Genomic DNA, 118,591 nt, shown 5'->3' with positions numbered 1-118,591 from the left:
TTTTATGCTTATTTGTGATCAGGAAAATAGCACTTTCTTAAAATGAACATAGAGCTGATTAAGCAAATTAAAACAGTGGATGTTCAATTTAATCTGAATTTCAGATACATTCTAAATAATTTTTCAGGTGTAAGTCCCGTTTCCATTGTGTAGGACACATAATAATTTGCCTGTTATGGGCACATTTTTTTTTCTTAAAAAAATGTTTTATATTTCTTTTTTGCTAGCAGGATCTGTTGGCAACTCCCCTTCAACAATATTTATTTGCTGAATAACAAAGTTGGAATTTGGAATACTTTCCAAGTGAATCCTTTTCACCCTATGATGATTCCTAGGAACACCTTGTGATGTCTTTTGCTATGTCAGAATTAAGGGTGGGGCAGAGGCAGCTCTAAGTATTGTTCTATTTCCTTTAAAGTCTAGAGAGGATGGGCATGCAAGTTTACTGAGCAAACACAATTTTAGTCACATGTAGAAAAGATACTCCAGACTAGTAATCAAAAATGTTAAGACTACTTTGGACAGTATTATTCCTTTGAAGATACAATTAATATTCCTTTGTCTTTGACTACTCAAGGTGAATTCAAGAAATATTACATTGCAGTAAACTTTCAGACCTCCTCTGTCACTTAAGTTTAACTGAAGGCAACAAAGATGTACTGAGTGCTTACTTTCCCCAAATATTCAAGAACATGAGATCAATTATACAAGAGGCTCCTACTCTATTGGACCAAAGAAAGGATGGCACTCCTATAGGATATTCATTAGCTGGGGAAGAAACTAGCAACTCCTCTGGATTTTTCCAGCATGTTGATCACTGGTAAAATATTCAATTCCTCTTACTTGATTGCAGATTCTCTAAGTCATTTAGTTAACTACCTTAAAGTAGATTTATTATTTGAACATTTTACTTCCTTAGATCTTTCTAAACTTTTAATGGTGGGGGAGAACAGATTTAAAGATGACTAAATACCAAAACTAGCTTGTCTAGGACAAAGTTTCTCAATATGGGAATCACTCAAATATTGGACAAGATATGTTGTTGTTGCTACCACCCTTGCACTGTAGGGTTTTTAGCAACACCCATTTATGGATGGGATACCAGTAGCTCCCTTACCCCAGCTGTGACAAACTGTTTATAGATATTCCCAAATGTCCTGAGGGATAAAACTCCTGTTGGGAAGCACTGGTCTGAGTGATTGTACTGTAAATTAAGGTCTACCAGAGAGGGTACCAGGATGGCTCTATGACTATAATCTCAAATCTAGAAGAGCTACCTATTTTCTATAAGAACTGGCAAATTTGTGCAGGAAACCAGACAGGATTTTTTATTTTTTATTTATTTGAAAGGCAGAGTTACAGAGAGGCAGAGTCAGAGAGAGAGAGTGAGCTTCCGTCCACTGGTTCACTCCCCAAATGGCAGCACAGCAGGAGCTGGGTCTTTCTGAAGCAAGGAGCTTCTTCTGGGTTTCCCATGAGAATGCAGGGCCCAAGCACTTGGGCCATCTTCTACTGCTTTCCCAAGCCATAGCAGAGAGCTGAATGGAAAGTGGAACAGCCGGGGCTTGATCCAGCACCCATATGGGTTGCCAGCACTGAAGGGGGCTATGCCACAGTGCTGGCCCCATCAATTGTTTTCTGACTATTCATTTCAGTCTTAGATGTTACCACTAGTATCTTTCCCCAACCATCGTTAGGTACACAGTTTTGAAACACAAACTCATTACATTAATAAGGAACAGTAGTGTATAAACAATTTGGGAAAATCAACTTCAAGCAGTATCTTAATGGTTACCCATATAGTAAGCCAACAGCTTAATTTTGCAAACTCAGGTTAGTAACCTTTTAACTGTTTTGTCATCTTACTTTTATATTATGGTGTGTTTTACACTAAGATATTTTATTTTCCTTCCATTAGTTTTATTTCTGGTTTACAGTATTAATATTCCTCAATTGATTTACAGTTAATAGATTATATTTTGAACAGCTCTGGATATTGTTTATCATCTTTTGATACCTTTTTTTCAAAACTTGGTCTATGTCTACAATTTTTTAAATTCTTTATTTCTTTATAGTTTTTTTATATTTATTTTTTAAGGAATACAAATTTCATAAGTATAACTTTAGGAATACAGTTATTCTTCCCACCATACCCACCCACCCTCCCATCCATACTCTCACCCTCCACCTCCTCCCTCTCCCCTTGCCAGTCCCATTCTCTACTAAGATTCATTATCTTTTCTTTTTTTTTGACAGGCAGAATGGACAGTAAGAGAGAGAGAGAGAGAGAGAGAGAGAAAGGTCTTCCTTTTTCCATTGGTTCACCCCCACATGGCCATTGCGGCTGGCGCACCGCGCTGATCTGAAGCCAGGAGCCAGGTGCTTCTCCTGGTCTCCCATGGGGTGCAGGGCCCAAGCACTTGGGCCATCCTCCACTGCGTTCTTGGGCTACAGCAGAGAGCTGGACTGGAAGAGGAGCAACTGGGACAGAATCCAGCACCCCAATAGGGACTAGAACCCGGTGTGCTGGCGCCACAGATGGAGGATTAGCCAAGTGAGCCACGGCACCAGCCTTAAGATTCATTTTCAATTAACTTTGCACACAGAAGACCAACTCTACACCAAGTTAAGATTTCAACAATTTGTACACACACACAAAAACTGTTTGAGAACTGGTTTTACAGTTAACTCTCAATACAACTCATTGAGAACAGAGGTCCTGTATGTGTAGTGCACAGTGACTCTTGTTGTTAATTTAACAATTAACACTCTTATGTATGATGTCAGTGACCACCTGAGGCTCTTGATATATGCTGCCTAGGCTATGGAAGCCTTTTGAGTTCACAAACTCCGCCAGTGTTTGGACAAGGCCATAAGCAAAGCTGAAGTTCTCTCCTCCCTTTAGAGAAAAATACATCCTTCTTTGATAGCAACTTCTTTCTGCTGGGGTATCACTCAGCCATCCTTCATGTAGAACATATTTTGTCACAGTGTCTTGGCTTTCCATGAATGAAGTGCTCTCATGGGCTTTTCAGCCAGACCAGGAAGCCTTAAGGGCTGATTCTGAAATCAGAGTATTAAACTGATTGTCATTCTATGAATCTGCTTTGTGGTATGTCTACATTTTTAAAAATTCATGTTTTGTTCAAGAAATAATAATCAAAACAGTTAACTCTTGGGGCTGGTGCTGTGGTGTAGTGGGTAAAACCACCGTTTGCAGTGCCAGTATCCCATATGGGTGCCAGTACGAGCCCCGGCTGCTCCACTTCCAATGCAGCTCTCTGCTATGGCCTGACAAAGCAGTAGAAGATGGCCCAAGTCCTCAGGCCCCTGTGCCCATGTGGGAGACCTGGAGGAGGCTCCTGGCTTTGGATCAGTTTAGCTGTGGCCATTGCAGCCAATTGGGGAGTGAATCAATGGATGGAAGACATCTCTCTCCCCCTCTCTCTGCCTCTCATTCTCTGTATAATGCTGACTTTCAGATAAATAATTTTTTTTAAAAGTTAACTATTATACACTAAGTAATACAAATATTTGGGACTTATAGTTGTATATGATTTCATTCCATGGAGTAAATTGTTTATTAGGTTATATTTAGAAAACTAAATAAAAATTAAAACCCACTGACTCTACTAGGGCAGGAGACATGAGGGATCTGAAAAATTTGCCAGCAGCCCAGGCCCCCTACAGCTATCTGAAGGACCGAACACTGAGAGTAGGGAAGCTAGGGAAAGGGTTTTCTTACTATAGAAAAACCACTCCTCACTACAACCTTCAATATGAATTTAATATCAGCTTCATTTTTGTGCACTTTATAGGAAACACACTTTTATAAATTCAGTATCATTCACAATCCAGTTTAAAAGGTATCTGAACTTTGCAAGGCAAAATTAAGTGTCCACAATTCTATCCAGATACAATACAGATGCCAGTGCTACTGTTTAGCCATTATTTAATTCTCCTCTTACTATTTAAAAGGCACCGTTACAGAAAGGGAGAGACAGACAGATCACCCAATTGCTGATTCACTCTCCAAATTACTGCAACGCTGGTCCAGGCCAAAGCCAGGAGCCTGGAACTCCATCCAAGTCTTCCATGTGTGTGACAGGGCCGAGGTCATCTGCTGATTTCCCAGGTACATAAACAGGAAGCTAGATTTAAAGTAGAGCAGCCAGGACTGAAACAGGAATTCTGGTGGAGTCACAAGTAGCAGCATAACCCAACATACAATACCCATCCAATGCCAGTCTCCAGTTCTCCTCTTGATTTCCCACTCTGTTCTAGACTCCAGGTACTTCAGGTATTTACTCCTGTTTGCGAACCAGAGTCTTTGCCTATTACAGACTTACAGCAAACATTTCTTGAAATTATTACTTTAAAATGTATTCAGAGTTCTCATATTTGAAATGTGTCTCCATTCTTATCCCTTGAGGTTTATCTTTTAATTGAGGTTCATCTTTTAATAAAGATGAATCTCTTTAAATCTATGAACTTTCTAAAGTTTTGATTTTATTTTTTAAAGACTGCCTCACAAAAATGTCAATATTTTCTCAGTTGTATATGAATAAGACAAAAGCACAGCTGTAACAAAATTCAAACGTTTAATTTTTTCCCAAAACTTTAATTACTATACTAATGAAAATAAATTATATTTAGAACAATTTTAATATTTGTACATCATCTTTATACAACTGTAACAGTGCTTTCAAAAGACATTTCACAATTAAAACGTTTAAGAATGGGAACATTAAAGAACTTTAGTCTAAAATATACCTCAGAATGCTAAGAGGTACACTGCTCTTTATCAAATCAGCTGTACTTGTATTCAAACTAACATGGCTTTTAACTAACAACAATTATTTCTTGTCCATCTCAGTGATTTCTTGGATCCAAAACAAAATCTGTGTATTTATTTCTTTAAAAACATCATTTGTTGATCGTCCTTTCACTGCCATGGAATGATTTGCCTTCTCAATCCAGTAGATTTTACTGGGAGCTTGCATTTTCTGTGCCACTTTCTCCAACAAGTTCTAGAGGGAAAAAGAAGAGATACTAGACTCATGTTCGGTTTTTGTTGTTGTTGTTGTTGTTGTTTTGTTTTTTTGTTTTTGTTTTTTTGACAGGCAGAGTGGACAGTGAGAGACAGACAGAGAGAAAGGTCTTCCTTTTGCCGTTGGTTCACCCTCCAATGGCTGCCGCCACATCGCGCTGATCCGAAGCCAGGAGCCAGGTGCCTCTTCTGGTCTCCCATGCGGGTGCAGGGCCCAAGTACTTGGGCCATCCTCCACTGCCTTCCTGGGCCACAGCAGAGAGCTGGTCTGGAAGAGGAGCAAACGGGACAAAATCCGGCACCCCGACCGGGACTAGAACCCGGTGTGCTGGCGCCGCAGGCGGAGGATTAGCCTATTGAGCCGCGGCGCCAGCCTAGACTCAAGTTTTACTGTTGTTTAAAGGATTCACTCTCACAGCTATACTGGCATCTACTCATCAAGTATTCATTAAATACCTCGAAAGAAAACTTTTTAGACAATGGGATGTGCAAAATAATGTCCACAGAAGTAGCAGACCATTTCTTTCAAATACACCAATACTATAGTCATAGTAAGCAATCACTATTGCTACTACAAGTTTAGTAAGTTGGTGCTCCCTCTTTTCCTTTTTCCAAAAAAATTGATTTCCCAAGGAAATGATATGCTCCAGAAAATGAAGTTGTTTCATAATAATGGGCTAAAATTTAGTAATGCAGAGACACTGCCAACTCTTTCTAGGGGTCAATTTATTACCAATAATCTGCCTTTCATTTGTGTATATCTGTTGAAATGACAAACCAAATGCACAATATTCGATTGTAATATTCGATTCAGATATTCATCCTTCACTTTCTAAATGAGAATTCATCATTGCTTTCGGGAGAGACACATTTTTTCAGTACACTTAGTCCCACTTTTAGGTTCTTCATAGCAACTATGGCACAAAACCAGCATTAGTTAAATTAACATCTTTTTAAAGAGGCTGAATGCTACAAGTAATAGTTTACTCCCAAGATATTTCTATCTTTGGGCCGGCATTGTGGCAGAGTGGCACAGTGAAGTCACTACTTGCTTGCGACAACAACATCCTGTATCGGACTGCCAACTTGAGTTCTGGCTATTCTGATCCAGCTTCCTGCTAATGTGCCTGGGAAGGCAGCAGACGATGGCCCAAACACTTGGGTCCCTGCCATTGCCTTGGGAGACCAGATGGAGTTCCTAACTCCTGGCTTCAGCCTGGCTCAAATCTGGTTGTTGCAGCCATTTAGGGGATGAACCAGCAGATAGAAGATCTCTCTCTGCCTGTCAAACAAATAAACAAATACATGTCTTTTCTGGGGCTGGTGCTGTGGCGTAGCAGGTGAGGCTGCCACCTGCAGTGCCGGCATCCCATTTGGGCACCAGTTCAAGTCCCGGCTGCTCTACTTCTGATCCAGCTCTCTGCTATGGCCTGGGAAGACAGTGGAGGGTGGCTCAGGTCCTTGGGCCCCTGCACCCATGTTGGGAACCCGGAGGATATGGCTCCTGGATTTGGATTGGCGCAGCTCCAGCCATATGGAAGACTTCTCTCTCTCTGCCTCTCCTTCTCTGTGTAACTCTGACTTTCAAATAAATAAATCTTAAAAAAAAAAAACTCTTTTTTTTTTTTTAAAAAAAGATATTGCTTTCAGTTTTTCTTTAAATTACAGAGTTATAACTCACCTTTTCACACATTTCATCTGCTGACCCTGATACAAACAGTACAGGATCTTTTATACGAAACAGATCTTCATCTCTGAGTTTATTCTGCTGCTTTGGATGGTGCAGTGGATATGAAATACAAATGAGACCTCGAACAAAATCATCAGCATCATCTGGCTCAGTATGACACATTACAGAAGCAGCTGCTCTTGAGCCCATTGAACGACCTAAAAGTAATTAAAATTAACTTCAGTTTGAAACATAAACATTCACATAAGGTAGCAGTGATGTGGCAAATTAGATTTCCTATTTCTTTATCAACAAACAACTCTATCAGGTGGTAATTAGCAAGCAGCAATACCCACTATGCCCACAGGTATGAACACCCACAGCCTTAAGAAGAGCTGAAAACTGATCTTAAAAAAAAAAAAAAAAAAAGAATTAACAGCTATTTTTCTGAAGAACATTTAGAAGAGGACATTCCTTGTAAACGAATCACCTTTTCTAAGAGAGTGATTCAGGGATATAAATAAAAGAAGAGATCCTCAGATAGTAACTATATGAGAATGTATGCAATTTACCTTACTAATACAAACAAAAAACCCTTAACTCTTTGTTGTCAATTAGTCGTTATATCAAAATGAGCAGTTAATAAGTATTCACAAGCATTGCAACTTACCTCCAAGGAAAACACCTGCAAGTTTGTATTCTCCTGAAGTCTTTAAGTAATTCTAAGGAAAAAACAAACAGAAATGATCAATTGCCATAGTATAAAATATTCCACTAGAAAGCCAAGACACATTATTTCTCATTATTTCTGAAATGCATAAAAATATATGCAAAGACAATCACAAAATCTTATGGGATTTTTTTTAAGTGGTAAGCAGTTCTTTCTCTTCTGGTCATCTTTCACCATTAAATCAAATTTTGTGTAATATGGCAAAGATTTGAGGGATAAAAAAGGCAATTTATCTTTATTCAAATATTGAAGAACTAAACTATTTTTAAAGCACAAACCATTAGGGCCCGCGTTGTGGGATAGCAGGTTAAACCTCGACCTGAAACACCGGATCTCATAAGGAGTTCAAGACCTGGCTGTTCCACTTCTAATCCAGCTCCCTGCTAATGTGCCTGGGAAAGTAGCAGAGGATGGCCCAAGTGCTTCAGCCCCTGCACCAACGTGGGAGACCCAGAAACAGCTCTGGGCTTCTGGCTTTGGCATGGCCCAGCCCGGCCATTGCAGCCATCTGGGGAGTGAACTTGCTGATGGAATCTCTCTCTGTCTCTCTGCCTCTTTAACTGCCTTTCAAGTAAATAAAAAATATATATCTTAGAAAAAAAAAAAAAAACTATTAAAGCAAAAGGCCAGTTAAAGGCTTTTAACTAACAGCCACATTTAATAATACTAATATCTAATTTAAAGCTCTGGAAAACTTGGCAAGCTTGAAATAATTCAAATTAAAAGAAACTTTAGACTTGAGTTTTATCCACTGATTTTAAGCAACGTTTCTAAATATACACAAACAACACTATATTTATATGTATATTATGTTAGGTGAAATACTCTAAAATGTCAGTGAGAAAATCCTAAGTTGCTTCCTTGGCACTATCATGGAGAAACAACTACAATATAAGGAAGGTTCATCTCCATGAAAATGATGGCCAAAAAAAAAAAAAAAAAAAAAAAAAAAAAAAAAAAAAGAAAAAGAAAAGAAAGAAGAAATCTGACCACTAAACAACTAGCTTTCATGCACTGTTGAGATTCTAAGAATATTAAAATATTTTTAAAATTAAACCAAATGACTAAACATAATTTTCTTAAGAATTTTAAACAAATCCTATCATAAGAAAATATAAAGAAATTTCTTACCAAAACTGACTTATATGCCTTAATTCTATGTACAATATTAAGGCCTTTACAGGTAAACCTCAGGCAAAAAAACCCATGAGATGCAAGATGGGATGCCAGTGACATCAAATGAGGAAGATTCATATCTCCTGATGCTCCATGTGTAAGAATTATTCCGTATGTTAAGTTCTTGTTGGGTACTAAACAAACAGCATCTAGTAATTTATTTCCAAAAGGTATTTTTAATTTAACCTGGAATTAAGAGAATAAAGGGATCAAAAATCACTTCCTTGACTACTGAGGCCATTGAATAACTGTGTACGTTTGCTTTGGGAGACTTATGATTCAAGTCACAGACAACAAATAAAAACTAATGATGATAATAGTAAATATTTAAAAAGTACTTACTATGTGACCAGTACTATAAGCAATTTATATGTATTAACTCATTTAATCTTCTTACTAATTCTAGAAGGCAAGTACTATTATCTCGATTTTATAGATAAGGTATAGCAAGTAACTTGCCCAAGGTCATAGACTCACTAGCCAGGATTCAAATTCAGGCACTCTGCTCCACAGTTCTTACTCTTAACCACTAATGCTGTAATGCCCCTTATAGTGCAAGGTAAAAATAAGAGAAGCCAAAGTAAAAAGAGAACAGGGGAAGGAGAGCTAACAATGCGGAACATACAAAAATATGTATTACCTCTGTATGATTCATTTTCACTGTTGAATAACAAAGTGCATTACATCTGAGAAGCAAAGGACATCTCCCTGAAAAGAAGATTCTGTTGTGAAAGGTGAGTTGGCAGACGTGGATATGACACAAGAACCGTGAATGAACACATTAGGCAGTTGAAACCAACATTCAGAACTACAATTTCTCTAAAACCTGGAGTCTACATATATATTATTTAAGTAAACATTATTTTCAAGGCTTCTACTGGGCACTCAGAATTGCTTACAGGGCCAATATTATATAAGAGGAAGTAAATGTGGTACTGTGATAAAGAAGCCCTAAGATAATTCATATGAAAGCAGGATGCAGGGCCAGCACTGTGTAGCAGCAGGTTCAGCTGCTGCCTGCAATGCCAGCACCCATGTTGGAGGAAGAACTCCAGTTAGGGTCCTGGCTGCTCAGCTACCATCCAGCTCCCTGCTGGTGTGACTGGGGAAAGCAGCATATAATGGCCCAAGTACTAGGAGCCCTGTTACTCACGTGGGAAGAGACCCAGATGAATTTCTAGGCTCCTGGCATTGGCCTAGCCCCCAGCTGTTACAGCTATTTGGGGAGTGGACCAGCTGCTGGAAGATCTCTTTCTGTCACTCCCTGTCTCTGTAACTCTTGCCTTTCAAATAAATAAAATCTTAAAAAAAAAAAAAAATAATAGGATGTTGTACCCTGACAAAAATAATATGAAAAGCATACAAGGGTACTTCACAAAGTTTGTAGAAAAAGGAATCAAGTTTATTTTGGTGCCAAAAATTAAATTTATGCATAAAAAGGGCTTCAAAAAGTTTATGGAATGCACCCTGTCATGTCATTTTGTACTATCTCCTAATAGGCAAGAATACACATCTTTACCCTTTTGACTTTGGGGTTTGGCTGTGACCTGTCTTAACTAATGGACTATAGAAGTTTCACCATACCACTTCTCAGCTGAGGCAAGGCTGGTTTTCAAAAGCCCTCCCATTATTTTCACCCTCAGCCATGAAGAAAGCATACACCCAACAGGTTTGCTTTTCTCAGCCTGAGTCCCAGAATGAAGACTTACAGAGCAGATATGAACCCAAAACTAAAGTCCAGAGCAGAGTCTAGCCTACTCCAACCAAGATCTAAACCACAGATAATGTGAAGAACCACAGCATTAAATGTGAATCACTGACATTTTGGGGTGGTTATGCAGCATTACTATAAAGACTTTATTATTTAGGTATTATCTACATCAGCCATCTCCATTTTTCACTCATTTTTCTCCATTAACCTTTATTCGTTCATTTATCACTTATTTAATAGGTAGCAACAACAAAGTTCAATGTTTAAAAGGTATTAATATTCAGTGAGAAAAATCTCTCATTCTACTTTTGACATGTCACCCAGATCCCTTCTCCAAAGACAACCAGTATTACCTGCTCCTTGTGTATCTTGCCAGACAGTACTGTACTCACATTATTTTCACATGTATGTAGGTGTTAAGATAAATTCCCAGGAGAGGAACTGCTGAGTCAAAGTGTCTGTTCATAATTTTTAAAAGAATATATTTTTGAGTAGGTAATATATGTGCACGGTACAAATTTTTAACACAAAATTGTAAATAGTGAGCTATCCTAAATCTTCCCCTCAGCTACCAAGTTCCTTTCCCTTTCCAGAAGATCTTTCCATATCTGTGTATGTCTATGTGCGTAGAATTCTCTCAAGTCTAGAGGATGGCTGTACAAGTTCTGGGACTTGAGTGGGAGAAGGGGGATAAAGGACATCATACTTTAGCATTCCCGTTTTCATAAATGTGTCTTATAACTATGTCTTGGGTTCCCCAGTTTAAATATCCTATTTACTTTCTCAAAAGAATAAATCCATATCCAGTCTTCCAACATAGGGAAAGGCAGTTACCCAACAACGTGAAATGAGGAAGGGGATTTACGTATCTAATTGCTTCTCAGAGTTCACCTAATTCACCTTTATTTAAATTCTGCCCCTTCCCCCTCCCCCTCTCCCCAGCCCCCAATCCCAAGCTTCTGTGCATCTTGAAGATACTGGCAGTTTATACAGAATTGTTTCACAGCATTCCCTACTGCTGGTTTAAGATTAAATTAGGGTTTGCTAAGGAATTGCTTTCCAGAGCTCACTATTTGATTGCCTAGTGCTTCCTATCCTATTGTCTCTCCATTGTTGGTGGGATTATGTCTTTTAAAAATATATCCCTTTCCTATAATATTAATGATATTTCAGGAAGGACTAAAATTAGTCACAATTGTTCAATCACTATCTTAGAATGTTTTACTACTCTCCAGCAACATGGGGTTTTCGTGCTTTTATTTGTTTGGGGAAACTCCATTCCCCATCAGGAGTCAGGACCAACTTTCAGAAACACTGAAATTCTCCCACAGCAACCTGCTCCAGATAGTCTGGGTTTTGATCTCTGGCTTTGGATTCAGGTGAGAGCAGGGTTCAAAACCTGGCTCAGCCTCCATGTCTTTCACTAAGAAAATTGGGATGGGAGCTAGGTGGTTGGGGCACCCACATCCCATGTAATAAGAGTCTAGGCTTCCTGCTAATGTGCACTCCGGGAGACAAGAGGTGAGATAGTTCTGCTACCCACTTGGAGGCCTGGGATTTAGTTCTAGGCTCCTCCCCTTCCCAGCCCAGCCAAGGCTGTGGCAGGTACTTGGTAGTGGCGGTGGTGGTGACCCACCGGACCCCTCTCTCAAATGAATAAAAAAATAAATAAACGCCACCAACCTTCTAAAGATGCTGTGACAACTAAAATATGTACTGCATTTAGTACCGTGTTCGTCCATATATCCTGGGCATTCAATAGCTGATTTCTATTAGTACTTACATCTAGAACGTAACTGATTACTTCTTAACGCTAAAACGATCAATTTTCAGTTAAAAACCGTTAGTGCGGTATCTGTTACGCCTCCAGCATGACGTTGGCTGTCACGGGGCAAACAAAAACGTTAGGAGTTCGTCTTCCGGGGGTCGGGTCGACTACCCACACTGAACATCACTCGAACAAAAATCCCACAAGGAGGCCTCCCAGGAGTCAGGGCTTCAACGGCACTTGGGAACGGAGTTTAGTCACTCAACAAACGCGCGTGTTCCCGGGCTGTGCCGTGGGCCACCCGGGGAGGGGGGCGACTCCTCAAACCTGGGGGGCTGCCTCGGACCAGTCACCGGGGCTGGCCCACGGAATCCAGGTTGGCCCCGTCCGCTCTCCCCGTCGGCACCGACCCCCGACTCGGCAGAGCGGACGAAGCCCCCACCGGCCGGCGCCCGCCGACACCCAACTTCGAGCGGACGCCTCGCGGCGCCGACCCACGGCCCCTGACGAGAGTCGTCCGCGAGCCCCGAGCGCGTCGGGCGGCCCCGCCAGGAGCGCGACCGCTCCGGAAAGGCCGCCCCCGGCCTAACGCCGCCAACCGCCACCGCCGCACTTACCCGGGAAGGCACAAGTGGCCTCCAGCACCTAACCCGCCCTCACTCCCCTCAGGGCGCAAAGTCGCACGCTCGAAGCGACCGCCTCGCCTCCCCGCCAGCGCGCTCCGCCACGGCGCACGCGCGCGCAGGCCCCGCCCCCGCGCGGGGCACGCCGGGAGCGGGAGTTTTCCAGAGGCGGCTCGCGTTCCCACCGCAGAGGGGCTCGGGTCAAGGTGTGACCCCCGACTGGTTGCACGCTGGGTCCCCCTCGGTCGCGAGGGCGCCCCTTGCACCTAACGGACTCCAGCCGATCTCGCTTTGCACCGGACGCGGCCGAGCCCCTGCATTGTCCGCGGGGGTCAGTGCAAGTCGCTTGAAGGGTCCCTGGCCGCCAGCCCCGCCTCCCAGCTGTGTCCACACTGCAGCCAGCGGGGCCCTGGGACGCTGCAATCCCGCCTCTGCAGAGGCTGGCGTTTGGCTCCTTGCCCGAGGCCAGAGGCCTCGTCGTGACCTCCGCCGTCGTCCCCCGGCCCCTCTGCCCGGATGTCCTGCCGGCCAGCTCCAGGCGGCCTCCGGCCAGGCAGGCCCACTGCAGGGCTCTGGTCCCGGCTGTGTCCAGCCCTGGCACAGGCCGCGGACATCTCCCCGGAGTCTTCACTCGCCTGTCCGCCCCACGCACATTCGTCTCCCGGGAAACCGCCCACGCTGCCTGCCCTCTTCCCTGACCACCTCACCTGTCCCTGTTTTGTTTTTAAACCGTGCATCTCCTGCGCATCCGCTAATGCCTGCGACTATTTCCTGAATGCAGGAATCCCTCCAATCCTGCCCTGCTTTTGTCACTGAACATTTAAGGGACCAAATTCCAGAAAGCCACTTAGTGCCATTCATCACAAGTGTTTCTCCAAATTACAGTCTGAACACCTCATTGTTCAATTTTGTAGATATATTTTTAAAAACAGCTATATTTACATGCCATGAAATTCAACGGATTTTAACGTAGAATCAATGATTTTCAGTAATTTCACAACCATCTGCAACCATCGCTACACTCTAAGGACAGTTCCATCAGCCCCATCAGGCTAGCCTGGATGTCAACAGTGGTCTTTCCTGGATCTCTTAACTGAGGGTCATTTCATTTGAACTACAGAACTTGGACTTATGAGCATCTACCAATGGGTGAACCAATTCCTTAAAATAAGTAGCTCTTTCCATATAGATACTTGATTGGTTCTGTTTCTCTGGTATTTTCTTTGGCATTGGCTAATACGCCAATGAAGTCCGAAACTAAGAATGCTTTTTATCATCACAAGTACTCAACATTGCACTAGAAATTTCAAGACAACAGGGATGGAGAATAAAATGATAAATATGTAAAAAAGATATACTCATTATTTTAAAGTAAGATTGTTTTGGAGAAAATCAAGTGGATTTTCTTATATCTGATAAAATAGTTCACTAAGTGGTTGGTTAGAGAACATTCACAAATGTATAGTTCTTTTAAACAAAAATGTAGTTTTTTAAACAAAAACATAAAACAGCAACAAATATAGAAAATATTCAATAAAGATAACATAATACATTTAATATCTGACATGAAAAAACATAATTTTACTTCAGAATCCAAAGAAGACCTAGAACACATGGAGCTATGGATCATTACCTTCTTGGCTGGGAAAACATAATATTGTAAACATGTCAGTTTTCATAAACTTTTAAAATTTATGAAATTCCACTTGAAATTTTTATACTTAGTCCTTGACAACGTGATTTTAAAGTGCAACTTGAAGAATATATACAATAAAAATTTAAAAGAACAATTAGAAGACTGAGCTCTACACCAATGTATCAAAAGATACCAGAATCTTGTATGATCATACTTTTAAGAAAAATTGGAAAATTTAAAAAAATTTTTTCTATATAAGAAGCCATAGAATAAAAGGCTGACAAATCTGACCACATAAAAAAAATGAGACTTTTTATGCTGAGGCACTGTAAAAAATGTCAAAGCACCAAAATGATAGACAAAATTTGCAACAAACACATTAGCAAAAGGTTGATGTCTATATCACACAGAGTTGGAATGAATCAATAGAAAGATGTTTTAAATTAACTTGATAAAGTCACCAAAATGCCAAAGAAAATACCAGACATCCAATTTCATAAATAATTAGAGAAACATTAAAAAAAACTTTTAACTCAATTTGAGAAAAATGAAAAATATAAACAATAGCCAGTGCTGCTGAATACATAGGAAAATGGGTTTTAATACCCCAGAAAAGGGAATGTAGTTTATATAATGTCGTTGTTTTATTTATTTAAATTTGTTACCTATAATCTTTGGTTCAATAATTTCACTTTAAGAAAGCTGTCCCACAGTATTACCAAGCAGGCACGCTTCTTTTTGGGAAAGCTAAGAGTTGGAACGCTTCCCACGCAGTGGAAAGAATGGAGAGATGAACTTTCACAGTCTGAGTCCCTGATGTTCCCTCCGTGCCTGTGTGTGTAAAGGTCTGGAAGTCTACCTATTAACAGCAGTTCTATTGGGAAGAGGATAGAAATTGAAAGAATTTTTATTGTTATGTTCATGATGAGCAGGTATTGCTATCATCATTTATTTCTTAAACTTCCTACTTTGGAATAATTACCTATTTATAGAAAGCTATAAAAGTATATACATGGAGGGCTGGCGCCGCGGCTCACTAGGCTAATCCTCCACCTAGTGGCGCCGGCACACCGGGTTCTAGTCCTGGTTGGGGCGCCGGATTCTGTCCCGGTTGCCCCTCTTCCAGGCCAGCTCTCTGCTGTGGCCAGGGAGTGCAGTGGAGGATGGCCCAGGTGCTTGGGCCCTGCACCCCATGGGAGACCAGGAAAAGCACCTGGCTCCTGGCTCCTGCCATCGGATCAGTGCAGTGCGCCGGCCGCGGCGGCCATTGGAGGGTGAACCAACGGCAAAAGGAAGACCTTTCTCTCTCTCTCTCATTGTCCACTCTGCCTGTCAAAAAAAAAAAAAAAAAAAAAAAAAGTAGGTACATGGAGGTCCTCTATACAGATCACTTAGTTTCTCTTGCTGCTTTGGAATAAACCAGTTTAAAGAAGCCTTCCTACTTGAACAACAGGTTTTGTCCAAAGAGTACTCAGTCGGTAATGCACTACAACCTAGCTTGCTGTGTAAGCAAGGACTAACCCAGCACACAGTTGTGTAGCTGAATAATGGGGTGGAATAGGGAGCTCAGCCAATCACAGCAGCTGACCTCTCAGCCAATTCCGGGTTGAAGCCTCCCAGATTGTGCCCCTATTAGGCAAAAACCAGACTGTGCGAATCATATAAAGTCTGTAGAGTACGTCATTTCCTGCATTTGTGATTGTAAAAACAGCTCTCAAGGTCTTGTAAGAGGGAGCATCAGGAACCATGTTTTGGGTGAAATGCAGCCTGGTTCTAGAAAAACTTCATTATATTGATATGGATTTTTTAAATCTCCATTGGAGACAATCCTGCATAGCTATATATCAAAACCAGAATCTTGAAATTAATGCAGTTCCAGAGATCATTCCAATTCCACCAGTTATACATGCACATGTATATAGAGTTTTATGTAGTTTTGTGTAACCACAATCAAAGATATAGGAGTAACCATCACAAGTATTCCTAAAGCTAGTCCTTTGTAGCCATGATTATCCCCCATGTAAAACAATTTAAAAAAAACATGCAACAAAAGATGATGTGCTGTTGAGTAAGCTGCAGAAAAAAAGTTTCTGGAGAAGGGAAAAATTTATATACATTTCCACGAGCATATATGGCTCTCACTTCAACTTCTCATAGCCTCATACAAATGTCCAAACGGAAAGTCTCATTCTCTAAACCAGACTTTGACAGATGCTGACAGAAGAGACATGGTAAATTTATCACGTGGCAAATCATACACTCCACAGGCGACGGCCAATTTAGTCCTTAATCTCCCATTGAACTCTCAATGCTACCCATTCAGACTTAAAACAATTTTAAGACAAAGAGGGATATGTTATGAATTCCTTTTGGCACCGATTTTTTACTTATTTTTCCTACAAGAGGTGGTGTTCCTTGGAGGAATTCCTGCTATGGTAATGGGTTAGCTGGGGTTCAGCAAACACGGGCCATTGCTGGCAGTGCTCTTATGGATTGAAATAGGGTCCTTGTCTGGATGAAGAAAAATGAGAAATGCATGTTCTAACCCTTTCATTTGATTATTGTTATAGCTTGCCTATTTTCTTCCTGTACTAGGGCATTTTTTAAATTTTTACTTCTTGAATTCTTTAGTAGAGCCACTAAGCCTTTGACTATAAGGTAATTTAAAAAATGTTATCTCAAAAAATAATAAAACAATGGGGCCCTCACTATCAAGTAGGAGGTTAAGATGCTGGCATTCTATATGCACGCTGGTTTGCATCTCCAGTGCTCTTCTTCTGAACCAGCTTCCTGCTAATGTGTCTGGGAAAGCTGTGGAGGATGGCCCAGGTCCTTGGGCACCTGCACCCATGTGGAAGACCCAGAAGAAGCTCCTGGCTCCGGTCTTCAGCCTGACCCAGCCCTAGTCATAGCAGCTATTTGGCAAGAGAACTAGCAGATGGAAGATCTGTCTCTCCTTCTCTCTCTCTGTAATATAACTCTTTCAAATAAATAAATAAATCCCTAAAAATATTAAGTTAAAACATCAATGTTCTAGAAATTTCTAGAACCCCTATATTTTGGCAACAATTCCTATGGCTTTATTTATCAGAGTCATTAAATGAAAGAAATAATTCTTTGGCTATTTCACCTGCCAAAATCTATACTATCAATAAAACGCAGAGATAGCCTCTTTGGTGACTAAAAATATTGTTTTGTCTTTTGTCACCAATCTTTTGGATTTGATTTTTGGATGGAATGAGTGCTACTCATACAACTGCTTTTATTCCATATTTGGGTATTCAAGAGTTCCAGCTCCTTTTTCCAACATCTGCAGTTTCCCATCATAAAGTGAGTTTCCGTACACACACAAGTTTGTTTATGTATTATTATTCTGGTATTCTATTTTGTTTTCTATCCTTATACCAATGTAACTTAAGCATATACTCATAGTTTTGTTGTATGGTGGGAAAATTCTTCATAATTCATCAACAGTTAAGACTTTTCAGGTATTATATCAACTCTATATACCATGAGGAAAGAGTTGACATCTTATTGACTTTGCAATCCATGAATATAGGATATCTTTCAACAGATTTTTCAAAATTTGTTGTGTCCATTTTTGTCCATTTTTATTAATTCCTCAAAGACTTCAACCTCCAAATTTATCATAAATGCTACTTTAAGTATTTTTATTTCATTTTCTATTACTAGTTGGTATATTGAAAAATTTTAAAAAAAATTTATTTATTTGAAAGGCAGAGTTACAAAGAGGCAGAGGCAGAGAGAGAGAGAGAGACAGGTTATCCATCTGCTGGTTCACTCCCCAGTTGGCCATGACGGCTGGAACTGGGTTGATCCAAAGCCAGGAGCCAGGAGCTTCTTGTGGGTCTCTCACACGGGTGCAGTGGCCCAAGGACATGGCCCATGTTCTACGGCTTTCCCAGGCCATAGCAGGGAGCTGGATCAGTAATGGAGCAGACACGACAGGAACTGGTGCCTATATGGGATACCTGCACTGCAGGCAAAAGTTTAACCTGCCATGCCATGACACCAGCCCTTTGACTGAATTTTATATGCTGGTTTTCTATTTAACAAATGTCCAATTTTTTTGTTAATTGAAAAATTTTATCTGTAAATTTGTTTGGATTTTATGTGTACTAAATTTTCTGCTTTTAGTAATTGTACTTGTTATTTTTACTCCTTGTATTTCCTATTCTTTTCTAGACTTACTGTGTTAGCATTAACCTCCAGCACTGAATGTGTGTGATGATAGGAACTCTTATGTTGTTCCTGCTTTCAAAGAAAATGCTTTTACAAGATGTAGTGGGTTGAAGAGTGGTCCCCAAAAGTTGTGGTCCAGTTCTAACCTGGCTACATGTGTGATCTTATTGAAAAATAGAGTCTTTGCAAATATAATTAAAATTCTCGGCCGGCGCCGCGGCTCACTAGGCTAATCCTCCGCCTAGCGGCGCCGGCACACCGGGTTCTAGTCCCGGTCGGGGCGCCGGATTCTGTCCCGGTTGCCCCTCTTCCAGGCCAGCCCTCTGCTGTGGCCAGGGAGTGCAGTGGAGGATGGCCCAGGTGCTTGGGCCCTGCACCCCATGGGAGACCAGGAAAAGCACCTGGCTCCTGGCTCCTGCCATCGGATCAGCGCGGTGCGCCGGCCGCAGCGCGCCGGCTGCGGCGGCCATTGGAGGGTGAACCAACGGCAAAAGAAGACCTTTCTCTCTGTCTCTCTCTCTCACTGTCCACTCTGCCTGTCAAAAAAAAAAAAAAAAAAAAAAAAATTCTTGAGGTGAGGTCACCTTCAACTTAGGATGGTGCCTTAGTCCAAAGACAAGTGTCTTTTTTAAGAGACAGATGAGGAGAAAACAAAGACACACAGAGGGGAAGACTATATGATAACACAGGCAGAGACTGGAATGATATACCCACAAGCCAAGGAATTCCAAGAATTACCAGCGGCTACCAGATCTTGGAAAAGAGGCATGGAATGGATTTTCTCTCAGAGCCTCTGGAAGGAACCAACATGTTGGACAATTTGATCTCAGACTTCTGTCTCCAGAACTATGAGAGCATAAATTTCTGTTGTTCTAAGTCACCAAGCTTGTAGTTACTTGCTGAGGTGGTCCTAGATTATAGAACAAAGGAGACTGGCTGAGTGAGCTAGGAACAAGGAAGGAATTCTTAAATTTGACAGAAAAAAACCCACAATTCTAAAAATACTGCCTGGGGCCCGAGCTGTGGCACAGCAGGTTAAGCCGTGGCTTGCAATGCTGGCATCCATAAGAGTGCTGGTTTGTGTTCCGGCTGCTCTGCTTCCAATCTAGCTTCCTGCTAATGCACCTAGGAAGGCAGCTAAAATGTTCCTGGGCCCCTGCCACTGATGTATAAGATCTATAAAAGGCTCCTGGCTCTTGACAATGGCCTGCCCGTTGCACGGGGAGTGAACCAGGGGATGGAATATCTCTCTGTCTCTCTCTCTCTCTGTGACTCCACCTTTCAAATAAATAAATAATGTTTTTAAAAATAATCTTGATGGGGCAGGCATTTGATATAGTGGTTAAGGTGTGGCTTGGGCTGCCCACATCCCATTTCAGAGTGCCTGGTTCCAGTCTCAGCTCTGTTCCCCATTCGTTTCCTGCTAATGTGCACCCTGGGAGAGAGCAGAGATCACTCCAGAATTTGGATATCTGTAACTCTTGTGGGAGACCTGGATTGAATTATCAACTCCCGGTTTGCCGTGGCCCAGCCCTGGCTGTTGTGGGCATCTGGAGAGTGAACCTGAGGATAGGAGAGCTCTGTTGCTTTTTCAAATATAATAAATACAAACAAATTTTAAAAAGAAACTGATAGACTCTCTACATTAAACTCACCATTTTCTCAGCACTAAAAGGTCCTGGAATGAGAGTATAAGACATGCCATGAAATAGGAGAAATACAGTATAAATACAATCAAGGGAGTGCTAGCTCCAAAGTCTATTTCTGTATCTCCACGAGGAAGTCAAACAGCTTATTAGGAAAATTAACTAAAAAAAAAAAAAGCAACTGTACAAGAAGGCAATATCAGTGCCTCACAATCATATGAAATGATGATCAACCTCCTTACTGAGAAAGGAAAATTAAAATATAATTAGTAATTATTTTGCACCCATGGTACTGGTAAAAATCTTAAAAGTTTGGTAATATCAAATGTCAGCAAGAATGTTAAGCAACTGTAAACCTCTACACTCCTGGAAAGCATAAAGTAGGATCATCAATTTGGAAAGTTGTTTGACATATTATAGTAAAGTTGTAAATGAATGGTACTCCATAGTCTAGTAATTCTGCTATAAACCAAATAGGGTCAAGGAACATGAATAAGGATTCACAGTGGCGCTGATGGGAATTGTCCAAAAATAGGTACAACTCAATGTCCACCTACAATGGAATAGTAAAATATAGTCATCTTATTCATATAATCAACCTGTAAAAACAAATGAACTTCCATTATGTACACCAGTAGGCAAATAACAACAATAATACATCTAGTATATTTCCATTTATATAAATTCACAACTGGCAAAATGAAAATATATTGTTTAGGGAAGTATATATAGATAGCAAAATTATAAAAAGCAAAGGAAAATATTATTGTAATCATCATGATAATGGTTGCTGCCAGCAAGGGAGGGGGTGTGATAGGGTGAGGCACAAGGGACACTTCTAAGGTACCAGCAATGTTCTACTTCTGAACTCCAGTGGTAGCATCAGAGAAAAACCAGAGTTGGCCAATAAAGCAATATAAACAGAGGTTATTCAAAACTATTACGAGAGGGGAAAAGAGACCTCAGTGTATACAGGGCTCAACTGCAGATACAAGATAATCAGGAGGAAATTTATAGCCACGGACCAGTGTAGAGGTTAGTAGATGGAAAATTACCAAGAGTAAACACCAGGGAAGAGAGATTCTGGTTAAGCAGACCTAACAGCATTCTTGCTAAACACACACCAGGGTAATCAATCATCACCTTGTGGATGGTAAAGGATGAGGAATCGGATTAGATATTGTGACTGACCAGATATGGAAGACAGAGGCTTTTTGTTAAACTGATTTAGCACAGTTCTTGCTAAAATTAGATTACAGAAGGCAGTGAACAGATAGGCTTAGCAGAAAGTTCAGGAGCCTGATGAATATTTGGTCAAGCACAGAACCTGTTAGCAGTTACATGGTTGATGATTATTTTTAAGCTGCTGATGTTTATATTCTTATGTATGTAAATTTCACAATTTACAAATGTATGAAAGATTGTTTAGCTAGAAGATGGATGTAAGAGAAATCAGGTGAGAGATTTGTAGGACATTATATATGGTTTAGTGTTAGGATTTCTAATTCTTTTTAATTCTTTTATGTGCATTCATTTATTCACCCATTTAATATTTATTATCCTTTCTAGCTGCAGGCACCCTAATGGACTCTACGTAGTGGGTCTAAAGGACTACCCAGTGGATTAGCATGATCTCTATGGTCAAGTTGCTTAAAATTGGATGGGGGAAAGGCAATGGAATGGGACAGGATGTAGTATGGTATGGTAAGTACAATGACACAAGCACACAGAAGGGGAGATTCCAAGGAGGTGTTGTGGATTCCTAAAATGAGTACTGAGAATGTCCAAAACTGATACAGGAGAAGGTCATGGCTTCCAGATCAATGGACAAGTGTGTAACAGGAGAGTAAGACACCAACGTTGACAGAACTGTGAGGGGACTGGTTTCGCTAGATCACAGGCTACACGTTAGGAAAGGGTGAAAGACTTGACTACAGACACAGGCAGAGGCCATGTTATGACAGGCCTTGGATGAAGTATTCAAAATAACCATGGCTTAAAGGAGACGGAGGTTTACTTCTTTGTCATTTAACCAAGTTTGTGCTTCTGTAAATCAAAAACCCAAAGCCTCCCTCTTCCTACTACTCCATAGTCCAAACACAGCTAATAATTAGCATAACATAGGTCTTTAAAATAAAGGTGGTTTTATTACAAAATACTAAAAATGTGCTTTTAGTGATAGTCATAGGAATACAGCATAATAGGTAGAAACGTATCTTCATGATCCAAATAATTACACGGCAGATTTTACATTGTCTGTGCAATTAATACTTAAAAACATTCTTCTTTTCAGTTAAGAAGTCTTCAGAGCACCATTACTTGAATGGAAGGTATTTTGCAAATCAGAGTTCATCTTTGGTCTGTAATCAAGAAGCAAAATTAGAGCCATCAAGTTGCACCTGAGTCAAGAAAACCTACATTTACTCAATATTTTTCTTTAAAATGAGAGGATGGAAAAAGTCAAATCCTTGCTTGCGGTTTTTAGCAAGGACGACTACCTGGAAGTGCTGGAACCACCAAAGGGTGAAATCACCTTATATCTCACAGGGCTACTGAGGGGAAGCAAGCACCCATGGGTCTGTATTACAGTAAAGGCTTTGTGTCATCCACAGTATCAATGAAAGGCTAGAGTAGATAAGGAGCAAGATATAAACAAAGATACCATTGTGTCCTTAACTTCTAGAAATCAATGGAAGATACTGATTTGGTACCTACTCTAAATCACTCAGATAATGATAAATATTAGGGACAGGCAGTGTGGTACAGTGTTTAAGCCACCACTTGGGATACTCACATTCCGTACTGAAGTGTCTGGATGGAGTCTGGACTTCTCTGCTTCTGATCAGCTTCCTGCCTGGGAGGCAGCAGATAACGGCCCAAGTACTTGGGTTTCTGCCACCCATGTTGGGGACCCAGATAGAGCTACTGCCTCCTGCCTTCTGCCTGGTCCAGCCCTGGCTATTGCGGGCATTTGTGGAGTGAATAAGTTGATGACAGATCTCTCTTTGTGCCACTCTACCTTTCAAATCAATAAATAAGTCTTAAGAAACAAACCAAAAAATTAAATAAGAATGGAGAAGGGAAGCGGCTCAGTCTCACTTGGAGCCAAGATGAGAAGTGTTCTCATACCAAATCACAAATGTGGCAAGGGGGGGAAATACCTTGTGATTTGGCAATTCCTGTTTTGTCATTGGCTGTTAACTGATTTTATGGCCTTCCAGCACCAACAGGGGTTAACACTGATGATCCACTACTTCGAGGGCCAACGAATTAGTGGTAAATCAGTTCTCAAGAAGCAACAGCCAAAATTAGTATGTGCTGATTGAAATGATGTAAATATGTCCAGTGGCTGAGTTCAAGCTACCAAAAACTTAACCAGTGTGGAAAATACCTTACTATGAACTCACATGAATTGGTTCTGTTACCTCATTGGAGCCAATGGTCACCTTAATCCTTTTAAACCTTCTTGGTAAGTACATATAATAGAAGCCAAATCTGTCATCTCATCTTTGGTTATAGTAACACAAATATGTGTTTTTCCATTCAAATACATGATGATGTTGCTTAAAATAATGTTGTCAGCATACTACTACACACACACACACACACACACACACACCACACATACACCCTAAGGTTCAATTTAAACACCTACAATTAGAACAATACTGCTTGGCCACTCAAGATTTTCCTATACAAACATACACACAGTGTGATAAGTTGCTATAATCTAGCTAGATTATTTTTAAGTAAATTGTTCTTTGGGCTCAGTTTTGTTAACAGTAAAATGAAGGCATTTACTGGACAACGTATGGTCCTTTTTCACCTTTTAAGTCCATAAGTGAGCCTGACTTTTAAAAATGCAACCATTATGCAGTGGTATCAAAATTTTGCTTTTAAGTGAATCACTGCATAACATGAGTAATCATCGGTATGTGTTGTTTTTTTTTTTTTTTCCTCTCTAAGTTGGGATGAAGAACTTCACCAAATCTTCCTACAGGAGGTGAAGCCTCAGTGATGAATGGAAAACATATTTCAGACTATGAGCATCTATTCAAAGGCCAGGCAATCTGAAGTCTCACCTTACAAAAGGCTTCCCTCCATCTGCCAGGGAGCCGCCATGTCTCTTCCCTGAACTGCACTGTAGTACCCTTTCTTGGGCCCTGTCACTTCCGTCTCTCCGACAGAATGCATTTCTTGGGGGCTTCAGGAGGGCGTCGAGTATTTGTTGTTTGACTGAACAACCCAGGGAATGAATGCACACGTGGATTCATACTAGTTCCTGTGCGGACACTGGGAAAGGCCAGTTCTGCTTACCCTGTGCCTATGGCATGTGCAAGGAAAGAGGTCGTCCTCGGTCTGTGGCTCCACCCTCTTCATGCCCTCTCGGATCTGGGGCTCACTCACGAGTAAGTTGGCATATTCCTGTGAGCAATAATACAGAAACATTCCTTGCACAAAACTTTTGGTACATTCACCAAAGTAGACATTCTGGAATTTCTGAGACCAAGATCTACTTAACTCATAGTAACACACTGTGATATGCAAAGTCCTCCATCCTCCCTTTATACATCTAGCTGAGCTTCTGAGAAGTGGCTGTCTTTTGAACACTGGCTGCCAGTTCAACAGATCTCTCCTTATTCTATCCTGAGTTTATATAATTTCTGGATTTTTTTAACAGCCCTGCCATATAGTGAAAATAATTTTGCACATATTCTTCCCTAGACTGAGAATCTGAGGACAGAGATTACTTCTGCTTTTCCTGCTACAGCTTAAACAAACCTCAGTGGGCATCTTCATTTATGGGCTGAGCATTCATAACCTGAAAACCCAAACCCAAAGCCTTTGAAATCTAAAACTTCTGCAGCATCAATATGGCAGCAAAAATTTTTGGATTTTGGAGCGTTTCAGATTTTGGATTTCAGATTTTTTCTTTGGATTAGCGATATTCGACCGGTAAAGTCTATGCAAATATTTCCAAATCCACAAAACTCTAAACTCTGAAACTCTTTTGGTCCTGTACATGTCTGATAAGGAATACTCAACCTGTATTATGTTCTTACTCTGGCTTAGGCATTGGGCCAAGTACTTACGCTATGTACTAGCTAAATTAATGTGTAAGTCTTTAGAAATTCAAATAGTAAATCCCCCCAGTTCATTCACTTTATACAGCTCATTCTCTGCATTCCTTCTTCATTTTCCAGGAAAGGTTACAGAATTGGGAGGGGCCAGTAGGAATCAGAAATACAACAAATTTGTTTTGTTAGCAAAGCCTAAGACATGGGATACAAAATCTGTAATTCTGAGATAAAAATCTTAATTAATCTAGGTTAGTGCTATTATTAGAAGATAATTTGTTTATTATTGCAGTTTTAAAAAGAGTCTTTTAAATAGTCAAATATGCTTTGATGATAGTCACTAATGTTTAGATCCATGAAATAATTTCTACGAGAAATCATGGCCCATCTGAGTCAGGACAAGAGCTCCCAATATGCCCTGCACTTTTTAGATGAAGAAATAATAAGGTAGCAACAATATAATACAAAGAGAAAACAGGAATCCAGGCACACTAACTCTGTAGGGTCAGAAAACAATTTCTGAATCATATACCATTAAGTTATAATATGAATACTTGTCATTTGATGTTCAAACATTTTCTATTAATCTTTGGTTTTCAATTATTTTGTATTACCACATAATATGAGGGGACATAAAGAAGTTCATGGAAACAAATGGAATTAAAGGTTGTTTGAAATTCATGAATATATATTTTTAATAATATGCATTTCCATGAACTTATTGCAGACCCATCATGTTTGTCTCTGATTTTCTGAGTTTTATTTATTTCTTTGGAAGACAGAGAGAAATGGGTGGAGAAGGATGTGGCGGAAGATGAGGAGAAAAGAGCTTGCCTATTCTGACATTTATCCAGAGAGGTACCTATATCTCCTTACATTAATTACTTTTAGAAACTGTTCAGTGAACTAGTATTTGTTCCTAATATACCAATGACAAGTTATTTGACCATTTTCATGAAAAACACTGACCTGGAAAAGTTTGAAATAATAACAGAATATGTCATCACCCATGAGATTATTTCTTGCAAATTCTTGTCCTGCTTTTGCTATCTTCTTTGCCTATGGGAACAACGATAATAAAAATCCTTTAATGGAACATATCTTTGACCATGCAGACAAAGGAAAGTTGAGCTGCTGAGTCTACATACAGTGAAACAATTGCAGGAAACATATTTTTGGAGGTAGTCTTACACAGTAAAAGCAACATTTAAGGGAGTATGTTTGTTCAAGCCAAAGGGAGAATTTTGACTTTCAAGTTTGAGAAGTTATATTGGACTTCCTAGAATTAAGTGTCTCGTGGACAGAGAAATCCTTTATCAAGAGATTTAGCAGGGACTTTGTAAATTAAATGCAAGATGAAGCTATATTACAGCACTGCTTTTGCAGTGTTCAGCAGAAAATTAGCTTGAAGCTTATTCATTTTAATGCTGCTGCCAGAATGGCTCTCTAAATCTCCACATTGCTACTAGAGGCTTAGAGACACCTTACCGAAGAGAAACCTTAATCAGGGTCAAGGCTTAGCTTTTGCTTCACACATGGAGAGGACAACCAATCCAAGCTGCGATGCCTGCTGTTTTCACCCCAAAGGAGCTGTGTTATCTATTGGCAGCAGCTTCCCTTTTCAGGTCAAAGTCTATCCCTCAGCACCCTGAACACTCTCCAGGCATAAGACATTTCCAGTGGACCCATGACATTGGGGTGCAAGTGGAATTAAGCCCCTAGGAGACTGGCCTTACCTCTTCATCATGATCTTTGGCCCACTGAAGTTTTTCAAGCAGATCACTCAGATTGCTTTTGACTGGAATGTAGTGTTTCCAGGGCTGCAATTCATTATAGAAGTGTTCATAGTAGATGGAGTCCTGCTTCAGCACAACACTGTCACCAACCAGCAGATACGGCAGGCGATAGGCTGCCACAGTGCCATCGATGTTTATCTGATACTTGTGCTGCAAAATAACAGCAGAGTACGCGAACTTCCATCAAATTCCCTTTTCCCACTTTTTTTTTCCCCTCCAACCCTTTCCATACATAAACCCTCACACTGTCAGCTACAAATTAGTGACATTTTGTCCTTTGTCTTCATTACTTAGTAAGTGGTTTATAATACATGCTTTTATAGAAATGCTTATTTGGATGTGCTCCTTAATTTCAGAAAGGGGGCAAAGAAAAATCTAAGATTGAAGTAGCCAACAAAACAATAAAACAGTTGTCTGAAGGTTATAATATGAGGCAAGATAGATCTATTTGTAATTTTGTAATTATTCTACCACTTTACTGACGGCATATGTGCACTTAACAATGATGGCACATGCAGTGTCATGTTAACTGTACTTCTTTTCAAGGTTTTATCTGGGGGCAGGTGTTTTGTGGCACACTAAGTTACGCCTCTGCTGGGGATGCCTATATTCCATATTGCAGTGGCTGGCTCAAGTCTTGGGTAGTCTATGCTTCCAACCTAGCTTCCTGCTAATGCACCTGGGAGGCAGTGAATGATGGCTCAGTACTTGAGCAGCTGCCACCACATGGGAGACCCAGAGGGGCTTCCTTTCTTCCAGCTTTGGCCTGGCTCAGCCTCAGCTGTTGAGGGCACTGGAGGCGTAAACCAGTGGATGGACGACCTCCCTCTCCTGCTGTCTCTCCCACTCTGTCGTTCTGCCTTTCAAAGAAATGATATATATCTGGATCTCTCATGTGGGTGGTAGGGACCCAGATACTTAAGCTATTACTTACTGTCCCCAGTGACGCACATTAGCAAGAAGCTGGAAGAGAAGAGGAGGCGGATTGAACCCAGGCATTCTAATATGGAAAGTGGACAACCCAAGTGGAGTTGGTCCCTCCCTCCAAAGCATGATTCACACATGCACTGGCAAAACAGAAATGGTTGGTCATTTCTCACCTTGAAGAAATCAAAGAATGAAATATGCTTCACGATGGGACCATACAGGCTTTCATCGTGTTTAAAGAAGAAGAAGTTGGTGAAGGCAGCATCGATGAGATCTGGGTGTTTTCTACTGAGTTTGACCAGCTCCAGCCTCTCTCTGCGGCTGTCTCGACCTCTCCAGACGGCGGTGGAGTTTTTACTTTCCCAGGGGGGACCTGTGTTTGCTTGCACAGACATCATATCCAAACTCACTCTAGAAAGGTAAGACAGTGCAAGAGAATTTCTTCCCAAATGGTCACATCACAAAGGTCATTGGAAAATAATTCACAAAAGAAAGAAAATCCAGGCTCTGGGTCACCCTGACCCATTTCTCACCGGCCCATGGTTTCCAGGACAGAGTCAGTCAAATCGTAGGTCGGCATCACAATATCCTTAGAATCCATGGAGCCACACCAGGAAAAGATCGGATGGATGTTTGAATTGGATTTCTGTTTTTCCAAAGGCCAGTCTCCCAAATTAACAAAAAACTCCACATCCGGCATCTTCACCTAGGAAGAAGAAAATAGTGTGTTCATATTTTTTACATCGGATAATTTTCACATTCATCAATTAAAATTAGAAATTGCACCAAATGAGGGGGCCAACCTTACAAGCTTCAGGCAGCAATAATTACCATGATTTGAATAATGGGTAACTTTGCAGATATGGTGATATTTATAAGCATTCCAGGTTTCCTTTCTATGGTATCCAAACTGGACAACAGCGTTTACCACAAAAGGGATGAGATGGCAAAGGTGATCTCTGTTCTCAGACTACCCAGAGACCCGATGATTAAAGAGGGAAAGAGAAACACTGGGAAGGAATTTTAAAAACCAGGTCAGCATAGTAACCTCTACACTGTTTCTTCTGATAAATAGTGCAGGCATGTTCAAAGAACCTGCTTCATTTAGCCTTGGTACATGCTCAGAGTGCTTGTAAAACAAGAGATGCACATATTTTCAGACAGACAAGGGCTTGCTGCTCAGTTTGAGAAATTGGGAGTCCTGAAGAATATTTTTAATTTTCATGGATTGACACAGATGAGCAAGAAAAATCTGCTAGTACTCTAATGTGTTAGCTCAAAGGAAGCTTAATATTGATGCTATGTAATCGTCACATTCAGAATTAAGTGACTACAAATGTTTTGCAATCTAGAAAAGAAAAACACTAAGGTTTTCCATGAGTAATTCAATCAACTACGCACAAAAATTAATAAAGAAATCCTATCACAGGCTATAAATAAATGTACAATTGGTAAAAATATGAGTGTGATTTTTCATATCAGCCATTTTTATATCACTGTCCACATTTTCTACTAGGATCCTACACACAGTATGTCAAGCATCAGAATTCAGTATCAGGTAAATTTTCTTTGGCATCAAATAGGGTGAGTAGGAAAGTAATTTTATTATATGGCATTTTCCTTCCTCTATATGGTATTGTTATGGGGTTGAATTGTGTCCCAGAAAAAGATATGCTTAAGTCCGAAACTCCAGTATCTCAGAGTGACCTTATTTGGAAATCACGTCCTTGAGGTGTTGTTAGCTAACAGATGTCAAACTGGAGGAAGGAGAGGAGAGACTCAGACATGCAGGGAGAAAGCCATGCGATATCACAGGCAGAGGCCAGAGTGACGCAGCTGCCAGCCAGGAGCACCACAGACCACGGCCGCCACCACAGACTAGGGGCTGGCAGGGAGGGATGTCAGCCAGGTCTCCGCGGGAGTGTGACCCTGCTGACATCTTGATTTTGACTTCTGGCTTCCAGAACTGTGTGGACACACACTGCTGTGGTTATGGCCCACCCAGTTCGTGGTGCCCAGTTCGTGGTGCTTTGTTGCACCAGTCTTTGGAAACTGATACAGGCATCCTACATTACTTAGGAATCATATTATGAAAGCATCTAGGACTAGAACAGCCATGATGTTTTTATTTTGAAAAATTACACTGTTAAACTCAGGCTGAAATTATCTATCGCATATAAGATAAAATACAGATTTACCTTTCTAGTTAGAGAAAGCAGTATGGCATCCATGAAAATTCTGAAACCTACATGTTCACCGTGAGTCTTGATGTAAACCTAAAAGAGAATTGAACACTTACTACGTTAGTCAAAAAGCACTGGCAGACTTCACGAAGGAAAAGCTTGTCACAATGATCCTTATTAGAATGAGCTTAATTAAAGTATTTGCTAATTGTAGCCAACCGGAAAAACAAATTCAGCAAAGCACTAAGACCAGGCCACTTCAATCTTCTGTTGTACCTTATTATCCTTTAAGGTGTAGTGACACAAGCTCTGCCTCTGACCGAATCTTTTTGGGATTTCTGCTGCAATCTTCTCTGGGTCTACAGCAGGAAAATGTGCCAGATCTTTCTGGATCTGAGGTATGGTTGCTGGGCAGTTCATCTCCCGTAGCCAGGCTGCACTGTCTTCCAGAGGACAGTCGCAGTTCTCATGGTAAACCGGTCCTATATATACAAACAAAAAAGTAAGAATTCTTACACAGTGAGAATTTCACTCAGAGGCTGGTGGTGTGCTACACTGAGTTAAACCGCCTGAAACACTGGCATCCCATTACGGGAGTGCTGGTTTGAGTCCTGGATGTTCCGCTTCTGATCCAGTTTCCTCCCAATGTGACTGGGAAGGCAGCAGAAGACCCAAGTATACCCACCATGTGGGAGATCTGGGTGGAGACCCATGCTCCTGGCGTTGGCCTGGTGTGGTCCAACCCTGGCTGTGGCTGCCACTGGAGGAGTGAACCAGTGAACTGGAGATCTCTGTCTTTCCCTCTGTTACTGTGCCTTTCAAATAAATATATAATTTTTTTTAAATTGTCACTCATCAGTTTATTAACAAATATTCATATGGCTTGTGAATTCTGCCTAGATAAGAAGGGTACTGTAGTTGAAAAAATATTTCAAAGGAAGTACCTTTTTTTACATTGGAGCATAGCAAGTAACTTGGCATTCTATTCTGATAATTCTTCACCCTTGTGTGATATTTCCATAATTAGGTGTATTTGTATGAGTTCAAAGAAAAGTCAATGGATACTAATTTATGCTCTACAGTGGATACTACAGCACATGATCTTAATGTTTTGTATACTTAAGAATAAACAAATATTGGTAGAAGAGTTTCAGAGAAATACACCTATTTTAATGAAAGACAAAAGGGATAGGATTATTATTTCAATGGCACATAATAAAAACATGTTCTCAAAATGTCTAAGGTACTTTTCTCAATGGTTAAATCATCATCAATAACAACAAAAGTAAGCACACAAAAATGAACTATTACTATGCTTTTTAAAAAAAGTATAAAACATTTACTTATCTATTTTGTGTGGGAGAGGGAGGAAGAGGAAGCATGAGCTCTGCCATCTGCTGGTTCACTCCTCAAATGCCTGCGATGGTTAGAGCTGGGTCAGGGCTGAAGCCTGGATCCTGGAATCCAATCCAAGTCTCCCTTGAGAGTGGCAGGAACCCAACCACTGAGCCATCACCTGCTGCCTCCTGGGGTCTGCATCAGCAGGAACCTGGAGTCAGGTGCCAGAGCTGGGTACTGAACCCAGGCACTCTGATATGGTACATGTGTGTCTTAACCAGTAGGCTAAACATCCTCCCCAGTATGTACCTTTTTGTACTTTATTTTCATTCATTTGAGAGAGAGATAGGTTATGGGAGAGAGAGAGAGAATCTTCCATCTGCTGGTTCATTCTCCAAAAGCCTGCAACAGCCAGGACTGGGTCAGGCTGAAGCCAGCTGCCAGGAACCATCACCTGCTGACTCCCAGCATGGACATTAGCAGGACCTGCCGTACAAGCACAGCAGGGACTCAAATCCAGCACTCCAGCTTTGAAACTGCACCACCAAACATCGGCCCTACACTATACATTTTTTTAAACAAATGATAAATAAGTAAAGGCTCAAAAGAGTCCATTTCCTTATTATTATAATGAATTAATTGAACATCTGTGTAGAAGCAATGCTAACATACTTAGCAGCTTTGAACTGGGATTTTCCTTGTCATTCCTTTCTGTAATTATTGGGATTCCCTTCTGACCCAGGCAGTAGGAGACAATGCAAGAATCTTTGTAAAGTTTAACAGATTATCTTGCATCATGTGCTCCTGGTGAAACGTGGAAAAGGAGTCCAGACACCTTTAAAACTTGCTACCTTTCTTTTCTTGGGGTGGGAGGAAGCACAATTCCTACTGTTGTAGGTAGACTGCATCCCACTGTTTGGGGCCCCCTCTCCAATCAGAGATAAGGAGATGATTTTAGACCCTCATCCTACATAAGAAACCATTAGAGAATTTCTCTGGAAAAATGAACAAAGTAAAAAAACAGTCAACAACTCCCCCGCTCCCTAGCCACTTCCCTAGCTTCCAGCCATCTCTTCCTGAAGTAAGGCTGCCAAATTTGAGTAACACTAAGCTGTCAAAATGACTCAATACATAGCTTGATTATTCTTGCTGATGTTGTATCCCCAGGGAGTGAATTCTGTATAAACATAAGGAGTCTTCCACAGTTTGTAGAAAATGGTGGATCATGAAAACATTTGCATGGATATAATTTTTGCACCAAAATACACATCTTTTAATTCCAGTTTCCCAGAACCTTTCTGAGGGACACTCATATATTCCTTGTTCTTTAGTGAATTATTATAATTTCTGTTCAAATTTGTCTCTTTTTCACTAGAACTCCTATTTGGTTTTCAAGAAGGAAACACCTCTTTTTTCTTTCAGTGAAAAACAGTGAAGTTGTTTTTGCTGAGAGAATAACATATATCATCTTATTCAAATACAGCTGTTATCAAATTATGTTCCCAATTACCTTTTAAGATATATGGAGATTGCGCCACATGTTGACCTTGGAATTTAACTTCGATCTTTAGATTCCTGTAGCTTGCATACATCCTGTATCTCACTATGAAGGACCCATCCTTCCTGTCTAACACCTGGACTCCAACTCGCGTGAACTGCTCATCCGGTGCTGAGATTTTCACCTGGAACACCTTTTCACCCGGAGAATAGGTAAAGCTGTGATGGGAAAAGCAACAAGATACAATGATTGTCAGCACGCTCTTCAGTCTGTAAACCTCTGCTCTCCTCCACACTCTCCCGCTAACATACACTAGCTGGCGCTCCCAGGCTTGTAGCTCCAGAGTGAATATAATGAATCGAGATGCTACAGTTTCACTACACAATCGTAAGGGAATACTTTCAGAAAACTAATCTCTGTAAGCATGACCCATGCTGATGTAGTCTCTAGATAAAAGCATTCTCATTAAATTCCTATTTATCTCATGCCCACCACATCTGGAAATCTCTAATCACATGGTGCTTCCGAAGACGATCTTACTTTGAAAAATCTCCCTTAATGATTCTTCAAGATGACAGTATAAGTCATGCTCTGTCAGGGGCAAAAACAAAGGCGGAAATGCTTCTAGCACCGTGGTGACAATGTGTCAAAACACTTTCCCAGTGCTCATGCTCTTTAAGAGGGCATTTCGTTTTTCCAACACGTTGTACAACAAAATCTTCTTTTCTTTGCTTTGGAAAACATTTCATTCCCAAGAGGTTTTCCCTATAAAGTATCCATGGTCAGCATCCACCAATCATGGCAATCATTTCAGAAGCCGGTGAAGTATATAAGTAAGTTTAGGTACAATCAATGCATTGAACTCGTTAGGATGGGATACGTGTGTCGTGCAATCACACAGGAGACAGATGCTTTCCTTCCAAGTTTTAAACAGAAGTTCCTTTTGTGGATGTCCACCTGAAAACTGAGGGACACGTGAAACCGACCAAGTCTCTAACTCCCGGCCTTAAACTCCTTATAACGGAACAGCAGCTGGAAAGGGTAATTCCAGCCAACTGGAGGGGCTTTGTCTTGCCTTGAGAATGCGCGAGCCCCGCTAAAATGGCTAGGAGAAGAGCTGATTATATACGGCCGCACACTGCATACGAACGACTGTTAGAATCCGTAGTCGACCGGGACGGGCAGACCAGCTGTGCGCAGCGGCCGAAGGTACCGGAACGCACACTGCGGAGCGGGAAGGAGCACTTGGGCAGACAAAACGCGAAGGGAGAGTCGGTCTCCACCGCAATCCGAAAGGTTAGGGGGCCGCGTCTCTACTTACGGGTTCCCTGACGCGTCCACCGCCTGGATATAGAAATAGCGGGCGGGAAGAACGACCTGTGCGTTTAACCCGGGCCCCCATACTCGGCTCTGGTCCGGGCTCAGTCGCCTCTCTCCGCCGCTCTCGGCCAGCGCGGGCACCGTCCCCAGAAAGCAGCAGTGAAGCAGCAAAATGCTAAACATTTACAAGACGGACTCTCGGGGAAGATCCACGGGTAAATGACGCGCGAGTCAGGGCCGCAGCGCCCGCGTGGCCAGGGGAGGACGCCCGTCGCTCGGCCGAGCACCGCGCGGCTCCACTTCCCCGGGACGAGGGCGACAGGCTGGGGCCGCGGCCGCCCCGGAGCCCCGCTCGGGGGCGAAGCCGTGTCGGGTTGCAGCCAGGGCACCACGCGCGGCGATTGGCCCGCGCGTCGGGCCGGGCTGAGCGAGGCCTGCGCCGAGTGGGTGGCGCCGTGCGTCCGCGCCGCGCCTGCGCTCCCTGGGATGTGTAGTTTTCCGTGGGTTGACTTTTCGGCCCCCGCGTGCGGGGAACAGAGAGGCATCCAGCCGATGCTCCGTGGAGGGGCGCGCGGCCCTGCAGGCTCCGCTGCGCTGCGGGGTCTTTTTAGTCGCCGCGTCCTCCGCACGCGCCGAGGGCAGGTATAAAACGCGAGCCGAGGCAGGTGTCGCCCATGCTGCCCGACCACCCGTCGCCGGGCACCGCAGACCAAGGCGCGGACCCCGCGCGCTCCCATGGGACCAGCGACGCCAGCCCCAGGGCAGCCGGAGGCGCGGGCGACGCGCTGGAAGCCGTGAGCCAGGTCCGGAGCCGCAGGCCCGAGGTACCCGGGGCGGGCGCACGGGCCGGGCCCGCTGCCCTTGGTGCTTTGGACGCAGCTGCCGCCTCTCTGAGGCCTGTCTGCGTCCTAGTGGAAGCCACTGCCTCGGTGCCCATCTTCCTGGGGCGCAAGGCGGTAGAGGAGCACCAGGCGGAGAGGGGCGAGTGCCTTCGCGAACAAAGCTCGGCTTGGAAGTGCCCAGGGGACACCCACGGCCCCGTCTCCACGCCACGTGCGGCGGGGCCTGGGAGTCTAGCAGCATCGAGCGGTCTCCCCTGTGCGCCCGGGGCCACCGCTCCCCGTGCCCCACCGGCCGCGGGGAGCCTCCGGCGCTCCGCCTCGCGGCGACCCCAGTCTTCCGGCCGGGAGCCGGGGAGGAGAGCCCAGGGGCGCCTGCGACCCTCGGCCCGCGCGGGGCACTGGGGACGCCTGGCCCTGGCGAGGTCCGCGGGGCGCTCAGGCGGGGAGGCCCACGGCCTTGGGGGCGCAACCGGGCGCCGCCCCCGCACACACGCACTCTGCACGGCCGGCAGCGGCCTGCGCGACTGTCGCCCCCGCCTCCGCCTCCGCCTCTGCGACCACCTAGCCTGGCCGCGGAGCGGGCGCTGGGACCTCGGCCGGCCTCCCCCGGAGCCTGGGCCGGAGGCGGGCGTCGCGTCCCGGTATCCTTTCCTAAGCCGGCGGCCTCTGCCCTGGAGAGAAGCAGGGCAGGGGGCCTGGCGGGCGTCGGGGAGGGAGGGAGGCCCGGCTGGACTCTGCTTTCGCCCCTAGGCCCGTAGTGTGCCCTTAGTAAGTCACAGAGCACAGGTCCCATTTGTCATCTGTGGAAGGCTTTGCTGGGGACTTCCAAAGATGTTTAGTTCTCCGAAGAACTCCATACTAAAGAATGCAGGCTTCCAGTAGAGATAATGTGCTAAGGACAGGATCTGAGCGGTGAATACTGGTTTTGCTTATTTTGCAGGACGGTTTGTTGCTGTGGCTTTCAAAAATCGCTGCTTCCGCGAGGCCTTTAAAAATTGCATTTTCTCAAAATTGGCTTTGCCGATAATTGATACTTTTGTTCCTTGCAATGTGGCTTTATGAATAAACCATTCGGTTAGGCTGGCACTTGTTCTTATGAGTGACTCTGTACAGCAGTGCCTCACTTACATGGATAAGGGGGCTCTCAGTCGATCAGAATGAGGGTTTACCGTAATGCTTGGCGCCATGTAATCGCTATAAAAGTGTTTGTTGACTGAGGCGCTCACAAATGGGGATTCTGTAGTCAGCAGGGCTGATGTGGATCACAGACGTGGAAGTTACACCCTGGTGAGACCTGTGCAAGAAAGATACCAAGTGCGTACAGGGTACCTGGCCTAGTTTGGAGGGTGAAATGAGCTTCCTCTAGAAAGTGCTAGTTGAGCAGACATTGGAAAGATGAATGGGAATTAACTAAGCGGAGCAGGGTGGGTGGGAGGCACTGCATGCAGAGAACCAACAAGTCGTCAGCGTGGAAGGAGGAAGAGGGAGTGGGAAGAGGCGGCTGAGCCCCGGGCCTTTTGTTCCAAGAGCAGACGCTTTCAGGCCTGGAGGTGCTGTGCTCATATGTATGTAGTGAACTTTTTCTAGTACCCATGCACAGGTCAGATAGGAGATGTCAGCCTGTGGGCGTGGAACTGGGAACGGGTTCTAGAGACAAAAGGAAATCCAAGATGGGAAAAACCATGACGGCTGCAGACTGCAGAGTGGAGGGAGGAACCATAGTCTATCGTTAGTATTTCCTGAGGCTCTCATTACAACGTAATTGGCGTCGGTGATGGCTCTGTAATGACCTGTGCTCAGTTCACTTTAGGAAAACTGGGATCTGAGGAAGGCACGGCGGGCCCAGTGGTAGAAGCCCCCTAGGTGCACAGACTGCAGACATGAACCAGATGATACAAGGGACAATGGACACTAACATTATGGGGGTCATCATGGGTTTTGGATCCGTCATATTCTGGATAATGTTTTTACGCTTGATATTTTTTTCCCTGCAATGACTTGCTTATGTAATAAGATCTATAAATACTACACAAATTTTCAAAGAGAAATTTACATAAACTGAGTCAAAAGCATATTTTGATACTCCTGATTTTTAGTGTCAATCAAGATAAAATCTGTCCTTTTTTTGATCTTTGCTTTGTTTTGCTAAAATGGAGCAAAGAGGTCCTTTTTGTTGAGTGACCATATTTAAAAAGCAAACAGACCCAAAGCACAAACAAAACCAGTCACATATTTTTTCCATTAATGAAATGTGATATGAGGAGTATTCAAAAAGTTCAATATGTTCAGGAAATGCCTATGATGAAAAAACCATGCACAGATTGCAAAAGTTTTTTGCACCAAAATAACCTTGTCTTGCAGTTCTGTTTTTCCATGAACATTCTGAAGTGCCCTGGCATGGCCTTTCTATTCCAGGAAGCTCAGCCCTAATTTGTGTGCTCACAGTGATTTCTCTGTGATGGTTTTGATCGGAATATTCTGTCTTTATTCTAAATGGGCATATTTCATGAAGTCGCCTCATTGCTGCACAGAGAGCCAGTCCACAGGCAAAGCTCCATTCACCTTGAGGGAGGAAGCTAAGGCCAAGTGGAAGCCATGCTTCAGATTAGGACCATTTCCATCTCACCACCCCTCCTTCACCACCAGACCATGTCCAGTAATGCTCTACCGTACCGCACCTCCACACCACAAATACACACTGCCTCTGTCCAGCACGCTCGGTCTTAGAGAAAGGCCTGAGGTTCCCAGATACGAAGTACAAAATGCTGTGCTAGGATGTCTGCTGAGAGTCAGAGAAACAATCCTCAAAGAAAAGTGGAGTTTGATCTTGTCAGGCCCTGAGCTCCCCCTTGTATCTCCACCACTGTCACCATCACACCAGGATGTGAGGAAGGGGCACAAAGCACAGATGCCTCTGGTCTAGGGATCCACTGCTCCCACTCCCAAGTGTCTCTACCAGAAATACGGTGAATGTTTTCAAGCTGTAACCATCCTTGGGTGGTGATGCTTCTGCCAAACCCACCTTCTTGCAGCTATAAGCTTCATGAATCACTGAAAATCTACCTGGAGGTATGCACGGAGAGAGCTTTACTTCATGTAAGGAAACTGGAATCCTACCCAGCACCTGTGGAGTTCTGTTTCCTTCAGTTTCATGGAGGCCTTGCAGTGCCTTGACTAGTTCCTCCTCATGGATTAGGAGAATATAGGGGCTGTTAGTGAATCATCTTCCATTGTTCTTGTAGCCTTAGTCATAGGTTTTGTCATTCAGCATTTGTCAGGTAGATTTGATGTGATCATTTTCTATAACCTGTGAAAGTTATTTTCATTTCTTTTGTAAAGTAAGCATTAACTGTTAGAAGTCAAACTGATGACCCAGCATGGCCTGAGAAACCAGCAGGCTGTGTCCAGGCACCTATGTGGGGCTGTCTCCTGTGTTACCAGGATGGTTTGATTCATTAAAGCCTTTATTGGTTTAAATAAATCTTCAGCTTCTTTAAGTGTCCTTGGCTGTATTTAAACTTTTCTGTGCTTTCTTTTGCAGAGGAATCTGTTTCGACTTGAATTTTCCTGAGACTGATCAGAAGTTAGTGACTCCTGCTTTGGATCTATGTTTTTGTTCAGGTGAAGGCTCCTTTAAAAATAAAATGAAAATTCTGTTTTTTTGTTGTTATTGATTTAAATCTGACCACTATTCATCATGTAACTTTTGTTCCTATATGTAAAGACATTATCTTGCTAATACGTTATTTTTATATAGCTTTACTGAGGCATAATTCATGTACCATAAAATTCATCCATTAAAGTATATAATTCAATGATTTTTATTAGTTCACAAAATTATAAATTTATCACCAATTATAGCATATTATATTATCATAACCGCAAAAATAAACTCCATCATTCCCAAGCTTCAATCCCTAGACATCTAGTAATCTGCCGTTTGTCTCTATAGATTTGCCCATTCTGAAATTTTATATAAATGAAATCAAATGCTGTCTGGTCCTTTTGTGACTGGCTTCTTTTACTTAGCTTTACTTCTTTTTTTTTTTTTACTACTTTTTTTTTTTTTACTTCTTTTACTTTACAAAGATCCATCCATATTCAGTACTTCACATCTTTATATTGCCAAGTAATATTTCCATTGTATGGTTACAACACACTTATTCATCCATTCTTCAATTGATGGCCATTTGGGTTGTTTTCACTTTGTGACTGCCATAAATAAAGGTGCTGTTAATATTGGTGTGGACATATGTTTTCGTTTTTCTTTCGTGTAGACCTAGCAGTGAAATTGCTGGACCATATGGTGACTTTGTGTGTGATTGATGGAGGACTCTTTACCAAAGTGAATGGATCTGTTACATTTCTTTTTTTTTTTTTTTCCAAAGGATCCATCTTACAGCGTTTCTGTAATTTTAGGAGCCAGAAGACAACTGTGGCATTAGTTTCCCCTCACTCTTTGCTCTTTTATTCTTTAAAAATTTTTTTTAAAAGATCTTATTTATTTATTTGAGTTACAGACAGTGAGAGGGAGAGACGGAAAGAAAGATCTTCCATCCGCTGGTTTACTTTTTTTTTTAGATTTATTTTATTTTTTTGAAAGAGTTACACAGAGAGAGAAGGAGAGGCAGAGAGAAAGAGGGAGAGGGAGAGAAAGAGAGAGATCTTCCATCTGCTGGTTCACTGCCCAAATGGCCGCAACAGCTGGAACTGGACCCATCCAAAGCCAAGAACCAGGAACTTCTTCTGGGTCTCCCAAACGGGTTCAGGGACCCAAGGACCTGGGCCATCCTCCACTGCCTTCCCGGGTCATAGCAGAGAGCTGAATCAAAAGTAGAGCAGCTGGGACTTGAACCATATGGGATTTTGGCACTGCAGGCAGTGGCTTGACCCACTACACCACAGTGCCAGCCCCTGGATCTGTTACAGTTACTAGCAGTGCTTCAGTGCTGATTTCTCTGCATCCCGGTCAACACTTGCCACTCTTGTTCAGTTATAGTTGTCCTAGTGGGTGTGAGGTTTTATCTCACTGTGATTTTGATGTGCATTTCCGTGGTGGCCAGTATGTTGAGCATCTTTTCATGTGCTTTTTGGTGTTTCTGTATTGTCCTTGGGGAGGTAACTGTTAGCATAGTTTACCTGTTTTATAATTGGGCTATTTGTCTTTTTTGTTATTTGAGTGCATTGTTTACAAATTTTAAAATAATGAGATAGATGGCACATGGACTGTGACTGTAAGCATCTAGTAGTGTAAAGTCAGTATTCGATGAATGAAGGCAAATGGAGGATACTTGCTACATGTTTAGAGTTGTTTGTAGTGTCTAGTGGATTGTTGATCAAGCTTTCTCTTCCTTTTCTTAGGAGCTCGATTTTGCAGCTCTCAGGTTTTACTAGAATGCTGTAAACAACGCCTTCTGCTTCTTGACAGTTTCGTCAGAGTTGCAACTTCTTCCCAGTAACAGAAACTTACAGTTGCATTCAATGCCTAACGTTGTAGAAACAGAAAGGTCAAATGATCCTGGAAATGGTGAGCACAGATCTGAGAGGAAGTCTCCTGAAGAGAATCTACAAGGTGCTGTAAAATCTTTCTGCACAAGTGCCTCAGGGGCACCCTTGGGTCCCAAAGGAGATGGTCACTATCCATGGAGTTGTCCAGTGACTCACACACGGGAAAAAATTTATGCCATCTGTTCAGATTATGCCTTTCTCAACCAGGCAACCTCAATCTATAAAACTCCAAATTCAACCCGCTCATCTTGCCTTCCTGACAGTACCTCTTTATCTGCTGGAAATAATTCATCAAGATACATTGGCATCCCAACTAGCACTTCGGAAATAATCTATAATGAAGAAAACAGCCTGGAAAACTTATCCAATAGCTTGGGCAAGCTGCCTCTTGCGTGGGAAATTGATAAATCTGAGTTTGATGGAGTGACCACAAATTTGAAACACAAATCGGGTAAGAAAGGAGCCATGACATTTGTGTGTAAAAAAGAGAACAAATACTTTCCTTGTTTATCCTAACATTAAACATGTTTTCCTTTCATGATACTGAACAAGGACCAAAGCTATCACTTTGTCTGTCATTGTAGTTTAAAAAAAAAAAAAAGCAAACTAAGCAAAGCAAAAACCACAACCGTGGACACAGGGTATTTCATTAATGTGTTAGCACTGGAAGTGACAAGCTTAGAATGTTGTAAAATACAGGTATGGTAGACAAGTACATGGTAGCTTAGAAAAGATTGATGGGTTGACTGAAATAGCATACTACTACTTCATATGAATAAATTCATACTTCCTGTCTAAGCATCGAGTTTCTTTCTATATAACATTGTGGCTTTTATTATTCAAAATTTTTTGAGCACCTAGCAAGACCTACATGTGCCACTCAGTAGGTTGTGCACTGCACAGTGGAAGAGAGTGCCATTCACTTAGGGTGCAATGTACAACCTCCACAGTTGTGACGGGATGGTGCTGTGGAAGTTGCAAATGTTTTTCATGTGTCTCTCTCTTTTTAGTTATTTGAAAATCAGGGGGCTAGCACTAACGCCTGGTAGGCTAAGCCTCTACCTACGGTGCCGGCATCCGATATTGGTGTCATTTGTGTCCCAACTGCTCCTCTTCCAATCCAGCTCTCTGCTTATGGCCTAGGAGAGCAGACGAAGATGGCTCAAGTGCCTGGGCCCATGCACCCATGTGGTAGACCTGGAAAAAGCTCCTGGCTCCTGGCTTCAGATCAGCTCCTCTCTGGCCGTTGTGGCCATGTGGGGAGTGAACCAGCAGTTGGAAGGCCTTTCTCTGTGTCTCTCCCTCTCTCTGTCTGTAACTCTACCTCTCAAATAAGTTAAAAAAAAAAAGAAGAAGAAAAGAAAATCAGAGTTACAGAGAGTGGGAGAGACAGAGATATTCCATCTGCTGGTTCACTCCACAAATGGCCACAATATCCAGGGTTGAGCCAGGCTGAAGCCAGGAGCCAGGGGCTTAATCAAGTACTCCCATGTGGGTAACAGGGACTCAAACACTTGGGCCATCTTCTGCTTTTCCCAAGCCATTAGCATGAGCTGGATCAGAAGTGGAGCAGCTGGGGCACAAACTGGCATCCATGTGGAATGCTGGCGATGCGGGTGGCAGCTTTATTCACTACGCCACATCACTGCTCCCTTCCTGTCTCTTTTTAAGTCACAGTAATACATGTGAATTTTATGTGGTATGCACTTGTATCCCCATTTTATATGTGAAGAAATTGAGCTGTAGGATAAATCTCTAACCCAAAATTGCATAGCTGGTGAGGGGTAAAATAGGATTTGTATTTTAGTTCTAGATTTCTCTGATGATTTTATAAAATCTTCATACTTTTGCATGTTCATTTTCAAATAACTTGTTTCACAGAAAATTACGTAAATTTGTAATTCTTGAGAGCGTGAGATAGGTTTCATCTTACGTCTATATGAGTCTGTAATTATTTTTGTAATGTCTCTCTCGGGTTTTTGCAGTTAGCACCTTGCAAGTCTCCTTGTGTTGGGAAGTTTTCTTGTTTATTGGAAGCTTTCAGAGGGATATTCTCGAGCTACAATTATGGAGTTAGCTTGTTTCCCATTAATTCATGACAAGTTTTAGGATGTCCATTTGTCAAATTTGTGGGCATAAAGTTGTTTTTAATCTACTTTCTAATTATCTAATGTATTATTTATAACTTCTTTTTCATTCTTAATACTGATAACATGTTCTTTTTTTTCTTGATCAGTCCAAGTAGGTGATTATCAGGTTTGTTCATCTATGTTTTAAAAAGATTTTATTTATTTGTTTGAAAGTCAGAGTTAGAGAGAGGGAGAGACATACAGAGAGATCTTCCATCCTCTGTTTCACTCCCCAGATGGCTGCTATGGCCAGGACTGGGCCAGGCCAAAGCTAGGAGCCAGGAGCTTCTTCCAGGTCTCCCATGTGGGTGGCAGGGACCCAAGTACTCGAGCCATCTTCCGCTGCTTTCCCAGGCCATTAGCAGAGAGCTGGATTGGAAATGGAGCAGCCGGGACACAAACCAGTGCCTAAATGGGATGCCAACATTGCAAGCAGTGACTTTACCTGCTATGGTACAATACCAGCCCCTGTTCATCTTTTCAAATAACCACCCTTCAATTTTCTTTATTTTCTCAACTGTTTGCTTTCTATTTCATTGATTTCTGCTGTTAATTTCTTCTTTCTATTTACTTTGCATTTAATTTGTTCTTCACTTTCTGACCTCTTAAATGGAAAGTTAGATCAGATTTGAGACTTTTCTTTCAGTATAGTGCTCTAAACTGCTGTTAACATTCTCCTTAAGTGGCAGCCCACAATTTTTGATAATTATATTCTTATTTAATTGGAATTACTTTCTAGTTTATTTTGATACAGACATATTTAGGCACATGCTGTTTAGTTTCCAGATATTTGGGGTTTCTAATTTAATTTCATTGTAGATAGAGAGAATATGATCTCAGTCTTTCTATATTTACTGAGACTTGGTTTATGACCCAGTTTATGGTCTCTCTTGTTGAATGTACCATGTATGATTGAAAAAATGTCCAGGTGGGCAGTTAACCTTGTGGTTAAAACTCTGGTTAAGCTACCTGTATCTCATATTGGAGTACCTGAGTTCATACTCTGCTCTGGCTCCTGACTCCAGCCTCTTGCTACTGCAGATCTGGAAGGCAGTGGTGATGGCTCAATTAGTTGGGTTCCTGCCACCTACCCACATGGGAGACCTGGATTTGATTCTCTGCTTCCAGTTCTGGGCTGTCCCAGTCTTAGCCATCGTGAGTATAACTAACCGATCAACGCTCTGTCTCTCTGCCTCCTTGCCTCTAAAAAATAATTTCAACAATTAAAATAATTCATTCTGTCTTCATTGGTTGTAGTATTCTGTAAATTAGGTCCAAGTATTTGAAAGTGTTACTTGCTTTTTCTATGTTTCTTCTTAATTTGTATCTTGTTCTGTTGGTTGTTGAAAGGGGTGTTAAAAATCTCCGATTCTGATGGTGGAATTGTCTTTTCTCTATTTCATTTCCTTCTTTAACACAATTTTTTATTGTGATAAAATGTGGAAAACATGAAATTTACCATCATGACCATTTTTGAGTGTACATTGTTGCATAATGGTCACCACCATCCATTTCCAGTTCTCTACGATCTTGCAAAACTGGTAGGATGCCTGATAAATAATACCTCCCCATTCCCTCTCCCCTTAGCCCTTGATAGCCCCATTTTTTTTAAAGATCTATTCATTTATTTTGAAAATCAGAGTTAGAGAGAGAGAGAGTGAGTGAGCTTCCGTCTGCTGGTTCACTCCCCAAATGGCTGTAATAGCCAGGGCTGGGCCAAGCTGAAGCCAAGAGTCAGGAGCTTCATCCGGGTCTTCCATGTGGGTGCAGGGGCCCAAGCATTTGGGCCATCTTCTGATGCTTTCCCAGATGCATTAGCAGGGAACTGGATTGGAAGTGGAGCAGGTGGGACTCTAAGCAGTGCCCATATGGGATGCCTGTGGTGTCACAGGCATTGGCTCAATATGCTTAACCCATTAATGCCACAATGCTGGACCCCATAGCCTGCATGTTACTCTGTTTCTGTATGAGTTTGTCTACTTCAGGGGCTTCATTTAAGGGGAAGCATACAGAATTTGTCTTTTTCACTGACTTATTTATAGCCACCTCTTCTCTCTTATGTTCACTATTTAGTTGGACTATCTTTTTACATCCTTCACTTTCAACCAATTTGCATCTGTAGATAGAAAGCAAATGTCTTATAGATTGCATATAACTTGGCCAATTTTCTTTGATGAGTTTAATCCATTTATATATATTTAAAAAAATTTTTAAAAATTTTTTTGAAAGGTAGAGTTACCAACAGTGAGAGATTAAGACAGAGAGAAAGGTCTTTCTTCTGTTTGTTCACCCCCCAAATGGTTGCTATGGCTGGCGTGCTGTGCCAATCCGAAGCCAGGAGCCAGGAGCCAGGTGCTTCCTCCTGGTTTCCCATGCAGGTGCAGGGGCCCAAGCACTTGGGCCATCCTCCACTGCCCTTCTGGGCCACAGCAGAGAGCTGGACTGGAAGAGGAGCAAGGGGCGCCCATATCGGATGCTGGTGCCACCGCAGGCGCCGGCCTGTTAATCCATTTATATTTAAAATTACTGATAAGGAGGGATTCTGTCACTTTGTTATTTGCTTTGAGTATGCCTTAAATCTTTTTTGCCCCTTATTTCCTGTATTACTCTCTTCTTTTGTATTTAGTTGTTTTTACATTGAAATGTTTTAATTTCCTCCTACTTATAAGTGAATTTAAAAGATTTATTTATCTATTTGAAAGAGTTCCAGGGTTGGGGGGGGGAGGGCGGGAAGGAAGAGACAAAGAGAGAATCTTCCACGCACTGGTTCACTCCCCAAATGGCTGCAACAGTCAGGGCTGGGTAATGCTGAAGCCAGGAGCCAGGAGCCAGGAGCCAGGAGCCAGGAACTTCTTCTAGGTCTTCCACGCAGGTGGCAGAGGCCCAGATACTTGGGCCATCTGCTGCTGCTTTTCCCAGGTCATTAGCGGGGAGCTGGATCAGAAGTAGAGCATTGGGACACAAATTGGTACCCATATGCAATGCCGTGTCACAGGCATTGGCTCAACATGCTATACCACAATGCCAGCCCTTATACCTATTTTCTTTGTACTTACCATGGAGATAATATACTAATGTTAAAACACTCTAATTTGAATTTCTACAAGTTTAATTTAAATAACATACAAGAATTGTTCCTATACAGCTTTATCCCTAATCTCTGAGTTACTGATGTTATAGAATTGTATCTTTATACATTGTGTGTCCAAAAACATATATAACTTTTATGAATTAATCTCTTAAATAATTTAGAAAATAAATTTGGAGTTAAAAACTAAAGTTGTAATTCCTAAACTAATAATAGTTTAAAAATTATTAATCTTTAAATCATATAAATTGCAAAAAGTTTAGTTGAAAACCGAAGGTAAAAAAATACTAGAGTTTTATAATTTTCTATGTATTTACTTTCAACACCTTCACTTCTTCATATGTCATTGAGTTACTCTCTAGTGTGATTTCATTTCAGCATGCAGGACTCCTTTATTACTTCTCAAGGGAAAGTCTATTGATAAAGAACTCCCTCAGCTTTTGTTTGTCAGGGTGTGTCTTCACTTCTCCTTCACCTTTAAAGGACAGATTTGCAGAAAATATGATACTTATTGACCTTTTGAAGGGTTAAAAAGTTAAAAGCCGCTCCCCCTCCCCTCCTCTGGTGAACTTTCCTGACCTCGTTAGACTTGCTCTGCATAGCCATTCTCTATAAAGTTAGTTAGTAAATTACCCCAATGTAAGGTTAGTTTCACCTAAGTAAGATAGAAGAAGTCACTGTATATCTCTTTGCCTCCTGGAACTCTGACCCCACCATGTGTCCCTTATCGCCATTCGGCTGCATTCCTAGGTATCATCAAGGCAGTTCCTGCAGCCTTGTTGTGTGGCCCTCCCTTTTGGCAATAGGAGGCTTTTTGATATTCCCTGTATAGGCCATATGGTTCTCTGAGGTCTAATCAGGCCCTTACTCGATATCCTGTATTCCCTGTATTCATAAATCAACTGGTTGTAAAATCACTTAACTTGTATCAATTGTTTACTCTATACCACTGTCTGATCTATGCAATGATTGATTTTCTTTGTTTACACGTGTATAAAAACCCCAACCCAAGACTATTTGAGGCCGCTCGCCTGTACTGGGATGGGGGCCCCGATATGTCGGATCATCAATAAACCTTACCCTTTGTTAATTGCATGAGAGAAGGTCTCTTGGAGCGTTTTTGGGGTGGCAGGAGCAATCCAACTCTAACGATTTCTTTTCTTTTATCACTTTGTTTATATAAGCCTTCTATTTCTGTTTGTTCACCCCCCATATGGCTGTCACGGCCGGCACGCTGCGCCAATCCAAAGCCAGAAGCCAGGTGCTTCCTCTTGGTTTCCCATGCAGGTGCAGGGCCCAAGCGCTTGGGCCATCCTCCACTGCACTCCCGGGCCACAGCAGAGAGCTGGACTGGAAGAGGAGCAACCAGGACAGAACCAGTGCCCCAACCGGGACTAGAATCTGGGGTGCCGGTGCTGCAGGTGGAAGATTAGCCTAGTGAGCCACGGCGCTGGCCTGGATTCCAAAGTTTCTAATGAGAATCTTCTGATATTCTTATTGAGGACTCCTTTTATGTGATGAGTCTCTTTTCTCTTTGTCTTTGTCTTTCTCCACTTTGATTATGTGCTTATTGTAGGTTTTTTGAATTCCCTACACTTGGAGTTCATCGAGTTTCTCAAGTGTTTACTCATGTCTTCCATCACAATTTGAGAATTTTTTAGCCTATCATTTTTTGATTACTTATAGCACATGGGTTGCTCTACTTGATGTGTCCCACTGGCTTTTTTTTCCCCCAAGATTTTATTTATTTATTTATTTGAGAGGCAGAGTTATAGAGAGAAGAAGAGATGAGATAAAGGTCTTTCGGACAGGCCGGCGCTGCAGCTCACCAGGCTAATCCTCTGCCTAGCGGCGCCGGCACACCTGGTTCTAGTGCCGGTGGGGGCGCCGGATTCTGTCCCGGTTGCCCCTCTTCCAGGCCAGCTCTCTGCTGTGGCCAGGGAGTGCAGTGGAGGATGGCCCAAGTACTTGGGCCCTGCACCCCATGGGAGACCAGGAGAAGCACCTGGCTCCTGCCTTCGGATCAGTGCGATGCGCTGGCCGCAGCGCACGGGCCACGGCAGCCATTGGAGGGTGAACCAACAGCAAAGGAAGACCTTTCTCTCTGTCTCTCTCTCTCACTGTCTACTCTGCCTGTCAAAAAAAAAAAAAAAAAAAAAAAGTCTTCCGATCTTCCATTTGCTGGTTCACTCTCCAAATGGCTGCAGTGGCTGGAGCTGTGCCGATCCAAAGCCAGGGCCAGCAGCTTCTTCTGAGTCTCCTACATGTGTGCAGGGGATCAGGCACTTGGGCCATCCTCCACTGCTTTCCCAGGCCATAAGCAGAGAGCCAGCAGCCAGAGTGGGAACCAGTGCCCCTGTGGGCTGTCAGCATTACAGGTGAAGGCTTTAGCGCACTAGGGCACAGCACTGTCCCCCCCCCCCAGCTGTTTTTTCTTTTCTTTGACAGCTTTTATTGTTTCTCAGACAGTAATTTCAATTCTCCTATATTCACATTCGCTAGTTCGTTCTGCTTGCTCAAATCTGCCTATGAATCCTTGTAGTGAATTTTTCATTTCAGTGATTATATTTTTCAGTTCAAGAATTTTTTTTGGGGGGGGGAATCTCTGTCCATTGACATTTCTGTTTTGTGCACATGCGTCTTTATTTCTTTGAGTATCTTTAAGACAGTGGTTTTAAGGGTGTTGTCCGGTTTTTCTCAGAGATGGTTTCTGTTTGTTTCCCTTTCAGTGGGCCACACTTTTCTCTCTCTGTTTGAATGCCTTGTGATTTTTTTTAAATTGAAACTGAACGTTGACTGTAATGTAATAATTTTGTGATTCTGGAAATCAGAGTCTTCTCTCCCCCGGGGTTTTTTGAGTTTTCTTTTCGTTTTCTGATTGCTGTAGGTGGTGTCTGCTGAGGATCAGCCTCAGATCTTTTTTAAAAAGCCCGGGCCATTTCCTGGGTATGCACAGTGACTTCTAAATTTCTGCATATGTGTGGTTGCTTATGGATGTTTTACACTTCAGGTATCTGGTTACAAAAGGAAAAAAAAGAGAAAAAAAATAGGAAAAAAAAACCCATCAAAGTGCTGGCCTGTTAGAGTCTCTGGAAGTTGCTAGAGGAGGCGGGGCTTGCACAGTGGTGTGCAGGGTACAGAATGGCTGCTCCTCCCTCAGTTTCTGGACCTTTAAGATCCAAAGCAGCAAACAGCAGTTAGAACATAGACCTTATTTTCTAGGACATGGTCTTTTTTGCCCAGCCTGGCTCTGGCAAGCTGCCTGCAAGCTGCAGCAGGAATGTGGGCACAGTTGCCTGTCCCTGGGCTAGGAGATGGGCAGTTTTTTTTTTTTTTTCCCCACTAAGAGCTAAAATTGACTAATACTAACCACAGTTTATTGATCAAAGCTTTAGCTGGAAATTGCAGTCCTTTGCAGACTCCTGCATTCCAAAGGCATTTAACTTTGTTGATTTAAAAAACAATGTAATTTGAAGATCTGTTATTAGGTGCATACAAGTGACAGTTACGCCTTTTTCATGAGTTCCCCCTTTTATTGTTGTGATTCATCATTCCTGGCAGTATTTCCTATTCTGAAAGCTGATTTTAATAAGATTGTTTCAGCTTTTTCTTGATTAGTATTATTTTTGGTATATTTTTTACATCCATTTATTTTAATTCTAGAATTTAAATTTCCAAAAATTATGTTTATTCTGTTTATTTGAAAGCAGGAAAGAGAGAGAGAGAGAGAGAGAGAGGTATTTTCCGCTTAATGGCTCTGTTCCCAAGTGCCCACAACAACAACTGGGGCGGGGCTGGGCCCAAGCAGGAAGCCAGACCTCCCCAGTGGGTGGTAGGGACTTAACCACTTGAGCCATCATCTGCTGTCTCTCAGGGTGCACATTAGCAGGAAGCTGGAATCAGGAACAGAGATGGGACTTGATCCCAGGCACTCTGATAAAGGATGTGGGCATCCCAAGTGGTGTCCTAATTGCTATGTCAACCCCTGCCCCTAAATTTTTAACAACTTCTGGTTTTCTTCTGATATTTGGTGTGGTTTCATTTTGTAATGAGCATTTTGTCTATCTAGATAGTTATAATACCTATTTTTTAAAGTCCTTGTTTGCAAATCTCAGAATCGGAGTCAACTCAGATGGACTTTATCTGTTTTCTTGAGAACTAGTCCTATATGTTTTTCAGTTTTCTCACATATTCTATAAATTTTGATTATATGCTAGATAGTGGATCTCTTTGTGCATTTTCTAAGCATATAATTATGTAATTAGAGTTTATAACTTATGATTAACTCACATAAACTATGAGCTCAGTTAATTTTTATAACAGACTTATTTCATTTAAAATAGAATATGTGTGAAAGATATTAAAGTATTTGAGCATATGTATCTGTTTTTTTTTTTTTTTTTTTTTTTTGACAGGCAGAGTGGACAGTGAGAGAGAGAGAGACAGAGAGAAAGGTCTTCCTTTGCCGTTGGTTCACCCTCCAATGGCCGCCGCGGCCGGCGCGCTGCGGACGGCGCACCGCGCTGATCCGATGACAGGAGCCAGGTGCTTCTCCTGGTCTCCCATGGGGTGCAGGGCCCCAGTACTTGGGCCATCCTCCACTGCCCTCCTGGGCCACAGCAGAGAGCTGGCCTGGAAGAGGGGCAACCAGGACAGAATCCGGCGCCCCGACCGGGACTGGAACCCCGTGTGCCGGCGCCGCAAGGCGGAGGATTAGCCTAGTGAGCCGTGGCGCCAGCCGGCAACTTTCTATATATTTTAAATTTAGGCCGCTAGGCGGAGAATTAGCCTAGTGAGCCGCAGCGCCAGCCCTTGAGCATATGTATCTGAAGTGTTCATAGTATCTAATGAAATGATGTATGGAAAATAAATAGCAGTTTTTCACATTCTAATTTGTATGGTTTTAAAAAAAATTTATTTATGTATGTGAGAAACAGTGTGGCAGAGAGACAGACAGATATTCCGTCCTCTGGTTCACTCCTCCAATGGCTGCAACATCCAGTGCTGGGCCAGACCAAAGTCAGGCACCAGGAACTCCATCCAGCTCTCCCATGTGCGTCACAGTGATTTAGGTACTTAAGCTAATATCCTGTGGGTCCCAGGCACATTAGCAGCGAGCTGGATCAGAAATGGAGTAGCTGGAACTTGAACTGGTACTGCTATATGGGATGTGGGTGTCCCAAGCAGTGCCTTAACTGATGCTGCACCACAACAGCTGCCCCTAATTTGTGTAATTTTTTTTGACTGGGTAATACATTAGTGTGCTTCACTAGCAAAAAGCATAAAATCAAGCAGTATACACTATTACTTTCAGGGTGAATATTTGGAACAGTAGTTAAGATGTCACTTGAATGCCTTGCATTGTTCGGAATCTGGGTTTGAGTCTCAGCTCCACTTCCAATTCCAGCTTCCTCCTAATGAGCGCCCCAGAAGGCTGCAGGTGGCGGCTCAAACAGATGGGTCCCTGCCACACTTGTGAGAGACCCAGATGACGTTCCAGGCTCTTGGCTTCTGCTTGGCCAAGCTGTGGCTGTTATGGGCACTTGGGGATCCTGTGGATGGGAGATTTATCTTCCTTCTTTTCTTCTTTGTCTCTCTGCCTTTCAAATAAATTAAAATAAACAAGTAAAAATTATAAAGTAATACTTATTCTCCATTTTGTACCTCTTTTGTGTAGTTTCCAATCCCTTATTTCCTTAATAGGTGACCACTGTTGCTTGTATTTGGTATCAATTAATAGGAGAATGTGTGTGTGTTCATGCAAAAGTATGTACATGTATTATGTGTATATATACATGTATGCATACAGGCACACAGAAACTGCCTTCCGTTATACTTCCTGATGCTAAAATTGCATTTTAATAATGTATACACGTGCATCATTCTTTATCCATTTTGTGGTCTCTGTAGGCCTGGGGATATTTTTAAGTAGCACATCATCATATTATTGGATTCCCTGCTTTTACTTTTTAAACTGATTTGCTTTAACGTGATTTTATTGTATTGTAAAAGGGTTTCATTTTCTGGAAAGTGGTCTGGATAAATATTTTATTTGTAATTTGATTTTCAAGGTGTGGCTAAGGACTTTGTGATTTGTTCTTTTACCAGATAAGTGACTAGCTTTTGAATTGAAACATAAGATCCAAATAAGAATCAGCATTCATTGTTTTTTTTAACAGTGTTTTTTAAATTTATATAAGGTGAACAAATTTCATGTATTTCATATATACAGATTTAGGAGCATAGATTTAAGAGCACATTTTCCACCCTACCCTCCCTCCTGGCCATGCTGCCACCCTCCCTTCTCCCTCCTTTGTTATTATTTCTTTTAATTTTTACAATGACATATTTTCAGCTTATTTTATAATCACAAGATTAATCCTCCACTAAGTAAAGAATTCAACCAAAAGTAAGAAAAAAACCCACTATTCAATACAGTAGAAACAAGCGCTGCAAACACTAATCAATTCTCAAACTGTCTGTTTGTCTAATAATACATTTTTTGTACTCTGTTAGGTACCATAGATTGGGAAAACATATGGTATTTGTCTTTTTGGGACTGGCTTATTTCACTAAGTATAATAGTTTCTAGTTGCATCCTTTTTGGTGCAAAAGACAGGATTTCATTTTTTAGGGCCCAGTAATATTCCAAAGTATATAAATACCACATTTCTTTATCCAATCTCAGTTCTTGGGCATCTGGGTTGATTCCATGTTTTAGCTATTGTGCGTGGAGCTGCAATATAAACCTGGGGGTATAGATAATTCTTTCATATGCTGATTTCATTTCATTTTGGTAAATTCCCAGGAGTGGGATGCATGAGTTCTATGGTAGCTCTATTTTCAGCTTTCAAAGGAATCTCCATACTGTCTTCCATGATGACTGTACTAGTTTGCATTCCCACCAGCAGTGGATTCAGGAACCCTTTTCCCCATATCTTCGTCAGCATTTATTGTTTTTTGATTTCTATATGATAGCTAGGGTACTGGGGTGACATGAAACCTCATTGTGGTTTTGATTTGCGATTCCCTGATGGCTAGTGATCCTGAGCATTTTTTCTTGTATGTTGTCCATTTGAATTTCATCTTTTTAAAAATGCCTGTTCAAGTCCGTTGCCCAGTTCTTAACTGGATTGTTTTGCTGTTGATGAGTTTCTTGAGCTCTTTATAGATTCTGAACGTTAACCCTTCATCAGTTGTGTAGTTTGCAAATATTTTCTCCCATTCTGTCGCTTGCCTCTTCACTTTGCTGTGTTCCTTTTGCAGTGCAAAAGCTTCTCAGTTTGTTGTAATCCCATTTTTCCATTGTGGCTTTGATTGCCTGTGCTTTTGGGGTCCTTTCCAAGAAGTCTTTGCCTATGTTGTACAGTTTCTCCAATGTTCTCCCTTAGTAATTGGAAGGTATCAGGTAGGAGATTCAGATCCTTGATCCATTTTGAGTTGAAGCATTTGTTGATGATTAAATTTGTTTTTATTCTCTTTTTCTCTTTGAGGTAGGGAACTGTCCTTGAAAAGACATGTTTTACTATACTATTTTTTTTTTTTTGTAAATATCATGCATAGAACTAGTGCTGGTTGCTTTTTAATTTTGGTATGTAATTAAATTTTGTCATGGCAGTTAAGTTTGTCTTAAGCATTTTGCTTATTTCATACTTTTATATTTTAGGCAATGCAAAGAAACAAATTTCTAAGAAGAAAACTTCAGATAAAAAGGGAAGACATCAGAGGGAGTGTCTTCCTCATTCTCCTCTTGAAGATGTTAAGCAGAGGAAAGTATTAGACCTCAGACGATGGTAATGTTATATCAATTTTTCATTTTAAAATACTTCATATATTTGTTAATGATTTGTCCTAAAGAAGAGAGAATAGAATCAAAATTTTTAATTTCAGGTTTTTTGAATAAACATTTTGTTCATTTTTTCTTCTAAACTCTTAGACTTTAGATTTAGCCCCAAATATGCACAATCATATTTGAATAATACAGTTGTCCTTTGATATTTCTGGGGGGTTATTCAAGGACCCTCTGTGCCAAAATTCATAGATGGTCAAGTCCATATCTGAAGTGACATAGTATTAGCATGTAACCTATGTACATCCCCTGGTATATTTTAAAACATCCCTGTATTACTCATAAATGTATAGTTGCTATTGTTTGGGGAGTAATAACAAGGAAAAAAGTTTGTACATGTTTAGTATGGATGCAGTTTTTTTCCCAAATATTTTCAATGCACTGTTGATTGTATCACCATGGATGTGGAATGTGAGAATATGGAAAGTTGACTCTTAGCTGTGAGGCCATGGAGGCTTGGATAAAGAAAGCAATGGGAGGGATTCCCTGAGAGGGAAAATCACCACTACTACAAGCCTATTTCTTGCCGAGGTTAGTAAGATTAGAGTTGGAGTGAAAAGACCTAAAGATATAGTGTTAATAAAAATTATAACTTGATTATAAACAGAGGAAGTGTGAAATATTTTGAAAACTCCTTCGCTTCTCCTCTACCTCTTCTCCCTCTTTCTCCTCCTTTCTTTTCTCATTCTCCTTCTCCTTTTCCTCTTCCTCCTCCACTTTTTCTATGCCCTCCCCTCTTTGTTTCTCCTTCTACTCCTTCCTCTTCCCCTTCCTCCTCTTTATTGCTTTAAGGCAGACTTAGTGTTATAAGAAAGAATGCACACAAGCATGGAATAGTTTCTTTGTAAATATACATAAAGATAATTTTTTTTACTGTTTTGTTTTAAATTAATTAATTTTTTAATTTAGTTGCATGGATTTCATAAATACAACCTTAGGAACAAAGTAATTCTTCCCACTCTACCCGCCCTCCCATCCACACTCCCACCCACACTCCCTCCTCTCTTCTTCTTCCCTCTCCTGATCTCAGTCTTGTTTTCCACTAAGATCTATTTTCAATTAACATTTTTTAAAAGATCTGTTTATTTATTTGAAAGGCATAGGTACAGAGAAGCAGAGGCAAAGAGAGAGAGAGAAAGGTCTTCTACCCACTAGTTCACTCCCCAGATGGCTGCAATAGCCAGAACTGAGCTGATCCGAAGCTAGGAGCCAGAAGCTTCTTCCAGGTCTCCCATGTGGGTTCAGGGCCCAAGCACCTGGGCCATCTTCTGTTGCTTTTCCAGGCCACAGCAGAGAGCTGGATCAGAAGTAGAGCAGCCAGGACTCAAACCAGCACCCATATGGGATGCCAGAACTGCAGGTGGTGGCTTTACCCAGTACACTGTAGTGCCGGCCCCTCATTTAACTTTATACACAGAAGATTAACTCTATTCTAGGTAAAGAGTTCAGCACTTTATGTGAGGAAGAAAAAGAAAAAGAGAAAGAAATAAAACAAAATTAAATAAAACAAAAGACCTAAAAACAAAAAACGTAGCAAGGACAAAGAAGACTGTTCCTCAGCACTCCAGACAAGGACTCTGCATCACTGCATAGTATTGGGCTTGTAAAGTAACTCCCAAGGTTGCACTGTGGTAAAAATTTTCACAGCAGAAGAAAAATCAGTGAACGCATGAGGTCCCTGTGCTCCATTAGGCTGTGAACACCACAGGGAGAAGCAGTGGGTTTTTGTGGAGACTCAGTTTTGCAGAGCAGAAATGCAGGAGGGTGGCAGGAGTCACTGACCACCACTCATTTTCTGTCATCTGACTTCCAGCTGAGGACACTGCCTTTCGTGGTTGGTGGGCAGGGTGGTGATTGCAGTGGTGGGAGGGACGCCGGCTACCTGTAGTTTAAAAATTCAGGACACTATTTAACTCTCGAATGTCAAAACTAGGGGAGGACTCAAATTGACACCAACCTTCCTCACACTGTTTTAGAAAGATGAAGAGGAGGTACATTAATTTTAATTATTTTTATAGGGCCAATATTACCCTGATGCTAAAGACATGAAAAAAAAATCCCCTAAGAAGTGAAAAAATACAGACCAATATTCCTGATTAATATTGTTGGCAAAAATCCTCAACAAAACACTAGCAAACCAAGTCATAGCATATTAGAACATTATACACCCTGATAAAATTAGACTTTTTTCCTGAAATGCAAGGATGGTTCAACATATAAAAATCAGTGTAGTACACTACATTAATGGAATTAGAGGCAAAACCATGTGCTCATTTCAAGTGATACAGGAAAAACATTTGACAAAATTCAGCAGCTTTCATGACAAAAAAGTCTAAACACTAGGAATGGAAGGGAGTCTTTTTAACATAATAAAGATTGTACATGAAAAGGCCATGGGTAATGAACATATACTCAGTGTGAAAAATTGAAAAGTCTTGCTCTAAGATTAGGAACATTGCTAGGATGCCTCCCTTGTTAGTTCTTTGTAACATGCTGCTAGAAATCCTAGTTAGAGCAGTTAGGCAAGAAAAGAAAGAATTTAAAAATATCATGAAATTAATTTGATCATATATATATTTTATGTGTATATATAACAGCTCAAAGATTCCAGATAAACCTGTTAGAACTAATAAAGAAATTCAGCAACATTGCAGTATACAAAATCAGCACATAAAAATCAGTTGAATGTCTGTACTTGAACAATGAGCAGCCCCTCAAAGAAAATTAAGAAAATAATGCTATTTATAATGGCATCAAAAAGAATAAAATACCTAGGAATAAACTTAAAGGAGAATTGTACACTGTAAACTACAAAATATTGCTAAAGTAAACTAGACACATAGATTAATAGAAGGATATCCTATATTCGTGGATGGAAGACCGAATTTTTTTTTTTTTTTTTTTTTTTTGACAGAGTGGACAGTGAGAGAGAGAGACAGAGAGAAAGGTCTTCCTTTGCCGTTGGTTCACCCTCCAATGGCCGGCGCGGCCGGCGCACTGCGACCGGCGCACCGCGCTGATCCGATGGCAGGAGCCAGGAGCCAGGTGCTTTTCCTGGTCTCCCATGGGGTGCAGGGCCCAAGCACCTGGGCCATCCTCCACTGCACTCCCTGGCCACAGCAGAGGGCTGGCCTGGAAGAGGGGCAACCAGGACAGAATCTAGCGCCCCGACCGGGACTAGAACCCGGTGTGCTGGCGCCGCTAGGTGGAGGATTAGCCTAGTGAGCCGCAGCGCCGGCTGACCGAATGTTAAAATGTTGTTAATTGTATTGGAGACAATCTACATATTCAGTGTAATCCCTATAAAAATCCCAAGGGCACATTTTTTGGTAATAAGAAACAACATAAAATTCATATGGAATAAAAAAAATGCTTTGTAACATTGGGTTTGGATTTGACACCAGAAACATAACAAAAGTAGACAAACTGGGCAGCATCAAATTTTAAAAACTTTTATGCATTAAATGGCACAATCAATAGACTGAAAGGACAATCACAGAATGAGAGGTAATACTTATAAATTGTATATATTATAAAGGGTTAATATCCAGAATATATAGGTAACTGCAACAACTCTACGACAAATAAACAAATTTTCCCAATTAAAAAATTGGCAAAGAACTTGAAAAGACCATTCTCCAAAGACGATATATATACAGATGGCTAACAAGCAAATGAAAAATGCCCAACATGACTAATAATTAGAGAACTGAAAATCAAAACCACAATGAAATATGATTTCACTCCCATAAGGATAGGTACTATCAGAAAAACAGAAACCAGTTTTGGTGGTGTTCCTTGATTTGTAGCTTTAACAAGAGTCCTGTTGCTAGGCCTCTGTCAGAACCATGTTTACCAACTGCTATGACAATGGTTTTAGTGTTTGTAGTAGTCAGGGCAGGAGTGATCATGTTGAGCATGCACTGGAAGCTAATGTTAAGTAAGATTTAGCTGCAGTTCACTTGAAATTGAAAATCCACACTGTGTTCATTAGACTAATGAAGGTGCAGTCAGCGCTCACAGCTTATCAGAAAAAAGATCCTCAGTGCTGATAACTGTATTGATACCACAGTTTGGGGCTTACCACTGATGCTGACTGCTGTGTAATTTTATGCACCAGTGATGTTTAGATTCCAGATTTGTGTTTGACAGATGACTTCCTGTGTCTCATCTTCCGTCTCTAATGGGAGGTAAGACCTAGCTACTAATACAAAGATGGCTGTAGACCATATGGTGTCCCGCTGCTTATTGCCCTCACATTCATCACACCTGTCCATTTCCTAACAATTTTGACTCAGAGCTGTGTTCCTTGGAGCCCCTTAATCGGCTAATGCATCAGAAAGACAAATGTCTGAATTTTTGGAGCACAGTTTAAGTGAACTGGTCAAATATGCTTTGTAATCATTAACACAGACACTTCTTGCAGAGCATGACCCAACTGCAGAGGTTTCCACTGAGATTCTTGGTAAGGACTTGGAGGTTTTTTTTGTTTTGTTTTGTTTTTTGTTTTTTTTATTTGACAGAGTTATAGACAGTGAGAGAGAGAGACAGAGACAGAGATAAAGGTCTTCCTTCCGTTGGTTCACTCCCCTAATGGCCGCCACATCCAGCACTGTGGGGATCCGAAGCCAGGAGCCAGGTGCTTCCTCCTGGTCTCCCATGGGGTGCAGGGCCCAAGGACCTGGGCCATCCTCCACTGCCCTCCCGGGCCACAGCAGAGAGCTGGACTGGAAGAGGAGCAACCGAGACTAGAACCCGGCGCCCATATGGGATGCTGGTGCCGTAGGTGGAGGATTAACCAAGTGAGCCACGGTGCCGGCCCCAGGACTTGGAGTTTGCAGTGTGTGATAATGATGGATTCGATTATGATGATGATGATATTAAGTGGGTCATCTCCAGTCCTAGAAGGTGTTGAGGAAAGACCACAGAAAAACTCACCACTTAGTCAACCTGCCAATGAACCCATAGAAAATTCTAATGAGTCAATGGAACATTGAGGGAAAAAGTAGTCTCTGTGTATCATCAAATATGTAAGAATATAGGGCACATACTGAGAGCAGCAATCTATACCTTAACCCAAAAGATGTGGAGTAATGGAATGGTTACCTTTTAGGAGTCAGCTCAGGTGAGTTTTCTAGGAAGTGTTATAAAATAAGGTACATTCCTTTCCTTGAAAGATTCTTTGTAATTATTTTGTAGAAAGTATAGGTATCTAGACTTATCCTTTTTTTTTTTTTTTGGAAGAAAACAGTGTCTTTGCAGTTTTAAAGATAACTGTCAAGTAAACAAAACCAGAAGATATCAAGTATTGGTGAGGATGTGGAAAAATTCTAACCCTTTATGCAGCAACCACAGAAAACAGTAGAATAATGAAATTTCCGTATATTACAGCAGTCCAGCTTCTGGGTGTATTTCCAAGAGATTTGAGAGCAGGATCTCAAAGAGATAACTGCATTTATATACTCATTGCAGCACTGTTCACAATAGCTAACAATTAGAAGTACTTTAAGTGCCCCTAAGTGGATGAATGGATAAAGAACATGTGGTATGTACATGTGTATGGTGGAATATTTTTCAGACTTCAAAAAGAAAAAACTCCTGTCATATGTTAAAACATCTGTGAATCTTGAAGACATTATTCTAAGTGAAATAAGCCAGACACAAAAAGACAAATGTAAAGTATATTTCCACTTATATGAAGTGTTTAAACAAAGTTATTGAAACAAAGTGGAATGGTGGGTGCCAGGGATGGAGATTGGGGAAAAAGGGAGTTGTTTTTTGGGTACAGGGTTTCAGGCTTGCAAGATAAAAAAGTTTTAGAGATCTGTTGCACAACGATTGTGAATATAGTTAACACTGTGCACTTAAAATTGGTTAAGATGGTAGATTTTTGTATTTTTTTTTTTTTAATTTTTTGACAGGCAGAGTGGACAGTGAGAGAGAGAGACAGAGAGAAAGGTCTTCCTTTGCCGTTGGTTCACCCTCCAATGGCTGCCGTGGCTGGCGCGCCGTGCTGATCTGATGGCAGGAGCCAGGAGCCAGGTGCTTTTCCTGGTCTCCCATGGGGTGCAGGGCCCAAGCACCTGGGCCATCCTCCACTGCACTCCCTGGCCACAGCAGAGAGCTGGCCTGGAAGAGGGGCAACCGGGACAGAATCCGGCGCCCCGACCGGGGCTAGAACCCGGTGTGCCGGCGCCGCTAGGCGGAAGATTAGCCTAGTGAGCCGCGGCGCCGGCCCTGTATTTTTTTTTTTTTTTAACCACAATTAAAGAACAGAACTATAGGGAAGACTTCACAGGTTTGACAGTGTGGTGACAGCAAACCTGAAATCAAAATTCAGACTGTCTCAGTTGATACTTTCAGTGCTCTTGTTGGAACTGCTTTTTAGAGTAACCAGCTGAATTCAAGAATACATAATAAACAGAAAGAAACACCCTGAGACTTGTGTATAAAAACTCTCAACAACCACAGAAAGGATCATCTGCAGAAGCTCATCTTCAGCAGACTTACGCAAGGAAATAAGGTTCAAATCCAGAAAAAGTTCTTTATCTGAAAATGTAATTTATACATTTTCCAAAAATGAGTTCAGAGAAGAGATTTATATGACAATAGCAGGAGAAATACTTGGCAGGCTGTTGAAAAGGAAATGGAGGAAAAAATGAAGATCATCACAGAGGTAACAATCACATTAGTAGCTAAGAACAAGACAAAAGGTAAAAAACAAAAACAAAAACAAAAACCCGTAAGCCTATGGTGGACAGATGCGAGGAAACCACACAACACCCCGATGGGAAAGAGTGGAGACATAAAAACAGTTAAAGAATAGATGAATGTGGATGACAGAGGATCCAAAAGTGGTGTTCTGGAGGGTGAGATCAGAAAAGTCAAACAGAAAAAGATATTTAAAGTCACAACTTAAAGGCACATTCCTGAAATCAAGGCTGGCATCAGCAGTAGAAAGGGGAAGACCTTTTTCAAGAAAGGAAAATTGTTCCCAACTGCTCAGCACCCAGGTGCTTTCTGGTGGAGTTACTGAACTTCAGGCATAAATCGCCATGGGAGTCCAGACACAAAAGCAATTCACACAAAGACAGATTTTCCTTTTGGTTTCAGTGTCAGTCTTCACCATGGTAGCCCCAGCTGTCAGGCTGCAGTGGGATTATATTTCTCAGGGGGAGGAGCAGTCACCCAGAGATTTTATATTCACATTGTTCTTCAACTGTGTAAGCAACAGACCCAATTGTGCAATGGTTCAGCGACTAAAGCCTGTGAGCCCTAACATTTCTACATGGACCGTAAACCAACAAACCTGACTGGAAAATTGAAAAAAAGAGAACAGACTGCAAAGAGTAACCGAGAGTGACCTTGAAGTCGATTTGTAGGAAGTTTGTTCATAGAAGAGAATGTTCATTAGAGCTATGACCATACAAATACTTGTGAAAGTTGGTATGAAATATGAGAAGCTATGTAAATCAAACACTTTTTTTTTTTGACAGGCAGAGTTAGACAGTGAGAGAGAGAGAGAGACAGAGAGAAAGGCCTTCCTTCCGTTGGTTCACCCCCAGATGGCCACTACAGCTGGCACGCTGCTCCGATCTGAAGCCAGGAGCTAGGTGCTTCCTCCTGGTCTCCCATGTGGGTGCAGGGCCCAAGCACTTGGGCCATCCTCCACTGCCTTCCTGGGCCACAGCAGAGAGCTGGACTGGAAGAGGAGCAACCAGGATAGAATCTGGTACCCCAACTGGGTCTAGAACCTGGGGTGCCGGCACCGCAGGTGGAGGATTAGCCTAGTGAGCCGCAGCGCTGGCAAATCAAATGCTTTCTAAAACTAGGATTATTTCTATGAGTAGGAATTATTATTTAAACAGTCTTTTAAAGATTTATTTATTTTATTTGAAAGAGTTACAGAGAGGCAGAGGCAGAGAGAGAAAGGTCTTCCATCTGCTGGTTCGCTCCCCAGCTGGCTGCAACTGCAGAGCTGTGCTGATCTGAAGCCATGAGCCAGGAGCTGCTTCTGGGTGTCTCATGTGGGTGCAGGGGCCCAAGGACTTGGGCCATCTTCCATGGTTTTACCAGGCCATAGCAGAGAGCGGGATTGGAAGTGGAGCAGCCAGGACTCTAATCGGTGCCCATGTGGAATTCTGGCACCTTAGGCGGCGGCTTTACCCACTAGGGCACAGCACTGGCCCCTAAACAGTCTTGAAAATAAATATAAACAAGTCATTCATACTGTAATTTTCCTTTTCCTAGGTGTTAATTAGTGTATTAGATTCTTAGGGCCATTGTAGCAGAGTGCCATGAATTGGGTAGCTTAAAATGGCTTGGAACAAGGCCGGCGCCGCGGCTCATTAGGCTAATCCTCCGCCTAGCGGCGCCGGCACACAGGGTTCTAGTCCCGGTTGGGGCACCGGATTCTGTCCCGGTTGCCCCTCTTCCAGGCCATCCCTTTGCTGTGGCCCGGGAGTGCAGTGGAGGATGGCCCAGGTGCTTGGGCCCTGCACCCCATGGGAGACCAGGAAAAGCACCTGGCTCCTGGCTCCTGCCATCGGATCAGCGCGGTGCGCCGGCCGCGGCGGCCATTGGAGGGTGAACCAACGGCAAAGGAAGACCTTTCTCTCTGTCTCTCTCTCTCACTGTCCACTCTGTCAAAAAAAAAAAAAAAAAAAAAAAAAGGCTTGGAACAACAGGAATTTATTGTATCATAGTTCTGGAAGCCAAAGGTTGAAATCAAGGTGTTGGTGGTGTTTTGCTCCTGCTGGCACTTGTAGGAAGGACCCCTCTTTGCTTGTGCTTTTTTTTTTCTTTTTTTTTGGTGTTTAGCCAGAAATTGGTGTTCCTGGGCTTCTAGCCTCAGCACTTTAGTACCTGCCTATAGGGTCACTGATGTCTCCTCTCAGTCTGTCTTCACATAGTGTTCGACTTGTGTGTCTCTTTTTCTTTTCTTACAAGGACACTAATCATACTCCAGGATGACTTCATCTTAACTTGAATGTGTCTACAAAGACCCCACTTCCAAATAAGGTCACATTCACAGATACCAGAGATTAGGACTTGAACATATTTCTTTAGGGAGACTTAGTATATTATATTAAGTGACCTTATTATCTTTTGTGTCTCGCTGTCTTAATGGTCTTTAGATTTGGGGTTTTTGCTGATCTGTGTATATATCAATGTGCACATTATATAAACATGTACAATGATAAACACACATGTTCATGTATAAAGTTATATATACATAATATATATATGTTTTTGGTATTTTTTTCCTTGAGTATTTTTTTCAGGCAAGACTAAAATTGGGCTTAATGATGATAGTTCTTGTTTGTCATCATTTTCATCACTTATTAGCATCTTAATTCGAAAGCAGTTGGGAAAAGATAATTTGAAAGCCAACTGATGTCTTCCCTCAAATTGAATAATCTGTTTGAGAGGTTGACATATGGGAGAAAACATTGTTTTTCCAGTATTTTTCTTTTTCTTTTCAGAAATCTTTTAGAGATTTGAAGGAAAAAGATTTATTTATTTATTTTGAAAGAGTTATAAGGAGAGAGGGAAAGACAGAGAGAGAGAGAGAGAGAGAGAGAGGTCTTCTGTCTGCTGGTTCAGTCCCTAGATGGTTACAATGGCCAGTGCTGGGCCAGGCTCAAGCCAGGAGCCAGGAGCTTCATCCGGGTCTCCCATGCGCCACCTTCCACTGCTTTCCCAGGTCATAGCAGGGAGCTGGATTGGAAGCAGAGAAGCCAGGTTTCAAACTGGCACCCACGTAGGTTGCTGGCATTGCAGACAGTGGCATTACTTGCCACACCACCATGCTGGCCCCTCCAGTATTTCTGGAGTTGCATGTAACCATGTGTGCAGCTTACCTGTGTGGTGTGAACTCTGATATCTTCATAGGTGAGGTCTAAATTTATGTCATGAATGTTTTCATTGGTTTGGATAGCATCCACGTTAGTAGTCATGCTTAGCTATCTTTCTTAAAATGAGTGATTTATTATTGTTATACATTCATGATACAGTTGATAGGTGAATACAGACTTTATATTGATCTAAATTATCAAAAGTTTTCATTATTTTAATATTTCTGGTTCACATGCGTTAATAATATAATACATAATATATGCATATATATAATAGAATAATATAACAATATATAATATATAATATAATAATATAATATTACACATTTGTAATGTTTACATTTATATTATGCATAATTTGTATTCATTCAACTGATGAAAGCAATCTTTTGTTTTCTTAGGTACTGTATAAGCCGACCACAGTATAAGACTTCTTGTGGTATCTCTTCATTAATTTCTTGTTGGAATTTCTTATATAGCACAATGGGAGCTGGAAAGTAAGTATGTCAATTTATCAGTATTCCTGATTCCAAATTTGTAAGTAATTTGGTGTTGCTTTTTCTATAATAGAAGATTTTTAAGAAGACATTTTTCATAAATTAAGAAGAAACAGCTGTATTTTATTATGTCTTTAAGCTCAGATTACATGTATGTCTTATGTTGAATAAACTAAAAATGAGAAATACTACTGAAATTGTTTGTACAGACATTAATATTGAGATAGGTTATATTTGCATATGACTGGAATTATAAAATAAAAGGCATTTTTGTTTTAATTTTTATAGTCTTCCACCTATTACCCAAGAAGAGGCTTTACATATTTTGGGTTTTCAACCTCCATTTGAAGATATTAGGTTTGGTCCTTTCACTGGAAATACAACACTTATGAGGTATGAAGATTTGCTTAGAGGCAAAACCTAGTTTCTAGTTCTGTACAATAATAATGTTGACTGTAAACCATGCATCCACCTGCTGGGTCCCATCCACTCATAGATATGCCAAACTTAGGCTGTGCTAGAATTTCTCTAGAATTGGAATAATGCCATTTACAAAAAAAATATTTATATGAAAGGCAGAGATAGAGAGAGGGAGAGAAATCTACCATCCACTGGTTTATTCTCCAAATGGCCCAACAGCTGGGGCTGGGCCAGCACAAGGGTAGGAGCATGGAATTCATCCAGGTTTCTCATGTGGGTGGGAGGGGTCCAAGTACTTGGGTCATCATCTGCTGGTTTCGCAGATGCACCCATGGGAAGCTGGAACCGAAGTGGAGCAGCCACTTGAACTGGCACTTATGGGTTGACAACTATGATTCTGATGTCGCAGGCAACAGTTTAATTTGGTGAGATGACACAGACTTTCATGTTGCCACTTTTGATGTAGAACTGTTTGTGAGCAAATCTTTTTTTTTTTTCAGATGGTTTAGACAAATTAATGACCATTTCCATGTAAAAGGATGCTCTTATGTTCTGTATAAGCCTCATGGGAAGAACAAAACAGCTGGAGAAACTGGTAAGCACACGTATAGAAGGTTTGTACACACACACACCTACACACACACACACACACACCTACACACACACTTCAGGGTCCATCTCAAAGACTGACCATTTTGATCAATGGGACAAAACCCTCAACTCAGTCTTTTTCTTTTTGTATTTCTTCATCCAAGTGGGAAATCATAATAATCTGTAGGAAACTTTCCAATATATAGTTTAATATTTATTGAATATATATTCTATATATATTATTTTAATATATGTATAATAATATATATTGCCTCTTCTGTTCTTTGCATGTAGAAGTTTTTGAACTTTAAGACAGTGCTAACACATTGGATTGTCTGGATCCATGGTATGTGTGTGTGTGTGTGTGCATGATAAAAAAAACTTCTTTGATGAAAAAGCATGATATCTCTGTTCCTTTCCCTAAAAGAGAGTATAAAGATTTGAGTTAGACTGCATGATAACTTATAATGACAGGATAATAGACTGTGAAGGTGACCAAGTTCTATTATAAAACACTCCTAGTTATAAGAGGGATATTAATGGAGTTGATCCTAAGGGTTATTTTAGTTATGTGTTAATTAAATAGTTTTATTATATAACGATTTACATTTTAATATTTTGGCTTTATAAATGAGAAAATTATAATACCTTACTAGAGAAAAAACTATGCTGACATTTGTAATGATGATAAGGAAAATATTATTCAAGACTTCTGCAAAAGAGTATGAGAATGTGTCTTCATCTACTCAGTTGTGACTCGCATCCACCTGCAAGGACATCTGGTTGATTTTAATGAAGATAATTCAGGGTTGAGTCACGTTCTTCCATGGAGATAGGTGCTAGCCTCAGAGTACTTCTCTGCCGCCAATCTCCTTTGATATCTGGTCACCTTGGGCTTCATGAAATACAGGTCCGCTTGGGTCCCGCCCTACTTGTGGAATGGCTGCTGAGGACTGTGAGAAATGGGGAATTTCCTACTTTGGTGGATACCTGTTCTTTTGTCTATCCTAGACTTAAGTAGGGAGAAATTTTCTCCTGCTTGCCTGGCAGCAATAAATCCCTCCCATGCTGGGTTATCATAGCACCTGGATGTGCCTATGATCGAACTTTCATTTCATTGCTAGGTGGTTCTTAGCATACTGAATTGGATGATTTTTTTTCCAGAAAATATCTGAGCCACCTTCTTTGAGGACTAGGTATGAGTTCTTACTCATTTATGCATTACAATGCCTGATATTTCGGTGTTCAGTAGGAATTAATTTAATGAGTCCTAGGATTGAGGAGAGGAGGCAGGAGGAATTCAGAAGATTGGAGTTAGTAGATTTCTGGAAGAGAATTTTGTTTTTCTCGGACCAAAGAGCTGAAATTGTTCCTTTGGAAGTGCTCTCTGTCTTAACATTGAAAGGAAAATATTTATGTTACTCTTTCTTTCTCTCACTTTCCTGCAGGTTCCTACCTGCTCTCTCCCTCCCCACACCACCAAAACCTTCTTTATCCACACTTGTGTACACCTTCCCTACTTTCCATCTTAATGTATGGCATCATCTTTCCATGTCTAGAAGTGTCTGAATCGGCCATTCTTCAGATTTCTGGGTGTTATGTATTCCTAATGACAGGAGAGTTCTACCTTAGTAGTGTCTTGATTGCCCTCTTCATTCTAAGTGTTCAATATAAAACTAAGCACATCTCAGAATCATTTCTTAACTGATCTGTGGGATTTATTTATATCTCTTTTAATGGAATATGAGGCATAATACATGTCTGGGGTATAGAAATGATCAATGGAGATGTCAAATATGTGTAGGATACAACAGAAGGCCCCTAAAGCAGTTTTTAGGTTTGTGTCCCAAGATTGCATTATGACTGGGGCCCTGGGAGACACCAGAGCACTTGCTTGTCTTTGTGGTCATTGGAGGAGTTCCTCAGTGTAGCTTGTGTTTTGCTGTATTAATATCAGCAGCATCTAGATGGGGTAGTTGGATAGTTGAAGAGATAGGACAGTGAAATTAAAGTAAATCAGGGGAAGGTTCAGAAACTAGAATATAAAAAAAACATGATAGCAAAGAAACTGTGGTTATGGAGTAAATATCGGCTACATAAACCCAATTGAATTCATAAAGTAAGAAAATGTAATTTTTTATTAATGGAATGTAATAAAATACCAAAAAAGGCTCCAGAGATAGTTGATTTAGGGAGCACAATTCTGAAATTTAATTTTTTTTTTTTTTTTTGGACAGGCAGAGTGGACAGTGAGAGAGAGAGAGACAGAGAGAAAGGTCTTCCTTTTTCCGTTGGTTCACCCCTCAATGGCCGCTGCGGCCGGCGCACCGCGCTGATCTGAAGCCAGTAGCCAGGTGCTTTTCCTGGTCTCCCATGCAGGTGCAGGGCCCAAGGACTTGGGCCATCCTCCACTGCACTCCCGGGTCACAGCAGAGAGCTGGACAGGAAGAGGAGCAACCAGGACAGAATCCGGCGCCCCGACCGGGACTAGAACCCGGTGTGCCATGCCACAGGTGGAGGATTAGCCTATTGAGCCAGGGCGCCAGCTCAAAATTTTAAAATATTTTTAATCAAATGTTGTGTACAACTTCTCAGTAGCATAACTGTATTCGATATGCTCCTTTGTAGATCTTTTGAGGATCTGTACTTTGTTCTATTTCCCAGTATTATAGTCTGGTATATCCTGTGTTCTTCATGATTTGTTTAGATGTAATGATTTGATGGGCTTGTTTACCAGTCACCATAAATAATCTAGGATGTGTGGCACTTAGTCCTGCTGACATTTTCACCTGTACGTTTAAATGTCCTCTAATGTTTAGTCTTTGTCCTTTGAGGAATGGGAAAAGTACCAGTCCCTCCTCTTCCCCCCTCTCCTTTTTTGGCGTGGGAATGGATGGTTTCTGCAAATATGTTTTAGTAATTTATTTTCCCAGTTCTGTTCACTTTTTCATTTTCCTTTTGGAATTCTTGAATTCTCACTGAAACACAACTTGTCTGCTTATGCCTTGGTGTTTTCTTGTCTTGCTCTTCACTGATCAGCCATTCCACTCAAGCCCTGCTCCATCTCTGAAGCATTCTGTGGCCCCTGTACCCCTGGATTCCTCTTAATTGCTCTAGTACTGATTATTGGCAGCTACCATTTGCCATTGGTATAGCATATCTTATATTGTATTTTATCTTTTTGATGTGGATGTTCAGCTCCTTGTCCACGGGGACTGTCCTGAGCAGCCCATTTATCCATGGGGGACGCCCATATCCTCACATGTGTTGCTCTGTAACTTCTGATGGTATGCAGGGTAGGGGTGGTGTGAAGGTGTAAGACAGACATATTTTCTGTTCTCTCATTGTGAAAGGAAGAACTAAAGGGAGGCTTTTCTCATTTGTCCCTGGAATATTCATTAATGAAAACTATTATCAGTTGGCGCTATTTATTAAAACATACTCTGAAATGTATCTTCTCTTTTGGTGTAAGTTATTTTTAAGGATTGATAGGGTTATTTTCTCTGATGGGGGAAATGGTTTCTTCTCAGGGGCTTTGCCTCTTTGGCTTAGTCTCTCCCCAGTGTTTGCTGGCAGGTGCATTTCCAACAGCCCCTCCTGTAACTGAGCTCGCTCCTGGAGTGAAAAGTCCACGGATTTTGATAAAATTTAACTACTAATGTAATTTGAAATACTTTTTAAATGATAGTTAGTTATGATGAAAGCTTGTGCTAGAAATTGCCAACATTAGCTGTCTATTCAGACAATTTCAGAGTGTTGGTTCACTTACCTACCAACATTTGGGCCATGGAAGTCTAGATCACTTTTCTTTTCTTTTCTTTTTTTTTTTTTTTAACAGGCAGAGTGGACAGTGAGAGAGACAGAGAGAAAGGTCTTCCTTTTGCCGTTGGTTCACCCTCCAATGGCCGCCGCGGCCGGCGCACCGCGCTGATCCGATGGCAGGAGCCAGGAGCCAGGTGCTTTTCCTGGTCTCCCATGGGGTGCAGGGCCCAAGCACCTGGGCCATCCTCCACTGCACTCCCTGGCCACAGCAGAGAGCTGGCCTGGAAGAGGGGCAACCGGGACAGAATCCGGCGCCCCAACCGGGACTAGAACCCGGTGTGCCGGCGCCGCTAGGTGGAGGATTAGCCTAGTGAGCCGCGGCGCCTGCCGATCACTTTTCTTATTTGCTATCTTGGAAATATTACTTATGTCCCTGTATGTAATTTGTGTTCTTCTAGTGGGTATTATAGTTCATTACTTTCGTGTGACAGACAGTATCATCTTCTGCTTCATTCCTTTATGTATTCCCTCACCATGACCATTGTACCAACTCACTGTAGTGTCTCAGCACATCTCAGGTAGACAATGCATTGACATTCTGTTTACTCAATCACTGGCTTTCTCTAATTCCTATTAGAAGCAGGCCAGATCAATCTGTTTGACATTTAATGCTCATATACCCCTTTCCTTTTTAGGGGCTTGTAGTGCTTGCTTAAATCACAGACTCCTTAGTATCATTCAAAGCTAACCTAGGCTGGCCTTCTGCTGCTGCCCTACATACACCAATTGTGTTGAAAGATGTCAGGGGGAAGGGCCTTGCAGAAGGTTGTTAAGTTGCTGATTCTCTATCATCGTTTAGAAACTGCTCTTGTCTTCGAAGGAATAAAAATACATTCTAATAAATTCTTAGAGGGTTCTTCTTTAGATCAGCCTCTATAGGGCAAGCTCATACTAAACAAACTCAAAGAATGTCAGAATGTTAATGGACTCATATTAAGTTAATGTGAGAAATATAATATCAAGTTTATTACTCAGGATTACTATTCCTCTCAACAGTGTTGTAGGCCAGCCAGTTCCTGTAGGTTTATTCTCCTTTCTCTAGACCATACAGATCATGGCTCTGCTCTTGGTAGAGGCTGTTTGGTTACTTAAGTTTTTTAGATATACTCAAGTGTAGACCGAACTTTGTTCTGAATTTAGCTTCCATCAGTAACACATTTATGTGTTTTAGTATAAACAGAATTACTTTCTAAGATGACCACTTTAATGTATTAAATGCTATATTTACTGTCTTTTATTTCAGAGGGTGATCTTTTTCTGATTTTCCTGAAATTGTGGGGGTGCTCCACGGTAGGCTTCTCTGTGCTGTTGTACCCTATATTCTAAACTAGGCAACTTGCCGTTTCCTGAATATAGTCTTTCCTCCCCAGTGGTTTGTTTTCTCCTCATACTCTCCTCTGTCTGGATTGTGGAAATCCCACCACACGTTGAGTTCATCTTGAATGCCACCCCTTCTTGATTCCTCAAACCTGATGTATTCTTTCCCTTTGAATTCTGTACCCCTTTTGTGGCACTGTTTTATTCCACCTTCTATTAAAGTTACTTGTTTTCATCTTCCCTGCTAGAACAGCTTGTGGTACTGTTATTACTTGCCTTTAGTTTCTCTACAGTATTGGATATAGTTACTAGCTGCTCATGAATTCACTTAAATTAAATGTGCCTCATAACTTGGAACCAATGACTTGCAAAATGTGGTCCTTGGACTGACATCAGCATCACCTAATCACTTGTTAGAAATTCAAGTTCTTGGTCTCCCACCCTTAGACCTATTGGCCAGCCACTCAAGGTGGGTACCAGCAATCTGTCATTTAAAAAGCCTTTCATGCTCAAGTTTGAAAATTATTGCTGTAGTCTTTCTCAAGAGGTAGTAGCCAACGTTTTTTAAAATTTTCTAAAGAACTTGGTTTTCCCAATGTGCAGTTGTATTCAGTTATATCCCAGGGAGCTATAGCAGCTCTCCTTTGATCCTTTCTATGGTCAAGCCTGTTATATAAATTTGCTTTGCCAAACATGTCCATATCAAAAAATATTTGAAATTATATGGTCTAAATTAAAATTTTGCAAACTATAGCCCATGAATCAGGGGCTGGTTTTGTAAATAAAGTGCTATTAGAACACAGCTGTATCCATTTGCTTACATAGCTCCCTGTATCCCACAATAGCAGAGTTCAGTAGTATGTGGACTGACTGACCCATGAGCCTAAAATACTTATCTCTGGCCCTTAAAGGGAGAATTTGCAGATGCTAATCTAATTCAGCCAGAATGTTATTGTGAAGTGTGGTACTTCAGAATATCCTTGATATTATAAGTCCGTAAACATTATATATAGTATCTTAGTACATATATCCTGTAGAGATCTGTATTATACTTATACAGTATGTAGTGATAATAAATTATAAGCCTATGAACATTGCTCTCTAGAAGAAGCATTACTCGTGTGTTTTAGAAAAGGACACAGTGGCCGGCGCCGTGGCTCACTTGGCTAATCCTCCACCTGCGGTGCTGGCACCTCGGGTTCTAGTCCCAGTCGAGGCGCCGGATTCTGTCCCAGTTGCTCCTCTTCCAGTCCAGGTCTCTGCTGTGGCCTGGGAGGGCAGTGGAGGATGGCCGAAGTGCTTGGGTCCTGCACCCGCATGGGAGACCAGGAGGAAGCACCTGGCTCTTGGCTTTGGATTGGCGCATCGCCCACCATCGCGGCCATTTGGGGAGTGAACCATCGGATGGAAGACCTCTCTCTCTCTGTCTCTCTCTCTCACTGTCTATAACTCTACCTGTCTTAAAAAGAAATTTTTTTTTTAAATAAGAAAAGGACATAGTAAGAATATTGCCAACAGACAAAATGATGTGAATATCAATGAGAATAGACTTTCTTACCTATCTCATTTGCCCCTGAAATTCTAAATATATTCTTGGACATTAAAGTATTTACTATTAATAGTCACATTAAAGAAGTTTTATATTATACTTAAGAAAATAGGAAAGTGTGAAATTCTTGAGATTTTTATTAAAACATTATAATAAAGGTTACTGGTAAAACCTTTATTTTGTATTTTCACAGTATTAAAAAAATTCAAGAATTTTGCTAAAACAATTGTGTATATAAATACCTTTCATATTTACTGAATTTATGATGATTTAAGTCCATCCATTTATATTTGTTCACTATCTTGCTACCTGTCTGTAGTCCAATTCAATTATGAAAATGAAATATTGACTATCTTCTGAGTTTTGGTTCTTGTATTTCTTCACTGAGAGCTGCCCTGAGCTGTCAGTTTTTAAATTATGAGGGGAAGTAAATCAAAAACTGCAGAAAGACTTATTATTTGTCATTATGAAATAAAGATTTTAGTAGAAAAGATTCTGTTGCTGAGTAAGGATGCTCTGGTGATTGTACATGAAATAAAAATCTGTGCAGGTCTAGATGAAATCTAGAGAGTTTAAGCCAGAAATATTACTGTCTTCCTGGGCATGAAAAATTGTGTGTGTGTGAGTGTGTGTGTATAAGAGTGAGAGAGAATGAGAGCGAGAGAGATGGAGAGATGAATGCGGGCTGTATGTCCTTGCTCTCTGCTGCAGTTATTGACCTGCTGTTATTTATGGTCTTCAGCTATTTCAGTGGCCAGAGAATCAATTGTTGAAACTGACTTGCAGGCTTTTATCCACTATTTTTAGGATTTCCAGTTTTAATGGGTGATTTCTTTATGAATATTTTAGTTTCTTCCAGGAGATGCAAGTTAGTGAAACTTCTGTTGATGACTTTAAGTACCAAGTGCTGATAAAAAAAAAGTTGCTTCTTAAAGTAATATTTCTGATATTGGCAGTGATTATGGTTATGGGAAATAGAGAAGGAGGAGGAACTTTGTAAGAGGTTTTTGTGGTACTAGTGCCTGTCTCTGTAGAGATGTTACTGCATCACTTGGCTTGGGAAAGTTGCTCCTCTAGTGTGTGTAATTTTTATAGAAAGATTAAAGTTTTAGTGAGGAAAGTTTGTTGTTGATCCATATACATATGTCAGTGTTCTTTAAATTAGGATGTATGTACTATATATTAATTAGAATGTTTGTTTTTATCTAATTTAAAATTTCTTTTTTATATCCTTTATAAGGACACAACAGTACTGTATGGTGTGTGTAGAGTTTTAAGCAGATGTTCTTAAATTGGGCATGCTTATTCAGAAATTTTTAGGGACTGTTGTGTACAACCAGAAATGTTAAGATCATTCCTACATACACTAGGTACTAGATTTTATAGAATAATTAGATTTCATAGGCAACTATGTATATAAGGTTTTCATAAGGAAAGATATATTTAACTTCTTTAGTCTGAGTTTGAATCTCAGTCCAAATGGTGAAACTGAAAATAACCTCATAATTTTTTGTATGTATCTGTAGCTTCTTCTCATTTCCCCCTCACAGTGTTAGTGTGTTCCAGGTAATGTCTTTCCTGTCTTTAGAAAGTCCTTTGTGTGACATTTAAACAGCGCTTCATGGACCCTCAGTGTGCTTTGTTTTGTTTTGTCCTTGCAGCTTCAGGGGCCTTGTCAAAGTTAATGCATGGATTGAAGGATGAATCTCTGGCTTATATCTATCATTGCCAGAATCATTATTTTTGTCCAATTGGCTTTGAAGCAACTCCTGTTAAACCTAGTAAAGCATTCAGGTAAGCATTTACATATTTTATGTGGATTCTTTACCAGGAAGGTGTGTGGTAGAAAGTGTTTTAAGAAATACACTAAACCTTTAAGAAATGGGAAGACAGTGATACACTTTCCTTATTTAAGGCTACATTTTGAATATTACAGCTTATTCTTTTGCAGAATTGCATTTAGTTCATTGTTCTTTAGTCATTACAAGAGCACACAGTTTGAAAAGTCACTTTTATGTTTATTACAGGAGAGTTGCAAATGACTTTACATATATGTCTGTGTCTTCATCCCATGCTACCCATGAGCAGTGTCAGGAAGATTGCTACGACTGAGTAACTTACAAAGCATCTTACTTTAATGTAGTGGGAAACATGGGATTTAATGGGGTTCCCCCTTTGTCCTGGTTGCAAGGAAGCTCAGAACCAACTTTTATTTCTAATGTCTGGAACAATATTATCTTCATAGTTATATTTGTTTCTTCCTAATCCAGAGTTTCTATTTTATTAACTATATATCTTTACATGCAGGTAAACTTGTATCTGTTTGACAGAGACGGTCCCTAAAACACAGAGGGTGGCTGAGTTTTAATACTTTTTTTTTTCTCCTTAGCAAGTTTTCTTCATGATGGGCTGAGCTAATGCTAAGGTAATTACAAGCAAAGGGAGAAGTGTTCTAGTTAAGAATTGGTGAAAACAGAAGCCATGAACATGAGGTACCTCAAACAGTTCATGGAAAAATGGAATTAAAAGAAAGATTTGCTTCAAAACAATTTTTTTAAATTCACATTATAGTTTTTCCATACCATGTGTTTTCCATGATCTCTTTGAACACTCCTTTGAGTAAAGATACTGGCAGGCATGGCCACCTCACCCAGGTGAGATGGTGACTGAGAAGAAGAAGAGACAATGTGACCCTCTTTAAAGGAGAGCTGAAGGTTGGGCAGGAAGAACATGGCTTGGTCATTAGAGTAGGATGGGTTTTTTTGGGCCAGAGGCCTTATGGAGATTACTCCATGTACTAAAGATATAAACTTTTATATATCTTCCACTAATATGCAGTTGAAGCAGTCTATTCAAGGGAGTGAATGACTTACTAAGCTTACTGTGATGTGTGTTATATTTAGCAGGGGTCCTCTCTCATCACAAGAAGTAGAATACTGGATTTTAATTGGAGAATCAAGTAGAAAACATCCTGCCATTCACTGTAAAAAGTATGTTTAATTCTCATTTTTTGAAATGTAGATTATAATTGTATAATTAGATGAGTTTTGATAAATGTATACACTGTTTAATCACCACCCCACTCAATGCATGGTACCTTCTTATGATCATATCAAGCACCCTCGTTTTCTATTTCTGTTAATACCCATAGACAAACTCCATTTTGATTTCTATCACCATAGGTTTCCTTTGCTTGTTCTTGAATTCTATCCAAATGCGATTATACAATATTATTTTGTGCTTGCTTATTCATTGAGGTAGCATTTTTATTTCTGCATTGTCCCATGTATATCAGTGGTTTATTCCTATATCAGTGAGTATTGTTCTTTATATGGGTATGCCACAGTTTGTTTTCCTTTTGCTGGTTGATGGATATTTGGATTGTTTTGAGTAGTGGTTTATTGTGAATGAAGCTTTAGGAACATTAATGTGCATTTCTTTTTTTAAAAAATATTTATTTATTTGAAAGGCAGAATTACGAAGCAGAGGCTGAGATCAAGAGGTCTTCCATCTGCTGGTTCACTCCCCAAATGGCTACAGTGGATGTAGCTGGGCTGATCTGAAACCAGGAGCCTGGAGCTTTTTCCAGGTCTCCCACATGGCTACAGGGGCCCAAGGACTTATACGATTTTCTACTGCTTTCCCAAGCTATAACAGAGAGCTGGATTGGAAGTGGATGAGCCAGGACTCAAACTAGCACCCATATGGGCAGCTTTACCCACCATACCACAGTGCTGGTCCTGTACAATTCTTAAAGAAAATTATGTACTTACTTTGTTATAATATAATTCATATATCATGAATTCCATTTTTAAAAAATGTACACTTCATTGTATTTTAGCATAGTCATAGAGTTGTGTACCAATCAGCACTATCTAATCTAGAACATTTTCATTCCCCCTGAAGAAAACACATACCCATTAGCAGTCACTTCCCATTGCTCCAGACTGGCAACCACTAGTCTACTTTCTGCTTGTATGAATTTGCCTGTTCTCCACATTTCATATAAATGGACTCATGTAATATATAGCATTTCATGCCTGGCTTCTTTCACTTAATGTAACATTTTCAGGGCTCATCCATCTTGTTTTTTTGGCTCAGAATGTCATTTCTTTATATAGACAAGTAATTTTCCATTACATGGATATACTATATTTTGTTGTACAGTCCTTTTTAAGTATTAATGTTCTATTTCTTCCTGGTAGATTTATAGGCATGGAATTGCTAGATTTATAGGATAGCTGTGTTTTTAAAAAACGATGAGGGGTCGGTGCTGTGGCATAGTGGGCAAAGCCACCACGTGCAGTGCCAGCATCCCATATGGGTGCCGGTTCGAGCCCCAGCTGCTCCACTTCTGATCCAGCTATCTGCTGTGGCCTGGGAAAGCAGCAGCAGATGGTACAAGTCATTGGGCCCCTGTACCTGTGTCAGAGACTTGGAAGAAGCTCCTGGCTTCTGGCTTCGGATCAGTGCAGCTCCAGCTGTTGTGGCCATTTGGGGAGTGAACCAGTAGATGGAAGACTTCTCTCTCTCTGCCTCTGCCTCTCTGTAACTCTGCCTTTCAAATAAATAATAAATATGAAAAATGATGAAAAATATCTCTAAGGTGGATTTACCCTTCTGATTAAGAAAAGTTCTTAATTTCAGTTGTCATGTTTATCCATTTTATTCTTTTGATTAGTAGTATTTTGTGCCTGTTTAAGAAATTTTTGTCTACTCCAAGAGCTAAGATAGTGTTTCCTTCTAGAAGCTTTATAGTTGTGTTTTTAATGTTTGGGCATGGTTTGAGGTAGAGGCCAATTTTGATTTCCAGCCCCCCCCCCCCCACCCCGCCGAGGTTTATGCAGCTACATTTGTTTACAGAAATTTTCTTTTCCTTATATAATTTCTCTGGTACCTCTGCAGAAAACCAATTGACCATATATGAGATCTTCAAAATTCATGCAAAAAGTCTATTGTGAAAAACTATGTATGACTTTTTTTTTTGCATCAAAATAAACTTAGATTTTAATTCACGCTTTCCATGAAATTTTGAAGTACCCATGTCTGTGTTGTCTGGACTCTGTTCTACTGATCTAGTTGTCTGTCCATACACCAATACAACACTGTAAATTGCTGTATGTTATACCAAGTCTTGAAAGTAGGTGGTGTGAGTCCTGTGAGTTCTTCTTCAGGATTTTTTTGGCCCTTCTAGAAACTCCTTTTTCAGAAAAATTTCAGAATTTGTCAATTTCGGCTAAAATACCTGTTGAGATTCTAATTAGGATAGAATTTAATGTTTAGTTTGGGGAGAGTTAACATCAGAATGATATATGATCTTCCAGTCTGTGAACATGAACTGTATTTCTACTTGGAGCTTTTTTTTTTTTTTAAACTTTTATTTAATGAATATAAATTTCCAAAGTACGACTTATGGATTACAATGGCTTCCCCCCCATACCGTCCCTCCCACCCACAACCCTCCCCTTTCCCACTCCCTCTCCCCTTCCATTCACATCAAGATTCATTTTCTATTATCTTAATATACAGAAGATCAGCTTAGTATACATTAAGTATGGATTTCAACAGTTTGCTCCCACACAGAAACATAAAGTGAAAAATAATAGATGATTTTTTTTTAAATGATGATGAAATCAGAGCAGACCTATTGTCATGTTTAATCCCAGTGAGAGTCAAGTTGGGAATTGATAATTTCTTTTTTTTTTTTTTTTTACAGAGGATCAGTTTAGTATGCATTAAGTAAGGATTTCAACAGTTTGCACCCCCATAGAAACACAAAGTGAAATATATTGTTTGAGTACTCGTTATAGCATTAAATCTCAATGTACAGCACATTAAGGATAGAGATCCTACATGAGGAGTAAGTGCACAGTGACTCCTGTTGTTGACTTTACCAATTGACACTCCTGTCTATGGCATCAGTAATCTCCCTATGCTCCAGTCATGAGTTTCCAAGGCTATGGAAGCCCTCTGAGTTCTCCGACTCTTATCTTGTTTAGACAAGGTCATAGTCAAAGTGGAGGTTCTCTCCTCCCTTCAGAGAAAGGTACCTCCTTCTTTGATGACCTGTTCTTTCCACTGGGATCTCACTCGCAGAGATCTTTTGCCAGAGTGTCTTGGCTTTCCATGCCTGAAATACTCTCATGGGCTTTTCAGCCAGATCCGAATGCCTTTAGGGCTGATTCTGAGGCCAGAGTGCTATTTAGGACATCTGCCATTCTATGAGTCTGCTGAGTATCTCACTTCCCATGTTGGATCACTCTCCCCTTTATTTACTCCATCGGTTAGCGTTAGCAGGTACTAGACTTGTCTATGTGCTCCCTTTGACTCCCAGTCCCTCCACCATGACCAACTGTGAACTGAAATTGATCACCTGGAACAGTGAGATGGCATTGGTACATGCCACGTCGATGGGATTGAATTGGAATCCCCTTGTATGCTTCCAACTCCACCACTTGGGGCAAGTCAGCCTGAGCATGTCCCAAATTATACATCTCTTCCCTCTCCCATTTCCACTCCCATGTTCAACAGGGATCACATTTCAGTTAATTTTCAACACTTAAGAATAACTGTGCATCAATTACAGAACTAAACCAGTCATATTAAGTAGAACAGATAAAAAAAACTACTAAGAGGGATAATGTATTAAGTTGTTCATTAACAGTCAGGGCTATGCTGATCAAGCCACCGTTTCCCATAGTGTCCACCTCACTCCAACAGGTTTCCCTCTTGGTGTTCAGTCAGTCGTCACCGATCAGGGAGAACATATGGTATTTGTCCCTTTGGGACTGGCTTATTTCACTCAGCATGATGTGTTCCAGATTCCTCTACTTGGAGCTTTAATTTCTTTTAGCATCACTTTTTATTTTTCAATATAGAGTCCTACATATCTTTTATTAAGATTTTTCCTATGTGTGTTGTAATTTTATTTTTTAAATATTTAATTTTTCAGTTATTTGTTCTATATAAATATGTAATTGATACTTCTATATAGACTTTGACTCAATCATCATTTTAAAATTAATTAATTAATTTGGAAGTCAGAGAAACAGAAACAGAGAAATATAGTCTATCCACTGGTTCATTCCCCAAAAGCGTACAACAGTTGGGGCTGGGCCAGGCTGAAGTCAGAAGCATGGAAATTAATCAGGGTCTCACACATGGATGTCAGCATCCCAAGTACTTGAACCATCACCTGCTACTTCAAAGGGTATGCATTTATAGGAAGCTGGAATGGAAAGCAAGACCGTGAATCAAACCAGGCACTCCTATATGGGATGTGGGCATCCCAAATAACATCTTATCTGCAGTACCTAACACCTGCCTCCAACTCATATACCTCTACTAAATGTACTTATTAATTTCAGTAGTTGTTTGTAATCCCCTCGGATTTTCTGCACAATCATTTTATCTGTTAATGAAGTTGTGTTAGTGTTTAATTGCTTTAAAAATTTTTTTAAGGTCTATAAAGAAAATATGGCATGTTGCTGCTTTACCCTGAAAGACGTCATCTAGTATGTTGACTTAATGTTTTACAGGAAAGCAACCAATGTTAAACTGAGAAAGTTGGTAATAGTTTGATAAACACAACTCCCATAAAATCAAGAAGTAATTAAAGATTAGTAGATGGTACAGTGCTGAGAAATGAGAATTATTGCCAATTATTGTTATAATAATATGGTAGCAGTTGGCTCATATGATCAGTTCTACTAGAGTGGTACTTTGGATCTAAAGGAAATTGTGCTTTATCTTCTTAATCGTACAGATGGGCAGATATTGTTACTGATCTAAACACTCAAAATCCAGAATACCTAGATATCCGGCACCTAGAGAGAGGGCTGCAGTATCGAAAAACAAAGAAGGTAAGAACACGATTGTATATGAAGGCATTTTGCAATTAACCAAAGTGCAGTATTCAGCACTCTGAATGATGATCTAGTATAGATCATCTTAGAAAAGTGAAAATTTTTATTTTTAAAAGTTTCTATTTTATTTATTTGAAAGGCAGATTGACAGAAATTGAGGGAGGGAGGAAGGGAGAGAGAGAGGGAGAGAGGAAGAGAGAGAAAGAGAGAGAGAATCTTTCATTTGATTCATTCCTCAAATAGCTGTTTCAATGGCTGGGGCTGGGTCAGGTCAAAGCCAGGAGCCTGAAGCTCTATCCAGGTCTCCCAACATGAATGGCAGGGGCCCAACTACTTGGGCCATTTTCCTTCTACCACTTTCCCAGTGCATTATCGGGGAGCTGGATTGGACACAGCAGCCAGGAGAACTGGCACTCTGATATGGGATACTGAGATTGCAAGTGACAGCCTAACCCATTGTGCTATAACACTGGTCCTATGAAAATTATTTTCACAATTCAAGGGTATCTTTTTTCAAAAATTTGAGACAGAGAAATGAGGGGTAAAAGGAGGGAGGGAGGGAGGGAGACAGAGAGAGACAGAAATATGAGAGAATACTTCCACCTACTTATTCACAAATGTGCACAATGGCTGGGACTGAAGCAGGAACCAGAAACTCAGGCTAGGTCTTCCATTTGGGTAACAGAAATCCAATTACTTGAGCCGTCACTGCTGTCTTCCAGGGTCTGCATTAGTAAGAAGTTGGAGTCAGGAGCCTGAGCCAGGAATTGAACTCAGGCACTCCAGTGTGGGTTGTGCATATCTTAATTGGTGTCTTAACTGCTAGGTCAAATGCCTGCCTCCAGATGTATGTTTAAAACTCAAGGGAATGGTACTGAGTACTGGAATGATAGCAGCACCCACACAGTTATCAACATCTCTCACTTTTTGGGAGTTCTATGTTCTTAGCTGTCCTTTTGTTTACTTCTTGTCCTTTTGTTTACTTCATCTTTTTTTTTTTTAAAAAAAGATCTATTTATTTACTTTGAAAGTCAGAGTTACACAGAGAGAGGAGAGGCAGAGAGAGGGAAGGGAGGGAGGGAGGAAGAGGGGAAAGGGGAAAGGAAAGGGAAGGAAAGGGAAAGGAAGGGAGAAGTCTTCCATCCACTGGTTCACTCCCCAATTGGCCGCAATGACTGGAGCTGCGCAGATCCAAAGCCAGGAGCCTGGAGCTTCTCTCAGGTCTCCCACGCAGGTACAGGGGCCCAAGGGCTTGAGCCATCTTATACTGCTTTCCCAGGCCATAGCAGAGAGCTTGATCGGAAGTAGAGCAGCCAGGTCTCGAATTGGTGCCCATATGGGATGCTGGCACTGCAGGTGGCAGCTTTACCCACTACGCCACAACATCGGCCCCAGACAATCATCAATTTATGTCTCCCTTTCAGTTTAGATTGAGAATGACTTGCTACAGGTCCACTTCCATAGTCACGACCCAGCTTGGGTGAAATTAATTGTGGCTGTGAAGCAAAGCCTTGTGTACAAATAAGGCTGTAGGGACTTGCTCCCCAGAGAAGAGTAGATATATACTGTAGATTTAGTAGATGTCCCATTGTCATAATCCTACTAAATATAAGTGAAGAATAGGCCGGCGCCGTGGCTCACTAGGCTAATCCTCCACCTTGCGGCGCCGGCACACCGGGTTCTAGTCCCGGTCGGAGCGCCGGATTCTGTCCCGGTTGCCCCTCTTCCAGGCCAGCTCTCTGCTGCGGCCAGGGAGTGCAGTGGAGGATGGCCCAAGTGCTTGGGCCCTGCAACCCATGGGAGACCAGGAGAAGCACCTGGCTCCTGCCTTTGGATCAGTGCGGTGCGCTGGCCACGGCGGCCATTGGAGGGTGAACCAATGGCAAAAGGAAGACGTTTCTCTCTCTCTCTCTCTCTCTGTCCACTCTGCCTGTCCAAAAAAAAAAAAAAAAAAAAAGAAGAATAGGCAACAGAGAAATGGATATGACATTAGTGTTTGAATGAGGCATATGGAAAGATTACAGGGTGTGTTTAGTGACTGGGACCCAGCAATCATGGCTTGGCCAGACTGCAGTCAGGAGCCTGGAACTCCATCCAGGTCCTCTACGTGGGTGGTGGTGACTTGAGTCATCACCTGCATATTGGCGGAAATGCTGGCAGGAAGTGGAGTAGCATGGACTCAAACTGGACATCCAGTGTGAGATGCAGGCATCCAGAGCAACAATTTAATTTCTGTGCCACATGTCTGCCCTTAGAAGGAAGCTGTCCAACCCAGCTTCGATGGGTTGCCTCTACCTATTTTTGGAAGGAGTATACATTCTTATCAGGACATCTCAAATCTCCTCTAGACTGACTAATCACTTCATTTCATCAGTCAGCAGAGGCACAAGTATGAACCAAGCTTCCCATCATCTGTAAGATCCATAGATCTGTTTCCCCTGCATCTCCTGGGAAGCCACAGCATGAAACACTGGTTATGGTCCCTCACCTACTATAATTTTTGCTTCTGTGGACTGTTTGCAGGTCCCTGATATAACAGAGAACTGGAAGGGCTTGTGAGTAGTGTGGACACGGGTGTTCTTGTTCATAATCCAGGTGGCCTTGGTGTTGGCCTAGCTGTTCATGCTCTAGGAATCTCACTTTCATCACTTATAAAATAAGATGTTGGACAACAGGAAGGTAAAGGCAAAAAGGACTTTCACTTTACTTCATGTGACTCAATTCAGTTACTCTCATTTCCCTTTTCTTCTTTTCTAGATGAGCATGTGCTAACTTCTAAATAAAAAACAGAAAAAAAAAAAATGGAGTGGGACCAATGTTATGGCACAATGGGTTAAGCCGCCACTTGGCAATCTCAGTATCCCATATCAGAGTGCCAATTCTCCTGGCTGCTCTGCTTCCAATCCAGCTCCCCGATAATGCACTGGGAAAGTGGTAGAGTGAGTGGTAGAGGGGGCATATATTTGGGGAGGTGTTTTCTTCTTTGGACATTATTATATTTGTAAAGATGGAAAGATGCAAGATAATGTGCTCCTGATTATGTTTGAAAGGAAAAGTAGTTTTTATGCAAGTGAAGACAATCCATAGGATCCTACAAATTGCTATAACTTCCCTTTTTTTCTTTATGTAACTTTTTTCTTAGGTCGGGGGGAATTTGCATTGCATCATAGCATTCCAGAGACTTAATTGGCAAAGATTTGGCCTCTGGAGCTTTCCATTTGGAAACTTAAGACAAGAATCACAACCTCCAACACATGCCCAGGGAATTGCTAAATCTGAGAGTGAAGACAATATCTCCAAGAAGCAACATGGGCGTCTGGGCCGATCCTTCAGCGCTAGTTTCCATCAGGACTCTACATGGAAAAAGATGTCAAGTATCCATGAGAGAAGGAACAGTGGCTACCAGGGCTACAGTGATTATGATGGGAATGAATGACTATGCTGGGTACTGAACAACTGGTGTTGTACATGTAACTGTTATATACAGGACTGTATTAAGACAGTAGATTTTATTGTTTATATTAAATAGAAACAGATCTTGTGGTATAAAACCTAATCTTGTAGTTCTCCAGTAAATAATCTTGTATTTGATTGTGCTGGGCAATTTCAGATACATAAGTAGATAAGCACAGATTATTGTCCTTTTAAAGTTTAATAATATATGAACAGTCTGGATATTTCACAAAATCCAACAAAACTATAACTGCTGTGTAAACAAATCAAACAAAATTAACAGCATAAAATTTGCATACTTAAGCATGAAGTGATTTGTTATAACTTGATCCCTAAACATTTGTTAAAGACAGTTTTATTCTTAGGATCAAGGTGTAAGTTGCCATCCACCCATAAAAATTGGGGACTGTCAATTTCTAGTTTTTGCTGATGGTTAAAACTCATTTAAAATTAGTGAGTCTAGTAGTTCATTTGCTTATATCGGTATCTTGCCTGCCTCATTTATTTCCTGATTAATTTTCTCAGGATTTTTGATAGAGGGGCAAAAGAAAAAAACATTCAAGAAACTGATTTTTTTTTCCTACTGGTGCAAGTGGATAACTTAGTTCATTGATTCAGATATTCTTGACTTGATATGTTGTTATCAAATACAGACAGAAATTGTAGGTCTTGAAAGACATCTCAAGTCTAAAATTAACTTTTGTTTTAGAGATAGAGTAAAACAAGTAACATCTGTAGTTTTTATATCCAATGTAACCTGTGAAACAAGATCTTTTGATACTTGATTGGTCCTTCAATATGGAGTCATACGTTGAAAACAGCATTGAAGATGCATTAGGAATGCAGAAAGAGGACACTACCCATACTCCAAATCTGAGCTGTTTCTTTTTTCATAGCATATAGATGATTAGCTGTTTGAAATGAGTATTAAATATCTGAAAAGTGTGGCTTTCATATATTTGAGCTCTCTAGCTGCTGTTTTTCTTCTGCTGCCAGCTGTGACTCAAAAATAATTAGAATCTGTTCTTTCCTTTCAGGGTCTTGTTTGAGGACTCAAATCAGTAACTTGTTGATTACAAGGTGCTGAATATGTTGGTAACCATATCGCAATACACCTCAAGGAGAGGGTTCAGATTTTTATTTTTAAAATATTTTGTTTTCTCTTGAATTTTATATCCATTTATCCACTCATACATACCTAGCCTACAGAAGGGAATATATATGTGAAATGGTCATTTTTCTGAAGAGACTATTTTGCTTGCAATGCAAATGACTGAAAGATATTTGTAGGTTGTCAATTTTGTTACTTCATACTGGAACTTTTAAAACGTTTTCATCTAATAAAGTTTTGTTTTCTACTTTTAATCATGTGAGTTTTTTTTGTCTTTTTTTATTTAAAGTTTTTATTTAATGAATGTATTTTTCATAGGTACAACTTTAGGAATATAGTGGTTCTCTCCTCCACACCCGCCCTCCCACCCTGACTCCCACCTCCCTTTCCCGTCCCCTTCTTCATTATGGTTCATTTTTAGTTTGATTTTATATCCAGAGGACCAACTCCATGTTAAGCACTGATTTCAACAGTTGGCACCCACACACACAACATATAGAGTACAGTTTGAGAATAAGATTTGCAGTTAAATCTCATAGTTGAACTCATTAAAGAATGGAGGTCCTACGTGGGGAGTAAGTGCACAGTGACTTTTGTTGTTCCTTTAACAATTAACACTCATTTATGACGTCAGTGATCACCCAAGGCTCTTGACATGGGCTGCCAAGGCAATGGAAGCCTTTTGTAACCAGATTCCATCAGTATTTGGACAAGACCATAAGCAAAGAGGATGTTCTCTCCTCCCTTCAGAGAAAAGTACATCCTTCTTTGATGGCCCCTATGTGAATGTTTTTGCACGTTTATTTTAGGTAGGGAGTACCTGCATAACTTTGAAGTACATGGTAACTTATCACTTCTGTCCAACTAGTGTTAGAAGAAATCACCTTGAATCTTACTTTTATAATCAATGAAACAATACACAGACTATAATTTTAGATTCTTATGTTACTTTATAATAAGAAACAATATTTGATTCTTTTTCTTTTTATTTGAGAGGTACAGTTACAGAGAGAGGGTGAGACAGAGAGGGGTCTTCCCTCCACTAGTTCACTCCCTACATGGCCACAACAGCTCGAGCTGGGCCATTCTGAGGCCATGAGCTTCACCCAGGTCTCCCATGTAGGGAAAGTTAAGATTAATTTTTCTGTGATTTTTTTCTCATTGGTAAAATGGTTTTGAAAAATAAGCTATTACATGTAGTATTACATGTAGTTTAGATGTTTCTTATAGATAGTGCTATTTATGTGCTTACTAATACTCCTTTAGATTTTTTATTCTTTAGATTCTTTATAATGAGCTCTTTAATCAGCTTCTAAAGGAGATAATACCTTTTAAATCAAACATACAGTCCTTAGTTGCTCTTCCTTCAAAAGTATTTCATATTTAAGAAATGTCGCTGTGGTTTTCAAAGGATGTAGAGGCCAGCGCTGCGGCTCAATAGGCTAATCCTCCACCTGCGGCACTGGCACCCCGGGTTCTAGTCCCGGTTGGGGCACCGGATTCTGTCCAGGTTGCCCCTCTTCCAGGCCAGCTCTCTGCTGCGGCCCGGGAGTGCAGTGGAGGATGGCCCAAGTCCTTGGGCCCTGCACCCCATAGGAGACCAGGAGAAGTACCTGGCTCCTGGCTTCAGATCAGCGCGATGCGCTAGCTGTAGTGTGCTGGCTATTGGAGGGTGAACCAACAGCAAAAGGAAGACCTTTCTCTCTCTCTCTCACTGTCCACTCTGCCTGTCAAAAAAAAAAAAAAAAAAAAAAAAAAAAAAAAAAAAGGGTAGAATGCTCACGGTCACGGATAAAGAAACTTCCTAGGATCACAGGGTGACTTAGTTTGCTAGTACCGCTATAACAAAATGCCATATACTGTGTGGCTTCCACAAATGTATTTTGTCACAGTTCTGGATGCCAGCAATCCAAGATCAAGGTCTTGGCAGGCATGTTTTGATTCTTCTCTCCTTGGCTCACGTCTGGCCGCCTTCTTAATGTATCCTCATGCGGGCTTTTCTGTGTGTAGGCATCCCTGCTCTGTCCCCAACTGTACAAATTTCCTCCTCCTATAAAACACCAGACAGGATTACAGCCCACTCTAATGCCCTCATTTTAGCTTAATTACCTAACTTCAAATACAGTCATACTCTGAGGTACTAAGTTAGTAAAGCTTCCACTTAAAAATTTTGGAGGAGGATGAAATTCAAGCTACAAGATGTTATTTGATGGCTCAGATGAGAACTGAAGTAACATTTGTCAAAAGTAGATTCTTTTGGCAGAGTAGAGCTTTATTTGTATTTATTTGAAAGGGAGAGTGATGGAGGGAGGGAGAAATAATGAGATTTTCAAACCACTGGTTTACTCCCAAATACCTGCAACACCAGAGGTAGGCCTGGTTGAAGCCAGGAGCCAGGAATTCCATCTGGCATCTCCTACATGGTTGGTAGGAACCTATTAGAGCCATCATGTACTGCCTCCCAGGGTGCACATAGCAGAAAGCTAGATCAGAAGTGGAGGTGGAACTCAATCCCAGGCCCTCTGATATGAGATGTAGGTGTCCCAAGTGGTGGCCTAACCTGCTGCGCCACAACATCTGATCCTGGAGCGCTTTAGACTGGAGACCTGCCTCAATTTATGGACAGTATTTATGGAACTCCTGTTAAGCGTCAGAAGTGGAGGAAATAACAGTCAAGCTAGCTCTTGGTTTGAGTAGGTTTAGTTTGCTGTGAGGCAAAGACTGAATAGGCAATAAAATTACTATTATGGTTTGAAAATGATTTGCTTCCAGAACTTATGCAGGACTTTAAGTCCCAAAGCCCCATGTTAATGATATTAAGAGAATGGAAACATAATTCAATTACGGTACTTAGAAGGTGGGCCTTGTGGGAGATCCTAAGGTATTTGGGGGCGTGCCCCTGAAAGGTAGTTCTGGTTTGAGGATTGGTTATAAAAGCCTGAGTTGGGCCCAGCCACTCCATTATTCTGTTCTCTGGTTCACCAAGCAATTCTTTACCGCTCCCCCACTGCAACACTCATTAGAGACTAAACCAGTGTTGAACAGGGTCACTCAGTCTTGGATGTGAATTTTCAAAACTGCTAGCTAAGCAAATCTTTTCTGTTTTAGAAAGTTAGTTACAATAACAAAAAGCTGACCAATGGTAAATACAACACTTTTCTAGGGATTATTTTACACATGGAGAAAATGCACAATGTGCTTTGTCAGAATTATTCCTGATAGAAAACTGATTTTGACTACATTGATTAAACAGGCCTACCATTAACCAACTATTTCTGTTTTACTAAAAACTTACTTCTGATAGTCTCATTACAAATGATTCCTTAAAAATACAACCTGCTCCTTTAAGGCAATCTTTCTGAGTTTGGATCCAGTTTCAACACTATAGTGTGAATTCACTAAGTGTGAATAAGCAGCGATCTAGTTTCAGTACTGTAGTTCCCAGGTGAATATGTGAGCTAATAGTATCATTTGTCAAGTAGCTACCGAACAAAGGGATCAGCACCTATCACTTCTAATCCTCATTAAAATAGACTTGTTGGACGCCCTCTGTACAGACAAAGCCAGACATTCTAAGGTTGGTTGTTTGAATCTTGGCCTGAGCGTCCTGGAGCCTATGACTTTCTGGAGTTAATGTGGGAATTTCATATCCTTTCTTACGCACAAGCCATTGAATTTTAACTTTCAGATCCTGGAGAAAACTATATCTCAAAAATTAAGGCTTTAATCTGTATTACTAATCGCCACACGCTATCCTACAAATAACTATTAGTTTAGAAACACTCAATGCAGACCACCTTTCAGTTGTCGCTTCACCTATAAAAAAAAAACCGTTGGTATCACTTCACAACCGGCGGCGCAATGAAGCAGAGGCTGACCCAGAAAGTCGCGCGGTCAACCCTCACCTCGGCAAGGCGGCACGGGGCATGGAGCTCCCGTTCACTTCCGGCGCGCCGCGGGCGCAGCGAGTGTACGTCAGAGCGCGGCGCCAGGCTTCCGCTCCTGGCGTCGCATCAGACGGAAGCCGAGTGGCCCATTTCTAGTGGGTTTGCGGACCCACCTGAGCAGGCGAGTGGTACCCGCGGTGTCAGTGCGCTCACCCCAGCTTTCCCTCAGGAGTGCAGACATTGGCGCCTCGGGTCGGACAGAGTGCGCTCCTTCCCGCAGGCGGCCATTCCCTGGTCTCGCCCTTGTTCCGGGAGGCGGTGTCTGCCTCGCTATCCCTGATGCCGGTTGCCCCTGGCAAACCTCGGGCTCTGCGTTGCTTTCCATCATCCCCGGGGCCCCGCGCGGCGGCGTAGCCTGTTGCAGGAAGACTCGAGTCGAGGGTCCCCGCCGGCGGCCTCATGGGGGTCCAGGGGCTGTGGAAGCTGCTGGAGTGCTCCGGGCGGCAGGTCAGCCCCGAGACGCTGGAAGGCAAGATCCTGGCTGTCGGTATCCTAACGCCGCGTGGGCGCGTGGGTGCGGGTGCGGGGTGCGGGGCTCCCCGGGCGGGGTGCGGGAGCCAGCGGCGCTGTGGGGAGCGCCCGGGGCCGTGCGGGTGCGGGGTGCGGGGTGCGGGGCTCCGTCCCCGGCTCTGCCTTCCAGCGCGGGGACCGGGTCCGTGCCCGCCGCCCCGCGGCCTGGTTCTCTGCGAAAGCGGCGGTGATAAGGGAAGCGACACGCGGGTCCGTGTGGGGCCCATCATATTTCCTGCTGTGCTGGGCTTGCTCCGTTGACGGTTCTTTTCTTAATTGACAACTTCTATTAAATTATGGGTTTGGAAATATTAAATTCATGTTGTACATCACTGAAAATATTTCAAAAGTATACAGTGGATTATTTTCTTCTTACCCCTGGAGTTGACTTTTTTGGTGCACATATTTGGCTGATTTGCTTGTGTCGTTGGAATTCAATTTTTTTTAAAAATTATTAAAATGTTAGTGTTTTTTGAAAATTTTTGTTCAAGTAAAACACTTTTTTGACTGACCCTGCTATGCCAGGTACCTTACACCAGTTTCCAAAATGGGGACCAGTTATGTAAACAATAGAAGGACCAGGGGAGGAGCGACCTGATTGACATCTCAAGAATCTGCGAATTCAGCAAAGAAGTTAGTTCTTCAGTATATAAACAACTTAGAAATAATGGGACATTGGTAATTTTTGAGGTATCATGAGATTATTTTTTGCCAGGTGAATGATTTTCAGATCTATCTGTAATGAAATTTTGACTTGAAGGTTTTTATGCAGGGTACTTTGAGTTGGGGAAAAAGAAAAGATTTTTTAGACTGTGCACTGTTGTTGCCATCTAGTGGTCTGAGGGTCTCATCACACCCTAAAGATTTCCCTAGATCTATGGGTGGGTGAGTTTTGGACACAGTAACACTAAAAACTTGAGCAAAGATTTGGGTCGTTTTATGTTGCAGCTCTTTTTATTTATTTATTTATTTATTTATTTGACAGGCAGAGTGGATAGTGAGAGAGACAGAGAGAAAGGTCTTCCTTTGCCGTTGGTTCACCCTCCAATGGCCGCCACGGCTGGCGCACCGCGCTGATCTGATGGCAGGAGCCAGGTACTTATCCTGGTCTCCCATGGGGTGCAGGGCCCAAGCACCTGGGCCATCCTCCACTGCACTCCCTGGCCACAGCAGAGAGCAGGCCTGGAAGAGGGGCAACCGGAACAGAATCTGGTGCCCTTACCGGGACCAGAACCCGGTGTGCCAGCGCCGCAAGGTGGAGGATTAGCCTAGTGAGCCGCGGCGCCGACCTTATGTTGCAGCTCTTATGAGGAATTAAGAATTTGTGAAATGGAGCTGACACATGAAGTTCAGTATTCAAACTATTTAGGGCATTGTCTAAGGAAAGGTAAAAACATTTCACATAGGATATTTGTTGATGGCTCAAAGAGATATTTGGAACATGAAACCACTTTTAAGAGGTTAAACAGGACTATGAAAGATACTCTGGTTACAGTGATAATCTCATATGTGTTGTGTAGTGTGCTCTGTCTACAGTTGGCTTTCTTTTTTTTTTTTTTTTTTAATTTATTTGAAAGGCAGGGTAGTGGTGGTGGTAGAGATCTTCCATCTGCTGATTCTCTCCTTGAATTCCCACCACATCTGGGGCTGGGCTGGACTGAAACCAGGAATTTGGAGCTCCATCTGTGTCTCCCACATGGGTTGTAGGGACCCGAGCACTGGGGCCCTCCTCTGCTGCCTCCCAGAATGCATTAGTAGGAAGCTGAGTCAGAATTGGAGTAGCTGGGACTCCACCTAGCACTCCGATGTGAGATGTGGGTCCCCAAGCCGTGGCTCAGTCTGCTGCACCAGGACACCCTGCTCCCTTTGCTCTCTTTTCATGGAGATTCAGACATCGGAAATATATTTAGATTTTGTTTGTTTGTTTGTTAAAGAAGAACTTACCAATGACTGTAGCAGCTGCATAATTCACTGTTGGATCCCTAAAATAAATTGATCTTTTACTATCTATATAGGTGAGTGTCCTGTTTGTTGATATAATCTCAATGTCTGTGTCAAATAATATAGAAGTAACAGTTTAACTTTTGTTTCTTATGGACCTTAGCATTTGTAAAATGCATGTAAGTGTGTTATTATACCTTTATGTTATGCATAATAATGGCAAATTTAGAGTTTCCTAACTATAGGATTAAAAAAATTCTTCAGAATGTTGCCATTCCGTTGAGTCTTCTCACGAAAGTGATTTCTGGCATTGTTCCAGATTTTAGCTCTTCTGGTCCTGGGAGAAATTTAATTTTACCTCCTAAAAGTGTTGAAATTAGTCAAGTTGAATTATGCAGCTTTTTTTAAGTTTGTCTAATTTTACATGTTTATTACTTTTCTAAGAATTTTAAGCTAGAACCTCTCTGCTGAAAATTGGCACTACTTATGATTGATTAAAAAAAAAGACCCACTTCAATTAGAATATGCCTAAGCTTAGGCAATTTAGCTGTATATATGTTTCAAAACTTTAAATCCTGTTCTAATTGGTAGTAGGGTTGAGAGCCCCAGATGTGGAATTCATGGGCCCTGTAGAGACTTACTTAATTCTACATGATAGTGTAGCAAGCAGAAACACTCCCAACAGAAACTTGTATCCAGTACCTTACAGATTCAAGTCTATACCAAGTTCTACTTCTCAGAGGGCTCCTTCTTGTGGTCTGAACCACCAGTATGCACTTTAACTTGGACCATTGTAACTAACTCTTTTAAAAAACTGGTTTCTGCATAATTATTCCACACATCCACCAAGGTGATCCTTACATCACTTTCTGAAAACCTAATGACATCCACATCAGCTCTTACAGTTACCTCTTCCACCATCTAGCTGGTCCTCTCTCCCTGTGGTTTATCCCCCAGCTCCTTTTAGTCATTAAGGTCTTGGTTGCCTCTTAGGTAGGCCTTCCCCAACTAAACAGCCCTCAACTCCTATTTGTTCTTTTTGCTCTTTTTTTTTTTTTTTTTTTTTGACAGGTAGAGTTAGAGAGAGAGACAGAGAGAAAGGTCTTCCTTTTCTGTTGGGTCACCCCCCCAAATGGCTGCTAGCCATCCGAAGCCAGGAGCCAGGTGCTTCCTCCTGGTCTCCCACGCGGGTGCAGGGCCCAAGCACCTGGGCCAACTTCCACTGCCTTCCCGGGCCACAGCAGAGAGCTAGACTGGAATGCTCTATTTATTTTTTCTTACTGCTCAACTACAGCTTAATGCATTATTTTTAAATTGTCTTTCCTATTAAAATGCAAGCTTTTTTGGCATGGGCATCATATGTTTTGTATGTGACTATATTCAGTTCATATATTTAGGGTTGGATATGCTTGGCTCATGATAGCATTTAACTATGATAGGTCTAAATATTATGACAGCTTGCCTTCCACTAAGCTCCATAATGGCCCAAGCACTTTGTGGTGTTCAGTGTTATATCCCTAGTGCATTAAAAAATTCCTGCTTCATAACAAACAACATGTTTCTGAATAATAATGTGTAACCAGAGGTCTTTATCTAGGCCGAGGAAGTGACCTGTAGACTGAGACCTCAGTAGGAGGTAACTGGATTGAGAGGGGGAGAAAGGATTTTGGGCAGAGGAAGGGCGTGTGGGAAAACCCTGAAGGCAGGAAGTGATATCCAGGTTAGAGTAAAGCCCAAAGCCTTGAAGTGAGATGGGAAAAAAGAAGAGGCCAGAACACTCTGAACTTTGCAGGCCATGGAAGAGTTTTAGATCTCCTAAAGGCTCCAGAAGTTTGAAAACGTTTTCTCTAATGATATATTGATAAAAGCTAATATATGCCTTCCAAATTAGGACGTAGAATTGGAAGACCTTGTAATGTGGGGAATCGTGTGACAACACCCAGAGCTGTGGTTGATGGATGAGAGACACTGCGATGGGGCTTGAGCGCCGAGTGGAGGAGACATGGAGTCAGTTTTGATGTCTGTGAGGTACCATGTAGAGATGTCAACTTTAGGAGCAAGCTTTGGGCCATACGTGTACAGATAGGATGTGTGTGGGAGTGGATGTGGTGTGGGGTGAGTTAGTCTTACTAGATCATGTAGACAGGAGAGAAGAAGAGGGCCTAACAAAGTTCATTGAGAAACAGTTTCACGGCAAGTTAGAGGAGCTGGCAGAGTACTGGGTCACTCTAATGGATAAACATAAAGTACATTTTTAAAGAAGCATTTTTTTATGATGGGCATCGCAGAGCAACAGATTAAGCCAGTTTGTGACACCCACATCTGCCATCTGAGAGCCTGCATTTTAGTCTCCAGCTTTCTGCTAATGTGCACCTTGGGAGACAGCGGATAATGGCTTACATACTTCAATCCCTGCCACCCATGTGGGACACCCAGGTGGAGTTTCTGACTCCTGGTTTTGGCCTGGCCCAAATCTAGCTGTTATGGGCATTTGGAAGAACTAGCAGCTGGGAGATTCTCTTCTCTCTCTCTCTTTCTCTCTGTCTCTGTTTCTGTCTCCCTGCCTTTCAAATAAAATAAACTTGGAAACATTTCTTAGAAAAGCCTAAAAATCTAAGAAAATTCCAGAAGAAAACAGACTACCTTTAATCTTAGCAGAAATAACTATTCATAATATTTTGGATGTGAACTTCTAGTTTTTATATTTAACATAACAGATAATATGAATGGAAGTATATTTTATGCTTCCTTTTTGTGACTATTTTATCACTAGCTACACTTCTGGAACTTTCATTTTTAGAGACTTCTTGATATTCTAGCAAAGAAATATATCATAATTTCATTTTCAAAAAAGACTTGTTGGAAATGTTTTAAAATTCCTCATCTTTTCATTGTTAGAAACAAGCATTCCTTTTTTAAAAATTTTTAAATTTTTTTATTTTTTGACAGGCAGAGTGGACAGTGAGAGAGAGAGACAGAGAGAAAGGTCTTCCTTTGCCATTGGTTCACCCTCCAATGGCCGCCGCGGCCGGCGCCCTGCGGCTGGCACACTGCGCTGATCCAATGGCAGGAGCCAGATACTTCTCCTGGTCTCCCATGGGGTGCAGGGCCCAAGCACTTGGGCCATCCTCCACTGCACTCCCGGGCCACAGCAGAGAGCTGGACTGGAAGAGGGGCAACCGGGACAGAATCCGGCGCCCCGACCGGGTCTAGAACCCTGTGTGCCAGCACCACAAGGTGGAGGATTAGCCTAGTGAGCCGCGGCGCCGCATTCTTGTAAATAAATCTTATTAAAATCCGTGATCATTTCTTGCTGTAGAATTCTTAGATAAAATAGGATGCAAGTTTTTAAGTCTTTTGCTGTGAATTGCCAAATTATCCTCAGGAAAATGTGTGCTACTTTACTAAGATTCTTTATAGATCACTAAATTTGAAAGAAGGAATTCTTTGCAATTAGATTGTTTGAAGAACATGTCTGTTGGTTTTAAAAAATTCAGTATGCGAATAGTATTAACAAAGGTTTGAATCGGTCCACTGACTCCATCAGCACCAAATATTTCAAATGAATGGTGATGCATGCTTTGTGTTCCACGTTTGGCTAATACCTGTTTTTAGGAAACTAAAGTTATAAAGATGAGGGAAGAGATTCCAAAATGTTTTCCATTAACAATTCTCCCAGATATTAGTATTTGGTTAAACCAGGCACTTAAAGGAGTCCGAGATCGCCATGGGAACTCCATAGAAAATGCTCATCTTCTCACTTTGTTTCATCGCCTCTGCAAACTCTTATTTTTTCGAATTCGTCCTATTTTTGTGTTTGATGGGGATGCTCCACTACTGAAGAAACAGACTTTGGTAAGTACCATCTAATTTTTTTTTTCTTCTGCAGCCTTGGAAAGAAAGAGAAGTTTAAATAAAATTGTATTGTCTCTCTAGCTAAATTTTTCAAACCAGAATTTATTTTGACACATAGCAAATTCAATTTCAACTACTTGTGAAATTCATCTTAAACAAATAAACAAGATAAACACAAATGGTTTTTTCTTTTATAAATGGTTGATTTGTGAGAGTGCATAATGCGTGTGATGATAAAATTTCACTTGTGGCTAAAGCGCTTAGCATTCTTAAAATTCAGTTTTTCCTCCAGAGTATTTAGACGTTCTGCATTGATTCCAGCTAAGCTGCCTTTGATCAGAACATTATGGAAATTCTGTTTGCAGAATGCCCACTGCATATGCAGTCACATACTTGAGGGATTGCAAGGCTTCTTCTAAAGAAGATTGGATTTGGGAGTGAGCAGTGTTCTGTGCTGCCAAGTGGTGACTAAAGTATATTATCCTGGAAGGAAATTGGACTTGATATAAAAGAATGACTATAAACTAATTTAATATGGAAGTAGTTTAAGAAAAGTTTGAAAATGCAAATTTCAGCACTCATTTGTATTTATGGAACTTATGACTTTTATACTAGGATATTTAAGAACGTTCATGAAAAATAGAATTAAAAAGTAAAGGTTTTTGTTTTTGACAGGCAGAGTTAGACAGTGAGAGAGAAAGACAGAGAGAAAGGTCTTCCTTCCATTGGTTCACCCCACAAATGGCCGTTATGGCTGGCGCGCTGCACCGATCCAAAGCCAGGAGCCAGGTGCTTCCTCTTGGTCTCCCATGCGGGTGCAGGGCCCAAGCACTTGAGCCATCCTCCACTGCCTTCCCGGGCCACAGCAGAGAGCTGGCCTGGAAGTGGGGCAACCGGGACAGAATCTGGTGCCCCAACTGGGACTAGAACCCGGGGTGCCAGCACTGCAGGTGGAGGATTAGCCTAGTGAGCCGCGGCAGTGGCCTAAGTGCAGAAAGTTTTGATATTCATGCATATGGACCGCAAAAAGTTCATGGAAAATGTATTATGAAATCAGTATGATGTGTTGATTACAAAAGCAGCAAAGTAAACATCTTTTAATTTTAGGAAGTTTTAGAAGTATCATACATTGAAAATACAAGTTCAACAATTTATAATTGTCCAGATGGCTATTGCCTAATTAAGTGAGCATGTAGGACATTGATTGCTCCAGTGAAAGTGTTTAGGTGTGAATGTTTCAGTTTGCAATGATCCAGAGCCTATGTTATTGAATATTTATTAGAAGGATGAGGAAGGAAAATGGAAGATTGTGGTTACTTTCATCTGCCATGAGCACAGGGGCTATTTCATTTATCCCTCCTTGGATATTTTTTACAAGATGTTTTGACACATAGTAAGTTTCTCATGGCAATCTTGAATGTTGAGAGCCAGAATTACATAAATGTTTGAATGGAAATCAATATTTAAAATTATTTTTTGGTATAACAATGACCTTTTAAAGAAAAATATTGGTCAATTAAGATAATTCTTTCTGGGAAGCATTTGCTTGAATATGTATCATTATGTTTTTGACTTCTTTGGCATATTAAAGGACATTTAAGAGAAATTAAAAGTTTACAAGCGTGTATGAGAGCTATCAAATTAAGAAATAGTTTAGATGGAAACTCTGGGTGTCCTGTATATAGCATAATCCTGAAGGTATTGTTAGAACATTTAGGAAGAAATACTGAAACACAAAACTGAGACAAACTAAACTGCATGGGGGCAAAAAAACTCACAGGAATGTTTTTAATAGAATAATACCCTGAGATAAAATCTTTTATTCTCTGTTTTCATAGGCTAAGAGGAGGCAGAGAAAGGATTTAGCATCTACTGATTCCAGGAAAACTACAGAAAAGCTTCTGAAAACATTTTTGAAAAGACAAGCTCTCAAAACTGCCTTCAAAAGCAAGAGGTAAGAGGAATTACATTAATATTAGAGATTTAAAAATTGTTTATTTTTGTGTGAGAGCCCTGTGGTTCTCTTCCTCTAATGTTAACTCTCACCTGAAAATGAGGAGTGGAGAGAGTAGGTAGGGATGGTATTTGACATGGTGGTCAGAAGCTAACAAAAGTTCTCTGCTCTGTGATGTGGGCTTTGTTAATGAGGTAGAGAAGCTGGAGGGATGCGCGAATTACACTTCGTACTTTCAGAATGTTCTTCTTCAAGACCATGGTTGAGGCTGTGGCCGAGGCTCAGGAGCCCTAGCATGTTTCTTTTTTGCTTGTACACCGTACTTTGACTTTTCCCAGCAGTAGCCCAGGGACAGCCAGGTCAGGAGGGGGAAGTCCATTGCCCATGTGTTTTCTCCTGTTCGCCTCCTGAGCAAGGCTTTTGTAGTCAGTAAGGGAGGATTATTGGCTCACAATGCTACTAGTCAAAGACGCGTGTATTTTTCAGAAATGAAGCACTCCCGAGTCTCACTCAAGTTCAAAGAGAAGATGACATCTACGTTTTACCACCTTTGAAAGAGGAAGAAAAACACAGGTAAATGTTTTAACAGTATTATTTTAGGGATGGGCTTTGTGTCGTGGTGGGTTCCAGATCAGAGTGCCTGGGAGCCCCACCTCTGCTTCTGAGCCAGCTTCCTGCTAATGCTCACCCTAGGAGGCAGCAGATGATAGCTTCAGTCCTTGGGTCCCTGCCACACATGCAGCTGACCCAGGTGGAGTTCCTGGTTCCTGGCTTCAGCCTGGCCTAGGTCTGGCTGTTCTGGGCATTTGGGGACTGAACTAGCAGATGAAAGGTCTTTTCTCTCTTTCTCTCTCTGTTACTCTGCCCCTTTCACATAAATAAAAGTAAATAAAATTGAAAAATATTATTTCATCCATGGGTATATTCAGACAGATTTAAATCCTTTTATGCCTGATGAGGCATGTGGGAATTTACTCATGCATTTGAAATATGCATTCTCTATACCATTTTGAATATTTTTAAAAATTACATTTTTAATTTGCTAACTTATCTTTGTGTTTTGATGAGTTTTGGTTCATTATTCTCTTTCATTCTGAACACTACTAGCACCATGGGTATAAAATTCAAGAAGACTCTCCTTTTAGTTTTTCTTACCTTTTGCTTACTGATTCTCATCCCACTCTTGCCTCGCACCACCATGCTGAATTACCCTGATGACATCTGTCCTTGTTGCTCAGTGCAGTAGATACCTTGCATTTCTGGGTGTCCTCATCTTCACCCCATTAACACCATGTCCTGCTGTCCTGTTCTCTTGGCACAGAGTCTCCGTCCAGTCCTCCTTAGCTCCTCTGTGTTCCCCTTCCTCTGACAGCCTGTCATCTGCAGCAGTTTCTGTGTTTGAAGGAGGTAGAGGAGTGGAAGCCTAGACAGTTTGTCTTCCTTTCCTGTCTTCCTCATTCCTTTTCCATGAGCTCCCAAGAGACAGAGTAGCTTTTGAATAAGTCCAGTTCTCTTTATCTCCCTTGCCACCACCACCACCACCACCACCACCACCACCACCACCACCACCACCACCACCTTTCTCCAGGAACAGCTTCCAGACTTCTTTCTGTCTTTGTCTTTGATCTTACCCCTTTTGCGGTAACTCCTCCTTGCCAAGCTCAGTCTCTGCTTCATATTATAAAATCTGCTTAAAACTCAAGCCTGATAGTTTCCTTCCCTAAAACAGTTCTAAGCTTCTTGTTTCTTTTTGATAAAACTTTCAACAACTTAATCACCCCTGCTGTCCTCACACTGTTCCCAGGCAGGCTTATTTTCCACCTGGGTAGAGAATTTATTTCTTCCTGCTGGAACAGTTTTCTCACATCCTGCAGCTGGAGCCCACACTCATTCATGGCTGACTGCAAGCAGCATGGTTGCTGCAGTTTCCAGAAACCTCTCAAGATCCCGCAGTGTGGGGGTGAGGTGGCTGTTTGTTGCGCCTTTAGCAGCCTGCTCTTCCCTGAGGTGGAAGTTACTATATCATATTATATTGGCTTACTCACGTGTTCCCCTCCAGACAAGGAGACTTATGCTGGCACAGATCTTGCCATCTTATTTACCACTGTAGCCCCTGTAACCAGCACAGCTTGCACTCAAGAAATGATTTTATTAGTCACTGAAAATCAAAGATATTTCATCTTTGTGCTTGATTTTCAGCTCAGAAGAGGAAGATGAAAAAGAATGGCAAGAAAGAATGAGTCAAAAACAAGCATTACAGGTATTTAAATAAGTTATGACTTTAGAATGTGTTGTGTCATTTGATATGAATGACATGAAAATGAATAATATTAATGAGGTAGTATGAATTTATGAAAGTTCATGATAAAAAGTAATGTATATGTTTATGTGTATGTATAAATATATAAACTATCTACCTATATTTGAGTAGATATACATAGAATTTGCTATTATACATGCCCAAATAAACCATTTTTCTTTTGTAGCCCACCAACAAAATAAATAATAATCCATACATTTATAGAAAATATGGAAAACATAATACCTGTAAATAACTTACATAAATGTTGCCATTTTGGATATTCTAGATTATTTTTTGTACAGTTGTTACAGTCGAATACCTGTGTGCTTATGAGTATTTGGCATGTGTATGTGTACCACATATACCTGTGTACATATATATGTGTGTATGTGCACATGTTCTTGGAATTTTTTTTTTAGATTTTATTTATTTACTTGAGAGGTAGAGTTATAGACAGAGAGGGAAGGACATAGAGAAAGGTCTTCCATCCACTGGTTCACTCCTTAAATGGCTGCAGTGGCTGGAGCTGGGCCCATTGAAGCCAGGAGCTTCTTCTGGGTCTTCCACGCTGGTGCAGGGCCCAAGCAACTCCACTGTTTCCCCAGGCCGTAGCAGAGAGCTGGATCGGAAGAGGAGGAGCTGGGACTAGAACTGGCACCCATACGAGATGCTGGCACCGCAGGCCCACAGCTACAGCTCTGGCCCCATTCTAGGAATTTATTGCTGTGTAACTTTGTGGTGTAGAATGGTCACTTATTACACTTATTATCAGATGTGCCGCAGTGCTGGGAGTCGATCAGCTCAAAGGCTGTTCTGTCTGGGAACTCCCATGTAGATGCAGTCAGGCTGAAACTGGGCGTCAGCAGCTTCCTCCCTTGCATGGCAGTTGACACTGGAAGTCAGACTTCTGTGTGCATGTGGCCTCATGTGGCCTGGGGCCTGTTCACAGCAAGGAGCTCCCTTCCAAGGACAGGCTCCAAGAGGAAGTTCCCTGCAGAAACGAGCAGCCTCCTTTCCTCTGTCCTTCCTCCATCCTGGATGTTCTATCAGGATCTAGCTGCCAAGACTATCTTAGAATTAAGGGGGAGAGAATTTGACAGAAAAAATAGCAAGAATTGGATATGTGTTAAAACCATCACCACACATATTTTACTGAGTAGCATTTTTACAAGTTCAGGTTGTACCAAATATACAAGTAAAACAAGCATTTTTTAAGTTTCTTAGTGTAGCAGATAGCATTATTTGATTCCCAGATTCTCTGTTTCTTTTTTGTTTAGACTGCTTTGGTATGTCTGGTGGAAGGCTTTCACTTGTAGAAGCTCTGGATGGTTAATGCAGTGAATGGTAGCTGTCTTGGTTAAGACCCTAGACCTTGTGCTCAGAAAGACCTGCATTTCAGTTTAGGCTTCACTATTTACGAGCAGTGTGATCTTAGATTCATTAATTTTGCTAGGCTTTATTTCCTTTCTTTTTTGGTAAGAGGAGAAGATCTGGATGCCTTCCTCAAGGAGGTGTTGGGAGCACTGGTGAGCAGAGTACAGGACACCATGCAGATGATGGGGCTGTCTTGAGTGCTCAGTAGATGTACGTGTGCACATCACCACATAGCAGACAAATAGGACAGCAGTTGTGTCATTTTATCATTTTTATTAATGAAATTTTGAACAAAGGTTGTCTGTTTCATTAGTCTGCTTGAATGGCAGTGATAAAGGGAGAGACAGATCTCCCATCTTCTGGTTCAGTTCCCAAACACCCACATCAGTGGGGGCTGTGCCAGGCTGAAGCCAGGAGCCCAGTACTCCACTGGGATCTCCCATGTGGCAGGAGCCCAAGCACTTGAGCTGTCATATGCTGCCTCCCAGGATGCATTAGTGGAAAGCTGGATCGGAAGCAGAGGAGCTGGCACTCAGACCTGCACACCAGTGTGGAACATTAGTGTCCCAAGTGGCGGTTTGACCCACTCTACCACAGTGTCCACCCTGATGAGGAGTTTTAAAGTACTTTTTATTTAAATTTTAGTTAACATTTAGGAAAATTTTATACTTTTCCAAGTCTGTGAATTTCTCATTTTTAATTTCATTTTTGATTTTAGGTCAAGAGCAAAATAATTGAGGGAATTACAAATACTGCTCAAATGTATCAGGCTCATTTATACCCTAGGGCCTTTGCACTTGCTCTTACTTCAGCCTGGAGTCCCTGATTCAGTACTTAGCTGTGTTTTGAGTTCCTGCTCACAGATCCTAAAAAATGGAGTCTTCTCTATCAGACAAATCTGTTTTTCTTCCTCTTCTCTTATTCACTGTCTTATCAGGTTAATCTGTTTTCTTACTGTTAGCTGGTTTGTTGTATGCCTTCCTGCACTCTTCAGAGTAGGGATCTCTTATCTGGCATGATCTCCATGGTACCCTAAAACCTAGAACAGTCCTTGTTGCCTTAGAGAGTATTTCTGCATTTGAATGAAAAGATACATTCTCTAATCTACCTGTTCACTTCAATGCCTATTGCAAATTATGTGCTACTGTGTTCAGGCTGTTGTAGATGATGTGAAACTGTGTTTATGACGTCAGCACAGTAAATATCTGTAGTGACGAATTGTATTACCTGTGTGAAATGTAAATTTCCTATTATTACATCTTATTCTTCACAGGAAGAATTCTTTCATAACCCTCATGCGATAGATATTGAATCTGAGGACTTCAGCAGTCTGCCACCTGAAGTAAAGCATGAGATCTTGACTGATATGAAAGAATTTACCAAACGAAGAAGAACATTATTTGAAGCAATGCCAGAGGTGAATTGTTGAACAGTGGGGTAATACTTAGAGTTTAGAGCTAGAGTAAAATTTCTCCTTAGAAAGAGGAAAATCATAAGAAGCAGTACTTACACAGTGTTTGTTCAGTAAATAACAAGTGTATACAAAGAGCCTCTGAACTTCATGTATTTATAAGCTTGACTTTATAAGCTGTTATTTGAAGATTTCCTGACCTCCTGCCCAAGACTAGGTCTTTTCTCCTACTGTGTTTTCATAGAGTCCTGGAATGTGCCTGTCATGTACCCCTATACAGCACCTAGCTCAGCAGGACATAGAAAGTGTCCAGTTTTTACTTAGTGACTCAATTCTTAGATTAGTTCATGAAAGTTATTTTAAACCATGTACATATGTATATGTGTATGTATGTGTATAGATAGAGAGATATAGTCTGTGAAAACTAATAGTAATATAGAGTCTAATTACTATGCAGAAATATGCTCTGGCTTGAAATTCCAGGTGAGTTATCCTCTACCACAGCATAGCGTTGTTCAATCTCTATTCCCTGCTTCCTCCTGGACACTTGTTAGCCACAGAACACTGGGTGGGAATGGTGTGTTGGGTTGTGTTGGGTGTTGCTGAGCATGTCTTCTGATCATGCTACATTAATTAATTAATTAATGCTGCTATTTTTTTTTTTTTTTTTTTTTTTTTTACACAGGCAGAGTGGACAGAGAGAGAGAGACAGAGAGAAAGGTCTTCCTTTGCCGTTGGTTCACCCTCCAATGGCCGGCGCACCGCGCTGATCCGATGGCAGGAGCCAGGAGCCAGGTGCTTTTCCTGGTCTCCCATGGGGTGCAGGGCCCAAGCACCTGGGCCATCCTCCACTGCACTCCCTGGCCACAGCAGAGAGCTGGCCTGGAAGAGGGGCAACCGGGACAGAATCCGGCGCCCCGACCGGGACTAGAACCCGGTGTGCCGGCGCCGCTAGGCGGAGGATTAGCCTAGTGAGCCACGGCACCAGCCAATGCTGCTATTAATTACTGGCTCTCTTGTTGCTACTGAATGAGTTCTGTTTCCTTTTCTATTGCCATCTATTTTTTAAATTAACATGTATTTTGAAAAAGTTACAGAGAGAGAGGTAGATACAGAGAGATCTTCCATCCATTGGTTCACTCCCCAGATGGCTACAATAGCCAGTGCTGGAGTAGGCTGAAGCCAGGAGCCAGGAGCTTCCTCCAGGTCTCCCACATGGGTGGCAGGGGCCTAGACACTTGGGCCATCTTCCACTGCTTTTCTCAGCCAATAACAGGGAGCTGGATCAGAAGTGGAGCAGCCGGGACTTGAACTGTCACCCATATGGGATGCTGGGTTTACATTTGACAGCTTTACCCACTGGGCCACAACACCGGCCCCTACTGCTGTTATTTCTAACATAGTTCTCCTTTAGCCCACTGTAGGATAGAATATGAATTTTACAGCATTTTTTCCATAGTGAATTAATGTAGTATTTATTTTTTTTACTCTCTATAGGCTTTTAAACACTTAAATTGATATCAGAAATATGAAAAAGAATAAGCTTCTTTTCCCACTATTCCCTTCTGTTTTTCCACATAGAATGTGAAAATAGGAAAACATTAAGGCTCACAGAAATGATATTCTCAGGTCTTTGGATATACAGAAATGAATTTACTTTCATCTCAGGGGAAATATCCAGGCTCTGCCTGTCTATCAGATATTTTATTTCTTGAGTTTGAAAGGATCTCTGTGTAGTACTTGAGAAAATAGGATTTGGGTTATGCAAACAATAGTGAGAAGGAGTGGGAGAGAGACAGTCCTTAATAATTTGCTCTTCTTTATTTTCTTTCCACAACCTCAGAATCTCTGGGATTGGTAGACTGTAGGATAGCTTGGAGTAGCAGCTCTTTGGATCTGTAGTTTTGATAGAGACTAGAAGTTTTAAGTCATCCAGGTGGGACCACTATATCATCTGTACATTCTACAAATGTAGTATTGATAACAGTAGTAATGATAAGTGATAATAGTAATAGTAATGATTGTAATAGTAATAGAACCAAGTATAATCAGTCAGACTGCTTTTGATCCCAGACCTACCACTTATCAGCCATGTGACTCTTGGGAAATATTGTAATGTTTGTATTAAATATGAAACAATTTTCTTTGTTCTGCCTTTAGGAGTCCAATGATTTTTCACAATACCAACTCAAAGGCTTGCTTAAAAAAAACTACCTAAACCAGCACATAGAAAATGTCCAAAAGGAAATGAACCAGCAACACTCAGGGCAAATCCAAAAGCAATATGAAGAGGAAGGGGGCTTTTTGAGGGAGGTAGAGTCCAGGAGAGTGGTCTCTGAAGACACCTCACATTACATCTTGATAAAAGGTATTGGGTACCATCATTTATTTAAGGACTAAAAACCAAAAGCATGGATTTGTTCTGAATTCTATGAACTACCACCCTTGGATAATATAAGTGAAATCCTACTTAGATACTGACGGTTGTGTAAAATAGTAATTAGCGGGTTAACAACTATGGTGTCAACTCTTTAAAATTAACCAATGAATTAATTCTTAGTTTCTGATTAAATACAATTTATACTTTAATTATGAGGACAAGTAGTGTCCTCATCTGACTGATAGTGCATTGTCACACTTTGAAACTTCATAGTGAGAAATGTTTTAATTTTTCTTAAGGCATTCAAGCTAAGAAAGTTGCAGAAGTGGATTCAGAGTCTCTGCCTTCTTCCAGCAAAGTGCACAGTGTGTCTCTTGACATGAAGTCGTCTCCATGTGAAAAGCTGAAGCCGGAGAAGGAGCCTGATGCCACCCCTCCCTCTCCAAGGACTCTGCTGGCTCTGCAGGCTGCCATGCTGGGAAGTAGCTCAGATGAGGAGCTGGAGAGTGGAAGTCTCAGCCAGCACCGGGAGAGGAAGGTGTCTGCCGCTGGCGACGATGGCTCCATATCTCCACGCACTCTGTCAGCTATTCAGAGAGCCCTTGATGAGGATGAAGACGTGAAAATGTGTGCTGGGGACAGTGTGCAGGGAGCAGGACCAGGAGTGACAAAACTGCCTGTAAAGAGTTCCAAAGAGGAAAAGGACGAAGGTCTTGAAGTGAGAGATAAAAAAGGAGTGCTGTCTACCGCTGTCCAGCCTTCAGCCAGTGTGACCTTTGTAGAGGAGTGCGTAGCCAGCACTGAAAGTGAGCGAGAGCTGCCAGGCTCAGCTCATTTGTCAACTGCTGTCTGTTCTGAAGGCAGCGAGTCTGATGCTCCAAAAGAACAAAAATCATTCGTTCCTGTGGTGAACGAAGCTTTTCAGACAAGTGATGGGTCTGCAGTTAAGGATAGAAGAGATCCACTTCCTTCAGAGAACACAGTGGTTCTGCCCAGTGATGCGCCTGGGCTCCCGACCCTGGTGGCTCCAGCAAGCACAGGATCTGTATCCAGGAATGGGACACCTGCCAAAGAACTGGAGCTGCAGAAAGATCTCTCCCCATCTGAGAGGAAATTTGATTCCTCTATTCTTTCTAGTGATGAAGAAACAAAATGTGAACAAAATCCTGTGTCTGAAGTCATTGGCGCTGTCAGTTCACCAGAAGTGAGTGACCTAATAAGTGTGCCTTCAGAGGTGATAGGTCACTCAAAAGATGCAGAATCACTTAATGCAGAAGAGAATGACAATTTCCTAAAAATCCTCCAACAACAGGAGACAGTTGGATCTCCAGGCCCGGGTTCCATTTCGTTCCCCAAGTCCGTGGAACCAGGGGCTATCGACTCTGACGAGAGTGAATCTGATGGTAGGTGCTGTGCTCTTTCAGAGATATGGAGTGGTGGTAGGACTTCACATCTGTAGGAGCTGAGAGACCTTTTGGAGTAGTCGTCTTCCCACTTTTTACAGATGAGAACTAGAGACTCGGAAAGAAAGGTGAAATGAGTTTTCCAGGGAAACACAGCTGGAACTGGAACCTTGACCCTTCCTGCTTGGCTATGTTTTTGGTTGTTATTATTGTTTTATTTTTGTAAATTTATTTTTTATTTATTGAAAGGCAGATAGAAACCTTCATGCCTCAGATGCCCATAATATCTAAGGCTGAGCCAGACCGAAGCCAGGAGTCAGGAACTCAATCCCACTCTCCCACATGGATGGCAGGGGCCCAAATACTTGAACCAGCCGGTGCCTCCCAGGTTGTGCAATAGCAGGGAGCTGGAGTCAGAAGAGGGCCTTGGGACGTGAACCCAGGCACTTTGATGTGGGGTGCAGGCTTCTCAAGTAGCATCTTAAATGCTGCACCGAACTCTTGCATCTGTTGTTTTTAAAGGGAGGCAATGCCCAAGATTCCTACTAGATTTTTCTTCAAGTTTTTATTTGGAATAATCATAAACTTGACAAAGTTGAAAGGATGTTACAAAACATTCTGATTCTTTCATCCAGTATCGTGGGGGGCTGGCATTTTTACCATACTTGCTTTAATCTCTCTTTTCTCTTCTTGTCACTGTCACTCTTTGTATGTGTATTAAATATTGATAAATTTATAAATTTCTGTATTTAAACAAATGTGTACACCATTAATCTTTTTTATTTTTAGATTCCATATTTGGACAGTTGCCTACTCATTAAATTGTTTCTGCAACCCCAGAATCAGTACTCACTCTGTTGTCTTTGTGGTCATTTGTGGACGTTTGCAGAATGGGAACTAATTTGAGTTGCCATCCCCTGCTGAGCTTGAGCGAGGCAATATTCTGCCTTGCTCAGTGCTGCCATGGAAATGCACAGGGGATGGAGGCAGGGGCAGTGCAGTGTAGACCTCAGCCACTTGGACCGAGTTTGAATCTAAACTCTGGCACCTGTTTAATGGGGTCACCTCAGTAAATTCACTTAACACTTCTGAACCATGTTCAGAAAAATAAAGAAAATACAATCTGCTGAGATGGATTATTTTAGGATTCATATGATTATATATTAATATATAACAATATATTATATAAATATATAATAAATATATATAAGTATATTCTAGGAGCAATGACTCAGTATTGAGTAATTTAGAGTTTACAGTGACTTTATAGACCATTAACTTCTGTAAATAACAGAAATCAGCTATACACAAACACAGTTTATTCCCTGGTATCTGCCAGGTTTCTCCACTTTAAAAACTTAATATTTCTCTTTAGTAATTAATCAATATATTTTTAAAATATTTGCTTATTTGAATTGAAAGGCAGAGTTACAGAGAGAGAAGGATCTTCATCCACTGGTTCACTCCCCAGATGGCTATAACCATCAGGCTGGGCCAGGTGGAAGCCAGCAGCCAGGAAGTCCATCAGGGGCTCCCACGTGCCTGCAGGGGCCCAAGCACATGGGTCATCTTCTGCTTTCCCAGGCACATTACGTGGAGCTGGATTGGAAGTGGAGCAGCCAGGACTCAAACCGGCATCCATATGAAATGCTGGCATCATGGAAAGAGGCTTAACTGGCTAAGTTACAACTCTGGCCCCTGAATCAGAAGATTGAGGGCAGGAATATTTGGGGCTAGGTAAATTTATTTTCCTGAACATACATACATATTTTAGTATCCATTGATGGTTTTCATCTGAATAAATTGTTACTATGATGGTGCCAAATGATGGTTTTCTAACTCCATTATTCCTTATGAATTTATTAGTTGGCATCCAACTCTAAGGAAGATCTCTCTTCTCCTCCACTTACACTTTTAACCACTGTGGACTCCTGAATGCCTGTTTTGTTTAGTGAGTTGTAATCCAAAGCTATCATGATTGACTTTGCCCTTGATTTGTCTCAGCTTTGGCCCCTGGAGAGCCCTTCAAGCTGACTCCTGTCTGAACAATTCACCTATGATACTTGGAACATTTCCTTACTGTAAGGCCCAGATATTCCAGACTTCATCTTGTACTCCCTCAGCCCTGGTCATGGAACCAGCCTTTTTTCTCCAAGAAGTGCTTGTTCCTTTCAGTGGAGCCTGCTTAGAAACCACAGGCTGGGTGCTGGGTGTGCGCACTGTCCCTGGGTGTGTGGGGGTGTCATTGTTTCAGGCCTTCTCCATGATAGTAGGAATGTTTCTGTACACACATGAGCATGCACACATGTACACTGTGCATGTGTGTACAGATCTGTTTCATTTTTTTAAAAATTGATTCATTTGAAAAGCAGAGTTACAGAGAGAGGTAGAGACAGATTTTCCATCTGCAAGTCCACTCCCCAAATGGTTGCAACAGCCGGGACTGGGCCAGGCTGATGCTAGGGCTCCCACATGGGTGCAGGGGCCCAAGGACCTGGGCCATTCTTCATTGCCTTCCCAGGCACATCAGCAGGAAGCTGGATTGGATGTATAGCAGCCGGGACTGGGACTGGAACCTATATAGGATGCTGGCATTGCAGCAGCAGCTTTATCTGCTATGCCACAATGCCGGCCCCACAAATTATATTTCTGTGTAGTTATCTTCTATTAAAATTCACAAGGTCACATAGACATTTTTTTAAAGATTTATTTGAAAGTTACAGAGCGACACAAAGACAGAGGGGGATCTTCAGCCTGGCCCAGGAGTTTCATCTGAGTCTCCATGTGGGTGCACACATGCTTTGGCCATCTTCTGCTGCTTTTCTGAGGCTATTAGCAGGGAGCTGGATTGGAAGCAGAGCGGCTGGTACTCTAACCTGTGCCCATATGGGATGCTGGCTTTGCAGGTGTCAGCTTTACCTACTACACACTGATACCTTTCATTTCAATCCACCACCACAGGATTCATGCATGCCCTCTGCTTAACTCCCCTGACAGTAAGAAACTTGGCTCCTGTTGTCTTCAGCATATTTACTTACCTTATCCACGTAGCTGCCTCTCACCACGCTGGCCTCCTCCTTGTCCCAGCTGGTGGCTCCAGTGCAGGGCCCCAGAACCCTGAGAGTTCCAGCCACCACCTCTGTCCTGCTTGTCTTGCCCAACCCAGCTGGACAGGCCACGCCAGCCTCCCTCACCCGAAAGAAAGGAAGGAAGGGAGCCAGTAAGTATTTGTAAGGAACAGATGACAGGAGAGGGGCAAGGAAAGCAGATGAGGAAGAACTGTCTCTCCTGGGAGCTTATCTGGGACTCTTGCTGCTGTCAGGGCGTTGGCTGTGTGCATAGTGAAAGAGCCTAAAAACACACCGCCTCCCTAATTGTGTGTCTACTTTAGTAATTCTCCTTTTTGAAGTTTTAGAAACAGTACTAATTGACATAGAACATATTTTTATAAAGCTAACACATAAATCTTGGGTTTGGTTCCCAGAATTTAAAAAAAAAGATGTATTCATTTATTTTGAAAGAGTTACAGAGGGAAAGGGAGAGACAGCAAGCTGTAGAGACACTCCCTACAGGGCCTGAGGGCCACAGAGGCCAGTGCTGGGCCAGGCCAAAGCCAGGAGCTAGGAGCTTCATCCAGATCTCCCCGCTGTGTGGCAGGGGCCCCAACACTTGGGCCATTTCCGTTGCTTTTCCCAGGCTGTTAGCAGGGAGCTGGATCAGAAGTGAAGCTGCTGGGACATGGACTGGCATATGCAATGCTGGCATTGCTGGTGGCGGCTTTACCTGCTATGCCATGCCACCAGCCCCTTTGTTCCTGCTTTCAAAGATGGTATCAGTGTAATTGATTTACAGACATTTGTGTTTAAATTCGTTTCATAGTAATGTTAGCATTATATGCTTTTAATTTATCCAATTATTTCTCTTTTTGGGACTTCATAAAGTTCTTGGTGGTTTCAGGGTGATTTCAGTTGTGGTTGAAATGACTTCATTATTTTGCTACAGGAAGTTTCATTGAAGTGCAGGGTGGGATCAGTGAGGACGAAGTTCAAACTGAATCGAATGAAGCTTCCAGGCCTCCCTCTGAACAAGGGGACATGGTGCCAATGGGAGCTAAGGATGAAGAAGCCACTGGGGATACCGAGAGCCTCCCAAGGGACCACTCTGAAAGCAAGGACTTGGATATTGAGCCCCATGAAGAACATGAAAAGGATACAGAAGATTCCTTCAATGAATGGCAAGATATTGATTTGGTAATAATGTTACATTGTGTTTTATTGCTAGGGAAGCCAAGCTAAGTAGCTTTTGAATTAATAAGGAGGTGCTAGATTAATAGTGTTAGCCATTTGCAGTACATCTTCCTGTTCCTGATTGCCCTTTTTTATGTGGGTTACTGTCTTGGGTGCAGCCCGTTTTTCCTGTGATTTAGTGAGGGAGCTCAAGAAGATGCAAGTATTACAGAATCTTGCTCAGGAGTCCGAGTGGTATGCTTTATTACAAGAAAAGGTTTGTTGGTAATTTCGGTCAGACTAAGTGCAGACTTCTGCAGCCAACTTAAATTGGATTATTAATATAATTACCTACAAGGGAAAAATTACTTCCTAGGAAGAGCTGGAAACTCTGGAGAACGACCTCTTAGCGCAGCAGAATTCACTGAAGGCTCAGAAGCAGCAGCAAGAACGGGTCGCTGCCACTGTCACAGGACAGATGTTTCTGGAAAGCCAGGTGAGGGGCTCACCCCAGGCTTTCAACAGCCCCTTGCTCAGACTCCCCAGGGAGCGCCCAGCACGCGGCGCCCCCTTGTGGTGAGCGCCGGGCAGTGCCGCTCTCGGGGCCACCCGCCGTGCGTCTGCATTTCAGGAACTCCTGCGCCTGTTCGGCATTCCCTACGTGGAGGCGCCCATGGAGGCCGAGGCGCAGTGCGCCATCCTGGACCTCACGGACCAGACTTCCGGAACCATCACCGACGACAGTGATATCTGGCTGTTCGGAGCGCGGCACGTCTACAAAAACTTTTTTAATAAAAACAAGTTTGTAGAATATTACCAGTATGTGGACTTCCACAACCAATTAGGTAAGACGCCAGAAATATAATTTGTGGGGCCTGGACTTGCTGGGATTCCCCTTCCGAATTCCTTCCCAGGAGGTACTTTGGGACAAGAATGGAAACGATAGAGGTGTGATTAACACAGGTTTCCATAGAAGTGACCTTTGGTTTATAGAGAGGAATAGAATTGTTAAAAATGAGAACTAAGACATTAAAATCCACGTAGAGTTAGGCTTTTCTCTGGTGTTTGCTAACAATCCGATGCGGTTGGACTTCGAGTAGTTACCTGAGCTCTCCAGAGTGAACCCCGGGTGCTGGAGTGGGGGAAGCAGGTGGGAGGCCTCCTGCTCATGGGGTTGTGTGGGTGTTGCAGGCGCTGACGTCTTACCGGTATGCCACTCGGAAAATCACCTGGTTTCAAATAGAGAGATCTTTAGCTGTTGTAAGAGGATTTATGAAACATTCGTGGAAAATGTGCATTATGATGGATTTCAAAACATTTTTCCACCAAAATAAACTTACCTTTTTAATTTCATGTTTGCCGTGATCTTTTTGAGGTACCCCCGTAACGTGTACATGTAGGTTCACATAGAATGCTTCTAAATGTTATGCAATACGTTTTTGTTAAACAATTTTTAAGGATAATTGTTACTTTTACAGGATTGGACCGGAACAAATTAATAAATTTGGCCTATTTGCTTGGGAGTGATTACACGGAAGGGATACCAACTGTGGGTTGTGTAACAGCCATGGAAATTCTCAATGAATTCCCTGGGCATGGCCTGGAACCTCTTGTCAAATTTTCGTAAGTTCTCTATTTCTTTCATTTCGATATTTATATACATACCCAAATTATTAAATAAAATGGTGACTTACATCATAAACTATCACAAACCGAGTTTCACTGAGAAAAAGCAGGAGGTTTCAGTAGGGGTTACTAAAATTTTTGTTGTTGTTAAAAAGGTCTTTTCAAGAGTTCCAAGGAAATAAGAATGAATCGCTTGTTTTAGTGATGCCCATCAGCGGTTCGACAGAGTCAGCCCTGTGAGTTCTGCAGGAGTACGGAAGCTGTCATGTCATTGTTCAGACATTTATCGAGGGGCTGCTATGTGCCAGGCTCTGTGCTAGCCCTGTGGATACGAAAGATGAGGAAGTCATGGGCAGCGCCCTTAAGGGGGCCCCTTGCTGTTGTGAGTGACGGGGCAGCAAACGTAATGGAAGATCTGTGTGTGCAGTGTTGCGAGGGAGGTCAGCCAGAAAGGGACGTGGGGGTACAATGCCAGGACCTTCACAGCCAGGCTGGCTGTTCTCACCTGGCGAGCTCTGGGATGTGTTCAGTGGAGGAGTCTTGTTCCATCCCGAATCCCGAGGCCTGCAGTACTTGGGGTACGTTGCTTGGATTTTGGAGAATCTGAGTTGATAGAAGTTGGGAGTATGTCTATGAAAGTAGTTCCTTCTCAAGGGTTGCCCTCAATGGCAGTTTGGAAGAAACATTGAAATTTAATTCAATGCCTTAAAATTCATAGTTTTACAGTGTGCAGTTCAGTGGGTTTTGGTATAGTCACAGGTTGTGATGGCATCTTTCAGCTCTCACATGCAGCTTTTTGATGGGAGTTGATTTAATGATCCTTTAGACTTCTCTCCAGTTACATCTCCTGTGTCTGAAAAATAGGAATGTTCTTGGCTGAGGTATCAGTGGTCAGAAACACTGAAATAAAGTACAGACTTGTTAGGAGTACAATTAACATTCTGCTGTATGTAATGTTAGACTTCTCTGTGCATAGGTACACTCATATACGTGTGAGTGTGTGTGTTACACTTTCTTACAAGATTGAGTGATGCTGTATACTTTTTATGTTACCTGCAACTTGTTTGGTGATAGGACAAGGCATATTATCAAAAATGTATAGATTTATGATATTCTTTTAATGACTCCAAGTAGTCTTTTGTGGGTCTTTCGTGATTAATTTGACCGAGTGCCTATTTTTTCTTTTTTTAAAAAGAGTATAACAGATTTGAGTATCCTTACATGTCTATCTTTGTGTTCTTGCCTAAATATTATTTCAGGGTGAGTGGCAGTGGCCTCTGACTTTTCAGTTGGTTGCCTAATTACTAGTGAAAATGAATTTTTCACATTGATTGACAATTTGCCCTTCTTGTTTAGTGAATGGCCTGATTACACCTTCTTTGTTAAAGAGTTTAGCTCAGTTCTTGCTGTTTACATTTTTTAGGCAGCTTTGGTGGTTTCTGCCTTTGGTTTAGGACCACAGCAGTAAAATGCAGGAAGAGTGATGGGAAGCCAGTGACCTTGGGAGTGCTGGATCACCCTCTTTTCTGCACCCATCTTCTCTGGCTCATCGCTCCGTTAGAGTGGAGCTACTTGGGTCCTGGCCCACACAGTGTGCTCTTCTCTAGAGCTTTACTTTGGAATTGGCTACCAGCATTTAAATCTGGAGAGATTTCAAGTAAAACTTTGGATTCTCTTGAGGAAAGAGAATATCTTACAAAACTGGCTCCAAATTTCCAAGTAACCCTAAAATGACTGGTACAGAGTAGCAGTGATTCCCTGCCGCCTCCCTTCTGCCTGGACCTGAGCCTGAATCCTTCACGTTCATCACAGATGCAACCTCTCCCATACAGCTGAGATGGTGGACCAGTGCTGTCCTTTCATGTGGTTGTTAAATGCCTGAGTCTCTTGCTGTAAGCCTTCGGCCTTGGCTAGCTCATGGTGAGCCGTGCTGATTCTCCCAGCTGGCAATCATGATTACTATTTCAAAGACAAAGATTCAAAAGTAAAGTGGGAGAGAATTGTAGGTATCCCTCGGGGTACTCTTGGAAGAAAAAGTTAAAGATTATTGTTGTATTTTAATACAAGGAAGGCTGCAATTAGTCTTTAGGAACACTAGATGGCACTCCTGCACTGGTGTGGTGAAACAGCAGGTGGGTGCTGCCGGAGAACAGGAGGTGCAGGTGTTTCTTGTTCCTTAAGGTTCTATCGAGTGTGTGGATTGATGAGGATAATGTTTATATTTTTAATTTTTATGCCATTTATTTTTTCCTAGTTGAATAAGTTTTTCTGATTACCTGTTGCTGCATTACAACTACCCTAAACCTCAGTGGCTTCAAATAGCAACAGTCATTGATTTTGCCCATAAATCTGAAGTTTAGGTCGGGCTGCTGGGCGGGTCTCATTTCTGTTCCACTCATCTGAGCCGGACGATTCCTGTAAGAGAGCTTAGCACACGGGTGGCGCGTGGTGGTGTCAGCTGGGAGCTCAGCTGGACTGTGGGCCACGGGCTTTGGGTCCTCTGCACGGGTTTGGGCCTCCTCGGGGTCAGCTGGAAGAGACAGGACGTGGAAGGGACCATCTTGTGGGCGTGGCGCAGTACCACCTCCTTCCTGTCAGTCCCACTGCCCACCTGACTCCAGGGGAGGAGTGTCCAAGCGTGTGGGGCTGTCGTTAACCTGCCGTCATAACTTAATCTCAGAGTGGAAAATACTGGAAAAAGCATATAAAGAAGAAAACAACAGCTATCTTTATTCTCCTTCAGAATATTGCCTAGTACAAAGGAAAATAATAGTATTTACGCTTTTAAGTATTCTCTTTTCCTTTTGCCTTCTCCACCCTCTCCCGACCCCCAAATTGGAGGTCATGCTTTATGTGGAGTCAGGTTCTGCATTTTTAAAATGTAGCATGCTCAGGACGTTTTTACGTTTTATTAAGCAGTCTTGGGTCCAGTCTTGGATTTGGGGTGAATCCAGTCTTGGATTTGGGGTGAATAATAGAGAATTCGGTTTCGCTGCTGAGAAGTGAGCAGAGAAGTCGTGAGCCTTGTGGTATCATAATTATGAGCGTGGGCTCCGCAGGCAGATCGTCAGGGTCTGGTGTCCCGTTCCAGCTGTGAAATCTTCAGCACAGGTTCTTCATGTGTGAGGTGAGGGGAGTGACGGGACCCCCCTGCTGTGGGGCGTGTAAAATATTTTGTCAGTCTCCCAATAGGATTGCAGTGTTTTTACCTTTCCTGTACATCTAGGTACTTTATAATTAATGCAGTAAAATTAAAATTCTCTACATCATATGATTTATTTCAGAGTTAGGACTTGACTTTACAGTTCCCAGCTTTGACTCTTTATCTACAGTGCACGGACTACTTACTGCTTTGGAAATAATCGTTTCCTTTGCCTTATAGAGAGTGGTGGCAGGAGGCTCAAAAAAATCAGAAGATAAGGCCTAACCCCCATGACACCAAAGTGAAAAAAAAGTTACGGAAGTTGCAACTCGCCCCTGGTTTTCCGAACCCTGCTGTGGCGGAAGCTTACCTGAAACCTGTGGTGGATGACTCCAAGGGAGCCTTCCTGTGGGGGAAGCCTGATCCGGACAAGATTCGGGAATATCCTTTTAGTTCTTCTTCTTCTTCTTCTTTTTTTTTTTTTTTTTTTTTTAAGATTTATTTATTTATTTGAAAGTCAGAGTTACAGAGAGAGAGAAAGAGAGGTCTTCCGTCCGCTGGTTTACTCCCCAATTGGCCGCAACAGCCAGAGCTGTGCTGATCCGAAGCCAGGAGCCAGGAGCTTCTTCCAGATCTCCCATGCAGGTGGAGAGGCCCAAAGACTTGGGCCATCTTCCACTGCTTCCCCAGGCCGTAGCAGAGAGCTGGATTGGAAGTGGAGCAGCTGGGACTAGAACCGGTGCCCATATGGGATGCTGGCACTGCAGGCGGCAGCCTTACCTGCTACGCCACAGCGCTGACCCCATCCTTTTACTTCTAAAAACAAGAAACATTGAGCCAAATATGAGTTAGGTGTAGAATTTACACAACAGGAACTTGGATCATTTTTTTAAATCCCATTTATCCAAGACTCTTTAGTGTTCTTTCCCCTCTTCTTAGTCTAAAAAGAGGATCTTTGAAAGAAACTGTGGTTGCACTCATATAGAACCACGTAGTATTCCGAAAGAATTGGAGAAGATGATTAATTTTGACCCTCTCTTTTTTTTACTGGTTTTCCTTTCTGTGCATTTATATAATGGTTTGGATAGAAATTTATAAACATGCATTAGAATTAGTCTAATTTTTTTCTCTTAAAGAATTATATAGGATATCTGAAGTTTGTTTTTGTTGTAGGTTAACATTTTTCCAGATCTTTGATGTCCTAAAATGAGAACTGAGTTTGTTTTAGAGAACTGAAAAGAACATAGTGCTAGATAGTTGTGCTGGAAGGTGTGTTCTGATCTTTATAAATTTGAAGATTTTTGCAGATGGGGGGAATGAAAGCAAAGGTGGGTTCCTGGGACCTTCCTATTCATCATCACTTGCTTAAATCTTTTTAGAAGTGTTTCAAACTTTGTCAGTCTTAACTGCCTGCAGATTCTGCCAGCGGTACTTCGGTTGGAACAGGAGTAAGACGGATGAATCTCTGCTTCCGGTTTTAAAGCAACTGAATGTCCAGCAGGTAATCGCAGAGGGCTGGTCCCTCACGCCGGATGAAGAGTCAACTTCAGAAGGCTGTGGCTGGCAGCTGCCAAAGCCCGACGAGATCCTTAGAAATTAGGGCACGTTAGGTAACAGAACACAGGAAAATAGAAAAAGAGAAAAATTGGACTTTGTTTTCATTTTCTAACATCACTTTTAGGGCTGCACTTGGGTGTACCTTTTCATTGTGACTTAGAAAAAATAAGATCTAATAATTGATTCCATACTAGGGTGTTTCTGATTAAATATATTACTCCTTCAGAGTTATTTCCTCAAAGCTTAGGAAGTGTCCACGTCAAAACAGTTCTGAGCATTGAAGTCTCTCCAGGTGCTTTCGCACTTTTAAATTTTGTATTGAATCTTTAAAGGTAGAAGTTTAGTCATTGTTGGGTATCAGTAGGAGAAATTTTTCAGGAGAAAAAAGGCCTCTCTTATGGCCCTCAGTTGCCCTGTATTAAGTAATTATGCCTTGCTCTGTCTGCTGATGTTCCTACTTAAAAACAACAAGCGTTTTCCCACCTCAGAAGCAATTCACAAAACACTGATATATAGAAACTATCTAGCAGAAATGAGACCGTATCTTTTAGATCAAACACTTTTGAACCACAACAAAATTTTTTTGAAAATCTGTTTGAGAGGCAGAGAGGGAAGGAGCGCTCATCGTTGGCTCACTTCCGATGACTGGGGAGGGGCTGAAGCCAGGAGTGGGATCTCCATCTTCGTCTTCCACAGGGAGGCAGTCTCTGGGCCACCATCTCTGCCTCCAGGAGCGACATGAGCTGGAAGCCACAGTCAGGAACTGGAGCAGGGTCAAACCCGGGTGCTCCACTGTGGGCTGTGTGTTTCAGCGAGAGTCTTAACTGCTAGGTTAAATGCCCACCCGAGAGCGTCTCTTGTAGGATGATTAAGTTAGTTTTGTTTAGGTTTGGTTAATTTCTCCTTGTCTGATGACCTTATCTATTGGAAACCTTATAAGCCTGCTGAGAAAGAAAACTATGTGGCATAGTAACTGGTTAATCTGTAATTTCAGATAAGTTTTATTATACACTTTTCTTCCTTTTCATGATAGAACTCATTCTCAGTTTATTTCTCCAAAACTGGAAAGTGAAGAAAATAAATTAAAACTACTCATTGTCTCCTCTAACACAGACATTAATGTTAGGTTTATTTTATTTTTCTCACATGTTCTTGTTACCATGTACATATAGCGCCTGATAAATCTAAAATCCCCTCTGGTTAGTAGCATAAGGTTTTTTTTATTGCATACTTTTTATAATTTCAGATGATCAGATTCTTTGATTTTATGTAATTTCATCAAAGAGTTTTAAATTACTTAGTTCACTGCACTTGCTTGATCTTTGATTTTCAGGTTTTTATAAATAATGCTGTGAAGAGTATTAGGCATATAACTCTTCTCATATATAACTAATTCTTACGAGTATCTTTCTCAACGTGTACTTGGTGAACAAAAGGCATGAGTAGGTCTTACTGTTCCTAATATGTACTCTGAACCTCCCTCCTGAAAATAATGGTTTTGAAAGAAGACCACAGTATGACTTAGAAACAGACCTCATGAAATTGTGCTGTTCCAAAACAACATATCTGTCTACAGAAAAGTATTTAATACTCTTTGAAGTACCTGTGAAAAGATGATATATGTGAGATGGAAATTGAGGATTGAGCTGACAGAGCTGGTGCAAGTAATGTTTTAAGTATGATTTAGATTCCTTCCAGTGAGTCGTTGGGAGATGATAATAACTTAGTATTGTCTGAAGTAGCAATCCACTGTGTTTGTTGGATTTACAAACTTTATTTACTTGTTTGATTTATTTTACTTTATTTTTTAGACACAGCTGCGAATCGACTCTTTCTTTAGATTAGCCCAACAGGAGAAGCAAGAAGCCAAACGTATTAAGAGCCAGAGATTAAACAGAGCTGTGACGTGTATGCTGCGGAAAGAAAGGGAAGAAGTAGCCAGTGAGCTAGAAGCAGTCTCTGTTGCTATGGAGAAAGAATTTGAGATGCTTGATAAGGCAGAAGGAGCAAGCCAGAAGAGAAGCACAGCGAGGAAACTGGAGGAGCCGTCAAGCCTGAAAAGAAAGAGGCTTTCAGCTTCTGCCCACGAGAGTCAGGCTGGTGGATTTCTGGGGGATGCCTACCTCTCAGAGTCCTCTGACACCTGTTCCGGTGAGGACGCGGAGCGTTTATCTCCAGTCAGCACGCAAAGGAAAACAGCAAAGGAGTCCACATGCAGCCCTTCAGCGTGGCAGAGCTCGGCCAGAGATGCGCGTGCCCGGGACGGAGGTGCCACGACCTGCAGCTCCAGCGATGGGGACGGAGAGGAGGCCGGGACCGTCCTGGTGACAGCCAGGCCTGTGTTTGGGAAGAAGAGGAGGAGGCTGAGAAGCGCACGGGGGAGGAAAAGGAAAACCTGATTTCACATACGTGTTCTCGAGGGGGATAACATTTTGTAATGAATTTGTTGTGAGGGCATCATGAAATTAAATGCCATTGCAATCGGTCTTGGTGTTTAGTGTGTGTTTTTTAAAAACAGACATTGTCCTGACAGTTATGTGTTTCTCTAGTGTTTTCTGAGCTTGTCTTTGTGTTCACAGACTTCGTCTCTCACTCCATTGCCTTATCACCTGTGCTGCTTTCTGCCTACGTGGCAAAGAAGAACGGGTTCATGTTGGTCGGTACTCACCCTCCACCTGCCTTCCCTAGACAGCCCACAGCACTGGCTGTGCGG

General features: G+C 41.6%; 4 protein-coding genes across 47 annotated transcripts; 2 read left to right on the top strand and 2 right to left on the bottom strand.

Moving 5' to 3' along the window:
* Window positions 1–4,582: 4,582 nt before the first annotated feature.
* Window positions 4,583–12,839, bottom strand: TEX30 (testis expressed 30). Of its 26 annotated transcripts, none has more exons than XM_089303418.1 (8): window positions 12,722–12,839; window positions 12,020–12,217; window positions 10,690–10,794; window positions 9,266–9,347; window positions 8,581–8,811; window positions 7,390–7,441; window positions 6,732–6,937; window positions 4,583–5,318 (listed from the first exon to the last, which is right to left on the bottom strand). In XM_089303418.1, the coding sequence occupies exons 4-8, from the start codon at window positions 9,278–9,280 to the stop codon at window positions 5,031–5,033; spliced, it is 792 nt and encodes a 263-aa protein (XP_089159544.1). In that variant the 5' UTR covers window positions 9,281–9,347; window positions 10,690–10,794; window positions 12,020–12,217; window positions 12,722–12,839; the 3' UTR covers window positions 4,583–5,030. The 26 variants fall into 26 exon arrangements, with proteins under 26 accessions (XP_089159544.1, XP_069904714.1, XP_069904711.1 ...); XM_070048613.2 differs by having other exon boundaries at window positions 4,583–5,030; XM_070048610.2 differs by having other exon boundaries at window positions 4,583–5,030; window positions 9,266–9,333.
* Window positions 12,840–22,339: 9,500 nt separating this feature from the next.
* POGLUT2 (protein O-glucosyltransferase 2) lies at window positions 22,340–34,669 on the bottom strand. 4 transcript variants are annotated; one of them, XM_070048593.2, is made up of 13 exons: window positions 34,354–34,669; window positions 33,045–33,250; window positions 31,844–32,020; window positions 31,141–31,729; window positions 30,882–31,011; window positions 30,473–30,678; window positions 30,212–30,289; window positions 28,547–28,719; window positions 28,187–28,424; window positions 27,027–27,236; window positions 26,260–26,349; window positions 24,530–24,637; window positions 22,340–22,572 (listed from the first exon to the last, which is right to left on the bottom strand). In XM_070048593.2, the coding sequence occupies exons 5-13, from the start codon at window positions 30,907–30,909 to the stop codon at window positions 22,555–22,557; spliced, it is 1,149 nt and encodes a 382-aa protein (XP_069904694.2). In that variant the 5' UTR covers window positions 30,910–31,011; window positions 31,141–31,729; window positions 31,844–32,020; window positions 33,045–33,250; window positions 34,354–34,669; the 3' UTR covers window positions 22,340–22,554. The 4 variants fall into 4 exon arrangements, with proteins under 4 accessions (XP_069904694.2, XP_069904696.2, XP_017199074.2 ...); XM_070048595.2 differs by having other exon boundaries at window positions 30,882–31,729; window positions 33,573–34,669; XM_017343585.4 differs by lacking the exons at window positions 30,882–31,011; window positions 31,141–31,729; window positions 31,844–32,020 and having other exon boundaries at window positions 33,573–34,669.
* Window positions 34,670–34,807: 138 nt separating this feature from the next.
* On the top strand, window positions 34,808–84,504 carry BIVM (basic, immunoglobulin-like variable motif containing). Of its 15 annotated transcripts, none has more exons than XM_051850456.3 (12): window positions 34,808–35,176; window positions 38,736–38,815; window positions 40,556–41,153; window positions 43,873–43,986; window positions 53,586–53,712; window positions 64,027–64,122; window positions 64,411–64,515; window positions 65,043–65,137; window positions 73,483–73,615; window positions 74,725–74,811; window positions 79,587–79,683; window positions 82,829–84,504. In XM_051850456.3, the coding sequence occupies exons 3-12, from the start codon at window positions 40,676–40,678 to the stop codon at window positions 83,120–83,122; spliced, it is 1,626 nt and encodes a 541-aa protein (XP_051706416.3). In that variant the 5' UTR covers window positions 34,808–35,176; window positions 38,736–38,815; window positions 40,556–40,675; the 3' UTR covers window positions 83,123–84,504. The 15 variants fall into 15 exon arrangements, with proteins under 15 accessions (XP_051706416.3, XP_069904686.2, XP_017199070.3 ...); XM_070048583.2 differs by having other exon boundaries at window positions 34,816–35,155; window positions 74,728–74,811; XM_051850457.3 differs by having other exon boundaries at window positions 34,816–35,155.
* Window positions 84,505–88,222: 3,718 nt separating this feature from the next.
* Window positions 88,223–118,363, top strand: ERCC5 (ERCC excision repair 5, endonuclease). 2 transcript variants are annotated; one of them, XM_051850455.3, is made up of 15 exons: window positions 88,223–88,684; window positions 94,328–94,503; window positions 96,342–96,457; window positions 96,944–97,030; window positions 98,657–98,717; window positions 101,407–101,550; window positions 103,705–103,912; window positions 104,224–105,327; window positions 109,330–109,577; window positions 109,930–110,049; window positions 110,185–110,398; window positions 111,032–111,176; window positions 114,562–114,764; window positions 115,740–115,822; window positions 117,690–118,363. In XM_051850455.3, the coding sequence occupies exons 1-15, from the start codon at window positions 88,597–88,599 to the stop codon at window positions 118,275–118,277; spliced, it is 3,585 nt and encodes a 1,194-aa protein (XP_051706415.3). In that variant the 5' UTR covers window positions 88,223–88,596; the 3' UTR covers window positions 118,278–118,363. The 2 variants fall into 2 exon arrangements, with proteins under 2 accessions (XP_051706415.3, XP_089159538.1); XM_089303412.1 differs by lacking the exon at window positions 103,705–103,912 and having other exon boundaries at window positions 88,242–88,684.
* Window positions 118,364–118,591: the final 228 nt, after the last annotated feature.

The sequence above is a fragment of the Oryctolagus cuniculus genome, chromosome 9, assembly GCF_051225735.1.
Source record: "Oryctolagus cuniculus isolate XC-2025 breed Fujian yellow rabbit chromosome 9, ASM5122573v1, whole genome shotgun sequence".
NCBI lineage: Eukaryota > Metazoa > Chordata > Mammalia > Lagomorpha > Leporidae > Oryctolagus > Oryctolagus cuniculus.
The sequence above is the reverse complement of the archived record's forward strand: the minus strand, read 5'-3'. Positions and strand labels throughout refer to the sequence as shown.

Excerpts from the sequence above, each read along its gene's own strand:
- TEX30 (XM_089303418.1), bottom strand. Across the intron at positions 6,938-7,389 it reads TGCAGGTGTTTTCCTTGGAG|GTCGTTCAATGGGCTCAAGA; the intron begins GTAAGTTGCAAT and ends AATTACTTTTAG. Across the intron at positions 5,319-6,731 it reads CAGATGAAATGTGTGAAAAG|ACCAGCTCTCTGCTGTGGCC; the intron begins GTGAGTTATAAC and ends CTCCTCTTCCAG.
- ERCC5 (XM_051850455.3), top strand. The coding sequence starts at position 88,597 with ATGGGGGTCCAGGGGCTGTGGAAGCTGCTGGAGTGCTCCGGGCGGCAG. Across the intron at positions 98,718-101,406 it reads GTCAAAAACAAGCATTACAG|GAAGAATTCTTTCATAACCC; the intron begins GTATTTAAATAA and ends TATTCTTCACAG. Across the intron at positions 111,177-114,561 it reads GAACCTCTTGTCAAATTTTC|AGAGTGGTGGCAGGAGGCTC; the intron begins GTAAGTTCTCTA and ends TTTGCCTTATAG.
- BIVM (XM_051850456.3), top strand. The coding sequence starts at position 40,676 with ATGCCTAACGTTGTAGAAACAGAAAGGTCAAATGATCCTGGAAATGGT. Across the intron at positions 64,516-65,042 it reads GGAAATACAACACTTATGAG|ATGGTTTAGACAAATTAATG; the intron begins GTATGAAGATTT and ends TTTTTTTTTCAG. Across the intron at positions 73,616-74,724 it reads AAACCTAGTAAAGCATTCAG|CAGGGGTCCTCTCTCATCAC; the intron begins GTAAGCATTTAC and ends TGTTATATTTAG.
- POGLUT2 (XM_002713017.6), bottom strand. The coding sequence starts at position 34,535 with ATGTTTAGCATTTTGCTGCTTCACTGCTGCTTTCTGGGGACGGTGCCC. Across the intron at positions 33,251-34,353 it reads GTGGACGCGTCAGGGAACCC|CTTTACCTATTCTCCGGGTG; the intron begins GTAAGTAGAGAC and ends TTCCCATCACAG. Across the intron at positions 27,237-28,186 it reads CATTCTTTGATTTCTTCAAG|CACAAGTATCAGATAAACAT; the intron begins GTGAGAAATGAC and ends GTTATTTTGCAG.